The sequence below is a fragment of the Puntigrus tetrazona genome, unplaced genomic scaffold, assembly GCF_018831695.1.
Source record: "Puntigrus tetrazona isolate hp1 unplaced genomic scaffold, ASM1883169v1 S000000283, whole genome shotgun sequence".
In the NCBI taxonomy this organism is placed as follows: Eukaryota; Metazoa; Chordata; class Actinopteri; order Cypriniformes; family Cyprinidae; genus Puntigrus; species Puntigrus tetrazona.
In genome coordinates, this window is record NW_025047944.1 from 361,382 (window position 1) to 475,000 (window position 113,619).

General features: G+C 38.0%; 8 protein-coding genes across 11 annotated transcripts in view; 2 read left to right on the forward strand and 6 right to left on the reverse strand.

The window, feature by feature from the left end:
• Positions 1-6,699: 6,699 nt before the first annotated feature.
• Positions 6,700-27,952, reverse strand: LOC122333519 (alpha-tectorin-like). Its single transcript, XM_043231185.1, is given in 31 exon segments — positions 6,700-7,609; positions 7,711-7,813; positions 8,090-8,252; positions 8,498-8,743; positions 8,831-8,988; positions 9,133-9,317; positions 9,434-9,553; positions 13,337-13,608; positions 13,818-14,107; positions 14,185-14,373; positions 14,686-14,895; positions 14,985-15,190; positions 15,308-15,872; positions 16,891-17,495; positions 17,595-18,159; positions 18,341-18,924; positions 19,022-19,601; positions 19,676-19,822; positions 19,909-20,162; positions 20,290-20,629; positions 20,790-21,068; positions 21,229-21,350; positions 21,710-21,961; positions 22,043-22,423; positions 22,904-22,981; positions 23,068-23,478; positions 23,603-23,995; positions 24,215-24,283; positions 25,065-25,454; positions 27,130-27,540; positions 27,858-27,952. Coding segments are annotated over 31 exon segments (8,688 nt in total). The 5' UTR covers positions 27,874-27,952; the 3' UTR covers positions 6,700-7,505.
• An 11-nt stretch (positions 27,953-27,963) lies between these two features.
• On the reverse strand, positions 27,964-39,090 carry LOC122333473 (the record flags this gene model as incomplete). The annotated part of the gene is made up of 9 exons (XM_043231106.1): positions 27,964-28,064; positions 28,146-28,526; positions 29,335-29,421; positions 29,506-29,907; positions 30,097-30,489; positions 30,891-30,959; positions 31,064-31,453; positions 32,794-33,207; positions 39,069-39,090. Coding segments are annotated over 9 exons (2,259 nt in total), but the record flags the coding sequence as incomplete, so codon positions are not given.
• A 2,244-nt stretch (positions 39,091-41,334) lies between these two features.
• On the reverse strand, positions 41,335-62,606 carry LOC122333524 (alpha-tectorin-like). Its single transcript, XM_043231190.1, is given in 33 exon segments — positions 41,335-41,991; positions 42,093-42,195; positions 42,389-42,551; positions 43,071-43,316; positions 43,404-43,561; positions 43,706-43,890; positions 43,986-44,105; positions 44,430-44,701; positions 44,881-45,170; positions 45,248-45,436; positions 45,735-45,944; positions 46,050-46,255; positions 46,392-46,959; positions 47,057-47,661; positions 47,761-48,325; positions 48,414-48,997; positions 49,096-49,675; positions 49,756-49,902; positions 49,989-50,242; positions 50,370-50,709; positions 50,834-51,112; positions 51,279-51,400; positions 51,832-51,930; positions 52,013-52,393; positions 53,268-53,354; positions 53,443-53,841; positions 54,921-55,313; positions 55,747-55,815; positions 55,920-56,309; positions 57,313-57,726; positions 62,167-62,193; positions 62,289-62,344; positions 62,517-62,606. Coding segments are annotated over 32 exon segments (8,598 nt in total). The 5' UTR covers positions 62,338-62,344; positions 62,517-62,606; the 3' UTR covers positions 41,335-41,887.
• A 3,208-nt stretch (positions 62,607-65,814) lies between these two features.
• On the reverse strand, positions 65,815-76,993 carry LOC122333474. The gene is made up of 16 exons (XM_043231107.1): positions 76,945-76,993; positions 74,350-74,772; positions 73,144-73,533; positions 72,986-73,057; positions 72,440-72,832; positions 71,551-71,949; positions 71,368-71,469; positions 70,720-71,100; positions 70,579-70,647; positions 69,281-69,403; positions 69,018-69,202; positions 68,512-68,669; positions 67,499-67,741; positions 66,552-66,714; positions 66,254-66,356; positions 65,815-66,152 (listed from the first exon to the last, which is right to left on the reverse strand). Exons 1-16 carry the CDS (start codon positions 76,991-76,993, stop codon positions 66,049-66,051), a joined length of 3,357 nt encoding a protein of 1,118 aa, XP_043087042.1. The 3' UTR covers positions 65,815-66,048.
• A 2,142-nt stretch (positions 76,994-79,135) lies between these two features.
• LOC122333521 (pancreatic secretory granule membrane major glycoprotein GP2-like) lies at positions 79,136-87,309 on the reverse strand. 2 transcript variants are annotated; one of them, XM_043231187.1, is made up of 16 exons: positions 87,118-87,309; positions 86,276-86,438; positions 84,395-84,443; positions 83,815-84,219; positions 83,160-83,549; positions 82,990-83,061; positions 82,418-82,807; positions 81,946-82,329; positions 81,833-81,865; positions 81,496-81,600; positions 81,207-81,391; positions 80,837-80,994; positions 80,516-80,761; positions 80,109-80,271; positions 79,764-79,866; positions 79,136-79,680 (listed from the first exon to the last, which is right to left on the reverse strand). In XM_043231187.1, the coding sequence occupies exons 3-16, from the start codon at positions 84,435-84,437 to the stop codon at positions 79,673-79,675; spliced, it is 2,685 nt and encodes an 894-aa protein (XP_043087122.1). In that variant the 5' UTR covers positions 84,438-84,443; positions 86,276-86,438; positions 87,118-87,309; the 3' UTR covers positions 79,136-79,672. The 2 variants fall into 2 exon arrangements, with proteins under 2 accessions (XP_043087122.1, XP_043087121.1); XM_043231186.1 differs by having other exon boundaries at positions 86,057-86,438.
• An 889-nt stretch (positions 87,310-88,198) lies between these two features.
• On the reverse strand, positions 88,199-94,172 carry LOC122333475. The gene is made up of 16 exons (XM_043231109.1): positions 93,972-94,172; positions 93,749-93,811; positions 93,630-93,656; positions 93,070-93,480; positions 92,400-92,789; positions 91,968-92,039; positions 91,430-91,822; positions 90,895-91,308; positions 90,773-90,805; positions 90,395-90,499; positions 90,103-90,287; positions 89,539-89,696; positions 89,218-89,463; positions 88,814-88,976; positions 88,474-88,576; positions 88,199-88,378 (listed from the first exon to the last, which is right to left on the reverse strand). The coding sequence occupies exons 2-16, from the start codon at positions 93,795-93,797 to the stop codon at positions 88,275-88,277; spliced, it is 2,853 nt and encodes a 950-aa protein (XP_043087044.1). The 5' UTR covers positions 93,798-93,811; positions 93,972-94,172; the 3' UTR covers positions 88,199-88,274.
• Positions 94,173-96,069: 1,897 nt separating this feature from the next.
• On the forward strand, positions 96,070-106,629 carry hid1b (HID1 domain containing b). Of its 3 annotated transcripts, none has more exons than XM_043231059.1 (19): positions 96,070-96,191; positions 96,846-96,995; positions 97,887-98,057; positions 98,494-98,607; positions 99,455-99,561; positions 101,294-101,407; positions 101,476-101,716; positions 102,026-102,082; positions 102,270-102,410; positions 102,729-102,819; positions 103,043-103,194; positions 103,481-103,559; positions 103,638-103,802; positions 103,984-104,271; positions 104,947-105,089; positions 105,174-105,251; positions 105,381-105,472; positions 105,952-106,110; positions 106,193-106,629. In XM_043231059.1, the coding sequence occupies exons 1-19, from the start codon at positions 96,126-96,128 to the stop codon at positions 106,254-106,256; spliced, it is 2,472 nt and encodes an 823-aa protein (XP_043086994.1). In that variant the 5' UTR covers positions 96,070-96,125; the 3' UTR covers positions 106,257-106,629. The 3 variants fall into 3 exon arrangements, with proteins under 3 accessions (XP_043086994.1, XP_043086995.1, XP_043086996.1); XM_043231060.1 differs by having other exon boundaries at positions 103,984-104,226; XM_043231061.1 differs by lacking the exon at positions 98,494-98,607.
• A 781-nt stretch (positions 106,630-107,410) lies between these two features.
• The window catches only part of ush1gb (Usher syndrome 1Gb (autosomal recessive)), an 8,910-nt gene continuing 2,701 nt past the window's right edge, over positions 107,411-113,619 (forward strand). Inside the window, exons 1-4 of the mRNA XM_043231084.1 lie at positions 107,411-107,746; positions 110,827-111,277; positions 112,070-112,639; positions 113,252-113,619. The exon at positions 113,252-113,619 is cut by the window's right edge and continues 2,701 nt beyond it. Coding sequence (XP_043087019.1) covers positions 107,583-107,746; positions 110,827-111,277; positions 112,070-112,639; positions 113,252-113,536 — 1,470 coding nt within the window. The 5' untranslated portion in view covers positions 107,411-107,582 and the 3' untranslated portion in view covers positions 113,537-113,619. The remainder of the gene's footprint in view (positions 107,747-110,826; positions 111,278-112,069; positions 112,640-113,251) is intronic.

The window sequence follows — 113,619 nt, forward strand, 5'->3', positions numbered from 1 at the left end:
CCTGCGACCAGTAAAGTCAGTTGCATATTCATCATTATACTGTATTCAGATATTGCATAACGTGTGGAGAACATCATCTGCGCCGCCATGTGCGCGGATGACGTAACAGATGCCGAGCATGTTGCAACTAAAACATTCCTGAACATTTTTTTTACAGAGACATTTTTTGCCTTTCTATCAAGGTAGGTGTTTTACTTGCCAAAGTCTGTTGTTTTCAGTCGTTTTTAGCGATTTAGAGTGATACAGTATGATGATGCAATTAACTTCTTTATTAAGGGCAGTAATTTCCGCATACTATAACAGATATAGATATCTGAGTCATCTATATGAAATGCATGCTTGTATTATCTGTATGGCACAGGCTACAGCTTAATTTTACAGTGCCTTTTCTCACGTGCAGTAATTTTTCTCCTTATATACGTGTTTAACTTGTACAGTGTACAGGTTCATTGGATTTGTTTATAAGTGTTTAAAAACTCATTAGAGTCGATTTTGCCAGCTAACTAGACTTTAAAAAATTGTAAATAGGCTGCAGTCCATAACTTTTCTTTTATGCTCAAAATTGACTAAATTAATAAGCAAAGAGGCTATATCACGAATCAATTTTCCAAACCATGTTTTTAGCTTGTTGTGAATCACCTATAGTATGTTTTTCTATTCAAAGCCTAGTACCTGCAGTACCTTCATCATAGACTTAAACACAGAAAATCACAATTAATCCCGGAATTTTATATTGCAACAATTTCACATTCAATCTTCAAATTATCGCACAAACAACATAAAGACAGTAGGTCCATATTTATAAATATTGGTTTAATGGCATCTTTTTTTATGACTGAAGGCCAGTAATTGATTTCTCTATAAAATTGCACCCCATGTAATATTTAACTATTGACTATAGCCATTTAACATTACAGTATAACTGAAAGATGTCATTTTTAATGTATATTAGACTTCAAAAAATAACTTATAATTTAATTACTTAAAACTTGCACTTCAAGCAGTCCTCACTTTAACTAATAATTGTCACGAACAGCACCTCTGTGGCTCTCTCCGACCACCACCGGAGGGAGCTCTCACCGGAATACTGATCACTAAAGACTCCATTTCCCACAACCCCGTGCCTTGGGCTAATTAGAGCCACCAGGTGTTCCTCATTCACTTCAGCCTTTATAATGAACTCCTTCACGATCGCTCATTGCGAAGTCTTGTTTGTGTATACGGCAATTCCGAGCGTTACTCTTGTTTTTAATTATCTGTTGCCGACCCTGACCGTGTTTGTTTCTGAGATTGTTCTCTGCCTGCCTACCGACCTATTGCCTGTTTACGTTCTGTCTCCTGGATCTCCTGTATTGCTCTGTTTATTCCTGTTTTGACCCTGCCTGCCTGACCACGATTAAACCCTGTCGCACATGGATCCAACCGTCTTTGACCATTCATTACAATAATAGCCTAAATGTCATATTTACCAGTGCCCTTCAGCAGAACTGTTACAGCTATAAAACTTATTTTTTCCTCGTTTTGTCTATGATGAATAGACATGAATCACATCCACTGGTTATTAGGTTATTTTGGCTGTTATTTATTTAAGAGCTGCCGCCGCTGAACATGATGTGGATGTGACACAAATATTTTCTCTCACTACTTTTTGGCTTATCTGACTCACTTCAGATATTAAAGTCTATTAATGCGCTGACGAGTTAAATCGGGTGTGTTAGATGAGTGAGACAGTGCTGGGCTGCCAAGTTCTTAAATGTGACTCATATAATACGCATACTCATATAATCATTTATTTTGAGCTTTGGTATGAAAACAGACAGGTTGCAGTGAGCGTGAACGTCTTTGTGTGTGCTATTGATGACTATATGGCACATTATTATTAGTAGTAATCATAATTATTGTAAATACAATATTCAGATATCAGGCAGTTTATGTCCAATTTCAGACTAAGAAATTTGTATTTATGTTAATTCTAAAAGACATCATTATTTTTTGGAAAAGCACAAACAAAACACATTAAATGTCCATATCAGTGTCTTTATAACTTAAAAGCAAAAGAACTGAAACTTACAACACAGCAAATAAATATAGTAAACAGGATAAAAACTACTGTACTACTACTCTGTTTCTCTCGCTTTCTCTCTGTAATCAATAATACAGTGTTAAATTGCCTACTTAGGGAATAATTTTAGAAAGTAATGCAGTAACTTTGAAGCTGCGACTCAAAGTGGGTGTTCATTGAGTCTGGACACACCACCATAAAGCCCAAGATCGGTGGAGTGCTGCAGTGATGCTTGTCCTTCTGTGAGTTTCTTGACCATCAGCTTCCTGGTCACCACCTTAACCCAGACCCTTCTCCATCGATTGCTCCGCTTGGCGGAGAGGCCAGTCCTGTTCCGTTCCTGATTGTTTCAAACTTCTTCCATTAAGGATAATGAAGGCTAAATGCTTCTGTGAACTTCCGATGAAGCTGATTTTTTTTTCACACAATACAGTTTCTACAGTTTTGACATTAAATTTAGTTTGTGCTTTGATATTCAATTTCAATTGTTAGACCTTTTATTGAGAGGACTTTTAATTTGTCAAAGGTTAACTGCACTTGCAATGTAGTAAAATCCACAAGCAGTTTTGCAGAAAAGAGACTACTATATACTTTTCTTCTTTTTTTTTGCTAAATTAAATTAAAGCCCTAATAGCTGTGAAACTTCACCCTTAAATACCATACTTTTATATACTCTCATTGTATTTAAAAACTGTTGTATAATTACCTTGAACAAAACTATAAAACATTAACTAGGCTTTTTCCCCTTGATACATACACTACACCATGAAAACCTTAGATATTAACATTAGATATTATGTCAGAATATGGCAAAATCAACTTTGTTATCTCTGATCGTGTCAAAGATCAACCAAATTTCCATGTGCATAGACCACTGTTTCCAACTCTGTTCCTGATACCTTTGCTATCAACCTTTGATACTGTTTGATTAGGAAAAGTTGGAAAATGTGTAGTGTTGGTGTGCCTCAGGAACAGGGTTGGGAAACGCTGGCATAGAGAAAGGCGTTTAAGAAAAGTGCTAAGGTCTGTGAAATGTTTGTGCCATCTAGTGGCTCCAAGGAGAATAAATGTAGATGCACCATTAGCCCAGTTCTGCTCTACTACTCTACTTGTAAAAAAAAAAAAAAATAAAAAACGCTATTAAATATGAAATACACAATCATTATGTAGTGACCTACAGAATGAATAATGCTAATAATCAGTCTACATTATTTATCTACGAACACTTAGTAGCAGTCAGTAATGCATTATTATATGATATTATGATAATTTAGCATTATATGATAATGGAACTGTAGTAATTAGAATTTTCAAGTATGAACGCATATTTGTCATTTTCACTGAACTTAGGACTGGTGATCGTGCTTTATATTGTTTGTCATTTAGTGTTTCTATAACAAAATAAGATAAAAAAAAAAAACTACTACGAATTCCACTACTAATAGCAATATAATTCATGCTGGATTCATGAATCTTAATCACGTAGTCTGTGTTCGCTTGAATTGACTTGCTGAAATCAAAACAGGGAAGATAATGAATAAGCTTCAGCCAATGAGGTTGTCTTTTGCGCATTAGTCCCGCCCACTACCAGAGAAAACAGTTCTTAAAAGCTGAAGAATTCCCAAGGAAAATGGGGACATGATGGAAATGTATGACAATCCTCAGATAATTAAACAGTGTGATGCAGTGCTGTATTAACAATTCAAAGCAAAACTTAACATTTATAAATAACAAACAAGGACAAGTAAGGCATGATAGTCGTGGTACTGTAAACATATCAACTAACAGGTCTCTCTGGTTTAGTTTCAGGTTCTGCTGTTCCTGTTCTGTCCAGCAGCTGAAGTCTGGTATAACTGTTCTTCTGTCACCCTTTTCACCTGTTCATCATTACCAGCTCATTATCTTTCTCTGTGTGTGTGTCTTACGTTATCTTCTATTCATAAATTCCTCAAACTACCACACTAATCCAAAAATGGAAAAATGATTCATTTAAGATTAGATAAAGTGAAAGAACGACTGTACTTGATGTTTGTCCATTGATTATTTCACCCGTTAAACACACATTATAAGAATAAATATTTATTATATTTATTTTTGGTATATATTCTGTAATTCTACATGATGAATCACTATTAATCAGCGGAAACCTTATTGTGACAAACAGCAACTCATGCACCCGTACACACACACACACACGTATGTTCTTTACTGTTGTTGTTTTTTTTAAAACTTCACTGATTCCCTGAAAAATAGCTGCAGAGAAGATGAACAGCAGATCTCACAATCGAATCACTGCCTTTTATTGTCAGGTATGTTTACTCATACGAGGATTTGATGTAGAGTGCAAAAGAATGGACACGGATAATAAAAGGCATGATATACAATATAGACACTGTACAAAATAATACAAATATGATATATGATATGTGCAAATTTGAATGTAAATATGCATGCTAGATAACTAAATGTACATTGATATGTGTTCCACGTTCATGAGATGACCTGCCTGAGGGACTAGACCCGCCCACATTATATTTCCTACCTTGACACATGCATGTCAAACTTGTTTAGTTTAAGCCGTTTTGGTAATGGCCTGAAATGAAAGCGAAGTCGAGATATGTTAGAAAAAATGTAAAAGCTTTTTTTTGTTTTTGTTCGTTACATAAAAGTTTTCGTTTTTCAAAGTAATGACCAAGCAGACAGCGAGCTGACAATAAACTATGATTGATCAGTTTAGCCTTATCACATTATCATGACATGCCTAAAAGAAAATATACAGATAAACAGTTCAAGCATATAACAATGTTTAATCTTCATAATAATGAATGTGTGATATGATGGTATATCCAAGAATTCAAAGCAGGCTCTGCACTGGCTCTATCACTTGCATTTTTTTACAAACAAAATAGCCTTTGCCGTCATTATCTCTAATAAAGGCAAGAGTAATATATCATTCAGAACTGAAAGGGTCTACTTTAATTTTTTGTGCACTGACAATATCAACAATATCAATATGTGATTTTATAAAATTAAAAACAACAAAACACGATGCGCTCTCTGCCTCCTCGTCTTGAACAGGAGAGCTTTATAAAAATGAACTGAAACTCAGGGAAAAAGAAATGATAATAGAAAGCTTTAAATTGCCACTTAACAAAATGAAAAAAAATACTTTCATTATTTATTTTTTTTGTAAAGACGATTTCTCTCTAAAGGTGCATCTATGAGATGGCGAATCAAGAAAATTATTTTTGCTACACATACTCAGAAAACACCATACTCAGAAAATACCTTCCTTTTATTTTCCACAAACACGTTCATAGTAATTACTTTTCGTGGGGCTTTGCCTACTGCATGCATTTTAACACAGAACTCTTCGGCTGCTGCTGCAGGACAATAACCATATTTGTTTAGCCACTTTTGTACTTGTTATTGATTTATTTAAAATGCATAAGGCACTTTATTTGTTTAAAAAACTGTTTTTATTTGTTATGCATTTTATGTACTCTGTTTTGTAATATCCAGTTGTTCCGGTTCGGGCCTTTGACACTAATGAAAATCAGATTTGGACCTTTGAATGTAGACCATGGTGTAGAGGAAGAAGATCAGTGCAGAAAGGACACAACCCTGGTAGCATTAGCATCCTCACTAGCATTAGCTTGGTGAATCATTACTGGAACCGCTTTAATTTATCCATAATAGCTTAAACCAGTTTTTATTTTTTAATGTGGCATCACTATGTTTTATTTATTTATCACTTGAGCTGGTTGCTTCCTGTTGTGTATCTGCATTCAGAAACACATTCATTCTGTGCTTGAATAGATCTGAATGTAGATGTAATGAGAACGGGCTGGTTTAACTGCCTTTGTACTTTTTCTAAAGTAACTTAAGACCCAAAAGTGAGCTCAAAGATTTATGCTAATAATTGAATGATGTTATTTATCAGTTAAGTTCAACCGTATGACACCTAGAAGGTGGCAGGCAGTGGTCTGATAAGACGGGACTTCTGATATTTGCAAATTAGGATGCAGAAATACATACAGTATTTGTTTTACATGCAACTTAATGCATAACATAAACAAATAATCAACAACACTGTTACAGCAGTTACACCAAATCCATGTTAGTATTAAACTGTACATGTACTAATACATTTTCAACAAGATTTAAAGAACTAAAGAACTAATTTAAAGAACAAAATAAGAAAAAATAAAACTTTTGTCCGCTTAAGAAATACTGTATTTCCTTGTTTGGGTAGTTAAACCTGATAATCAGGATAATCGGTTTTCAGAAAGAAAACACCAGAATGGATTTCACGCTATGAAAGATTCTTATCAAGTTACCAAATTTCAGTCGTCAGATGATTTTTCCCGTAATTGTTGCAAATGCAGTTGGTCAGGATTCCCCAGAATAATAGAGATAAACAGAAACTCTTGTACAAATGTAAAGCACAAAACATGAAAATATTAGGCTCTCAGTGAATCTTTGTCAGGAAACATGCTACAGAGGACAAATAGTCTCTGATTCTTCACTAAACAAACCCATTATTATAAATAACTAACAATTATCTTTATCACTATCTTTATAGTTATCAGGCTTTAGGCAGAAACAATCTGACACAATGATCACTGACAACATGGTTATGATCAAATGCTGAAAGTTTTATTTAACTAATATTGATTCATATTTAGTTATCAAATCTAATCTAGTTATTAAACTACTACAGCTTTTTTATCTGAATGTTGCAGTGGGTCTGCAAATGATTTCTTATCTGGACTAAAAGACTGCTTTAAAGCCGTTTTGATGCACAATGTAGTAATATTTCAGTGCGCTATCAAAGGACTGTTCAGACATTTCTTTCTCACATTGAATGCAGTCTGACCCAGCCAACTATAATTATAGTTTCTCAAGTCAACTATACAAGAACAATTCAACCAGTGTGGCAGCATTCTTCAAAGCCTTTAGAATTGAAAGTAAAATAGAAGGCCGCCTCTCATGCATATCGTAGCAACACTATAAGCAAGATAATGGCAAACAAACAAAGGTAAGACTACAGTCATTAATCTCTTTCGTCCTTGTACTGAAAGTAAATTATTGCAAAATGGAAAACAGGCCATCAAATTGGCACATATTTCAAGTTTGTTATTTCTAATAGTTCGCTACCCAATTTTTATAAAATGTTGTAACAACAACTGCAAAACAGGGATTACATTTGAATGTTTTTACATGATTAAAACATAATGATTGTCTTTAGTAATTTAACACAACATCTGAAGTACAATGAGGTGAATGTAGTACATAACGAATCAAGTAAAGGATTGAATACATGATTATAACATAAAATAACATTTACAGTATGTAAGGGAGAAATTTTGTAACCGTCAAATATGTAAATGGTATTAGAAATTATGCATGTAAAAGATTACATTTTGTTTGAATAAAAATATTAAAATAGAGTTAGGAAACTGATCAGAGGAACAAATAACAGCAGCAGAGAAGCACACAGACAAGAAGCCTCAGACGCCTTCACCTGCTCTGGAACCCACTTATCTGTCAACAGGGAATATAATACATGGTGAACTGTAATAAACTGATAGCAGATATCGACAGAAACCTTCATTAACAAATGATTAAATAAACAGAATGTTCACCTGTGTTCCCTTCAGACAACATCAGAGGACCCATGGATATGGAAGCACTGTCGTGGAAGTCCAGAGACCTGTGCTCTCTCCAGTGATGACCAGAGTTACAGTCCTGAAAGAAAATCCAGCAATGTGAATCTGTGTTAAATATCACTGGACAAACATAAAACATAAAGAAGTGAACAAAGTCTCTAGAAGAGGAAAAACCTTACCTTCATGGACAGTTATGGATAGTTAGTGTTGGATCAACAGGAGTTTATTAATGGTAAAATCTTAAATCTTTACGTTGAACTATGGAGATACATTCAATGCATTTCTATACATTATTCTATAGTTAAACAGAAACATATCGCAGCTTTATTAAGTATAAGATGTTTTCAAAACTCACAGCTGAGCAGCGACTGCTCGAAAGAAGACACAGGTGAACAGCGCAGTGCAGGTAAAGTTTGGTGGAGTTTGCAGTGAAGATGAACATCCTGAAGGAGAAACGACTGGATGTCGAGACGCCGTTCTGCAGCAGCTCCACTGTGTCGTCGTTTGGATTCGGACACCTGAGAATAGAGATCATGACAATCAACAAATCAAATTCTCTTACTTAAGAGAAATCAAATCACAACTTTCTTCCTGTAAATCATCACACATTTGCTTTTTTTTTTAACAAAAATTAATTTCTTTGCGTTAGTACTGCAATAGATGACCTATGTCAGATCATCTTAATAATCCATGTCTCTTTTATTTAATCAGTCATGCAGATCAAAATGTTACAGTGATTTAAGAAAAATCAACATTGCTTTACTCTCTAACGATGAGATCCCAGCGGAGACTGTAATCAGGATCATTCACAGGTGTAGCCCAACACGTGTCCATCACCAGAGCAAACTGACGGCTGTCCACCCCCTCAACACGAACTTCCACATTCATCTTCTGGTCCAGCTCTGCATTCACTCTACCAGTGAAGGGCCGGGTAAACTCATCATCCTCATATGGAGTCATCCGAACCTGATATCTGCCTTCACCAGCGGGGAGAGTCTTGCGCACTTCGCTGTTTGAAGAATAGATAGATCTGTGTTAAAACCACTAGAATTTACAGACTCTACTTCTGGATTCAGAATTTGTATTTGACTCTCACGTCTCCACTGGGTTGATTTCCACATTCATGGAAAGTGATTGTGTTTGAGGATAAACACAGCTGAAAGAAAGCTTGAGGATTTTCTGTCTGCTGATGAGACCTTCTGAACTTGGTGAACCCAGAATATAGTTATCATAGATGATGTGGGTGCCGTTGGCCTGTGAACAACATGCATAACATTTTGACATGTAGAATAAATTGAATTCAGAGTGTTAAATATAAAAACCTCAGAGATTTGTATCTGTCGATTTTGGTTCTATGAGATACCATAAATGTTTGGATGGTGTAGTAATTTGTCCTACCACAAGATTTGTGCCACAAATGTGTTCATCGTTATCAAAATGGAATTCCACTCTGCCGTTCCGGACCGTTCCTCTGCAGCTGGGATCATTGAGGTGTAAGATGTCAGCCGAAAAACCAGCCTCAAAGAGCTGACAGCGAGACACAGACATGGAGCCAGAGCTGCTTTCACAGCTTTCTGAGAAATCTGAGAATTAAAAACATCCAAAAGATTGTCAGAAGTATTAAAAGTACAATGTATAATGATGACCAAAATGGAGAAAAAAAATCCTATTTCACATTCTGCTGTAGAATGTTACCAACCAAAAGAGTCAGCTTGTGGTCTGGGAAGGTCGTCGTTACACAAACAGCCATAAGCACCATTTTTCTTCCCACACCATTCATCCTCAGAGCAGCTGAGCTCAGAGCAGCGATCTCTCACATCTAAGAGAAGCACAGATAGATGATGTACAACACAAACACATTGAGCCATAACAGTGTGAGAGCTCAACATTCTAAACCTGCTGAATGATCATTGATGTACAATCTTCAAAGAAATTAAATATATATGTTTGAGTGAATTAAAGTGATATATATATATCCCCTCCGAGGATCGCCACCTTAACGTGGTGGAGGGGTTTGAGTGCCTGAATGACCCTAGGAGCTAGGTTGTCCGGGGCTATATGCTCCTGGTAGGGTTTCCCAAGGCAAACAGGTCCTAGGTGACAAGCCAGACAAAGAGCGGTCCACTTCACCCCTATGGAAAATAAACATACCAGAGTCGCGACGTCGCCCGGTATGGCGCAGCCGGGGCCCCGCCATGGAGCCAGGCCTGTGGCTGGGGCCGGCATGCGAGCGCCTGGTGGCCGGGTCTTGCCCCACGGGACCCGGCCGGGCTCAGCCCGAAACAGCGACGTGGGGCCATCTTCCCGTGGGCCCACCACCTGCAGGAGGGACCGTAAGGGGCCGGTGCCTTGTGGATTGGGTAGCAGTCGAAGGCGGGGACCTCGACAACCCAACCCCTGGACTCAGAATCTAGTTCTAGGGACATGGAACGTCACCTCTCTGGGGGGGAAGGAGCCTGAGTTGTTGCGGGAGGTTGAGAGATACCGGCTAGATATAGTCGGGCTCACCTCCACGCACTGCTTGGGCTCTGGAACCCATCTCCTCGAAAGGGGCTGGACTCTCCACTACTCTGGCGTTGCCCGCGGTGAGAGGCGGCTGGCTGGTGTGGGCTTGCTCATAGCTCCCCACCTTAGACGCCATGTGTTGGAGTTTAACCCGGTGGACAAGAGGGTCGCCTCCCTGCGACTTCGGGTTGGGGGGAGGACTCTCACTGTCATTTGTGCCTACGGGCCGAATGGCAGTGTAGAGTACCCGGCCTTCTTGGAGTCCTTGGGAGGGGTGCTGGAAAGTGCTCCAACCGGGGACTCTGTCGTCTTGCTGGGGGACTTCAACGCTCACGTTGGTAATGCTAGTGACACCTGGAGGGGCGTGATTGGGAGGAACGGCCCCCCCGATCTAAACCTGAGTGGGGTTCTGTTGTTGGAATTCTGTGCTAGTCACGGTCTGTCCATAACGAACACCATGTTCAAGCATAAGGGTGTCCACCAGTACACGTGGCATCAGGACACCCTAGGGCGGAGGTCGATGATCGACTTTGTGGTTGTATCATCCGATCTCCGGCCTCATGTCTTGGACACTCGGGTGAAGAGAGGGGCGGAGCTTTCAACTGATCACCACCTGGTGGTGAGTTGGATCCGTTGGCGGGGGAGGAGGCCGGACAGACTTGGCAGGCCCAAACGCACCGTGAGGGTCTGTTGGGAACGTTTGGCAGAGACCCTGTCAGGAGATCTTCAACTCCGCCCGGCAGAGCTTTGACCGGATCCCGAGGGAGGCTGGAGACATTGAGTCAGAGTGGACCATGTTCTCTACCTCTTTGGTCGACGCAGCCGTCCGGAGCTGTGGCCGTAAAGTCTCCGGTGCATGTCGTGGCGGCAATCCCCGAACCCGATGGTGGACATCGGAAGTAAGGGATGCCGTCAAGCTGAAGAAGGAGTCCTATCGGGCCTGGTTGGCTCATGGGACTCCAGAGGCAGCTGACAGCTACCGGTGGGCCAAGCGGACCGCTGGCCGGGTGGTTGTGCAGGCAAAAACTCGGGTCTGGGAGGAGTTCGGGGAGGCCATGGAAAATGACTACCGGACGGCCTCAAAGAGATTCTGGCAAACCGTCAGACGCCTCAGGAAAGGGAAGCAGTGCCCGGCCAACACCATATACAGTGCTGGTGGGAACCTGCTGACCTCGACTGGGGATATTGTCGGGCGGTGGAAGGAATACTTTGAGGACCTCCTCAATCTCGCCAACTCGTCTGCCACTGAGGGAGCAGAGGCCTGGGACCTGGGGGGGGACTCGACCATCACCCTGGCTGAGGTCACTGAGGTTGTTGAGAAACTCCTCGGTGGCAAGGCACCAGGTGTGGACGAGATCCGCCCGGAGTACCTCAGGTCTCTGGATGTTGTAGGGCTGTCTTGGCTGACACGCCTCTGCAGCATCGCGTGGATGCGGGGGACAGTGCCTCTGGACTGGCAGACCGGGGTGGTGGTTCCTCTTTTTAAGAAGGGGGACCGGAGGGTGTGCTCCAACTATAGGGGGATCACACTTCTCAGCCTCCCTGGGAAAGTCTATGCCAGGGTACTGGAGAGGAGAATCCGTCCGATAGTTGAACCTCAGATTCAAGAGGAACAATGCGGGTTTCGCCCTGGACGTGGAACACTGGACCAGCTCTATACCCTCTTCAGGATGCTGGAGGGTTCCTGGGAGTTTGCCCAACCAGTCCACATGTGTTTTGTGGATTTGGAGAAGGCATTCGACCGGGTTCCTCGTGGTATCCTGTGGGGGGTGCTCTGGGAATATGGGGTTAGGGGCCCTTTGCTAAGGGCTGTCCGATCCCTGTATGATCAGAGCAGGAGCTTGGTTCGCATTGCCGGCATTAAGTCAGACTTGTTCCCAGTGCATGTTGGACTCCGACAGGGCTGCCCTTTGTCACCGGTCCTGTTCATTATTTTTATGGACAGGATTTCTAGGCGCAGCCGGGGGCCGGAGGGGGTCTGGTTTGGTGCCCACAGAATAGCTTCTCTGCTTTTTGCTGACGATGTTGTTCTGCTGGCTGCATCTGGCCAAGACCTACAGTGTGCGCTGGGGCGGTTTGCAGCTGAGTGTGAAGCGGCTGGGATGAGAATCAGCACCTCTAAGTCTGAGGCCATGGTTTTCAGTCGGACAAGGGTGGCTTGCCCCCTTCAGGTTGGTGGGGAGTTCCTACCTCAGGTGGAGGAGTTTAAGTATCTTGGGGTCTTGTTCACGAGTGAGGGAAGGATGGAACAAGAGATCGACAGACGGATCGGTGCAGCTTCTGCAGTAATGCGGTCGCTGTACTGGTCTGTCATGGTGAAGAAGGAGCTGAGCCGCAAAGCAAAGCTCTCGATTTACCGGTCGATCTTCGTTCCTACTCTCACCTATGGTCATGAGCTTTGGGTCATGACCGAAAGGACGAGATCCCGGATACAAGCGGCCGAAATGAGTTTCCTCCGTAGGGTGGCTGGGTGCTCCCTTAGAGGGTGAGGAGTTCAGTCACTCGGGAGGAGCTCGGAGTAGACCCGCTGCTCCTCCACATCGAGAGAGGCCAGCTGAGGTGGCTCGGGCATCTGTTCCGGATGCCTCTCGGACGCCTCCCAAGGGAGGTGTTCCGGGCATGTCCCACCGGGAGGAGGCCCCGGGGAAGGCCTAGGACACGCTGGAGGGACTATGTCTCTCGGCTGGCCTGGGAGCGCCTCGGTGTTCCCCCGGATGAGCTGGAGGAAGTGTCTGGGGAGAGGGGAGTCTGGGCGTCCCTGCTTAGACTGTTGCCCCCGCGACCCGGCCTCGGATAAGCGGAGGAAGAAGAAGATATATAGATATATATATATATATATATATATATATATATATATATATATATATATATATATATATATATATAGAGAGAGAGAGAGAGAGAGAGAGAGAGAGACTGTATTTAGTTCATAATTTTCCCACTGAAACCCACAAATAATTGTCTTTTTTTAGTACTAATGATGTCTGATTTGTGAGATGTTTGAAAGCTGGAGTTGATAGTTCTGCAACCTACTAATATTTTTCTTCGCAATGCTTGTGATAGATCAAAAAAAAAATTGTGCTGAAGTATTGCTTACCACACCACAGACCCGAGCGCCATTCTGGGATCTGAATCTCCAAGATGGCACAAGCAGTCTCATAGGCCTCAACAGCTGAACATAGCATGTCATTTGCCCGTGTGTACAGACACAGATCATACACACAGGAGTAGTAGTAAGGTGCAGGGTCAACATGAAGATGGCAGGTCTGGAAAGGGCCAGTGGTGTTGGTGATAATACTACAGAGATCAGAGTACCTCTGCCTGGATGGACACTCATCAGTATTACCACTCTGGTCTCTGGCACCACAGCTGAAGAATACATGAACATATATGAAAAAAAAATTAATGACTGTATTGTTTCATCACTTGGAGTCAGAAAGAGTTTACAGTTGAACAACTAACATGATTTGCTATTATTGCACATTTTAACTTTAAGACGTAAACCTTTGAACCTTTTTCTCTGCCCATAGCTTTATCAAAGTTGAAAAACAATTGTCCTAACGTCCTATGTTTCTTACCCTGGAATGCTGGTGTCTGATTGCCAGCTACGACCAAAGGAATAGTCATCAGGAGCCGGGTCTCCACTGGGCAGCACTTTGTCATCTGCAGGATTACCGTTGAAATTTCCACACATTCCACATAAAGATCCCTGGTATCTTTCACTCACTCTGACCAGAAGGCTGTTATGTCCGTCGAAATGGACAACAAATTTATTGAAAGCATTAAGAATTACGAAACCCTGCTCCTCATTTATCTCTACAAGATCATTGTTTTGATATGCTGCTGTTTCCACAGCAATCCCATCAACCTGGAGGGAAATCAGAAAATTTCAGCATAAGAAAAGTGAAAGAAATTTATATTGCAACCATTTGCAGTCCAGCTTACTTTAACTCTCCTGTTTTGCCCAATTGTGATGTGCATCTGTCGTCCACCTTGAGACAACCAAACATCCACTGCAGACACAAACGATACCACCATGTTCCCACGGTGTCTGTTGGTGGCCACCACCCGAAACTCCAGATCATTGTTGGTGACATTACCGCAAGTCTGAGCAATCTCATATGAGCATGTTCCCTGGTAGGATCAATACAATACACATAGTGTCTATCACACCTTTCTCCCTCAAAGATGCAACATGAGAAGTCCAGAAATGTCATGCAAGATATTGCATACATTCGTGAATTCACCAGTCACCAGTGCTATTAAATATATTTTAAGAAATAAATTGTCACACCAATAACCCTCCCAAAACTTCCTTTGAATAAACTTCACTGATAAATCAGATGTCTGATACCATTGGGACTCTTCACAACACTTATTGTAGCAGTCAAAAGACACAAAAAATAAGAAAAGAAACCATTTACCAGTTCATTAACCAATTCATACCTGAAAGTGGGCCACAGCTCCATCAAAGGTGATGTAGTGTGGATCACCCCAGACTGTGCAAGTGGACATTGAGCTGTAACAGTCACGATGTCCATTTCTGACCACACACTCTAAGGACGGTGGGCAGGATGATGCAGAGCAGCGTAAATCATTTGGAGCAAAACACTCACAGCGTTGGGAACATGTTGAATCCCAAAACTGTTCACCAATCTATAAAACCATAATTATAATAATAAATGTGTCAGTGAGTATTTTCACCAACAAAAAAGCATCAAGGTAACATGATACTTAATCCCTACATTATAGTAGAATCCATCATACAAGCAGCCACATTGCTCCACTGGTACACAGAGTCCTCCGCTCCTCACAAAGCCCTCATCACAGAAACAACCTTCTGAGCATGTGTGTTCACAACTAGCATCAATGCTGCTGGCGCATGTGTGACCACAGTCTGTGCCGCACACCTCATAATGACTGTTTGGGATGTTTGATGAGCAGTTCATGACTGGAAATGCAACAACAAAATGTTTTTAATAGTATGTAAAAAAAATATATATATTTTTTTAAACAAGTAAACAATTACAAAGTCTTTTTATGTTTCATGTACACTCCAGTTACTTACCACAGGATGCATTTTCTCTCCAGGGATAGACAATGGCATTAGCAGACTGACAAGCACTCACATACGATTGAACAGAGTGACACAAAACATCATTACTGTTCTCAGAAATGCACACATCAAACACACAGCTATCAAAGTAGGCTTGTGGATCCACTAAACCATGGCAGAAGCTGAAGGGACCCTGACTGTCTCTGATGATTCCACACAAAGCTTGTGAGATAAGAGTTGTGCTCTCATCTCTGCAACAGTTAGGGCAATTGTCTCTAGGGCGACCATCACATGGAACATCTTCCTCAACCATCCATTCTGTGCCAAACCGTTCTGCTGAAGGTGCCGGAGACCCTGAAGGAGTGAGGAAGTCATCCCCGGGATTACCATTAAAGTTGCCACAGATGCCGCACACAGCTCCATTGTAGTCTGCTGGCACAATGATGTTTGCCGTCCAAAAACCATAACTGACACTGAAACCGAAGTCAGTTGAGACATATGTAAACTGTCCTGTGGTGTAGACAGATATCCGACCAGAGTCAAGGTACACAGGAAGGTTTCTGATCTCTTCATCAACCTGATTAAAGAAACAGAAAATATTGCTTATTTAAACATTCTTATCAGTAATTAAAATAAATATTGGCAACACTTTATAATAACTACATGCTATGAATTATTAGTTAAGCATTAGAAAATAGTTAATCCTTTATAAAACATAGTTCCAACATTACGTCATTAGTAAGCAGTTTATAAATACAGCCTTGTTAATGATCTATAAGCTATAATAATTTACAAAGGAGATTTAAAGGCTCAGTTATCGTCCTAACAGAACAAATAAATGAACATGACACAAAGGGATAAAGAACTATTAATTTCAAAAACAAAACTATTTACAAAATTAATTACAAAAAAACGACACTGTACAACTTTCTATAAAAATTTTAAAGGTTTGTTTTCATTTATCAAGTGTACAGTTGAACAGTTACTTTTTTTGCATCTTGAAAAAATATTTCTGTATATTGTTTCCATCTGTAATGTGTTTGTTTAACTTTTCAGTTCGGTAGATAAATGAGCCTTTAAGTCTGCTTTATAAATGCTTTCTTCACTTCATATGAGCTCACAAAAACAGATGGTTGGCAACTACTAAATGTTTTATAACTACATGAATTTATTATGAATTCCAGCAGGAATATGTGTTAATAAAGCATTTATTCAGCTATTATCATGTGTCTAAATAACGAGATTTATTAATGTACATTTAAATAATTTATTAATTTATTTAGACTTTCTGAATGATCTTTCTGAATGAACACTGACAACTCTTTAATAACTGGTGTGTAAATAACGAAATAATTTAGAATGTATCATTAATAAAGTGTGAAAATACAATTATAAAACATTATAAATATGCTTAAGATCAAGGCATTTAGTACACTCGTAAACTGTTTACTAATGCTTATTAATGTTGTAACAATGGTTTATAAAAGATTAATTGAGTATTTACTAATGCTTAACTAATGATTTATCGTGTGTAATTATTATAAAATATTACCAAAATATTCCATGTCAAATTAGGGTTTGGGGGGCCTGTTTACCTTAACAGCAGAATAACTGTTCATATCCTGTGACATGTGCACAAGATGTCCAGACACATTGACAAAAACCTCAACAGTTATTGACACTGACCATCCATCTGGTCTATGGTTTTTTGCATCCACCTGGAAGTGCGGCAGACCACGAGTATCATGACATACTTTGGCCAGCACATATCGGCACGGGCCTTGAAAGTCAAAATAGGTTCCATCAAAAGACATATAATGGGGATCTCCTGAAGCGTGACAGTTGCCATGTGGACGAGGATGGCAGCCAAACTCCCCTTCCACCACACGACAGATCTCCTGTTCTCTGCAAGATGATGGTGTGCAACGCACATTTCCTGTGATTCCATCACAAACACATAGGAACTGGCATTCTTCACCATGCCAGAACTGCTCTCCGGGCTGCCGATAACGTCCCTCATAGTGACAGCCACAACCGGTCGGAGGAACACAGCGGTCTCCATCCAGCACCAGTCCATCGTTGCACTGGCATCCTCCCTGACATGGCAGTATGCACTGGAAGGGAAAAGAGAGACTAGGGCAGGACGCAGGACAGGATGTGCCACACAGTTCATAATGAGTATTAGATGGACAGTTGGGATCTGGAAAGACAAAACATGAAAAGACAATGAACGATCAGCACTTTGTATGAGATATGTAATTTTAATTAAGAAAATCGTATACTATTACAAAGTACTAACCACAGTGGGTGATACTCCTCCACTCTCCAACTGTGAAGCCATTCTGTTGGCAGTGCAGTGTATAGCCTCGCAGAGCCTCACATAGAGCCTCCCTGGCACCGTCTGTCTGCTCCAGCATCTGAATACAATCTTCAATCCGTGGCCAAGGGTCTAGTGTTCTGCTGCACTCAGAAAATGGTCCATCATTCATGGACATGATGCTGCAGCGTTCACTAAACTGAGTCCTATTCTGATAAAGACCTGGTTCCCACACATCTGTTGGATCGACACAGTGAGCTGACAGAGATCCATCACGCCAGCTGTCGGCAAAAAGCTGGGAGTCGTGCAGGAGGACACCATCTGGACTGTAGAATTCATCTTCAATATTTCCATTCAAGTTTCCACACAGACCTCCAAGTGTTCCATTGTAAGTGGTTGGAGCTGTGATTCGGACAATGTGCGGCCAGTCAGCTCTTACGGTCACTCCAAAATATGTCTCTAAAACAAAACCTCTTGCGCTGCTGTGATAGATATGAATCTGACTTGAGCCAACACTAGTGGGAAGACCAACCATCTGTCCATCCACCTGAGGAGAACAAGAAGTATCTTGATTTAAGAATTTTTATACATTTTTAATAAAAAATAAGACTCAATTTTAAGTAAGAGTATATTTTTTTTGCAGTGTTTGATCTAGCATTTGAGTTTGAGATAATGGTTAAACTGTACTTATTGCAAGCCTGAAAGGAAAAAAAAACACTTAGGCTAACCTGTACATTACTACCTTCTCCCAATTCAATGGAAACATGTGTTCCTCCTGCTTCAAATCTCAGGAACCTAGAAAACTCTTGAAGGCCTCTGGGTTCTTTCTCCACTGTGAGTACAAAGTATGGCAGTTGGGATGGCCCCATCACTCTAGCAAGGGTCAGTCCACAAGCTCCTGGGTATCGGAAAGTTTGTCCATCAAAGGTATGGTATGAACCCAGGCTTTCAACTGAACATGTAGCATAACTGATGGGTCTGCAACCCCTTACACCATTATGGAGCCCACAAACTTCAGCTGGACCACACTGGTGTTGAATGCACACCATTGACCTGCTACTGCAAACACACTGCCTCCCACAGTCCCCGCCCAACACTACAGACTGTCCCTCAGAGTAATAGAAGCCCTCAAAGACACAGCCACAGTTTGCTTCAGGCACACATTGTCCAGCACTGAGGATGTACCCATTATCACAAACACAGCTCTCCTGACTGGGCAAGGGACAGTTCATTGGGGCAGAGGGGTTACTGCAAGTTGCAGGGCAGCCTGTTCCATTGGGCTCGAAATGACTGTGCTCTGGACATTGAATCTCTGTAAATAAAGAGCAGAAGTAAGTATATGCTTCAAACTCTGTAATATTTCACCTTGTACAGATATGTACACATACAAGGTACAATATGGCACTTACCACAAAATCCTGGTTGTCTCCAGTGCCCTAGCTGTACACCCTGCTGTTGGCACTGAGCAGCATACACATTAAGAGCCTGGCACAGAATAGGCTGGTATCCTCCTCCTAAGCAAAGATCATAGATGCAGTTCTCTATGTAGGTCTGTGCTGATAACACAGAGTGGCAAGATGCAAAAGGCCCTGAAACATCTCCTAGAATCCCACAGTGGTTGGTGTCACTGTAAAGGCTCATTTCATTGGCGGTACAAACAGCACAACCTAGACCTGTGCACCTGACATCATGGCATTCGGGATCTGTATCTCCATCTACCTTCCAAGAGTTAGCAAAGTCAACATCGGAGCTCAAGATCTCCCCAGAAATTGAACGGTAGTCATCTTCAGGATGTAGATTATAATTTCCACATAGACCACATGTGGCATTCTGGTAGTCATAAGGTATAGAGATAGTGACGTAGCTGTATGCATCATATGTAACTTGAAGACCAAAATCTGTGCTGATGGCCAAGGAAAAACCTGACTGATAAACTTGGATGGAGCCATTGTGGAGGGTGAATGGTGTAGCTACAAAGGTCCCATTAACCTTGAAAATGTTGACAAAAAGAAAATTAGGAAACTGGAATGATGGCTGAACAATACTGTAACAGTGATACTTACCTTTGCCTCATAATAGTGATCTTTAACAAGTTCAATTTCTTCATCATAGACAAATACTCTCACCATTCGAGTCCACGACACATGTGTGCTACCCCGATGCTCATTTTTGCCCTCAATACGATAGTATGGTAAATCATTTCCACAAGCCTAAATAATGACAAATGTTGAGTGTAAAGGATTACCTATCCTATTGAATCAATCAATAAATAGAAAGCCATTGCAACATTACTAACCTCTGACAGAACATATGTGCAGGTTCCTTGAAAGTGAAAAATCTGATTGTCGAAGGTATAATAGTGAGGATCACCAGAGATGGTACATGTTTGCCTCTGAATGTTTTGACAAGAGTATTGGAAAGCAGCTGGACGACAGGCTTGGGAAAAAGTACAGGGCTCAAAGCTGCACTGGAGGCCTCTTCTGGTACAAGTGCATCTCTCCTGACAGCCAGCATCACTCCAGAAAGAGTCTCCCAGCTGCACTGGAAAACCTATGAGAAAGAATTAGGTTTATGTATATAAACACATAAAATCATTCCTTACTGGAGTAATTACTGGAAGGCTTTATATTTATATTTTGGCTGCTAATATGGCGTGCAGTTAAGGAAGCAACATTACCATTAAATTGACAGCCCCGTGTCCCACGATCTGTTCTGAAGGCCCATCTGCCCGGCACATTGACGTTACTGCTGAGTGGTAGATTTGTGATGTCATTCTGCAGTGATTTAGTAATTGAGAAATGATGACTTGAGTCGATAGTGTCATAACCAGCCTAATGAGAAGGAAGAAATTCAGATGTCTGCATATTAAATTAAAATTGAAAATTGAAAATGCCATATCTACCATATCGTCTTGTGCATACCTGTACATATCGTTGAGTTGGAGCGATTGCACCATAGTTCATTACAACAAATGAGAGATGGCCATTTGAAATCAAAACCACTTGGAAAGATGTTTCCTTAAAAAAACAGAAAATATTATGCAGTATACTATTTTTATTTATATATTTTAAATATACTATTTGTGTACACTAAACAGTTATATACTATTAAATACACTGGTAAATCATATATTTTTTAATCAGAAAGATTTTCATGGAACAAAACTGAGCTACGTACTGTTCTTGAATTGTAGAAGTATGCAACTCTATCCCATGTTGCCACAAAGACCCATGAAGCCGAGAAACTCAAGTCAGGGAAGTACTGGTTTATGTCTTGGGTTGCCTGAGTAAGGACACTGCCAGAAGTGTACTGTTGATATGAGATGACACCATTCCATCGATTGTCAATATCTGTCCAGAATGGAGCAATGAGGTCTTTTCCTCCATAAGCTGGGAACTGATATGGACTGTAGCTGTACCATGCCCCGTCAAAAGTCAAGTGTCCATTGTTGTTGACCTGAAATAGGAGAGGGCTGATTATTGCCTGCAGGATTCTTATATTTAGATATATATCTAAATAGTTTGTAACACACATTTAAATGCAATGCATTGTAATTTCTCAATCTCCAGTTATTGATACTAAGAAACTAAATTCCACCCATTCCAAAAGGACTCACATAAATCTGGTTGTATATTTGGCCAAAAAATATGAACGGCTGCTGCAGATATATAACAGATGAACTCCCATCATCATTACGTCCATTCACTGTGTCTCCAGTTCCAAATGGATAAAATGGCCCTGTAATAATGATTCCATTATCAGAGGAAGAAATAAAAAACAATATTGAACATTCAATATAAATATCAGTTAATGATATCTGTTATTTTCATTTTCAATCACCTTGCTTTACACTTGTATTCTTTGCATAATGAAACAAATTTGATACAGCAATATGACTTCATGACTTCAAACTGTGACCTTTTGCCTACTTTAATAGCTGATAATATATTGGCATACATAACTTTACAAATGACTTTAAATGATTTAAATGCATTACAACCTCTGTTGAAAAAAACAGCATATGCTAATCTGATATAAACTGATATGCTAATCCAAAACCATAATCCTCTACATTGTAGCACACTACAACGTATTACCAATTGTAATGTTCATAGAGGTAGCTTCTATGGTTGTAGTTTCTGTGGTTGTAGTTTCTGTGGTTGTAGTTTCCGTGGTTGTAGTTTCTGTGGTTGTAGTTTCTGTGGTTGTAGTTTCCGTGGTTGTAGTTTCTGTGGTTGTAGTTTCAGCTGTGGTTGTAGTTTCCGTGGTTGTAGTTTCTGTGGTTGTAGTTTCAGCTGTGGTTGTCTCTGGTGTTACAGTAGTAGAGGTAGTGGTTATGTTGCTTGCATCTGAAAGAAATCATAAATATTACAAAAAATCTGAATCATGTCTTACATAAACAAGGGCCATATGCAAATAAATGTATTTACCTGCACAGTATGCTAAATTGCAGGTACTTGGGCTCACAAGCTCATAGACATAATAATCTCCTGGACAGGCTTTGACTTTAATGGGATTGGATTGGAAAAAGCAGCAGTTATTGCTCCAGTGACCGCAGACATCTCGAGTGACCACTCCATCCTCAACTGTTGGATGTCCTCCATTCAGCCAGAGTGGAGCATGAGTACCACAGCTATACTCTTCAACACATGTGTCTGGCATCTGAACGCTCTGATTCTGAATGTAGAGACGGTACCAGCCGTTCCAGCTGACCCAAGAGTCACACATTACTTGAGAGGAATATTGATTGTTGGTGGATCTCCATGAATCATCCAGGACATTGTAGTTGTAGCAGGGGTCAACAGGTGGAGCTGTTTAAATGGACACATTAAAACACAAAAGCTCCATTATTTTATGTTATAATTTATTTAAAGCAGATAACATTTTGATAACATACTGCTGGTCAAATATTACTTCATTACAAGTAGAATGTAAATGAACAAGCACAAAAGTACTTGCTTTTAAAAGTACTTCATACAAAAAGTACTTTTTATGCCACTGGCTTACATTATTATTACTTTAAATCACTTCACATAGCTTTACAAAAGTGATTACTAATGAATTGTGAAAAAAACAACTAATTTTTTCAATTTGCTGTATAGTTTCCTGTTCCTAGGTTTTCATGTGTGGACTATCTGCGTTTGGCCTTTTCTTAATTGTGTGTGCATGCAGATTTTCTCTCTCTGCCCCATATTACAGTCATCAATGAGCCCTTTTGCAACTGAGCAATATGAAAACTTTGAAAATAAACGTTGTGTCTTATTTGCAACAAAAACAAAACAATACTTTACCAGTGGTTGTGATTGGTGGAGTAATGGATTCTACTGATGGGATTGTCTCTGGTGTTGTAGACAACTGACTTGAGGCTTCTGGTATTAGGAACAGTTTTATATAAATAATTATAATAATTTAAAACCCAGAAAGTAATATAATAAATTACATAGTAAATGCTCACCTGCACAGTACGCTCCACAAAACATTGGCTTGACAAACTCATAAACATAGTAATCTCCAGGACAGGCTTTGACTTGTATAGGATGGGATTTGTATTCACAATAGTTAGTCCAAGAGTCACAGACCTGACGGATGACCACTCCATCTTCTAGCTGTGGATGAGGACCATTCAGCCACAGAGGGGAATATGTTCCACACAAGCCACTACTAACAAATGATTCTGGCATCTGGGCATTTTGACCATTGTAGAACATCCTGTACCAGCCTTTCCACTCCACATTATAATCACACATACTATGGTAATAGTTATTATAGTAATAGTTATTATAGTAATAGTTGTCTGTGGATCTCCAAGGCTCGTCCAGACTGGTGTAGTTGTAGCAAGGATCAATTATTGGGGTGGAGAAAGGAACTGTTATGAAAAATTAGAAAGAGAAAATTACTGTACATATTAAAGACAATAATATGAAAACCAACAGTAGAATTGATGAGAAGCATGTCAGATTTATAATGATGAATAAAAGTACACAAAGTACCTGCACAATATACAGGAGCTGGGATTGAAAGAGTTGGTCGTGTGAATTTGTAGACATAATAATCTCCAGGACAGGCTTTTACTTGGATTGGTTCAGATCTGTAGAAACTGCACTGATAATAGTGAGAGCCAAAAACTTCACGAGTAACAACTCCATCTTCTAGACGAGGATGAGAGCCACCAAGATACAGAGAACTAAAACTTCCACATGACATGTAATAAAAACACCACTCGGGCATCTGAGCACTCGATCCATCAATGAAGAGTCGATACCAGCCGTCCCATTCAACACGAGTGTCATCATGATCAGAGATGAATCCATACATAGACCAGTAATTGAATGTGCTTCTCCAGTAGTTGTTGATTACATTGTAGTTTTCACACGGGTCATAATCTGTTAATAAGAAGTAACATTTGAATGGAGCTTCATAAGTGAAAATCTCAACCAGTAAAACACATTAACAATCATTCAGAACATGACTGAGAAGTAGTGAAGCTAAACTAAGTTTGGGAACATATTCAGGACTAGTATTAAGAGATTTCCCTCAATAAACTCTTCTGCTTTTTGTAGAAGTTATGTTTAGTTATATAAATATGGTCATGGTCAACTTACTCAATGTGATGCTGGATCCAGTGATTATATCTGGACTTACAGTTGGAGTCTGTGAAATAGTGCTGACATCTACAAAGCAGAACATTCAAGACATGACTGAGATTCTTTTAAAAGTTAAGAAAGACTTTGTAAGGAAGTAATAAGTGAAAATAGCATATTTGCAGATGCTGTTTACACTAAATACAAATAGCCATGAATTATATTTAAACAAGCTGAAAATTGCAGCATTTTTTTGTGATATGCTATTTACACTAAATAAAAATTAAATATTTTCTTGGCATAAATGCTGTTTACACCAATTGAAAATAGCTGCATTATTTAAATGCAACTAGCATTTTCTGCTTTGCTTCTTATTGCAAGCAATTATCTGCACCTCAGTATTAAAGTACATTATAACACAGAATGCATCTTATTAGGTGTAAATGTTAAGTTTACTTACTTAATTTACTAATTATTAAATAGATGCCATGGTTGACACCCTTATTGGGACAATAAATTCCTTCCTACACCCAGCCTAACCAAAAAGACTTTATTTTCAACTTTTTGATTATTTTCTCATTATTCATTATTATTGAGCATAAATGCTTTTATGTTGCGATTTAAAATTAAAAAAGGGAGAAAAAATGGTGTCAGAAGGCAGATTCGAACTTATCATTACACATTTTACCACCTGTGCCATCAAAGCTGATATCAGGTGGTCATCTTTTATAATGATGACTATGCTAATCACATCCTGGTGGGCGGAGTTAGTGCAAATAGCCCACCTTGTTGACAGTGGCTACTAAATATCCAATTAAATTAGATATAGACACTCCAAATAAATAAATATATAAAGTAAAAAGCACTATACCTGTGCAGTATCCTGAACACCAGACCTGTGGATTCACAAGTTCATAGACATAGTAATTTCCTGGACATGCTTTCACTCTGATGGGGATTGTCTTATAAGAACAGCAGCCGCTCCAGTAATAATTACTACAGACTTCTCTGATCACCACTCCATCCTCAATCTCAGGATGAGGACCATTGAGCCAAAGAGTAGTATATGTGTTACAGCTGTATGAATTAACACAGGTCTCTGACATCTGGATGTTCATTCCATAGTAGAAAAGCCGGTACCAGCCGCTCCAGGAAAAAGAGTTATCACAAATGTAGTCTCCACTTTCATTGTTGGCTCTCCAGGGACGATCCAGAGACTCATAGTTGTAGCAGGGATCACTGCTGATGTTTTGGAAGACAACTGTCAAAGAGTTTGATAAAGTACTGTTAAAAAACTTTTTACTGTAAATTTTTACATTGTGAAACATTATGATTATTCATTTCGAATATGCAATATGCTGCATAATATTGCATATTATACAATAGTGTTGATATGATTATTGTTTCTATACTTAAACTGCAAAAGCAGTGTAATTCACAAATTTAGTTAGCAAAGATAAGATTAAGTATTTAGACTAACATATAAATGTCCTAATATAACATAGGTTCACCTTTAGCTGGAGGACATGTCAATTAAGAGTTAATAGATATTCCTTATAAATTAAGTGTTATCGCATAACAGTTGACATAAAATATGTATTCATTATAAATCAGGATTTTGTACAATTTTTGTTTGGAGTAGGTTTAAGCCTTGTGTTACCATGAGATTAGTGTAAAAAATCCATACATTTCAATTTAAATTTAAATAATGAACTGTAAAAGGTAAGTTTAGGTAGTAATAAGGTTCTTGCACAATTGACCGATAAGGTCCTTTTTTGTTGGAGGCTCCTAAATTACCTTAACATAGTACAAAGAACAAGAATTTGTTTATTTATAATTAAATTATGTAATAAATAAAAAGAAAACAGATAGAGTAATAAAAAAGAGAATATAGCAAGCTATTGTCACATGTGCTCCTGTGAAGTTCCTGCTTGCACTTATTTGGTTTGGTTCCTTGTGTTCATTGTGTTTACTTGTCTTCCCCTCGTTACCCCCTCGTTTAGCTCCATTTTGTCCTGTCTCACATTGTATTAGAGGCTGTGTTTTCTGAGTTCCCATGTAAATTTATTAGAGTTGTTAGTTTGTACTTCTTTGTACTCCAGTCTAAAAGGGGCACAGTTCTTGTATCAACCTCTGGTCAGAACTACCTTTGTGCAGCTGTTTGAGTGCCTTGGCTTGATGTACCTGCAGGATGGACCAACATCACCTCTTGGAAGCTCCACGGGGCACCACTGGGAGGGATCGGAAGTGCATGGGGACTGGCCTGGCAGAACATTCCTGACCATGATCCTCAGATCACCCTTGTCACTAACCAGTGCAACTGAGGACTGTTTTACGGCCCGCCGAATTGGGCTGGGTAGAAGGCCTCAGCCTCATAATAATTGAGAGCTGCGACCATAGCGATGCCATGGACATGTGCTCACAGTATGAGCATGAACGGACTGAAAGGAAACCTAAATACCCAACTTCCTGCAAATGGACGCATACATGTTGCTGAGAGTGCGTGTTGGCTGACCGCTGACTCAACATATGGTGCAGATTAGGTTATTCGAAAATTTGAAATATTTTTGTGAGAGACTTAAAGAATGATTAATAACATTAATGTGGGCTGTAATCTAAAGCATTACCATTGTTATTTCTGTTCTCTCATTTCTTCATTGTTATCTTGCTGTTGATGAGTCTCGTGTTTTTTAGTCAGGTCTGATCATGTCGAGATCTAGTTTAATTCATGTTTGTTTTTTCAGTTTTCTATCCCTTTGGGGGGGGGCTTTAATTTAATTTAATTTATAATTTATTTATTATATTAATTTTATTATTTATATATTTATAGTTAAACTATAAATTAAAATGCACTATTTACTCTTGATACTGACATTGAAAAAAAAAGTAAGAAAAAAGGTCACAACAATTTGGAGTAAAAAAGAGATCAAAACTACCTGCACAGTAGGTAGGACTGGGAGCTGATGTGATGGGTTTGACAAATTCATAGACGTAGTAATCTCCTGGACAGGCTTTGACTTGGATGGATGTGGATGTGTAGGCACCACACTGATTGGAATAACTCCACCACCATGAAGTAGTTCCCACAACTTCATGGGTCACAACTCCATCCTCAAGTGTTGGATGAGAACCATTGAGATACAGTGCAGTGTAACCACCACATGACATGAAGTTCACACACGACTCAGACATCTGGGCACTTTCTCCATTCAGATACAGACGATACCAGCCACTCCATTCAACAAGGCTGTCATCATAGCCATAGTAGTAATTTTGCCGTATGTCTCTCCAGTAGTTATCAAGAGTGGTATAATTATAGCATGGATCAAAGTTGGAAATTGTAGGATCTGAGAGAATAACGACATAGATAGTGATAGAAGTGATAATACACATGCTCACTTTATATGTGTCAAACAGTTGTTTGTTTATGACAAAATAAGACATTGAGATACAAACTATGAGGAAGTATTATGCAAAATGACTGCACCATAATAAGTGTACTCACAGTTTAATTACACAATATAAATATCAGTTTATGTACCTGTAATTTACAATCAACAACATTTGTAATAATGTTTTAACTTACATGACTTTATAAAATACTTTATTTATGTTTATATTATATTTATATTTATACAATTATTTACATGCATCAATATATTACCAATAGTAATGCCCATAGTTGTAGTTTCTGTGGTTGTAGTTTCCGTGGTTGTAGTTTCTGTGGTTGTAGTTTCTGTGGTTGTAGTTTCTGTAGTTGTAGTTGTAGTTTCTGTGGTTGTAGTTTCAGCTGTAGTTTCTGTGGTTGTGGTTTCAGCTGTGGTTGTCTCTGGTGTTACAGTAGTAGAGGTAGTGGTTATGTTGCTTGCATCTGAAAGAAATCATAAATATTACAAAAAATCTGAATCATGTCTTACATAAACAAGGGGCATGTGTAAATAAATGTATTTACCTGCACAGTATGCTAAATTGCAGGTACTTGGGCTCACAAGCTCATAGACATAATAATCTCCTGGACAGGCTTTGACTTTAATGGGATTGGATTGGAAAAAGCAGCAGTTATTGCTCCAGTGACCGCAGACATCTCGAGTGACCACTCCATCCTCAACTGTTGGATGTCCTCCGTTCAGCCAGAGTGGAGCATGAGTACCACAGCTATACTCTTCAACACATGTGTCTGGCATCTGAACGCTCTGATTCTGAATGTAGAGACGGTACCAGCCGTTCCAGCTGACCCAAGCGTCACACATTACTTGAGAGGAATATTGATTGTTGGTGGATCTCCATGAATCGTCCAGAACATTGTAGTTGTAGCAGGGGTCAACAGGTGGAGCTGTTTAAATGGACACATTAAAAGATAAAAGTTCCTGACTGAATGAATGCCAACTGGTAAGAAATCTCCAGAAATCTCTTAAGTTCCCTGATAAACGTATGTTTTAATTAATTTAAAGCAGATAACATTTTTGATAAGTTTTTGATATCTTTGGATAAATATTACTTCATTACAAGTAGAAGTTATAAAGACAGATTTTTAATTAAAATGCAGTGTGTAATATTTAGGAGTATCTATTGACAAAAATGCAATATAATATATGTAACTGTTTTCAGTGTTGTATGAAGACCTTACACAATGAACCGAATGAGCTATAGTGTCAGTTTTCAAAAAATTCTGGGAAATCACGTAACCTTACAATAATGATTACAGATAGACTGTCTGGAAAAAAAATCAAACAAAAATCAACCACTGATTTTCAAAGCTGCTACACAGTAACAACTTTCTATTTCAAGAGTTGATATAAATATAGTGGAGAGAAAAAAGTAGTATATTTTTCTTTTTAAATTTAGTAAAGTTACGGTAATGGTAATTTCCTGGAAAAAAACCCTCAAATTAAAGTACAGATACTCAAGTAAATTTACTTTGTTACTGTCTAGTTTTCACTTTTGTTTGGACGTTGTTTGAATGCTTTCTTGTATTGTTTCCTGTTTTTTTATAAATGGATTATCTAAGTTTGGCCTTTTGTACATGCATGTAAATTCTCTCATTCTCCCTCATCTCACCATTAAAGTTTTGGCTTTGAGCAGAACACTTTGAAAACACACATTGTGTCATTTGTCTTAACGAAAATAAGACAATACTTTACCAGTGGTTGTGACTGGTGGAGTAATGGATTCTTCTGATGGGATTGTCTCTGGTGTTGTAGACATTGATTCGATGGACTGATTTGAGGCTTGTGGTATTAAGAAAAATGTTATATAGAAATACTTTTTAAATATAACTAAAGTACATAAAGGACATATGCGTAAATGCTCACCTATACAGTAAGCTCCACAAAAACTTGGCTTGACGAACTCATAAACATAGTAATCTCCAGGACAGGCTTTGACTCGTATAGGGTGGGATGTGTAATAACAGTAGCCATCCCATGAGGAGAGACAGACCTGACGAGTGACCACTCCATCTTCTAGCTGTGGATGAGATCCATTCAGCCACAGTGGTGAAGAAGTGCCACACATTCCAGTATTAACATTTGATTCTGGCATCTGGGCATTTTGACCGTTGTAGAACATCCTGTACCAGCCTTTCCACTCCACATTATAATCACACATACTATAGTAGTAATAGTTATTATAGTAATAGTTGTCTGTGGATCTCCAAGGCTCGTCCAGACTGGTGTAGTTGTAGCAGGGATCAACACTTGGGGTGGAGAAAGGTACTATTTTGAAAAAGTAGAAAGAGAGCATTATAATATGCTAAAGATTAAATTTAACATACTAAAGATTAATATAACATAATACAACATACTAAAGATTCCATTTATTCAAAACAGTAATACAAAAACCAACCGTAAAAGTGATGATACGCATGTCAGATTTATAATGATGAATAAGAGTACACACAGTACCTGCACAATATACAGGAACTGGGATGGAAAGAGTTGGTCTGGTCAATCTGTAGACATAATAATCTCCAGGACAGGCTTTGACTTGGATTGGTTCAGATGTGTAGCGACTGCACTGATAATAGTGAGAGCCAAAAACTTCACGAGTAACAACTCCATCTTCTAGACGAGGATGAGAGCCACCAAGATACAGAGAACTAAAACTTCCACATGACATGTAATAAAAACACCACTCGGGCATCTGAGCACTCGATCCATCAATGAAGAGTCGATACCAGCCGTCCCATTCAACACGAGTGTCATCATGATCAGAGATGAATCCATACATAGACCAGTAATTGAATGTGCTTCTCCAGTAGTTGTCTAATATGTTGTAGTTATCACACGGGTCATAATCTGTTAATAAGAAGTTACATTTGAATGGAGTCTCAATGAATCTCAACCAGTAAAACACAGTAACAATCATTCAGAACATGACTGAGAAGTAGTGAAGCTAAACGTATAAAAGGTGGCATTTTCATTGCAAACTAAGATTTAGATTTGAGAACACATTCAGGATTAATATTAAGAAATTTCCCTCAACTTTATGCTCATTCATAGTAAATTTAAGGTAGTTATTGTAATAGATTTGTTTAGGTATTAAGGAGCCAAGAATACAGTCATGCAAGTAATTTGCATTACAATAAGGAGCTACTAAACAGCTACTAATCTCAAGTGTTAACTTTAACCCTTTAGCATCTTGTGGGTGGAATGTTGGAATGCTGAGAGGTTAAAAAAAATGAAACCAGATAACTTACTCAAGGTGATGCTGGATCCAGTGATTATATCTGGACTTACAGTAGGAGCCTGTGAAATAGTGCTGACATCTACAAAGCAGAACATTCATGACTGAGATTCTTTTAAAAGTTAAGAAAGACTTTGCAAGGAAGTAATAAATAAATAAATACATAAAAAGTAAAAAGCACTATACCTGTGCAGTATCCTGAACACCCAAACTGTGGATTCACAAGTTCATAGACATAGTAGTTTCCTGGACACGCTTTCACTCTGATGGGGATTGTCTTATAAGAACAGCATTCACCCCAATAGGTCCCTCCACAGACTTCTCTGATCACCACTCCATCCTCTATCTCAGGATGAGGACCATTGAGCCATAGATTATTGTATGTGCTACAGCTGTATGAACTGATACAGGTCTCTGACATCTGGATGTTCATTCCATAGTAGAAAAGCCGGTACCAGCCGCTCCAGGAGAAACGTTCATCACAAATGTAGTCTCCACTTTCATTGTTGGCTCTCCAGGGACGATCCAGAGACTCATAGTTGTAGCAGGGATCACTGCTGATGCTGCTGAAAGACACTGTCACAGAGTTTGATAAAGTACTGTTTAAACACTGTTTTGTTTTTTACTGTGTATATACTTTAGAATAGTTTAGAATATTAAATTGCAGTGTAGTTACATCTTTAAATAATTTTATAATAATTTAAATAATCAGTATAATTACACTGTTGACCAACCCCTTTACCCTAACCCACCCTTAAACTTACCCATACCAACTAACATTTTTTGTATTTATACGCACATTTGAACTTCTCATGAAAACTTTCCACCTCGTTCACAACAAGTGCATACGCCTCATGAGCCCAATGTACTTGATTTCTGATGTAAGTACATAGTATTTAAGGCCACCTAATATAATTTGTAACCAAATAAGTATTTAGACTAATACGTAAATATCTTAATATTACAACAAGAAATGTATAGGTTAACAAGTAAATTAAGAGTTAATATATATTCGTTATAAACTAATCATTTGATTCTATATCATCACAAGACAGAGTTGAAATTTAAATCAAATTTAAACAAATTTAGCAGAAATGTAATTTCTTTAGTGCTATTTTTGGTTTGTGAGATTTGAGCAACTGTATCACAACTAACATGAAAGATACAGTAGGGACGTGCTATGGGGTTGTTGGGGGGTATGGTAAGGGTATGAGACTTTTTGTATAGTTATCATAGTTGATGTTGTTGGTGTTCAGGTCTAGTCTAGTTTTTGGGCTTTGTCATGTAATTCTCTGATTCTTAGGTATTTTGTCTTTAGGCTTGTTCGAGATGCATCTGTGACATCAAAGTATCGTGAGAATGATCAGAAAGCATAAAGAGTGATCTGCATCCAATCACTCTCATGGTACTTCAATGTTTTGCACTGCTTGGTCTGAGTAGCGCAGCTTTAAGTTAAACATGTGTCGTGTTATACTGGTTTTGTTCTGTTCTCTCATTGGTTCACTGTCTTTATTGTTCTTTAGTTAGTGATTAGTGTCTTTGCAGAGCCTATCTCTCATTTGCCATTATCTGTTGCTTAGCTTTGTTCATTGTAACCATGGTGTTGGTGCATACCATGTTTCCCAGTCAAGTCTGGTCATGTTGTATCACATTTAGTTTATGTCTGTTTATAAACTTTTTGCACTGTTTTCCATCCTTTTTAGTTTGTTCTGTTTATGTCTATTAAAAACAGTTGTGTTCTGTTTATTTTGCCTCAGTAAAGCTATGTAACAGAAGCCTAGAATGGTTAATAGACTGCACTAATTGTAACTGGTCAAATCATGATTGCTTAGTTTATCAAATAATCTATTTACTCTTGATATTTACACTGAAATAAAGTCACATTAATTTGGAGATAAAAAGAGATCAAACTGCACCTGCACAGTATGTAGGTTTGTAGGCTGATGTGATGGGTTTGACAAATTCATAGACGTAGTAATCTCCTGGACAGGCTTTGACTTGGATGGATGTGGATGTGTAGGCACCACACTGATTGGAATAACCCCACCACCACAATGAAGTAGTTCCTACAACTTCACGGGTCACAACTCCATCCTCAAGTGTTGGATGAGAACCACTTAGATACAGTGCAGTGTATCCACCACAGTTCATATTACTGACACACGACTCAGACATCTGGGCACTTTCTCCATTCAGATACAGACGATACCAGCCACTCCATTCAACAAGGCTGTCATCATATCCATAGTAGTAATTTTGCCGTATGTCTCTCCAGTAGTTATCAAGAATGTTATAATCATAGCATGGGTCAGAGCTGGAAGTTGTAGGATCTGAAAGAATAATGATATAGAAAAGAAAAATTAAATGATGATACACATACTTTTTATGTGGGAAATAGTGTCTTTACACTGCGTTCACTGCTCTCTATTCTCTAAGCGCAGAATAATAAGCATGGGTATGTTTCCATCCTGACGGGATGGCATGGCATTTACCATTTCATAAACAGATTATATTCGTCTACAGGGCATCTTTGCAATTATTTTGTCTAACTCTTATCGCTAAGAAAATGGCTAGGAAATTCATACATCACATCTCTTGTTGCCCTTTAAAAATTACAACCCAATTTTAAGTTGGGGGAATTTTTAACTGCTCGGAATGTAGTTAATTACTTTTTAAATAAAATGAGCAAAACACTCTCTGAGGTAAAAAGGAGCACTGCAATAAGACGATTTTGAGGCTTACTACTAAGCAATTTTAACATTTACAGCATGCAAACATCACGGAATACATTTAGTTTGTAGATACTGCACTTTGCTTTTGCAATAGTGTTTTAGTTGTGTAAGATCATCCAAAGGCAGCTTGCAGTATCTGCATTTTGATGGTCAAAGGTCACATCAGTGGTCATGTTTTTTAATATTAACAAATCATCCTAATAAGGGTTAAAATTAATCCATTGGTAGTAATCTACTTGATGTAAAAATATCTTGATTGAACTTATGCCATTATCTACACAGAGACGCACAGGCCTAAGCCGTACTCTATGCCTGACATGTACCTCTCCAAAAATCTAAAAGTGCATCAATTCTACACAAACTGTAAGCGCTGTGATTGGTCTGCTAGAACCCCTCCCTCCAAACATACTTGAGTTCTGTCTGTTGTTATGAGCACATTTATATACTTCAATGTTAAACCTTATTACTTCCAATAAAACAAAGCAAAAAACAAGTGTCCTACCATTTATTATACTACATAACTTTACATCAGTAGTTGTTTGTGACAAATAAAGTTGATCTGCCAAGGTACATGTCCTTGTTGAGACTGAAAGAATGTAATTTTCTCCTGTTCCGTTGTCTTCTTTTTGTAGTTTTTAATAATAGTTAAATTACATTGTGTTTATTTGCCACAGGCACAGCTATATGCTTTTTAGACGAGCCACTTCTTCTTCAGCTTTTGCCATGGTGCTGCAGGTTACAACAGCTGTAGTATTAGGTTCTATTAGGTAATGTTATATTACATATAGGACAAGCCTGTCCTCCATCAAAAAATATTCTATGTGAGTCCAATCACCTTATTATAAATTATTGTTATTTTTTAAAGTTAGGCGTCCTCTGTCGTGTTGCGTCATGAAATGGCTTATGGTGTATTGCGATTTCTAAGGATGAAATAAATGATGGCAGGGAGCACAAGTAGTTCATAATTGGCCTCCATGGGCAGGTCACCATGAGACAAAAATGCCTTCCATAGTCAAGACCGAACAGGGAGAGATCTTACAGATGGCCTCCTTAGTCTTGACAGGGCAGGATGAGGATTCACAAACGACCTCCATAGCCATGAAAGGGCAGGACAAGGACTGGTGAATAGCTACCTCTGACACCTCAGAAGGTTCAGCAGCAGATGCTGCCACTTCTTGTTCTACAGTGGTACCATCAGGATACAAAGAGAGTTCAGTAACGGTTCCTTCGACTGTGACATGACAGGCTGAGAATGCATTGCTGGGCACCACCCCCACGCAAGGAGCTGAAGCAAGCACTGCTTCTTTGGGAGGTTCTGCAGAATGTGCTGCCACCTCTGAAAGAAGCTGTAGTGAGCGCCATGGCAGCGTGCACCACTGCACCAGGAAGTTTTGCAGCATCATGCGGGAACCTCTGGAAACATCATGATGGCCGCCACCATCTCTGAAGCTTCACTTGTGGTATGCAGTCCAAATGCAACACAAAACAATTCCCATTGTGGGAAGCACAACAGACAGGGGAATCAGTTCAGAGACAGGAAGGGTTGAGAGCACTAGCTTAGAGATACTAGCTGCATGTGCACACACCAGCGGTGTATCACTTACACTGGATACCAGACTGGGATACTGAAAAACTGACTTCGAAGATTTGTGTACAACATAATGAGAGTGATGATCAGTGATGAAGCCTCAGGATGATCAGTTGTGATGTGACAAGATTCTGGAAGGTCAATGAAGATGGGATGTGACTCTGATAGATTGTTGAGGATTTGACATGACTTTGGTCAGTAATGATGTGACAAACATCAATGACTGGACCTGATTTGTGAAGATCAGCGATGATTTGATTTGACCCATAAAGATCAGTGAAGATCTGACTTGACTCCTGAAGTTTAGTGATGCCATGACTTAACTCAAGGAGATCAGCAATGGCTTGACTGGACTGGTAAATTTCAGCTATGGTTTTACTTGGCTCTGAAATATCAACGGTGACGAGCAGTTGTGACTTGACTTGACTCATGATGATCAAACATGACTTGTCTTGCCTCATGAAGATCAACTGAGACTTGACTCATTATTGGCAGCTGTGACATAACAGGGTGCTGTTGTGTCCACCATTTTGGCTCTGCTGTCTCCATTTCAGTCACAGACGTGTGTTTAACCACTAGAGTTGCAAGCAATATTCTCTAATGTTCTGGAGTAAGATTGGGGTTTAATCTTTAGTAAGATTGTGGTTTACTAAATGTAACAGTCACCATTACTGGCACGGACGAGATGGTGCATTCCTCATATGTGACACCAACCATGTGAGCCCATGCAAAACAAAAAATAATCTATAAATTTAGCAAGCGATGAGGGCTGGCCCTTGCGTCTACTTTTTTTTTAGCGGCTAATGAGCGCCTTCACAGAGAAAATCTGTTAGTACATAGTCTGGTACATCTAAGTAGTAAGAGATTTTCAAAACTCTGGAACATAGTCCTCAAGTGATTGCATACCCTGCTCAATGGCTAAGAGCAGTCTAGCAAGGTCCATTTCTGCCCAGTGTTTGTCCAAAAAGCATTCTGTATTCTGTAATGTAAGTGTAGTGCAAATTAATTTTGTTCATATTTATTTCTTTTGGTATCTTATACTTCTAATTTTCCTTGAAGGGTTCAGATGCATTTTTTTAAATCTAAAATTAGCATTTTTATCAGGCTCCTATGTTAAGGTTTAGTGATTTTACTCTAGTCTAGGTCCTTTTCTATGCAATGAAAGTACAATAGCTAAACAAATATAGGTGTCACAGTGTGGTGCAGGGTACAGTCTTTAATAATCCACACAGGGATAGTTCAACACAAAAGATAAGGAACCACACGTATACATAGACAAGACCAAACAAACTAATACTAAACAGAATCCAATGTATAAAGGGGGAGTAATGATTAAAATAAATGACACACACCTGAACATAGTGACATGATTAACAAAAGACCTAAGAAATTAGGTCACACATGGCACATGAGGAATGAAAACAAACACAAAACAGTTCAGGGGTGTGACAATAGGATTCTGATAAAAATATAAATTTTAGAAGAAATATGTAAACCACTTATTTCTTAGGACTACAGCACTGACCTAACTGTAATGTGTATATATTTGAATAGGTTTATTTCATATGAATGACCACACCTAACATCCTAAACCTTCTCAACCAGAAATGTGAGTTTTCAAGACAAAAATCAAGTTCCTTAAACAGATCATTGAGGCGTCAGTAGTGACTGCAGACCCAAACAACTATGTAATGTCAATGTAAGCCAAAGTAAGGCAGTTTTAGGATTGATCTACCACTTTGGTAAATTTGTACCACATCTGGCAGTGAAAAAACACAGTCACTCAGAGACTTACTGAGGCAGTCCAATATGTGGGTGTGGGGGTAAAGTCAGCAAAAAGCCTTTGAGAAAATCAAAGAGTCTCTGACAACACCCCCAGGTTTGGCACTTTACGATTCAAAAGGGGACAGTTTTTTCCACAGATGCCTCTTCACATGGATTAGGTGCTGTTCTCCTCGAGAAGCAAGAAGACAACATATGGAAACCTGTGGTGTATTTTTCGAATGATCTCAGTAACATAGAGCAACGATACGCAAAAATAGAGAAGGCAGCACTGGACTCCACATGGGTCTCCATGTGAGTCTTTTCTGTGAGACATGGGTCATGAACTAGTTTCTCTGCTCAGTTACAAGAAACTCCCTTCAAGTATTCTTATCTGTCGTTTGAGGTTTTCATACATCATATCACATGGGGCCAGAAAAAAATTGCAACAGCCGATGTGTTGTGCAGAGCTACCTTAAACAATACAGAAGAAAGGGCTTTCCGAAGAATACATCAATCTATATGCTGACTCTGTTGTGGCAAGTCTTCCAGCTATGGAAAGGAGACTTAAAAATATTCAAGGGGCACCAAGACACAGATTCGGTTTTCTAGCTGTTAAAGAAGTGCTGTATGGAAGGTTGGACAGATAAGTACTCTGCTGACAAAACTTCCCAGCCTTATATGTCATTCTCAGGAGCTCACTTTCCATAGAGCTACAGAAAAAGTCAACTTCTCTTGCACTTATGGCTTACAGAGCAGCCCCTCTTTCCAATGGTTAGAGTTCTGCCAAGCTCCTCATGGGAAGGAATCCCCAAACACGAGTTCCTGTGATACAGTCTCAGCTCAGTCCAGATTTGGTAAAGTTGAAAAAGATAGAGCTGACAACTGACTAAAACACAAACAAACTTTCGACCAAAGACACCAAGCGAATGACATGATGTACTTCCGACCTGGTGAACATTCTTTGCATTTCGTATTTATTGTTTGTCCTTGCACTGTTTGCACACTGGGTTTTGCACTTTACTCCCATGCTGTTTGCACTAGTCTGCACACTTTGCACTTTATGTGGCTAAGACACTGTCTTAGCTCAGTATGTGAGTTTTTTTGTCTTGTATAGTGCTGTGACTTTATGTGGCACCAGGTTCTGGAGAAACGTTGTCTCATTCCAATATGTATTGCACAGCTATATGTAGATTAAATGGCAATAAAAAGCCACTTGACTTGACATGTATGGGTCAAAGACACTTCTGAAAGGGGCACCGTGATGTGGTTAAAGGAATATGTATGTAATATGTAACAATGTACAAATTCCTAAAAAATGTGATAATAGTCATGTCATCTCTCTCCTAGGTTCTGTTGTTTCAGGTTCTGCTGTTCTTGCTCTGTCCAGCAGGTGAAGTCTGGTGTTACTGTTCCACTGTCTACTCCACCCATTTCACCTATTCATCTTAACCAGGCCAGGTTTCTTCCTGATCTTTCTAATTGTAATGGTTTGTTTCTTCTTATGTAACGTCTTGTCTGATTTGGACTTCAAGGCATTTTAAAAATGTCTTTCAACAAACCTGACATCAGAGTGTGCATCTGATTCCACCCTGAGCCTTCTTGATATATAGTGTGTTACAGTGAAATACAGACAATCAACAATTTAAACCCTTTGCATGTTATAATGTTACAATATACATTTAAATTGGATGAAAATTCTATTTCTAAATTGTAACACATTAATATATATTATCAGTTATACTGAATCTCATAGTGAGAGGGTTGGAAGTTATGAGAAATAAGGCCACAATTATAAAATATAAATAGCTCAATAAACGTATAAACCATTTGTTGAATAAAACACAATATCTAGACATTATCTAGTTTCTTAAAATATATATGTTTGGTCTATTATTATTTAAAATACAAAAATAAAAATCTTTCCAAGTAAATAAAGAAAAATCTTTTGAGTCTGATATAAATAACAAGAGGAACGCTATAATATGGGATTTCATTTCAGTAGGTAATCTAGTTCACTTAATTACTCCTTTTATACTTTAATTTTTACATTTGTAAAAGAAAGCAAAAGATGACAGAAAAAGTGATTAAAAAATACAAAATAAATTACCTGATGTTTGTCCACTGGTTATTTCTCCTGTTGAATGCACAATATAGACATAATGAATTAAGGAAAAATTCAGTTAGTTCACCTGCATCATTCTAAAGTACGTCTGATGATAAAACACTCACCATTAATCAGCAGAAGTAGAGACACACACAAAGAGATCAGAAACCTCATTGTGATGAACAGCTCCTCCTGCACCTGCACGTATATTCACAAAAATATGCATGAAATGTTTCTTTATTATTAAATATTAATTAATCAAATTTATAAGAATTTTATTATTTATAATTCTTTTTTGTACTCAAAAGTAATTAATGAAATGGACAAAATTATTATTACAAAATTATACAATGTAAATTAAGAGAAACATCCTTACCAAAATGTCAGATGCTGCTGCAGAGCAAACTCAGGGAGATTTTCTCTCTCTCTCTGAATATGATGATGCATGATCTCTGCACTTATCAGTGCCTTTATTTATAACAGAGGGTGGATCATTACTGGAAAACAAGCAATTTCTCAACAATGTCTTAAACCAGTTTTTCATGTGATTGTTTGCTTGTGTACGAATGCAATTAGAAATACATTTTTTCACTCTGCTCTTGAATAGCTGTGAATGTAGATGGAATAACAAGCAAGTCAGACTGATTTGTAGAAATAGTATTATAAAACATGCAGTGACTGAGCTAAAGGGGAAAAAGATAAAAAAAAAAAACGATGCTAATGAATTAAATAATGTGACAAATATTTCAGTTTTAAACTAAATTTAACCACGTTAATGATGTTTAACAATGATTGCCTCTAAACACTGGAAGGATACAGGCAGTGGCCAGAAAGATGCAGAATTTTATATGTGCAAAATAATCAAATTAAATCACAACCAGAAATACATACATATTTTTAATGCAACTAAAAACTGAAACCTAAACCCTGGTTAAAAGCAGCTGGGGAACAACATGCTAGTTAATTGGCAGGTTGACATTATAGAAAAAAATAATGGATATTTAGTATTTGAATAAAGAAAATGAATGGTAAAACAAAGAGAGGAAAAAACATATATTCATGGAAACTTATTGATCGATCAGTCATTTCATTTAAAGTGAAATCAAGTCTGATGAATCAAGTCAGGTTTTGGACAATGTAAGGAAGTGAACATCATAATCACAGGTTTATTGGAGCAGAATTACACTCTTTATGACTCCTTATGATAAACATGTTTATATGTGCAGCATTTGAAATATTACAGCTTCATTGCATTGAATCTGCTGCAGCAACAAACTTGGCACCAACATAAAAACAGATGAAAGTTTGTGGAAGAATGTTTCCTCATTTTTTAAATCAGACTGGTGAGTTACGGTCATTGTTATTGTAGAACTTTTAGAAAGCAGTCCAGTAATTGTTGCAACCAGTTGATCAAGAGTCACCAGAAACTATTTATAGTACATTACTGTCACTTTTGCATGAACAATGTTTTTATTTTATTCTTCATTTTCTAGATATGATAAATTATGATGACTGCAGTTTCCTTGTATCATGGCCAAATAATCCATGAGCCAAACAATCCTATAAAAACCATGAAAATAAAAGAAATGCATAAAAAAACATGTACATTATCAGAAGCTAATAGAATCCATAGGGTCTAACTGAAGCAGAAAATCTTATTGAGATACTAGAGACACTTTGCATCTTCACTAAACGCCATATAATACGCCATAAAATAATCTCTCGCATGACAAGCATGTTAATCCTCACAATCACTACTTTAATGTGTTTAAAATACATACAACAGCAGCTTGTGCATTATTTTTTATTATTTTAAAAGATGTTTATGAAAATAATTTTTTGCACTTTTATTGTATATTGCTGTACAATCAAATTGCTTTAAAATCATGAGGCAGTCTCTTCTTCAAACCTCCACCTGAATGGTGTGACGGCGGACACTACACAACATCCCCCACAGAGAGACAGAGTCTATCAAGTAGATGGGGATTGTTAGGAAAGCCAGTGGAAGGAATTTATCCAGGAGCCCAGGAAACACTGCTACTCTTTACAAGATGTACAATGGGATTTTTAACACGGAGAGTTTAACCTCTCATCTGATAGACATTCTTTTGTTTTTTAAGTTTTCACTAAACTGTGGCTCATGCACTCTGCCCTATCAACTGCTCAATTTCAGTTTCTCTTCAGCGTCTTTAAAACTACAACAATGCATAACTAACCACTGACTGTGCCTCACCCCGTCTTACTTTTAAAGAAACATTCAACCAGTGGAAACATTCTTTAAACTTTAATAACATGAAGCAGAAGAACAAGATATTTCTCATGCATACTTTCATAGCATGAACATAGAAGACGCGCACAATGATTACAGAGAAAGACAGAACTTAGTCACTTTGATCTTTGTCTTACATTTACTAAAAGGAAATTACTACAAAAGAAAGTTGCTTAACCCACTTTTTCTCCTTGTTTATGTGCCATAATAAATGCCATTAAGGAGGGAAGTCATAATATTCTAGTATAACAATATTGCATATTTCAGTTTGTGATATTTCTGACAAGTGTATATGTATTTATTTGGATTATTTATTGATTACAGACTGAAAGGGAACCACAGAGATTACCCTATTAATGTTTTTACTTCATTAGAATAAACTCAAAATGAACTGTCTTTGTTATTGCAGCACATACACAGTATAAATGTAGTTTATAATAACTAATGTATTATTTCAAATATTTAGAAAACCACAATCATTGCAGCATCAGTTCCACAAAAATACAGCACTAAACAAAATGCATATAAAATGTTGCACATCTTTTGTGGAAAACTAAAAGAGGGTCAGGACACTTATCAGAGGAACAAGTAACAGCACCAGAGAAGCACAAAGAGAAGAAGCCTCAGATGCCTTCACTTTCTCTGGAACCCACTTATCTGTGAACAAAGAATATAATGGAATAAAGTGTAAGGTGTTAATGGAAGAAATCATCAGATAGCCTTCATTTATAAATGATTAAAATAAATGAAATGTTCACCTGTGTTTCCTTCAGACAACATCAGAGGACCCATGGATATGGAAGCACTGTCGTGGAAGTCCAGAGACCTGTGCTCTCTCCAGTGATGTTCAGAGTTACAGTCCTGAAAGGGAAAAGCAGAAAAAAATGAAACAGGAGTGCACGAAGTCTCCAGCAGAGGACAGGAGTTTAGCAGCTTTGGTCACTAAACCTCACCAACACAACAGCAGGGTAATATAAATCTTTTGATGTTTAGCATTTGATTTTAAAAAAAGTATCAATAGTAGATTTGTAAACCATTACAACTTCCAACTCACCTTTGAGCAGCGACTGCTCGACAAAAGACAAAGATGAACAGCACAGTGAAGGTAAAGTTTGGTGGAGTTTGCAGTGAAGATGAACATCTTGAAGGAGAAACGACTGGATGTCGAGACGCCGTTCTGCAGCAGCTCCACTGTGTCGTCGTTTGGATTGGGACACCTGAGAATCAACAAATCAAACTGAGAGACATTCAACTCAAAAACACACACATTTGCATTCTCCTTCTGTATATGTAATAAAGGGAAATCTTTGCATTAGTACTGCAATAAGGGAAGATAATAGGCCTATGTCAGCCCTGTTAAAAAACAATAGAAAACATCATTTATATAGTGTTTTAGGCATTTTTCCAATATGGTTTAACATCCCACCAATAGAATCCATCACATACCTGTAGACAGCATTATAGTTTAAAACCCAACACATTTCCCATTAAACTCATTATCCTTTCTATTGTGTTTTGGGCAGAGTTATATTGTTTTTTTCAGCAGGGAGATATTCTTGATGGTCTAGCTCCTGCATACCTAACTAGTCTTCTAACACGCTACAATCTAGGTCTCAAAAAAAGGTGCTTTGCAATGATTTGTATCATAAAATAAACTTGAATTGAGATTACGTTTTAAAATGTTACAGTGATTTAAGACTGAGCTTTAAGGAACAGAAAAATCAACATTGCTTTACTCTCTAACGATGAGATCCCAGCGGAGACTGTAATCAGGATCATTCACAGGTGTAGCCCAACACGTGTCCATCACCAGAGCAAACTGACGGCTGTCCACCCCCTCAACACGAACTTCCACATTCATCTTCTGGTCCAGCTCTGCATCCACTCTACCAGTGAAGGGCCGGGTAAACTCATCATCCTCATATGGAGTCATCCGAACCTGATATCTGCCTTCACCAGCGGGGAGAGTCTTGCGCACTTTGCTGTTTAAAGAATAGATAGATCTGTGTTAAAACCACTAGAATTTACAGACTCTACTTTTGGATTCAGAATTTGTATTTGACTCTCACGTCTCCAGTGGGTTGATTTCCACATTCATGGAAAGTGATTGTGTTTGAGGATAAACACAGCTGAAAGAAAGCTTGAGGATTTTCTGTCTGCTGATGAGACCTTCTGACCTCGGTGACCCCAGAATATAGTTATCATAGATGATATGGGTGCCGTTAGCCTGTGAAAAACATGCATAACATTTTGACATGTAGAATAAATTGAATTCAGAGTGTTAAATATAAAAACCCCAGAAATTTGTATCAGTCAGTTTTTGTTCTATGAGATACCATAAATATTTGGATGGTGTAGTAATTTGTCCTACCACAAGATTTGTGCCACAAATGTGTTCATCGTTATCAAAATGAAATTCCACTCTGCCGTTCCGGACCGTTCCTCTGCAGCTGGGATCATTGAGGTGTAAGACGTCAGCCGAAAAACCAGCCTCAAAGAGCTGACAGCGAGACACAGACATGGAGCCAGAGCTGCTTTCACAGCTTTCTGAGAAATCTAAGAAATAAAAATGTATTAAATAATGTACAATGTATAATAATGACCAAAACGAAAAAATATTTCACATTCTGTTGTGTTGGAATTTTACCAACCAAAAGAGTCAGCTTGTGGTCTGGGAAGGTCGTCATTACACAAACAGCCATAAGCACCATTTTTCTTCCCACACCATTCATCCTCAGAGCAGCTGAGCTCAGAGCAGCGATCTCTCACATCTAAGAGAAGCACAGATAGATGATGTACAACACAAACACATTGAGCCATAACAGTGTGAGAGCTCAACATTCTAAACTTGCTGAATGACTCTTGCTGTACAGTTTTGAAAGAAATTAATCAAACACATTTTTGAGTAATTGAAAGTTAATGTAGTCCATAATTTTCCCACTGCAACCCACAAATAATTGTCTTTTTTTAGTACTAGTGATGTCGGGTTTTTGTGACGGGTTAGGATTTGACAGGTTAGCAAAATGTTTAAAATAGCAACCTACTACTTTTTTTATTCTCAGTACTTGTGATAGATGTGCTGAAGTATTACTTACCACACCGCAGACCCGAGCGCCATTCTGGGATCTGAATCTCCAAGATGGCACAAGCAGTTTCATAGGCCTCAACAGCTGAACATAGCATGTCATTTGCCCGTGTGTACAGACACAGATCATACACACAGGAGTAGTAGTAAGGTGCAGGGTCAACATGAAGATGGCAGGTCTGGAAAGGGCCAGTGGTGTTGGTGATAATACTACAGAGATCAGAGTACCTCTGCCTGGATGGACACTCATCAGTATTACCACTCTGGTCTCTGGCACCACAGCTGAAGAATACATGAACATATATGAAAAAAAATTAATGCCTGTATTGTTTCATCACTTTTGTTTCATCAATAATTTGCTATTATTGCATATTTTAACCTTAAGACGTAAATCTTTGAACCTTTTTCTCTGTCCGTAGCTTAATCAAAATAAAGTTGTCTTAACGTCTCATGTTTCTTACCCTGGAATGCTGGTGTCTGATTGCCAGCTACGACCAAAGGAATAGTCATCAGGAGCCGGGTCTCCACTGGGCAGCACTTTGTCATCTGCAGGATTACCGTTGAAATTTCCACACATTCCACATAAAGATCCCTGGTATCTTTCACTCACTCTGACCAGAAGGCTGTTATGTCCATCGAAATGGACAACAAATTTATTGAAAGCATTAAGAATTACAAAGCCCTGCTCCTCATGTATCTCTACAAGGTCATTGTTTTGATATGCTGCTGTTTCCACAGCATTTCCATCAACCTGGAGAGAAATCAGAAAATTTCAGCATAAGAAAAGTGAAAGAAACTTATATTGCAACCATTTGCAGTCCAGCTTACTTTAACTCTCCTGTTTTGCCCAATTGTGATGTGCATCTGTCGTCCACCTTGAGACAACCAAACATCCACTGCAGACACAAACGATACCACCATGTTCCCACGGTGTCTGTTGGTGGCCACCACCCGAAACTCCAGATCATTGTTGGTGACATTACCGCAAGTCTGAGCAATCTCATATGAGCATGTTCCCTGGTAGGATCAATACAATACACATAGTGTCTATCACACCTTTCTCCCTCAAAGATGCAACATGAGAAGTCCAGAAATGTCATGCAAGATATTGCATACATTCGTAAATTCACAGATCTTTAGTGCTATGAAATATATTTTATAACCAATAACCCTCCCGAAACTTCCTTTGAATAAACTTCATTGTTAAATCAGATGTCTGATACCATTGGGACTCTTCACAACACTTATTATAGCAGTTTGTAAAAAAGAAAATTGAAAAGAAACAGCATTTACCAGTTCATTAACCAATTCATACCTGAAAGTGGGACACAGCTCCATCAAAGGTGATGTAGTGTGGATCACCCCAGATTGTGCAAGTGGACATTGAGCTGTAACAGTCACGATGTCCATTTCTGACCACACACTCTAAGGCTGGTGGGCAGGATGATGCAGAGCAGCGTAAATCATTTGGAGCAAAACACTCACAGTGTTGGGAACATGTTGAATCCCAAAACTGTTCGCCAATCTATAAAACCATTATGATAATAACGAATGTTACATTTTCAGAACATAGTGTCAGTGAGTATTTTTCACCTACTAAAAAGCATTAAGGTAAAAACATGATACTTACATTATAGTAGAATCCATCATACAAGCAGCCACATTGCTCCACTGGTACACAGAGTCCTCCGCTCCTCACAAAGCCCTCATCACAGAAACAACCTTCTGAGCATGTGTGTTCACAACTAGCATCAATGCTGCTGGCGCATGTGTGACCACAGTCTGTGCCGCACACCTCATAATGACTGTTTGGGATGTTTGATGAGCAGTCCATGACTGGAAATACAACAAAATGTATTTGTACAGTGTATTCAATAGCATGTGAAATATTATTTTATTACACAGGAAAGCACTTTAAAACAAGAAAACAAATTCAAAATGTTTATGTTTCATGCACACTCTAGCTACTTACCACAGGATGCGCTTTCTCTCCAGGGATAGACAATGGCATTAGCAGACTGACAAGCACTCACATACGATTGAACAGAGTGACACAAAACATCGTGATTGTCCTCAGAAATGCACACATCAAATACACAGCTATCAAAGTAGGCTTGTGGATCCACTGAACCATGGCAGAAGCTGAAGGGACCCTGACTGTCTCTGATGATTTCACAAAAAGCTTGTGAGATAAGAGTTGTGCTCTCATCTCTGCAATGGTCAGGACAATTTTCTCCACAGCCATCATCACATGGCATGTCCCCTTCAACCTTCCATTCTGTGCCAAACTGGTCTGCTGAAGGTGCCAGAGCACCAGAAGGAGTGAGGAAGTCATCCCCAGGATCAGCATTAAAGTTTCCACAGATGCCACACACAGCTCCATTGTAGTCTGCTGGTACAATGATGATTACTTCCCAGGAGCCACCATAAGTGACGCTGAGACCAAAGTCAGTTGAGACATAAATAAACTGTCCTGTAGAGTAAACAGATATCCGACCAGAGTCAAGGTAGACGGGAAGGTTTCTGATCTCTTCATCAACCTGATTCAGAAAAAGTGGAGCTTGTTTGTACAAAACAATTATGTTTTCCATATCACATATACTCCATGGCAAAATACAGTGAATGGGACCCGCTTACCTCAACAGCAGAATAACCGTTCATATCCTGAGACATGTGCACAAGATGCCCAGAAACATTGACAAAAACGTCAACAGTTATTGACACTGACCACCCATGCCATCCTTCATTTCTTGCATCCACCTGGAAGTGCGGCAGACCACTAGTATCACCACATACTTTGGCCAGCACATATCGGCATTTGCCTTGAAAGTCAAAATAGGTTCCATCAAAAGACATATAATGGGGATCTCCTGAAGCATAACAGACACCATGTGGGCGAGGATGGCAGCCATACTCCCCCTCCACCACACGACAGATCTCCTGTTCACTGCAAGATGATGGTGTGCAACGAACATTTCCAGTGATTCCATCACAAACACACAGGAACTGGCATTCTTCACCATGCCAGAACTGCTCTCCGGGCTGCCGATAACGTCCCTCATAGTGACAGCCACAACCGGTCGGAGGAACACAGCGGTCTCCATCCAGCACCAGTCCATCGTTGCACTGGCATCCTCCCTGACATGGCAGTATGCACTGGAAGGGAAAAGAGAGACTAGGGCAGGACGCAGGACAGGATGTGCCACACAGTTCATAATGAGTATTAGATGGACAGTTGGGATCTGGAAAGACAAAACATGAAAAGACAATGAACGATCAGCACTTTGTATGAGATATGTAATTTTAATTAAGAAAATTGTATACTATTACAAAACACTAACCACAGTGGGTGATACTCCTCCACTCTCCAACTGTGAAGCCATTCTGTTGGCAGTTCAGTGTATAGCCTCGCAGAGCCTCACATAGAGCCTCCCTGGCACCGTCTGTCTGCTCCAGCATCTGAATACAATCTTCAATCCGTTGCCAAGGGTCTAGAGTTCTGCTGCACTCAGCAAATGGTCCATCATTCATGTCCATGATGCTGCAGTGTTCGCTGTACTCAGTCCTGTTCTGATAAAGACCTGGTTCCCACACATCTGTTGGATCGACACAGTAAGCTGACAGAGATCCATCACGCCAGCTGTCGGCAAAAAGCTGGGAGTCGTGAAGGAGGACACCATCTGGACTGTAGAATTCATCTTCAATATTTCCATTCAAGTTTCCACACAGACCTCCAAGTGTTCCATTGTAAGTGGTTGGAGCTGTGATTCGGACAATGTGTGGCCAGTCAGCTCTTACGGTCACTCCAAAGTTTGTCTCTAAAACAAAACCTCTTGCACTGCTGTGATAGATATGGATCTGACTGGAACCAACACTAGTAGGAAGACCAACCATCTGTCCATCCACCTGAGGAGAACAAAACTTGTCTTTGATCTAGCATTTTTGGTTAAACTGTACTTAACACAAGCTTGAAAGGGAAAAAAATTTGGCTAACCTGTACATTACTACCTTCTCCCAATTCAATGGAAACATGAGTTCCTCCTGTTTCAAACCTCAGGAACCTGGAAAACTCTTGAAGGCCTCTGGGGTTTTTTTCCACTGTGAGTACAAAGTATGGCAGTTGGGATGGCCCCATCACTCTAGCAAGGGTCAGTCCACAAGCTCCTGGGTAACGGAAAGTTTGTCCATCAAAGGTATGATATGAACCCAGGCTTTCAACTGAACAGGTAGCATAGCTGATGGGTCTGCAACCCCTTACACCATTATGGAGCCCACAAACTTCAGCTGGACCACACTGGTGCTGAATGCACACCATTGACCTGCTACTGCAAACACACTGCCTCCCACAGTCCTCGTCCAACTCTACAGACTGTCCCTCAGAGTAATAGAAGCCCTCAAAGACACAACCACAGTTTGCTTCAGGCACACATTGTCCAGCGCTGAGGATGTACCCATTATCACAAACACAGCTCTCCTGACTGGGCAAGGGACAGTTCATTGGAGCAGAGGGGTTACTGCAAGTTGCAGGGCAGCCTGTTCCATGGGGCTCAAAATGACTGTGCTCTGGACATTGAATCTCTGGAAATATAAAACAAAAGTAAGTATATGCTTCAAACTATATAATACCTGTAATATCCTTGTACAGATATGTACACAAGACACAACATGGCACTTACCACAGAAGCCTGGTTGTCTCCAGTACCCTAACTGTACACCCTGCTGTTGGCACTGAGCAGCATACACAGTAAGACCCTGGCACAGAATGGGCTGGTACCCTCCTCCTAAGCAAATATCATAGACGCAGTTCTCTATGTAGGTCTGTGGTGAAAACACAGAGTGGCAAGATGCAAAAGGCCCTGAAACATCTCCTAGAATCCCACAGTGGTTGGTGTCACTGTAAAGGCTCATTTCATTGCCGGTACAAACAGCACAACCTAGACCTGTGCACCTGACATCATGGCATTCAGGATCTGTGTCTTCATCTACCTTCCAAGAGTTAGCAAAGTCAACATCGGAGCTCAAGATCTCCCCAGAAATTGAACGGTAGTCATCTTCAGGATGTAGATTATAATTTCCACATAGACCACATGTGCCGTTCTGATAGTCATAAGGTACAGAGATAGTGACATAGCTGTAGGCATCATATGTAACTAGAAGACCAAAATCTGTGCTGATGGCCAAGGAAAAACCTGACTGATAAACTTGGATGGAGCCATTGCGGAGATTGAATGGTGTTGCTACAAAGGTCCCATTAACCTTGAAAATGATGACAAAAATAAATGATGAAAATGGAATTATGCATGAACTCAACATTATAATGATACGGTAATATTTACCTTTGCCTCATAATAGTGATCTTTAACAAGTTCAATTTCTTCATCATAGACAAATACTTTGACCATTCGAGTCCATGACACTTGTGTGCTACCCCGATGATCATTTTTGCCCTCAATGCGATAGTATGGTAAATCATTTCCACAAGCCTAAATAATGACAAATGTTGAGTGTAAAGGATTACCTATCCTATTGAATCAATAAATAAATAGAAAGCCATTGCAACTTTACTAACCTCTGACAGAACATATGTGCAGGTTCCTTGAAAGTGAAAAATCTGATTGTCGAAGGTATAATAGTGAGGATCACCAGAGATGGTACATGTTTGCCTCTGAATGTTTTGACAAGAGTATTGGAAAGCAGCTGGACGACAGGCTTGGGAAAAAGTACAGGGCTCAAAGCTGCACTGGAGGCCTCTTCTGGTACAAGTGCATCTCTCCTGACAGCCAGCATCACTCCAGAAAGAGTCTCCCCTCTGCACTGGAAAACCTATGAGAAAGAATTAGGTTTATGTAATTACTGGAAAGTTTTATCAATAGTATACTAGTATGGTACAATCAAATTAATTTGAATTGGCTGCATCAAATATTACATGCAGTTAGGGAAGCAACATTACCATTAAATTGACAGCCCCGTGTCCCACGATCTGTTCTGAAGGCCCATCTGCCCGGCACATTGACGTTACTGCTGAGTGGTAGATTTGTGATGTCATTCTGCAGTGATCCAGTAATTGAGAAATGATGACTTGAGTCGATAGTGTCATAACCAGCCTAATGAGAAGGAAGACATTCAGATGTCTGCTTAGACATTTATTCACAGAAGATGCAGTTCCTATTATCTCAATGTCATCTTTAGCATACCTGTACATATCGTTGAGTTGGAGCAATTGCACCATAGTTCATTACAACGAATGAGAGTTGGCCGTTTGATATCAGAACCACTTGGAAAGATGTTTCCTTATTAAAAAAAAATAAAATAAAAGTAAGAAAGAAGAAATTATGTAGTATACTATTTATTTTAATGAATTAATTTATTTATAGGCACAGGAAGATTTTCATGGTACAAAACTGAGATACATACTGTTCCTGAATTGTAGAAGTATGCAACTCTATCCCATGTTGCCACAAAAACCCATGAAGCAGAGAAACTCAAGTCGGGGAAGTACTGGTTTATGTCTTGGGTTGCCTGAGTAAGGACACTGCCAGAAGTGTACTGTTGATATGAGATGACACCATTCCATCGATTGTCAATATCTGTCCAGAATGGAGCAATGAGGTCTTTTTCTCCATAAGCTGGGAACTGATATGGACTGTAGCTGTACCATGCCCCATCAAAAGTCAAGTGTCCATTGTTGTTGACCTAAAATAGAAGAGGACTGATTATTGCCTGCAGGAGTCTTATAAATGAGTCTAATAGTTTGTAACACACATTTAAATGCATCAAACTGTTATTTTTTTCTAATTTGTTTTTCTAATTTGTTATTGGCACTCAGATTTTAAATTTCACCCATTCCAAAAGGACTCACATAAATCTGGTTGTATGTTTGGCCAAAAAATATGAACGGCTGCTGCAGATATATAACAGATGAACTCCCATCATCATTACGTCCATTCACTGTGTCTCCAGTTCCAAATGGATAAAATCGCCCTGTGATAAGGATTCCATTATCAGACAAAGAAATAAAAAACAATATTGAACATTCAATATAAATATCAGTTAACAATATCTGTTATTTTCATTTTCAATCACATTGCTTTAACACTTGTATTCTTTGCATAATGAAACTAATTTGATACAGCAATATGACTTAATGACTTCAAACTGTGACCTTTTGCCTACTTTAATAGCGGATAATATATTGGCATACATAACTTTACAAATGATTTAAATGCATTACAAGCTCTGTTGAAAGAAACAGCATATGCCGGTTGGGTATGTTTTTAAATTGGTTCTTTGCTGGTTTATGTTGGTCCTTAGCTGGTCCAACTGTTTTTTCCAGCAGGGAACACATAACAGGGAACTGATATGCTAATCCAAAACAATAATTCTCCACATTGTAGCACACTACAATGTATTACCAATTGTAATGTTCATGGTTGTAGTTTCCGTGGTTGTGGTTTCAGCTGTGGTTGTCTCTGGTGTGACAGTAGTAGAGGTAGTAGTTATGTTGCTTGCATCTAAAAGAAATCATAAACATTACACAAAAACCAAAATGATCTCTTACATAAACAAGGGGCATGTGTAAATAAATGTATTTACCTGCACAGTATGCTAAATTGCAGGTACTTGGGCTCACAAGCTCATAGACATAATAATCTCCTGGACAGGCTTTGACTTTAATGGGATTGGATTGGAAAAAGCAGCAGTTATTGCTCCAGTGACCGCAGACATCTCGAGTGACCACTCCATCCTCAACTGTTGGATGTCCTCCATTCAGCCAGAGTGGAGCATAAGTACCACAGCTAAACTCTTCAACACATGTGTCTGGCATCTGAACGCTCTGATTCTGAATGTAGAGACGGTACCAGCCGTTCCAGCTGACCCAAGAGTCACACATTACTTGAGAGGAATATTGATTGTTGGTGGATCTCCATGAATCATCCAGAACATTGTAGTTGTAGCAGGGGTCAACAGGTAGAGCTGTTTAAATGGACACATTAAAACATAAAAGCTCCTGACTGAATGAATGCCAACTGGTAAGAAATCTACAGAAATCTCTTTACTTAAGTTCTCTGATTAATTTATGTTATAATTCATTTAAAGCAGATGATATTTTTCATAACATACTGTTATAAATATTACTTTATTACAAGTAGAAGTTCTGAAGACAGATTTTTAGTTAAAGTGCAGTGTGTAATATTTAGGAGGATCTATTGACAGAAATGCAATATAATATATGTAACTGTTTTTAGTGTTGTAAGAAGACAGTGTTGTATATATATATATATATATACACACACACAGTGGGTCCTATGGCTTGGAAGTTTGCCATCATGTTAGTATAGTAACCCTCAAAGGAGAGACAGAGCATGTTTTATTACTAAGTAGGCTATGCAAATACAACACTGACACAATGATGAAAAAGTAGCAATAATATTTGCAATAATTGATTCACAGAATAATTGAGTAAATATAATTCCTTAATTAACCGTTGTAAAGAAACATGCTGGCTTCGCTGTCTCAGATTATGGCATTTTATTCTTGTATTGGAAGCACCATACTACAGCTTCTGTTAAGGAGGGGTGAGGGATTTATCTTTTAAATTTAGAAGAAGTTACAGTAATGAGTTTCCTGAAAAAAAATACTCAAATTAAAGTACAGATACTCAAATAAATTTCACTTGTGTTTTCTGGACGTTATTTGAATGCTTTCTTGTTTTAATGCATGTATTATCTAAGTTTGGCCTTTTGTGCATGCATGTAAGTTCTCTCCATTAAAGTTTTGGCTTTGAGCAGAACGCTTTGAAAACACACTTTGTGTCGTTTGTCTTAACGAAAATAAGACAATACTTTACCAGTGGTTGTGACTGGTGGAGTAATGGATTCTACTGATGGGATTGTCTCTGGTGTCGTAGACACTGATGCGATGGACTGATTGGAGGCTTGTGGTATTAAGAAAAATGTTATAGACAAATACTTTTTAAATATAACTAAAATAAATTCATAAAGGACATATGTGTAAATTCTCACCAACACAGTATGCTCCGCAAAACATTGGCTTGACGAACTCATAAACATAGTAATCTCCAGGACAGGCTTTGACTCGTATAGGGTGGGATGTGTAATAACAGTAGCTGTCCCATGAGGAGACACAGACCTGACGGGTGACCACTCCATCTTCTAGCTGTGGATGAGCTTCATTGAGCCACAGTGGTGTAGAAGTGCCACACATTCCAGGATTAACATTTGATTCTGGCATCTGGGCATTTTGACCGTTATAGAACATCCTGTACCAGCCTTTCCACTCCACATTATAATCACACATACTATAGTAATAGTTATTATAGTAATAGTTGTCTGTGGATCTCCAAGGCTCGTCCAGACTGGTGTAGTTGTAGCAGGGATCAACACTTGGGGTGGAGAAAGGTACTATTTTGAAAAAGTAGAAAGAGAGCAAATTTAACATACTAAAGATTAATATAACATAATATAATATACTAAAGATTTGTAAGGAGCTAAATCAAAAACCTGTAATGCAATAAGACTAATCTGAGAAGGGATATCCAAAGGAACAAAAGGACTTCAAAAAGAGAGTAAACAACACCCTCCCTCCCTGTTGTGTTTATTACACCCTCCTCACCTCTGCACTTTCTGCTTCCCTTCCTTCTGCCCAAAAGACTTGGTTTAAAGTTCATTAGGAATAAGGCATTATATGTCATGTGTCTTGTGAACCTATTGTTCTTCACTTTCATGTTTGGTCTCATTTGAAAGGTCTCAGTGGTCTCAATTTCACAGTAATCACTTATATTATGGAAAAAATTAAGAACTTGGTAGAACTGTGTTCTGTGGAAAAGGTCACTTTTGGGTCTCTGAAAGTGTTCCAGCCATGGGAACCTAAACACCAAAAGGTTTTTACAACTAAACTTGGGATCTTTTTGTCTGGTTTGAGTATATAAGGAAAATGACAAAACATAACAAGGCACGATTCTGTAGCCAGATCGGCCCGTAGTATTTATGTTTGTTTTATTTTGTTTTATTTTTGTTCTGCTGATCAGTTGTGCAAATATTTATGAATTCAACTAATTTGGAAACTATTCTTGCCTGGCAAAATAAACGTTAATCTTGGTTAACTTATAATATTGTCTGAAATAATTTTTCTAGTAGGTTAGTGACTGGTTTTCTGCATTACATTTAATTTAGTCACATTTAACTAAACATTTAGTTACATTTAAATATAATATAACTAAAATCACAAAAGATTGAGTCATATAAAATTATGTGAAAAGTCAGAATTAAAATTGTAAAAGATTAATAAATATAAGTGATTTTTAAAGAAACGCAAGGAAAAGACCGAACACTCATTAACCTTCGACCAGGGCCTCTGGATTCCATACTTCAGGAAAAGGGGACCCTTACAGATTCAATTTATTCGAGACAGTAATACGAAAACCAACCTTAAAAGTGATGATACGCATATTTATATTGATGGATAAGAGTACACACAGTACCTGCACAATATACAGGAACTGGGATGGAAAGAGTTGGTCTGGTCAACCTGTAGACATAATAATCTCCAGGACAGGCTTTGACTTGGATTGGTTCAGATGTGTAGCGACTGCACTGATAATAGTGAGAGCCAAAAACTTCACGAGTAACAACTCCATCTTCTAGACGAGGATGAGAGCCACCAAGATACAGAGAACTAAAACTTCCACATGACATGTAATAAAAACACCACTCGGGCATCTGAGCACTCGATCCATCAATGAAGAGTCGATACCAGCCGTCCCATTCAACACGAGTGTCATCATGATCAGAGATGAATCCATACATAGACCAGTAATTGAATGTGCTTCTCCAGTAGTTGTTGATTACATTGTAGTTATCACACGGGTCATAATCTGTTAATAAGAAGTTACATTTGAATGGAGTCTCAATGAATCTCAACCAGTAAAACACAGTAACAATCATTCAGAACATGACTGAGAAGTAGTGAAGCTAAACATATAAAAGGTGGCTTTTTCATTGCAAACTTTGATTTAGATTATTAATCACATTCAGGATTAATATTTTGATTTTAATATTTTGTGCTCATTCGTAGTAAATTTAAGGTAGTTATTGTAATAGATTTGTTTAGGTATTAAGGAGCCAAGAATACAGTCATGCTAGTAATGTACATTATAATAAGGAGCTACTAAACAGAGATTAATGTTCCCTAATCTCAAATGTTAACTTTAACCCCTTAGCATCCCTGTCTAATTTAACTCAATGCAAAACATCTTGTGGGTGGAATGTTGGAATGCTAAGGAAAAAAAATGAAACCAGATAACTTACTCAAGGTGATGCTGGATCCAGTGATTATATCTGGACTTACAGTAGGAGCCTGTGAAATAGTGCTGACATCTACAAAGCAGAACATTCAAGACATGAGTGAGATTGTTTTAAAAGTTAGGAAATACTTTGTAAGGAAGTAATAAAAAAAATACATAAAGTAAAAAGCATGGTACCTGTGCAGTATCCTGAACACCAGACCTGTGGATTCACAAGTTCATAGACATAGTAATTTCCTGGACATGCTTTCACTCTGATGGGGATTGACTTATCAGAACAGCAACCGCTCCAATAAGATCCTCCACAGACTTCTCTGAGCACCACTCCATCCTCAATCTCAGGATGAGGACCATTGAGCCAAAGAGTAGTATATGTGCTACAGCTGTATGAATTAACACAGGTCTCTGACATCTGGATGTTCATTCCATAGTAGAAAAACCGGTACCAGCCGCTCCAGGAAAAATAGTTATCACAAATGTAGTCTCCACTTTCATTGTTGGCTCTCCAGGGACGATCCAGAGACTCATATTTGTAGCAGGGATCACTGCTGATGTTTTGGAAGACAACTGTCAAAGAGTTTGAAAATGTACTGTTTAAACACTGTTTGTTTTCTTTGTTTTGTTTTTTTACTGTACATTAAAATAGTGTAGTTACATTTTTAATTAATTTCTGTAATTATATTTATAATTAAACTAAATTAAATCCTAAACCGCCCTTAAACCTACCCATACCAACTAACAGTTTTTTTTGTATGTATACACACTTTTGAACTTCTCATGAAAATTTTCCACCTCGTTCACAACACGTGCATACGCATCATGAGCCCAATGTACTTGATTTCTGATGTAAGTACATAGTATTTAAGGCCACCTAATATAACGTGTAACCAAGTAAGTATTTAGACTAATACATAAATATCTTAATATTACAACAAGAAATGTATAGGTTAATTTTTAGCTGGAGAACAAGTAAATTAAGAGTTAATATATATTCATTATATAAAAATATTTTGATTCTATATCATCGCAAGACAGAGTTGAAATTTAAATCAAATTTAGACAAATTTTGCAGAAATGTAATTTCAAATGTATCACAACTAACATGAGAGATACAGTAGGGAAGTGCTGTAGGGTTGTGGGGGGGTATGGTAAGGGTATGAGACTTTTTGTATAGTTATCATAGTTGGCTTTGTTCATTGTAACCATGGTGTTGGTGCATACCATGTTTCCTAGTCAAGTCTGGTCATGTTGTATCACATTTTGTTTATGTCTGTTAATAAACTGCACTTTGTTTTTTCTGTTTTTCATCCCTTTTGATCTGTTCTGTTTATGTCTATTAAAAAAAGTTGTGTTCTGTTCAATTTGTCTCAGTAAAGCTAGGATGTAAGTGAAGCCTAGGATGGTTAATAGGCTGCTCTAACTGGTCAAATCATGACTGCCTTGATTAAATGATGAATTAAAATAAATGCTATCAATGTTATCAAATGTTATCAAATAATCTATTTACTCTTGATATTCACACTGAAATAAAGTCACATTAATTTGGAGATAAAAAGAGATCAAACTGCACCTGCACAGTATGTAGGTTTGTAGGCTGATGTGATGGGTTTGACAAATTCATAGACATAGTAGTCTCCTGGACAGGCTTTGACTTGGATGGATGTGGATGTGTAGGCACCACACTGATTGGAATAACCCCACCACCACCATGGAGTAGTTCCTACAACTTCACGGGTCACAACTCCATCCTCAAGTGTTGGATGAGCACCACTGAGATACAGTGCAGTGTATCCACCACAGTTCATATTACTGATACACCACTCAGACATCTGGGCACTTTCTCCATTCAGATACAGACGATACCAGCCACTCCATTCAACAAGGCTGTCATCATAGCCATAGTAGTAATTTTGCCGTATGTTTCTCCAGTAGTCATCAAGAGTGTTATAATCATAGCATGGGTCAGAGCTGGAAGTTGTAGGATCTGAAAGAATAATGATATAGAAAAGGAAAATTCAGTGATGATACACAGGATGTTTCCATCCTGACAGGATGGCATGGCATTTCTTCAGAGCTAAAGTGGAGAGGACAAATAAACAGGTTTTATTCGTCTACAGGGCTTTTTTGCAATTATTTTGTCCAACTCTTATCGCTAGGAAAACGGCTAGGAGAGTAATACATCACATCTCTTGTTGCCCTTAAATTAAAAATTACAACCAAATACGAAACAATATGGTTTCTTCTTGGTGTTCATCTTTATTTTACCTAATTTACTGTATGTTAGGCAAAGTTTAAATTGTGTGTATTTTTAACTGTTTGGTATGTAGTTAATTACTTTTTAAATAAAATGAGCAAAAAAGGTAAAAAGGAGCACTGCAATAAGATGATTTTGATGCTTACTACTAAGCAATTTTAATATTTATAGCATGCAAACATCAACAAAACTATTGAAGTTATTAAAATAAAAATATGTAGTAATAAATGCAACAAGAACGGAATACATTTAATTTGTAGATACTGCACTTTGCTTTTGCAATAGTGTTTTAGTTGTGTACGGTCATTCAAAGGCAGAGTGCAGTATCTGCGTTTTGATGGTCAAAGGTCACATCAGTGGTCATGTTTTTTTCTATTAATAAATCATCCTAATAAGGTTTAGAATTAATCCATTGATAGTAATCTACTCGCAGCCTTCTTGACTGGCTGATATAAAAACTTTAAAGGATTTTTTTTTGCATGAACCAAGTGAAGACAACACATTGTACCTCTCTACAGCCTAAAAAACACTGAATGGCTTGCATTTTTGTTTCCAGTATTATACAAAAAAACAATCTCTTTTTTTATTCAGGCTACTTAATTTTATTTTGGGCTATCAAAAACTGAAGAGTGCCTGCCCGAAGGGCTACCAGGGATTTTGAAATTTTGTGAGCCCTGTATGGGCTATATGATATAGAATTTATACTTCTTATACTTCTTCATTGAACTTACGCCATAACCTACACAGAGACGCACAGGCCTAAGCCGTACTCTATGCCTGACATGTACATCTCCAAAAATCTAAAAGTGCATCAATTCTACACAAACTGTAAACGCTGTGATTGGTCTGCTAGAACCCCTCCCTCCAAACATACTTGAGTTCTGTCTGTTGTTATGAGCACATTTATATACTTCAATGTTAAACCTTATTACTTCCAATAAAACAAAGCAAAAAACAAGTGTCCTACCATTTATTATACTACATAACTTTACATCAGTAGTTGTTTGTGACAAATAAAGTTGATCTGCCAAGGTATATGTCCTTGTTGAGACTGAAAGAATGTAATTTTCTCCTGTTCCGTTTTGTAGTTTTAAATAATAATTAAATGATATTATGTTTATTTGCCACAGGCACAGCTATATGCTTTTTAGACGAGCCACTTCTTCAGCTTTTGCCATGGTGCTGCAGGTTACAACAGCTGTAGTATTAGGTTCTATTAGGTAATGTTATATTACATATAGGACATGTGGAAACAAGCCTGTCCTCCATCAAAAAATATTCTATGTGAGTCCAATCACCTTATTATAAATTATTGTTATTTTTTAAAGTTTGGTGTCTTCTGTCGTGTTTCGTCTGTCGTGAAATGGCATATATCATATTGCGACTTCTAAGGATCAATATTTGCATATACCCTTGGTGTACCCATTTATTTTGTTATTTTGTGAGTCTGTGATTTACTGTACTATAATGTTTGCACCTTTAACTGTGTTCTGAATACCCCCACTTAGACCATAGTCACACCTTTACCTTTAAGGGACAGCATTTTACACCTTAAATTGATTTAGAGGTGCATTTTTTTACCTTAGGCAAGGTTTTTTTAAGGCTTATTAATTGTATATCATGTTTTAATTCATATTCTTATCATTCCATTAAGTGTACTATTAAAATAATAAAGCAATAAATGATGGCAGGGAGCACAAGTAGTTCATAATTGGCCTCCATAGGCAGGTCAGCACAAGACAAGAGTGCAAAAATGTCTTCCATAGCCAAGACCAAACAGGAAGAGATCTTACAGATGGCCTCCTTAGCCGTGACGGAACAGGGTGAGAGTTTACAGACAACCCCTTAGCTGTGAAAGGGCAGGATGAGGATTCACAAACGACCTCCATAGCCGTGACAGGGCAGGACAAAGACTGATGAATGGACTGATGAAGGTTCAGCAGCGGATGGCCACTTCTGGTTCACTGGTACCATCACAAAGAGAGTTCAGTAAGGTTCAGCAGCTGGATGCAGCACTTGTGGTATGCAGTCCACTTCTGGTTCTACAGATATATTAATATCTAAACTATTAACATCTGGCAGTGAAAAAACACAGTCACTCAGAGATTTACTGAGGCAGTCCAATATTTGGGTGTGGGGGTAAAGTCAGCAAAAAGCCAGAAAATCAAAGAGTCTCTGACAACACCCCCAGGTTTGGGACTTTATGATTCAAAAGGGGACAGTTTTTTCCACAGATGCCTCTTCACATGGATTAGGTGCTGTTCTCCTCCAGAAGCAAGAAGACAACATATGGAAACCTGTGGTGTATTCTTCGAAGGATCTCAGTAACATAGAGCAACGATACGCAAAAATAGAGGAGGGTCTCCACATGGGTCTCCACGTGAGTCTTATTTGTGAGACGTGGTTCATAACATAGTTTCTCTGCTCAGTTACAAGAAACTGATGAACTCCCTCCAAGCATTTAACACCTTCTTATGTGTCGTTTGAGGTTTTGATGATCATATCATTAAACAATACAGAAGAAAGGTCTTTGCAGAGCTCCATTAAACAATACAGAAGAAAGGGCTTTCAAGAATACATCAATCTATATGCTGACTCTGTTGTGGCAAGTCTTCCAGCTATGGAAAGGAGACTTAAAAATATTCAAGGGGCACCAAGACACAGATTTGATTTTCTAGCTGTTAAAGAAGTGCTGTATGGAAGGTTGGAAAGATAAGTTAGATAGTTAGACAGATAATGGCCTCTTGTAATGCCGAGTCCTCACTTTCCGTAAAGCTACGGAAAAAGTCAACTTCTCTTGCACTTATGGCTTACAGAGCAGCCCCTCTTTCCAATGGTTAGAGTTCTGCCAAGCTCCTCATGGGAAGGAATCCCCAAACACGAGTTCCTGTGATACAGTCTCAGCTCAGTCCAGATTTGGTAAAGTTGAAAAAGATAGAGCTGACAACTGACTAAAACACAAACAAACTTTCGACCAAAGACACCAAGCGAATGACATGATGTACTTCCGACCTGGTGAACATTCTTTGCACTTCGTTTTTATTGTTATCTTGTATTTTGTGTTCCTTGCCCTGATTTTGTCCTTGCACTGTTTGCACACTGGGTTTTGCACTTTACTCCCATGCTGTTTGCACTAGTCTGCACACTTTGCACTTTATGTGGCTAAGACACTGTCTTAGCTCAGTATGTGAGTTTTTTTGTCTTGTATAGACTTCTTGTGTCCACTATGTATTGCACAGCTATATGTAGTTAGAAATAAAAAGCCACTTGACTTGACATGTATGGGGCACCATGGTGTGAATATAGTATTGAATTATGTTAGGGTTAACACTTGCTCTATGTAATTAAAGGAATATGTATGTAATATGTAACAATGTACAAATTCCTAAAAAATGTGATAATAGTCATGTCATCTCTCTCCTAGGTTCTGTTGTTTCAGGTTCTGCTGTTCTTGCTCTGTCCAGCAGGTGAAGTCTGATGTTACTGTTCCACTGTCTACTCCACCCAATTCACCTATTCATCTTAACCAGGCCAGGTTTCTTCCTGATCTTTCTAATTGTAATGGTTTGTTTCTTCTTATGTAACGTCTTGTCTGATTTGGACTTCAAGGCATTACAAAAAATTTATTTCAACAAACCTGACATCAGAGTGTGCATCTGATTCCACCCTGAGCCTTCTTGATATATAGTGTGTTACAGTGAAATACAGACAATCAACAATTTAAACCCTTTGCATGTTATAATGTTATAATATATGTTATTATGTTATAATATACATTTAAATTGGATGAAAATTCTATTTCTAAATTGTAACATTAATATATATTATCAGTTATACTGAATCTCATAGTGAGAGGGTTGGAAGTTATGAGAAATAAGGTCACAACTGTAAAATATAAATAGCTCAATAAACCTATAAACCTGACTTTTTCTGTTGAATAAAACACAATATCTAGACATTACCTAGCTTCTTAAAATATATATTTTTGGTCTATTTTTATTTAAAATACAAAAATAAAAGTCTTTCCAAGTAAATAGTCTGATATAAATAACAAGAGGAACGCTATAATATGGGATTTCATTTCAGTAATTTTATATTTTCATTTTTTACATTTGTAAAAGAAAGCAAAAGATGACAGAAAAAGTGATTAAAAAATACAAAATAAATTACCTGATGTTTGTCCACTGGTTATTTCACCTGTTGAATGCACAATATAGACATAATGAATTAAGGAAAAATTCAGTTAGTTCACCTGCATCATTCTAAAGTACGTCTGATGATAAAACACTCACCATTAATCAGCAGAAGTAGAGACACACACAAAGAGATCAGAAACCTCATCCTGCACCTGCACACACATACATGAAATGTTTCTTATATTAATTATTTAGTATAAAAATATTTTGTTCATTATTTCACACAAGAAATTTAAAAAAGTTTTTTTTTTCTTACTGAATTTTTTTTTCTTTCTTACTGAAAGGAAATAACTAAATAAACAAAGTAAATGAAGAGATGTTTACCTGAGGTCAGATGCTGCTGCAGAGCAAATTCGGGCAGATTCTCTCTTCAGCAGCTTAATACACTGATGATGAACTGCTGATCTCACACACTTATCAGTGCCTTTATTAATAACGGTGGGTGGGTCATACTGGAAAACAGAAGCAATTCCTCCACAATGTCTTAAACCAGTTTTTCATGTGACATATTTGTTATATGAAAAAAAATTTCCTTGTTCTTTCACCCTTTACTTCAATAGATGTGAATGTAGATGGAATGTTTCATTTATGTACTTTTTTAACTTTCTAAGTTACTTTCTAATTATAAATCTCTCAGTGAGTTATAGGGGAGAGAAAAGATGAACGCTAATTGATTCAATAATGTACTAAATAATTCAGTTTTAAAACATGTTTAACCATGTTAATGACGTTTAACTATTTTAAAGTTCACTAATGTCTTTAAAAACTGCTGGAGAACAACATGCTAGTTAAGAAGTACATCATTAAATACAAAATGAATGGGAAAACAAAAAGAAGAAGCAACAAATATTAATAGAAGCTTATTTTTAAAATGTAAAATGAACAGAATTAGGCAAAACAGGCAAATGTTGGAAAGTGAGAATGTCACATTTAATGAGAAAACGCACACAAAAAGTGATCGATCAATAATTTAGTTTAATGTCAAATCAAGTGAGTTTTTGGACAGTTTAAGGAAGTGAACATGTATATTCACAGGTTTACCGGAGGTGCAGAAGTACACTCTTTAGGACAGTCCTACATTCCTCTGATGCACATTTTATCTCATCGTTTAAAAAAGCCATGTTCCAGAAACCATGTGATGCACGTTACAGCATATTTATATGTAATACATAATAACATATAGAATACATATTTTTTATTAAAAGCAGTCAAACTAATGTATGTTAGCTATCGCGAAATCAGTCAATCAGTCATTTTTATTTATATAGAGCTTTTAACAACACAGGTTGTACTCAACAGTATAAAGCAGAAGAGTACAATGACAGGGATGTATAATGACGAGAGTCAACAGTTTGTTATTAAATGCAGAGACGGTCTCTGATCAATTCAACGATAATCACTAGAAGTTAAGTGTCCCCAACAAAGAAGACAGAGGAACCAAAAGCCCATCCATACAGAATGGAGAAAAAAAAAACCTTGGGAGAAACCAGACTCAGTTTGGGCCAGTTCTCCTCTGACCGGACGCCCAGCATTTAACTTCCAGTTCAATTTTAAATGCAGCTGTGTCAGATAGTGTAAATGAAATACATATCAAGACGTGTGCTGCATTAAGTTGTGGAAGAATGTTTCCTTTATTAGTTTAGTCAAACTGGATAGACAGGTTTATGGTCATTGCTGTACACCGTAGTACCAGACCATGATGCTTTGAAAGTATCTTCATCATGTCGGTAAACTGCAGCTGTCAGTTTTCCAAGAATTGTGTGCAACCGGTCGATCGAGAATTACCAAGAACTATTTGTAGTGCATCACCGTCACCTTTGCATGAACAGTGTTTTTATTTTATCCTCCTTTATCTTGCTAAATTAACCAGATTGCAGATTTTGCATATTTTGCATATTATTACAAAATCCCTAAAATAAATTTAAAAAGCTAAACGTTATTAGAAGCTGATATTGGCTTTCACTGATGTCACGTATCTGGACTCTTTGTTGTTGTTTTTTCTTGTCCCTTGTGCTACGTGTGCCCTACTTTCTGTCAGTTGTCTCATTGTGTTCAGGTGTTTTGAGTTAATTTAGTCATTTCCTGTGTGTATATAAGTTCCTGTTTGTCCTATGTTAAATCGTCCGGTCTCGTCTTTAAAACTATTAAGAATTATATTCTCGACGAGTGCTCCTTCACGCAACCACACCGTGACGACTGAAATACAAATCTTGTAAAGACACTACAGAGACACTTTGTTCAGAGAATGCATTTTCACTAAACAAACAGCTATTTTCCTACTGAACTACTTTTTATCAAAATGTTAAGTAGACCTACATTAATTGGTGAATATTACCATAACCTCTGCCTTTAAAAACTAAATATATACTTCACCCCGGGTCAAATAATCGACCAGCATGTTAAGACCAAGAGTCACTACAATCACTACTTTAATGTGTTTAAACTACATACAACAGCAGCTTTTATTTTTTTTTTATATTTTTTTTTTTTTGGTCATGCAGCTTAGCTGTGTTTTTTTAATTCCAAACACATTCGCATTAAGAGAAATGCTGATAAAAATAAATGTAGAATTTTGCAGAGTCAACAATTCTGTAAAACACAGAAAATATTCCAGATGTTATTTGCAGCATTCTAATGAAACTAAACTATATATATATATATATATATATATATATATATATATATATATATATATATATATATATATATATATATATATACACAGAGGCTTTAGTGAGGTGTAGAAAAATTATGAGACAAGAAATGATGAATGAATGAGGCTTTTATATAGCACTTTTATTGTGTAGTGCTGTACCGACTCCTCAATTTGAGTTTCTCTGCAACTTCTATAACAATGCATGCTTTTATTAAACTATCCGGTGACTGAACCTCACCTCATTTTAACTTCAAGGAAACAACAATTCAACCAGTGGATACATTCTTTAAAACTTTAATAACAGAAAGCAGAAGAGCAAGATACTTTCATAGCATCGGAGATAATAGCACAACGATTACAGAGAAAGATATTACCTTGATCTTTATCTTACGTTTACTGTAAGGAAATGACTACAAAAGATGAAAAAAATTAATTCATTAAAAAACAAAAACTCAAGAAAATGTGTTTTGCTTAACCAGCTTTATTTTTGTCTTTCTCATTTACCTTCTGTGTCATACAGACTGAGAACATAATTATTATAAAACTAATGACTAAGGAAAGAACTGATAATATTCTAGTATTACAATATTGCATATTTATCATATAGATCTTATGAGGTTAATATAATTCACAACATATTTCACTAAAGTCTGAAATACTGAGAAATATTTGTCCATCATGAAAGACAAGTGAAAAAATTACACAATTTAAAAAAACACTATCAGTATCTTTTATTCATAATATTACTGAAAGTATTGATTTCAATTTTCAGCTATTTTGCATGTTGATTTGAATAAAGATAAATCTGATTGTCTGTTACTGTAGCGCATCTTTATTAAAATAAGATCAATGTAAATCATTTACGTAAATCATTATAATATTGCTTCTAGGTAAATAGACAAATTCATATAAAATAAGTAAAGAAAAACCCCAATGTGGTATCAATGTCACATTCATTAAAATGGCACTAAAAATCTATTTGTTTTCTTTGTTTGCATGTGTGTGTGTGTGTGTGTGTGTTATTTTTTAAGCTTATAAGTCATTCTGAAATAACTTGTATGAAAATCGAATACAGCATAAAGTTTAGTGTGAGAGGTAGGGGAAGGGGAAAGGGATAGATAATACAGGCTGTACAGTAGAAAAACCATTGCACTTAAGGAGAGTCCCCATGATGATAGGAATAACATGTTGTGTGTGTGACTACAAGAGGGCCAGGGCACTCATTAGAAGAACAAGTAACAGCATCAGAGAAGAACACAGAGAAGAAGCCTCAGACGCATTCCCGTCCTCCGGAACCAACTTATCTGTGAACAGAGAATATAATGCAATAAAGTGTAACGTGTTAATGGAAGAAATCATCAGATAGCCTTCATTTATGAATGATTAAAATAAATGAAATGTTCACCTGTGTTTCCTTCAGACAACATCAGAGGACCCATGGATATGGAAGCACTGTCGTGGAAGTCTAGAGACCTGTGCTCTCTCCAGTGATGTTCAGAGTTACAGTCCTGAAAGGGAAAATAAAAGAAGCAGGAGTGCACAAAGTCTCCAGCAGAGAACAGCAAAAACAAGTCTTTTAGCAGCTTTAGTCCTTAAACCTCACCAACATGCACTTTAAGAATGTATTCCTGCTGATGATGAGCGTTTGATCAACTGAGTTTACAAATGGCAGGTTTGTTATCCTTTATATGTTCTAAACTCACCGGGGAGCAGCCATCGCTCGACAGAAGACAAAGGTGAATAGCGCAGTGCAGGTAAAGTTTAGCGGAATTTGCAGTGAAGATGAACATCTTGAAGGAGAAACGACTGGATGTCGAGACGCCGTTCTGCAGCAGCTCCACTGTGTCGTCGTTTGGATTGGGACACCTGAGAATAGAGATCATGACAATCAACAAAAGCTATCTGTCAGTCGTCACACATTTGCAATGAAAAAAAGCACATAGAGCATTAATTTATCATCTCTAGACTGGACCCAAATGCTTTTCTAGCTGGACACCCATCATGCACAAACAAACATGCAATGATCAGAATAAAGCAACTCGACTCAAAAGGACCCATGTTACACCTCCCTTTATCTCTATCTACAGTTCGCATCAAGTTCAAGACATTGATGCTAGCATATAGAACAGCCACAGACTCAGTACCTGCCTACATCCTCGCCTGAGATCTGCTAGCGAATAAGGCCTAGTGATGCCATGACAGACAGGCTCAAAATCACTTTCCAGAACGTTTTCATTCACTGTTCCTGACTGGTGTAATGAATTTCCCACCTCTGTCCGGAATACTGAATCTGTGACCATTTCAAGCCACTTGGAAAAATCTCTTCTAACATCACTTGACCTCATCCTAAAATAACAACAACAACAAAAAAAACTCTCCTGTCTAGCTACTATTTACTGTTTTGCAAGCATCTCCTGTTTGCAAGCACCACTCAAAAGTGCCTATAATTCTTAGAGTTTTTTGATGCAAGATTTTTATTTTATAAGACATGCATGAAAGTTGTTAACTCTTCTGTCACATGCAGTTTAAGTAAAGAGTCCTGGAGAAAGGTTTAATGTCAATGTCCCAAGGCCAAAACAGTTGAGAACCAGATATTTAGAGCAATCCGAAACGTGACTACATTTAGAAACTGTAATAGAAATATCTTTACTCTCTAACGATGAGATCCCAGCGGAGACTGTAATCAGGATCATTCACAGGTGTAGCCCAACACGTGTCCATCACCAGAGCAAACTGACGGCTGTCCACCCCCTCAACACGAACTTCCACATTCATCTTCTGGTCCAGCTCTGCATCCACTCTACCAGTGAAGGGCCGGGTAAACTCATCATCCTCATATGGAGTCATCCGAACCTGATATCTCCCTTCACCAGGAAAAGTCTCATGCACAATGCTGTTAAAATATTGCACAAATTAGTTTTTCAAAATTTAAGGGTAAAATACATATTTTTGGGTTTGAGAATATTACAGTTTTGTGGGCCTAAGATGCAACCCCACCCCACCCACCCCTAGCATGTTTAGTTTCCCCCTAGCTCCAAGCTCCACCCACCCAACCTCAAGCCAATCAGAACCAGAACCATCTCACAGGCTTTATAAGCTACACCTGTGCCCACAGCTTGCTCTTTTGTTGTGTGGCTATACTGTTTTATATTGACTATGTAAGTGACTTATGAAAATTTATATTTATATTTTCATGCTTGCTTTTGTTCCAATTTAGGCATGTGTTTTTCCAAATGTACAGCTGATATAACATGGTGGTTGCCTTGTACTTTATTTAGTATTGCTTATTGGTAAACTCAGACTCTGCATATGTTTTCCCTTTTGTAGAAACCATATGCACACATGCGCTTCACTATGCATAAAACCTCATTTGCTGCTTAAGACCTAGCTGTTTTTGATGGTGCATTTGTGAGAGCTCATACAGAGTAAGTGATGCCTGAATTGTAAGCAATTTGTTTGAATCTTATCTTATTGAATGATTCTCTCATATTGGTCAAATAGGCCATTTTTATAATGCACTCAAGGAAATCCTCAAGACGATTAATGGTAAACAACCGGTAAAACTCCACAGAACACATAAAAGCATGAGAGTTTGAACAATTTAATGGTGAGAAAATGTCCATTTTGTGAAGTAATCAGAGGTCATATTTGACTCGCACCTACCTCTCCAGTGGGTTGATTTCCACATTCATGGAAAGTGATTGTGTTTGAGGATAAACACAGCTGAAAGGAAGCTTGAGGATTTTCTGCCTACTGATGAGACCTTCTGACCTCGGTGTTCCCAGAATAAAGTTACTATAGATGAAGTGGGTGCCGTTGGCCTGTGAACAAAATATATACATATTTTTGCAACTTAGCTAAAACTGAATAAAAAATATCAGTGAGATGAAAAACAGTGGGTTACATATTTATGGTGGAGAATGTGGGCACAAGTCTAATTTTTCTGGGTGAGGGGTATAACCCCTCACTCGAAGCAGGTTTTGAACCAGTGTTTCCAGCATGGGAGGTAGGCATTTTAACAAGGATGCTACAGGCTACAGCATCTTGAGTTCAGGTCTTGTGCACCTGAGGAGTCTCAAAGAGATTCCCCAGGTGGTCAAATCAAACTCTGCTATTTCTATCAGGCATTACACATGGTGTTTTTCAGTAGATTGAATAATTTGTCCTACCACAAGACTAGTACCACAAATGTGTTCATCGTTATCAAAATGAAATTCCACACTGCCGTTCCGGACCGTTCCTCTGCAGCTGGGATCATTGAGGTGTAAGATGTCAGCTGGAAAACCAGCCTCAAAGAGCTGACAGCGAGACACAGACATGGAGCCAGAGCTGCTTTCACAGCTTTCTGTGAAATCTGATAGAAAAAAGACAATCTAATTAATAACTTAAAAACTGTCTATTTTTTTACATTTTGTTGTGGAATGCTACCAACCAAAAGACACATGTTGCTGTCGTCTGTGATGGTCCTTTCCACAAAAACAGCCATAAACACCATCTTTCATGCCACACTTTTCCTCCTCCGAGCAGCTGAGTTCAGAACAGGAATTTCTATGAACTAGGAGGAGAAGTTGTTTTGTAAAACAGTGCTGATGCAATTGTTCTAATGCAAAAATGTAAGCTTAACAAACCACTCAATAAAATGATCTAGATACAAATCTATAGCACTGCTTGGATTCCCACAGACATTATAAAAACTGTTCTAATCTTTACATGTTACCAAAATAAAGAAAATTGTCATGTTTATCATTAATATTAATTTCTCTCCTGAGGCCTACTGATAAACTTAGACTGTGTTTTCATACAACTGACCATTAGAAATGAGTTCCTTTAATGGTACCTTTACTACTTATAAAAAGGTCTTCTAAGCTCCTTGCATATGAAATGATTAGCAAAAACATTGTTTTATATGCCCCCTTATACCTAACTCAATATATTTAGATTGTTAGGCTCAGAGCAACCACATGCATGTTTCATGAACTTTATGAAATGAAATCATGTTTTTGAAACAAAAATGGAAAGAAAGATGGTAGAACTATTATACTCGCTGAAGTGTTGCTACGCTGCTATGTGCAGGACCTGCTATGTGTCATTGTGAAAGTAAAGCTACTTTGCTTGTGCTTTCAAAAGAGGAAATAACTACAAATCAGTGGTCAAGTTTTATTCACATCACCATTCCAGAACAGTTCAATATTAGTGAGTGTTCAGCGCGTTTACAGAGGACGGACTCCTAACCTGGAAAGTAACCTATGCTGTGCACAGAGACTATAAAGTGGAGCAGTTATACATAAGCAAGGACAATCTGGTGCTTCTGACTCACAACCTTTAAGTAAGTTATGTTTTCTTATGAAAAGAACCTGCACATCTTGCTTTTTTAGGACAATGAGCTCTGTACAAATTGAACGATTTCAGGAGGCAGGGCTTGGAGGAGAAACAAAAATGTACAGTATGGAAAATAATGTGTTTTTGTTGCACCTTATACCGCATAAACACATTGCATTACACCAAATACACAAAATAATGTTCTTTTTAGCAACATCATATGACATAATTTAAGCTAGCAATAGCAGATGCTGAATTGAGTACACACAATAATCTGTAGAGGAAGTTATCCTAAATTTAAAACATTATTCAATGTTTAATGTTCAATTGATTAAAATGTGTCATAACACATTACATCGATCTGATTTATTAATATAAATTAACAGTACTGCAGACTGTACATTATATTACCAGTCGTTGTGGTTTCTGTGGTTGTGGTTGTCCCTGTCGTAGTGTAGTTATTGTTTATGTTCAACGCGTCTGAAAAATAAAATGCTTCATAAAACACAATGATCCCATACATAAACAAATGGCATATGCAAATGTATTTACCTGCACAATATGCTAAATAGCAGGTACTTGGGCTCACAAGCTCATAGACATAATAATCTCCTGGACAGGCTTTGACTTTAATGGGATTGGATTGGAAAAAGCAGCAGTCATTGCTCCAGTGACCGCAGACATCTCGAGTGACCACTCCATCCTCAACTGTTGGATGTCCTCCGTTCAGCCAGAGTGGAGCATAAGTACCACAGCTAAACTCTTCAACACATGTGTCTGGCATCTGAACGCTCTGACCCTGAATGTAGAAACGGTACCAGCCGTTCCAGCTGACCCAAGCGTCACACATTACTTGAGAGGAAAATTGATTGTTGGTGGATCTCCATGAATCGTCCAGAACATTGTAGTTGTAGCAAGGGTCAAAGAAGGGACCTGTTGGTATATAAAAATATCTTAAAACTTAATTGGATGTAAAATAAATGATCAAAAGTAAATCTCTAGAATGCTATTTCATTATATTACATTTGTGCTTTAAGTTATTTAAATCTCAAGAGAGTTTGTCTCTAGTTTGAACATCACACCATTTACTCATTTCTGAAGTTCATTTAGCTATGAATTTACTGAACTCTTGTTCAATATGGGGGATACATACACAAAGATATTCTTGAGGGTTTAAAAGGAAACAAGACAATACTTTACCAATGGCTGGTGGAGTAATGGATTGAGGGAGTGGATTTGGAGACGCTGTTATTGGAGACGCTGTTATTGGAGACGCTGATGTGATGGACTGACTTGTGGGTTCTGGTTTTAAAAACATTTCTTATATTAGCTTCAGTCATTATAAATAAAAAAAATTACTTGATTACATATGAGTATACCCACCTACACAGTAATCTCCACAAAATGCTGGCTTGACAAACTCATAAACATAGTAATCTCCAGGACAGGCTTTGACTCGTATAGGGTGGGATGTATATGCACAGCAGCCACCCCATGAGGAGACACAGACCTCACGGGTGACCACTCCATCTTCCAGCTGTGGATGAGGGTCTTTGAGCCACAGCGGGTAATAAGTGCCACACATGTACTGATGAACACATGAGTCTGGCATCTGAGTATTTTCACCATTGTAGAACATCCTGTACCAGCCATTCCACTCCACATTATAATCACACATGCTATAGTAATAGTTATTATAGTAAGGATTGTCAGTGGACCTCCAAGGCTCATCCAGACTGGTGTAGTTGTAGCAAGGATCAACGCTTGGGGTGAAGAAAGGTACTATGGGGGGGTAGTAGAAAGAGAACATTACGTACTGCATATTATATCTATTTAATATAGTGGCAGCATTTTATTTTACAGACCTGTTCCCCATGAACATAATATGTACTTACTAAAGCAACTACAATAACTGGGTAATAAAGTAACCATAACCTATGAAGTTACCTTGTATTACCAGTACTTTCTTAGGTATGTATGTAACCCCACGGGGTCTGCACTGCCACACCTTTTTCTTGTTCAAGTGGGTCTTGAACCCAGGTTCTACAAACAAGGAGACTAGTCTAGCGTAGCCAGACCTTTAGACTGATGGACCAGGGGAGTGAGGTTTACCTTCACAGAACCTACCCACTTGCCTCTGTTACATGTATACTTTAAGTAGTACATCGCAAGTACATGTAAGTACATGCGCTGCAAAATGAAGTGCAACCAATATAATATGGATACAAAACCAATACAATGCATAATAAACATGGCAAATGAATGACTGTACCTGCACAATATACAGGAACTGGGATTGAAAGAGTTGGTCTGGTCAATCTGTAGACATAATAATCTCCAGGACAGGCTTTGACTTCGATGGGTTCAGATGTGTAGTAACTGCACTTATCATAGTGAGAGCCGTAAATTTCACGGGTAACAACACCATCTTCCAGAAGAGGATGAGAACCAGCGAGATACAGAGAACTAAAACCTCCACATGACATGTAGGACATACACCAGTCAGGAATCTGAGCATTCGATGCATCAATGAAGAGTCGATACCAGCCGTCCCATTCAACACGAGTGTCATCATGATCAGAGATGAATCCATACATAGACCAGTAATTGAATGTGCTTCTCCAGTAGTTGTCTAATATGTTGTAGTTATCGCACGGATCATAATCTGTGTTAATGGGAGACCAAACAGACCTGTTATATTTCAATGAAATTAAATCTGAACAACTCAATCAAATTTACAAACATGAGACAGACTGTGGGAGACAAAAGAGAAAGGGAGAGACTGGGGGGTTGGTATATTAAACAATTCAAAACTTACCCAAGGTGATGTTGAATCCAGTGATTATATCTGGACTTATAGTGGAAATCGGCCATGAAATGGTGCTGACATCTGAAAAGGAAATTCAAGACATGATTTAAGTCATTTTAAAGTTTTTGAAAGACCCTGTTTAAAACAAATGAGAAAAAGCATGGTACCTGTGCAGTATCCTGAACACCAAAACTGTGGATTCACAAGTTCATAAACATAGTAATTTCCTGGACACGCTTTCACTCTGATGGGGATTGTCTTATAAGAACAGCATTCACCCCAATAGGTCCCTCCACAGACTTCTCTGATCACCACTCCATCTTCTATCTCAGGATGAGGACCATTGAGCCACAGATTATAGTATGCGTTACAGCTGTATGAACTGAGACACGTCTCTGACATCTGGATGTTCATTCCATAGTAGAAAAGCCGGTACCAGCCGCTCCAGGAGAAATATTCATCACAAATCCACCCTTCACTTTCATTGTTGGCTCTCCAGGGACGATCCAGAGACTCATAGTTGTAGCAGGGATCACTGCTGATGCTGCTGAAAGACACTGTCACAGAGTGTGCATACTGTTAAAATACTGTGACCCACTTTGTATTAAGTGCCATCAACTACTATTAAAATTCATAATTATACCTAATGTGCACAAGCAGTATATTGCACTTATGTTTAACAATACAGTTTTAAACTGTATAAGTTAACAAACCCTTAAACAATCATAATTCCTGCCTTGATTTCCCACCAAATAAACAAAAAGTATTCTATAACACAACATGAACATAATGAGAACATATACCTAAGAATTCATCTTTTTGGTGTAAGTACACATAAGTTAGACGTCTTATTATTATCTTCAGCCAGAAGTCAGGTTAACCATGAAAAGAAAATCTTCAAGAAGCAGCTAAAAACACATCTCTTCTATTTTTATTTGACCCTCTATTATAATTATGTCTTCTTTTTATTTCTGAAAAAAACACACCCTTGACCCTCTGTCAATTGCATATTTATTCTCTAACTGTTAGTTTTTGCTATAAAAGCTAACGCTAGCATGCGTTGGGCTAACTGAGACTTGCCACAGTGCTCGCATGTTGTTTCTCTTTTGTTGGCTTTGTTTCCATTGTCCTCGTTTGTAAGTCGCATTGGATAAATGCGTCTGCTAAACGAATAAAATGTAAATGTAATAAGGTAAATCCAGTATAAACAATGCTGTTTAGTGATTCTGTATCATCACCGTGGACATCACCTAACACTTTTAACAGTTGTTTCACATTTATTTATAATTTTGCACCTCACTGCACTGTGTTTTATGTGCTATGAAAGAGATTTACTGACAACTTTTCACAGAGAAATATCATTAAAATCGTACCTGCACAATATGATGGTCCAGGGGATGATATGTTGGGTTGGATTAATTCATAGACGTAATAATCTCCTGGACAGGCTTTGACTTGGATGGAAAGGGATGTGTATTCGCCACACTGAGCGAAAGGAGAGCCCCAGTCGTCCCTCCACCACAATGAATTACTTTGCAAGAGTTCACGGGTCACCACTCCGTCCTCAAGTGTTGGATGAGAGTCGTTGAGATACAGTCCAGTTTCACCACCACACGTCACGTAGTTCACACACCACTCAGACATCTGGGCGCTTTCTCCATTCAGATACAGACGATACCAGCCACTCCAGTCAACAAGAGAGTCATCATTTTGATAATATCCGTATGAGATTTGCCTTATGTTTCTCCAGTATTGATCAAGACTGGTGTAATCAGAGCACGGATCAGATCTGGAAGCTGTAGATACAAAAAAACAGCCCTGTGACGATACGCACTCACCGATTATGTGTCATAAATTGATACAGTTGCATTTTAAAAACTTAAGAAATCTATGGATAATATGGATGATACAAATATTACTATTAAAAATAGACTCTAGCCACGCTCTCACTATTTGATTCTACATTTTTGAATTGAATTGAATTTCCTGATAAAAAATGAAACTGAACACAACTTTCAACACCTTTCCACTAAGTTTAAATAAAGTGTTTTTTTCTTTATAAAGCCATTTTTTTCTAAAAATGAAGCCATTTTATAAAGCAATTTTCTAAAATCTTTTGAGTCAAATTCTTCAATCAGCCATTTCTAATAATACATTTGAAACAAATGAAATCAGTACCAAGAAAATCAATCTTTGCAGAACTTGCATATATGAAGTGGCATTTAGGTAATTTACAAAATGAAAAGCTACTTTCATCCGCCGGTAGAGGGCAGCACCTCAGTGTTAACTACTGAACCGAATCATTTAAAATCCTATCATATTGCAATCATGCTGATTTTTTAAGAAATGTAAAAAGATATATGATTATCATTGCTTATGAATTGATATGAATAAATATATTTTCTACCCCCTTATATTGAATCGTGTAATCTTTCTTAATGCATATAAATAAACTAAATCATGTAGAGAAAGAACACATCGAGCACGCGCACTAGATTGTGTAAAACTCTGCAATGCGCTAGTATCTAATAAGCAATAATAAGTCTAATAAGTAGAATAATAACTATTTCATAGGTAACATGCATTAGTAAAAAGCAAATGACTACTAATAAGTAATAGAATAAATGAGTAACTAAATAAATAAATAAACAGAATTAAGAAAGTAGAAAGCAATGCATTTTTTAGATTAGCCTCCATGTTAAAGTAGCTTGCCATTCCTCTCTCTTCTTTCCCTTTCCTATCCCACCGGTCTCTGATCACCAAAGACCACACTGAATGGCAAACGTTCACTAAGAAAGTGCATATACCTCGTCTGATATCTTGTTAATCTTTTCCCCAATCCATTCCCCAGTAGATTAACCGGTGTGTGTCCAGGATAGGTCAAAGTGAATTAACTTGCAAATGCATACAAAGCTGACGTTAGATTAACTAATTAAGTGAACTTTACAGAAGTTTTAAGACTTAAGAGGTGCACCTACTGCTTGTTAATAAAGCATAAAATTAAAATATTTGGTCACACTTTATATTAGACGGCCATAACTCGTACTTAACAATGTACTTATTGCGTTCATGTTGAATTGAGAAACACTATTGAAGATACGAGTAAGGTTTAAGGGTGTTTAAAGAGTAAGGCATGGGTCAATAGTGTAATTGTCATTAATTACAGATGTAACTACATACAGACATTTTTACAAATTTAAATACACTGTAAAAACATTTATGTACACAATAAGTGCATTGTACCAAATTATTAACTTAAATGTAAGTACATTGTACTTAAGGTCACATATAAAGTGGGACCAAATATTTCAACTGCTTTATTTCTTTATTTCTATAAAATGGATAATTGTAAATTCCTTTAAACTCAAAAGAAAAATGTGTTGTCATGCGGTGTAATCTTCACATACTTCAAAAACAATGGAACAAATTCTCTCCATACCTTTTTACAGACCAGTATAGACTTAATAGCTGTCTGTGACAGAATAGGGTATACGTGCTTAAATATTAAGGTATACAGGATAACTATGGTAAAAAAACAAAAAAACAATATGTATCCTTACCATTATATACACATAACATATATTTCATTTGATAAAGATGAGGCCGATTGTTTTTATGAGCACACACTGAAAATCAAGCGTGTGTCATCTGGACAGATTGCATTTTTCAACTTTGAATCAGTCAACTGTGCCGCCTTAACTTAACCTTTCAAGGTGAAGAAAATATTTAAGAAATTACCTAATAATTCCTTTTTACAAAAGTAAAAACTTAGAAAAGATTACATACAAAAGATTATTATTATTATTATTATTATTATTATTATTATTATTATTATTAAATAAATAGCATTTAAATGCTGTCCATTGATTATTTCAGCTGTTAAATACACAGTATAAATACAATGAATTTAATATTAAGACTAAGAATATTAAGATACTAATGCAGATGAAAGATTGTAAATCACTCACCATTAATCAGCAGCAATAGAGACACACACAGTGAGATCAGAAACCTCATCCTGCATCTGTACACACACATATATACAATCTATATACAATATATGCACATTTCTCATATTTTACGCTTTATTTTGAGCACATCTGCCATGAATAAATATTTTTACCTGAAGTCAAATGCTGCTGCGGAGCAAACTCAGGGAGCTGATGAGAAATGAGTTCTCAAAAATCTCATCAGAGCCTTTAAAAACTGTGGGTGGGCCTTTACTGGAACCTGAAATTATTTTTTTCAATAATTTGAGTTATTTTTGCGTGTGACGTGAACATATTTATTTGAACCGATTGCTTCCTTGTGTGCACCTGCTTTTAGAAATACGTTTCTCAAATAGATGTAGATGGAATGATGATGAACAAGTACTTTTCTCAAAGCAGTTTTGCACGAACTGTATAACAAGGCCTCCGCTGAGTGCGCTATGAAGACATTAACATTAAAAGAATGAGTTCATGCTAAGACCACTGATCCACGTCGGTGATCAAGTTATATAGGTTTATGACATCTACAAACTACAAGAACATAACGTAACGCAAATAAAAACTCTTTATTTTACATCTACGCCTATTAGTTGCTTATTAGCATAGAATATTAGCCATTTATTAGTGCTAATTAAGCACATATTAATGCATTATTATATCCCTAATCCAATACATACACTTAACAACTACCTTACTAACTATTAATAGGCAGCAAATAATAATTTATTGAAGAAAAGGTGATATTAACTGTTATTCTGAAGTGTAACCCAACTGAAACCTAAACCAAAAAGTAAATCGTAATGTCTTTAAATCAGCTGGGAAACATCATGCTGGTTAGCAGGTTAACATTACGCAGTATTCAATATGAATGTACAGAAAATGAAGGAAGAAACAGCTAAAATAACATTAATGGAACTTGATTTTACAAAGGCGGCATAGACTGAAATAAGTTTAAGCAGGTAACTGCAGGTACTTCCTCGAAGCAAGAATGTGTCACACACACGAAAAATACATTTTTAAAAATGTTGCGCAGGGCCATGTCCCGAGGGATGATCGTCTAGTTGAAGAAAGAAAGCAGCTCTGTTCTTGGAGAAAGGTTTAATGAAAGCACAGAGTAACACTCTTTACACACTTTTTGAATCTTACCTGTCACTTTTTAGTGTTTTGGGAAACACTTTACCAATAAGCCTCATCATTCTTCAATACGTATACAAACAACATTATACATTCATGAATTAAGGTTGAGTCCATTAACAGTCAAAAATCTCATACTGTAACAAAAAGTTAAGATGCACGTTAGATATCAATTAAATGACAGCAACACATTTACTGAGAAGAACCGAATGTGATTTCTCAAACTGTCGCAGCTGTCAATCAACTAATATGAATATTTCCAGTTAAATGATATTCACAAAGAGCTACATACTGCATTAACACTGGTTTTATTTCATTCTCCATCATCGTGCAGGTATATAATTATACATATTTCAATTAAAATGTCACACACACACATATATATGTGTGTATGTGTGCGTGGGTTTTTGTGAGATATGTGTAAAATGCACAGATTTCACAAAAATGTGTATAATGACACAGGTATTACAAGGGGAATGTGACTCATGATTGAGTTTTTCTGGGCTGTAATTTCCTGTGAAGGGTATGGTTATTTGTAGGGTTGGCGTTGGACGATAACACATACAGTTTGTACAGTATACTAATCGTTGCACCTATGGAGAGTCCCCACAAAAAAATAAGTGTAAAAATAAGTTTCCCGTCATGGAAAACTGACTCTCACTGTTAACTTTACTTGATTGTGCAGATCTGTTATGTATTGCCTGCTCGACATGTTGACCTGAAATCGGATCATGTTCCTGTTAATGTGGATCAGCAAGATTCCCGGCCATCAATCAATCTAGCAATAAGGTACCGATGTGTCAGGTTTTCAAAAAGCTTGTGTAATGATTATAGACATCTGAATGTAAGGTATTTCCAGCTCTCAAATAAATAAGCAATATCACATGAGAAAACATGAGATATGGCCGTATATCGGCACGGCTGTGATTCGGTTGTAACTGTTGTATACAATATATAAATATAAATTTATACATGTAAATATTTTCTAAATATATACATGCACAGTATACACGTTTTCTGTAAACAAAAACTTTTATTTTGAATGCAGTTTAACATGATTAATCAGTCATATGACAGCAGTAATTTTCAGGTACTTTCCTGTGGCTTTGATGAGTTCAAAGAGAGTGGCATAATGCTCATGTGAACATAGCAAATGCTGAAAAATATAATTTCTTTATAATTTAGGTAATTTATGAAAACGCAACCCAATCTTATAAGAAAGAACTCAACATGCAACATTCTTTAAAGGCGTACAGTTTACTAGAGTTTTGCTTTTTTTCTGAAATGTCTACAGCTACACATGCATTTTTGATCATGATTTCTTTTTCCTTTTTGCACGTTTTCCTGTGTTGTGTCAGTTTAAAACATATTGCATACAGTTTGATCAGATGACAGACAAAAAATGTCATGTTATGTTATGAAACAAGCAACCAGTGTGGCATTATTCATTACAATTTGCATGTAAATTGTTGCACAGTTTTGGGATAAAATACTAATAGAGGGTCAGTACACTCATCAGAGAAACATGGAATCACATCAGAGACAAGAAGCACCCAGACATCTTCACTGGGACTCACTTATCTGTCAACAGAGAATATAATGCAACGTGAAGCATTCACAGCCTAATTTAAAAACTATTAAATGCAATTAAAATAATTGTTCACCTGTGTTTCCTTTAGACAACATCAGAGGACCCATGCATATGGAAGCACTGTCGTGGAAGTCCAGAGACCTGCGCTCTCTCTGCTGGTGTCCAGAGTTACAGTCCTGAAAGGGAAAAGCAAAAATCAACATCGCTGCTTTTTAACCACAGTTCACAGTGCAGTGGTTTGCAAAGGTTTTGACTATTTAGAATAGCTTGAGTAGCATCACATTTGCTCTGCTTTCATGTGTTGGTAACAATGCTAGTCTCCATCATTAACCATCATTTGATTATTTAATTATGCAGAGCGAAAGGGAAAAGCTGTGAGAGCTGTCGACTAATTAATAACAGCTGTTTCTACTTCCACCTTTGAGCAGCTATTGCTCGACAGAAGACACAGGTGAACAGCGCAGTGCAGGTAAAGTTTGGTGGAGTTTGCAGTGAAGATGAACATCCTGAAGGAGAAACGACTGGATGTCGAGACGCCGTTCTGCAGCAGCTCCACTGTGTCGTCGTTTGGATTCGGACACCTGAGAATAGAGATCATGACAATCAGCAAATCACATTCTCTTACTTGAGAGAAATCAAATCACAACTGGCTTCCTGTAAATCATCACACATTTGCTTTATTTCTACAATAAATTGAATTCTTTGCGTTAGTACTGCAATAGATGACCTATGTCAGATCATCTTAATAATCCATGTCTCTTTTATTTAATCAGTCGTGCAGATCAAAATGTTACAGTGATTTAAGAAAAATCAACATTGCTTTACTCTCTAACGATGAGATCCCAGCGGAGACTGTAATCAGGATCATTCACAGGTGTAGCCCAACACGTGTCCATCACCAGAGCAAACTGACGGCTGTCCACCCCCTCAACACGAACTTCCACATTCATCTTCTGGTCCAGCTCTGCATTCACTCTACCAGTGAAGGGCCGGGTAAACTCATCATCCTCATATGGAGTCATCCGAACCTGATATCTCCCTTCACCAGCGGGGAGAGTCTTGCGCACAACGCTGTTAAAATATTCAAGATTTATCATTGTCATACTGCATATTTGTATACTGCTAAGCTGCTAAGAAGGTTCCCACCTCTCCAGTGGGTTGATTTCCACATTCATGGAAAGTGATTGTGTTTGAGGATAAACACAGCTGAAAGGAAGCTTGAGGATTTTCTGTCTGCTGATGAGACCTTCTGACCTCGGTGACCCCAGAATATAGTTACTATAGATGAAGTGGGTGCCGTTGGCCTGTGAACAACAGAAATGTCAATCATTTTATTTTACTCATTAAAAATTAAATGTTCAAATATTTTCAGCATAGCTACAAAGTCAGTGGCAATGTATAACAGTATGTACTCAAAAGTTAAAAGCTCTTTTGTTGATAGAGATTTTTTCATGAACATTCAGTATAAAGGTTGGGATGATATGCATTATGTTAGCATATATGTGATAATTCATACCACAAGATTTGTGCCACAGATATGTTCATCGTTATCAAAATGGAATTCCACTCTGCCGTTCCGGACCGTTCCTCTGCAGCTGGGATCATTGAGGTGTAAGACGTCAGCCGGAAAACCAGCCTCAAAGAGCTGACAGCGAGACACAGACATGGAGCCAGAGCTGCTTTCACAGCTTTCTGAGAAATCTGAGAATTAAAAACATCCAAAAGGTTCTTTATAATGATAATAATAATTACTAAATAAACTGCCGAAAAAGACACTATATTTTTGTTGTTGTAGAATGACTGACCTAAATAATCCGATCTGGTTTGGTTCTTGTTACACAAACAGCCATAGACACCATTTTTCTCTCCACACCATTCATCCTCAGAGCAGTTGAGTTGAGCACAGGGGTCTGAAGAAGAAAACCAAAGAATTAATGAAAGGGCATAAACTAATATCAGTAAACATGAGTCACAGAACAATGTCAGTTCATATGTACATATAAATTAAAAACAAATGTCTAATGCAATTTCTACTTATTTTTATTACATTAAGTGAAAAGTAATTAATTTCATACACCCTAATGCAAAAGTGTCATTAACCGGGGTAACATACACATCATACATTCAATACTTGTACTTTACCAGTGGTTGAAGTCTCATGCAGGCTTCCAACATCTGATATGAGAAAGATTTTGGTTAATGTCACTCGCTTTTAAAAATAGAGCAATGTAAATTAAAAATGTGTTTAGATCTACCTGCACAGTACGCTGAACAAAATGGTGGCCTGACAAACTCATAAACATAGAAATCTCCAGGACAGGCTTTGATTCTTATCAGATGGGACGTGTAAATACAGCAGACATTCGATAAAGAAACACAGACCTGACGGGTGACCACTCCATCTTTCAATTGTGGATGAGATCCGTTGAGTGACAGTGGTGTAGAAGTGCCACACATGCCATATCTAACACACGATTCTGACATCTTGACACTTTGACCGTTGTAGAACATCCTGTACCAGCCTTTCCACTCCACATTATCATCACACATGCTAATGTCGGAATGATTTGTGGCTCTCCAAGGCTCATCAAGACTGGTGTAGTTGTAGCAGGGATTAGTACTTAGGCTGGATAAATGCACTATCATGAAAAACAGAGTATTACTTTATATGGATTAAAGGTAATATATATAAAAAATAGTATTGAAAACAAAGTCAAATGAAAATACCTGCACAATATGCAGGAGCTGGGATTGAAACAGTTGGTCGGGTGAATTTGTACACATAATAATCTCCAGGACAGGCTTTTACTTGGATTGGTTCAGATCTGTAGTAACTGCACTGAAAATAGTGAGAGCCGTAAATTTCACGGGTAACAACTCCATCTTCTAGACGAGGATGAGAGCCACCGAGAGACAGAGAACTAAATCCTCCACATGATGTGAAAGATGCACACATCTCAGGCATCTGAGCACTCGATCCATCAATGAAGAGTCGATACCAGCCGTCCCATTCAACACGAGTGTCATCGTGATAATAATATGATTCATATATATACCTAACAAGTGTGTTTCTCCAGTGGTTGTTGAGTATGTTGTAGTTATTGCATGGGTCATAATCTGTGTTGAGATCAAAACAAACCAGATAACCAACCTAATAAGAAATTTTTTGACTGGTCAAACAATCATCAGCATTCCTGCATAAAATATGCTATTTTAAACTCAAAATGTTTCAGCGACAATGATTGTGATTACCTTTAATATATTCACTATTAAAACTTACTATTACTATTAAAACTTACTCAGTGTGATGCTGGATCCAGTGATATTGTGTGGACTTGCAGAGGAAATCACACGTGAAATGGTTTTGACATCTTGTACGTATAAACAAAAGAGGAAAGGAAATTAAATTACGAATGAAATCATTTCAGGTTTTCAGAGATTTTGTTAAAAGAGGGAAAACGTACTGTACCTGTGCAGTATCCTGAACACCAGACCTGTGGATTCACAAGTTCATAGACATAGTAATTTCCTGGACATGCTTTCACTCTGATGGGCATTGTCTTATCAGAACAGCATTCACCCCAATAGGTCCCTGAACAGACTTCTCTGATCACCACTCCATCCTCAATCTCAGGATGAGGACCATTGAGCCACAGAGTATTGTATGTGCTACAGCTGTATGAATTAACACAGGTCTCTGACATCTGGATGTTCATTCCATAGTAGAAAAACCGGTACCAGCCGCTCCAGGAAAAAGAGTTATCACAAATGTAGTCTCCACTTTCATTGTTGGCTCTCCAGGGACGATCCAGAGACTCATAGTTGTAGCAGGGATCACTGCTGTTGTTGCTGAAAGACACTGTCAAGGGCAAAAAGACAGGTATCCTATTTCAGTAAAAGGCATTTACTGTAGATATCAAATAAATAATAGTGGAGTGGCGTGTTGCATATCATGTATAATATCATTAAAATTACATTTATTTACCAAAGTCACATTTTTAAACCATATCTCCAATCTAAGTAAAGTGTTAAATAAAATTAATGTATGTTGTTAAATTAAGTGGACCATTTGTAAGCATTACTAACTATAAGCATGCCATTTTAGCAAACAGATAGAACTGCACCTGCACAGTATGTTGGTGCAGGCGTCAACACATCTGGCTTGACAAGTTTATAGACGTAATAGTCTCCTGGACAGGCTTTGACTTGGATGGATGTAGATCTGTAGACGCCACACTGGTTAGACGATGGAAAACTTCCCAAAACTTCAAGAGTCACCGCTCCATCCTGAAGTGTTGGATGAGAACCGTTGAGAAAGAGTGTAGTTTTGCCTCCACACGGTACAGTCACACACCACTCAGACATCTGGGCACTTTGTCCATTCAGATAAAGACGATACCAGCCACTCCATTCAACAAGAGTGTCGTCGTGGTCATAATACTCTCCGTACCGGTTTTGCCGTATGTCTCTCCAATATTCATCAAGAGTGGTATAATTATAGCATGGATTGGAGCTGGAATTTGTAGGTTCTGTGAGAACAAAGACAATCACAAGAGATTTTTAAAAAGATTGAAAATGAATAGACAACCATCAAGCACCAACATTTTCATTATTAAGTGGAAAACAATGGATTGAACAGGAATAAAGCAAAAGATTAGAAATCATGATAAATTCCATTGTAAACTGAAGAATTTGGTCACTCACCGTAAATCAGCAGCAGCAGCGACACACAGACTAGAAACTTCATTTTGACCTGTCAAAAAAATAGTTAAAAAGATTACATACCAACGCAAGCAAAAGTCGTAACATCATAATTTTGAATTCACCTGCATTAGAACAATATGTTTCTTCTCCCGGAAATATTTAGCAGTTGTGCACATTTCAATGCATCAAAGAAGACTAAAAGAGCAATTCAAGCCCTGTGTGGAGAAATGAACAGAAATATCTGAGGTAGAATGCTACTGCGGATCAAACTCTGAGATTCTGTCTTCAGCAGCTGAAAGTAGTGATGATGAACTGAACGATCTCATCAGTGCCTTTATTAATAACGGTGGGAGGATCATTACTGGAAAGAGGAGTAATCTCCAAACAACAATACCTTTAAGAAACGTTTTTTTTATTTTGTAAGATATTGTATCAATGCTTGTTATTTAATACCTTGTGTACCGTCTGCTCTGATATTACACTGAAAACAATAGTTAATGCATACGTTGACCTAAAATCAGATCATGTTCCTGTTATCGGGGAGGATCGGTGATATTCCCAGCAACACTTTATAAACATAATACAACCATGAAATGCCCATGAGAAGGGTGCAACAATACGGACATTTTCAAAATGTATTTATCAACAAAAAACCACACACAAAATGAAGGGCAAAGAATTCAGAGCGAAACTACCAAGATAGACTGGGAAACTTTGTGAAATGTTGATGCCAACAGGCAAGCAGGTGAGATCTAAAATATCCAGGTAGAGATTTGTCACCCGTTCTCACCCAAGCAACGTACTTCTAAAAAACGTGTCCGGCAAAATTTCTCAAATTTTCCAGCACTGAGAACTGAGAGTCTCTAGAAGAAAAAGTGCCTGGTTCTCAGAAACAATCTGCCTAATGATTGTGCACATCTAAATATATAGGGCATCATTGATAGTTACATATTGCCTATGATTTTCTACAATCTTAAATCATTTTATTAAGATTGACGTGGTTTGGAATTGATAAAATGTGCTTAGAAAAAATATCAACATATACAAACTAATAACTGTATATGGCAAATTAATTGGTGTATCATGACAAACTCTTGTAGTAACTGCATATAACACTACACCATAATATAACAAGAACTTCATTTTAACCAACAGTAGTATAATCTACTTGCCTTGTCTGAAGTGGACTGTCGAAATAAAGTGTGACCAAATGTTTATTTGCGAGTAACGTTTTTTGCTATATATTTACACACTTGCGATTGCATCTTTTATGTTCATGTATAAAACAGAGACAATGCCTAAAGTTTGCGAAATAAAAAAAAAGATTTCTCTACTATAGTATGAAAGTATACATACATATAGTATACAACTCACCAAAATGTCTCATGCAATCACTCACTCTGTTTTAAACTTAATTTGTCTGATCAACCAGTAAATACTATACTGATTCTGTTTAAATATGCATGACGTTTTGTAAAACAAACTGAATAACATTAAGCATTTTAAGAGGGGTCATCAGATGCAAAATGTGTGTTTGGGGTGTGTGTACACATCAAGCAATATAATACCAATGACACCTTATAATAATACTACTAATATACTAACATGCTAATAATACTAACTGTAAATATCTACTTTACAAAACATCTTTCGTAAACAGACCTGCCCAATATGAAGGCATGTAGATCGACACATCTGGCTTGACAAGTTTATAGACGTAATAATCTCCTGGGCAGGCTGAACGTAGATGTGTAGTTGTCACACCGGGTTAGACCATATATAACCTTTCCCAACTTGACGGGTCACCACTCCATCCTCAAACGATGAGAGCCGCTGAGATACAGTCCTGTTCCACCACCACATCCCATATAACTCACGCACCGTTCAGATACAGACGATACCAGCCACTCCATTCAACAAGAGAGTTCTCCATTTGTCCTCGAGAGCGGTATAACTGTAGCATGGACCAGAGCTGGAGTTTGTAGGGTGAAGACAATCACAAACAAATGATCTTTTTCTCTTGTTAAGTATAAATGGCAACGATCTAAGAGAAACCAACAGAACATAATAAGAAGAAAAATAGTTGGTTGTTTTAGGTGGTTCAGGCAAACAGCTCTATGCATTTAACTTATCTTTTCAAAATGGCATTACACAGTAATTATAATGTTGCCTAAAAGCTAAATGTAAAACAAGGGAGTAGCGCAAACTACTGAGATGTATTAAAAAGTCAACTATATAAACTAAAGAATGATGTCTGTGTGTGGAATAATGACTGCACCACTGATTATTTCACCTGTTAGACAAAATTCAAGCGTAACAATTACATTTTAGAGCACCTCGTTAGTATATAATTACTCTAATACGAGACATACATGACATGTACACCACTTACCATTAACCAGCAGCAGCAAAACACACAGAAATCATTGTGACAAACTGATCTGTAACATCTCTATCAAGAAGATATTAAATGAATTCACATGCGAAAGGCATAAAAGCATTAATAATTCATTTTTTTCCTATTGTTAGACATGTAGCCTGTTAGCAAATCATCTGCATGAATGCCAATATTTGCTTCTTAAAATACTAAAGTTTGTCGTGCGCACTTATGCATAACAAAACTTCCCTGAAACTATGCTAAAATGCAATATTCGTTGTTGTGTAAAGCATATGACTACAATTACATTTAGACTCCACTGTGACATGAAGAGAAATAACTTTACCTGAGGTTAAATACTGCTGCAGATCAAACCGAGGGAGATTCTCTCTCTAAACCCCATCAGTGCCTTTATTAATAACGGTGGGTGGATCATTACTGGAAACAGGAGTAATCTCTGACTAATACCTTGAAGAAGTGTTTTATTTCTTTTTATTTTGCGAGAGATTTTAATCGATGCTTGCTATTTAATCGTGCAGCTCTGTTGTGTACCGCCTGCTCTAATATTACAGTGAAAACAATAGTTCATCTTGAGCTAAAATCAGATCGTGTTCCCGTTAATCTGGATCAACAAGATTCCCAATGACAGCGTACAAGCGATAAAATCATGAAACGCCAGTGAGAAACTTTAAAAAAGTGAACACCAGACAATGAAATGCTCTGTTAATAACCGTCAGAGCAACTTCGTATGAGGAATGGTTTGACATGAACATATACTGACATTTCACACTTTCTCAAAAGAAAAAAGTCAATGCTTCTTAACATACTTTTCGAGGTACTTTAATAAGCTGTAGGAATATTCAAATATTGTCTGAGGAGTACTTGGACATGATCTTGTCAGAAATGTGGCACTAAATGAATTCTGACCCACCCAGTCTTTTCAGTATTAGTATGTCAATGTCACTGTAATTTTCACATTCATAAGCCAAACTAAAACTAGAAAAAAAATGTGTGTTGATATTCTCTGCATTTCCTCAGGAGACTAGTGACGACATTGTGGGTGTTTCTTAATGCATTATCATGTCCATATCACATGCTTTGAATCATTTTTAATTTTATTAGAGCAATCTATTCAGAAATTTCAGAATTTTTCAAATTAAATTATCTGATTAAACGTAGCAATTAACATTATTAATCCTAGTTGATCCAATTACACAAATCAGTTTGATAACATCAATTAAAAAGATTAAAAATCTTTGGTATTGCAGCATAATTTCTAAAGTAAAAAAATAACATTAATGTAGTACATAGCAATTCACATAAGTTCCCAGCTTTTTTTTTTTTTTTTTTTTTTTTTTTTTTTTTTTTGCGAAAGAAATGTTGCAACATATTCTATTAAATAATTAGAAACCCCACAACCACTGTGGCATCAGAACCACATTCATTCACATGGAACAGGACAATATGCATGGAAAACCCTGCACATTTTTTGTGGAAAAAATGCTAAGAGAGAGCAAGGACACTTATCAGGGGAATAAGCAACACCATCACAGAAGCACACTGACAAGAAGCCTCAGATGCCTTCACTTGCTCCGGGGCCCATTTATCTGTGAACAAAGAATATAATGGAATGAAATGTACCATAATGGCAGAATAAATGAACAGAAATGTATATTTACAAATGATAAAAAAAAACCTTCACCCATGTTTTCTTCAGACAACATCAGAGGACCCATGGATATGGAAGCACTGTCGTGGAAGTCCATAGACCTGCGCTCTCTCTGCTGGTGTCCAGAGTTACAGTCCTGAAAAAGTGCACAAAGTGTCCAGCCGAGGGCGGATTTTATCAACCTTACATACTGAAGCTCTTCTTTCAAGTTCTAACAATAAACTCAAAGCTATATATAATATAATTTACGTTTGAAAACCAAATCTAAATAAGCAAACACATAAATCCATCTTGTAACCACGTATTTGCTTCTTACCGGTTTTGCTTCATAACTCTGCAATATACAGTTACCATGAAGGGTTTGTGAACTCACCTTTGAGCAGTTATTGCTCGAAAGAAGACACAGGTGAACAGCGCAGTGCAGGTAAAGTTTGGTGGAGTTTGCAGTGAAGATGAACATCCTGAAGGAGAAACGACTGGATGTCGAGACGCCGTTCTGCAGCAGCTCCACTGTGTCGTCGTTTGGATTCGGACACCTGAGAATAGAGATCATGACAATCAACAAATCAAATTCTCTTACTTAAGAGAAATCAAATCACAACTTTCTTCCTGTAAATCATCACACATTTGCTTTATTTCAACAATAAATTGAATTCTTTGCGTTAGTACTGCAATAGATGACCTATGTCAGATCTTAATAATCCATGTCTCTTTTATTTAATCAGTCGTGCAGATCAAAATGTTACAGTGATTTAAGAAAAATCAACATTGCTTTACTCTCTAACGATGAGATCCCAGCGGAGACTGTAATCAGGATCATTCACAGGTGTAGCCCAACACGTGTCCATCACCAGAGCAAACTGACGGCTGTCCACCCCCTCAACACGAACTTCCACATTCATCTTCTGGTCCAGCTCTGCATTCACTCTACCAGTGAAGGGCCGGGTAAACTCATCATCCTCATATGGAGTCATCCGAACCTGATATCTCCCTTCACCAGCGGGGAGAGTCTTGCGCACAACGCTGTTAAAATATTCAAGATTTATCATTGTCATACTGCATATTTGTATACTGCTAAGCTGCTAAGAAGAGTCCCACCTCTCCAGTGGGTTGATTTCCACATTCATGGAAAGTGATTGTGTTTGAGGATAAACACAGCTGAAAGGAAGCTTGAGGATTTTCTGTCTGCTGATGAGACCTTCTGACCTCGGTGACCCCAGAATATAGTTACTATAGATGAAGTGGGTGCCGTTGGCCTGTGAAATAATATTCGAACATGTCAACCAGTGTTTTTTCCTCTTCAACAACAATCTACAGTGTTTCGCCTTTCCTAATAATATTCTTGTTAGCCATTTTTGCGGCTGAAGTTTATAGTTCGCTTGTCATCCCACGAAAGAGAGGGGCGGAGTCAGCAGAGCTCATTAGCATTTAAAGCAACATGGACTAGAATGGCTTTATGAAAACAATACCACTAAGAAATTTTATCCAAAATATATTATAAACATTTTTATTACGACCCTAAAGAATCATCAACTTGTGGAAAATGGACATCCGACGACCCCTTTAAAAAAGTTTTTCTTTACATGTAAGAGCAAGAGCAGCATCAGTAAATCAACATTACATCACATGTACATTTAAATGGCTTATACGTGTATATCCTACCGCAAGATTTGTACCGCAGACATGTTCATCGTTATCAAAATGAAATTCAACACTGCCATTCCGGACCGTTCCTCTGCAGCTGGGATCATTGAGGTGTAAGACGTCAGCCGAAAAACCAGCCTCAAAGAGCTGACAGCGAGACACAGACATGGAGCCAGAGCTGCTTTCACAGCTTTCTGAGAAATCTGAGAGAGAATAAAACATCAGAATAAAAAAAAAAAAAAAAAAAAAAAAAAACAGCAATTGCTTATTAAACCATAATGAAACTTTTTTTTGGTTAAATGAGTTTCACCAAAAGAATCCGGTCTGGTTTGGTTCTCGTTGCACAAACAGCCATAGACGCCATTTTTCTGTCCACACCATTCATTCTCGGTGCAACTGAGTTCAGCACAGGGGTCTGAAGAAGGGAACCACAAAATAAATTAAATTATACAACAGGGGTATAAACTAAAATGATATTGTTACAAATATGGCCATTCCAGTTAATCTATTCATTAATAATTGTAGTGTAAAGTGTGAAGAATAACATTTATGCATATGAATGGGATCAGACTGGGATCAAAAAGACTTTTTGAGAAAAAAGTGCAAATTTTGCACAGTCTACAGTTTTTCTACAGTAGTATACACCAGAGCTCTCTTAGCATATTTATGAAACAGCACGGTACTTTACCAGTGGATGGTGACTCATCAAGGCTTCTGGAATCTGATAAATAAGATTCTGTTAATGTCAGTCATTTCCAAAAAAAATCTAACAAAGGTATAAAAAAAGTGTATGTGGTTACATGTACCCACCCTCACAGTACGCTGAACAAAACATTGGCTTGACGAACTCATAAACATAGTAATTTCCAGGACAGGCTTTGACTCGTATAGGGTGGGATTTGTATTCACAGCAGTTCCCCCATGAGGAGAGACAGACCTGACGGGTGACCACTCCATCTTCTAGCTGTGGATGAGATCCGTTGAGTGACAGTGGTGTAGAAGTGCCACACATGCCATAACTAACACATGATTCTGGCATCTGGGTATTTTGACCGTTATAGAACATCCTGTACCAGCCTTTCCACTCCACACTATAATCACACGTACTATAGTAATAGTTATTATAGTAATAGTTATTATAGTAATAGTTGTCTTTGGATCTCCAAGGCTCGTCCAGACTGGTGTAGTTGTAGCAGGGATCAACACTTGGGGTGGAGAAAGGTACTATTATGGAAAAAGTACAAAACAAAAACTGTGTAAGGAAAAAAAGATACCAAGGAAATAATGATAGTAATATGCAAAACTCAATCTAAGCATGAAAAATTCAAAGAATGTAAAAAGGTACCTGCACAATATACAGGTAATGGGATGGAAAGAGTTGGTCTGGTGAATCTGTAGACATAATAATCTCCAGGACAGGCTTTGACTTGGATTGGTTCAGATGTGTAGCGACTGCACTGATCATAGCGAGAGCCAAAAACTTCACGAGTAACAACTCCATCTTCTAGACGAGGATGAGAGCCACCAAGATACAGAGAACTAAAACCTCCACATGACATGTAATAAAAACACCACTCGGGCATCTGAGCACTCGATGCATCAATGAAGAGTCGATACCAGCCGTCCCATTCAACACGAGTGTCATCATGATCAGAGATGAATCCATACATAGACCAGTAATTGAATGTGCTTCTCCAGTAGTTGTCTAATATGTTGTAGTTATTGCATGGATCATAATCTGTGTTATTCAGAGATGAGACCAAAACAATAAAAAAATTATAATTCAACAAGGAGCTTCAAAACGGAATTAATAAAAAAACACATTAACAACTTGAGACTTGACTTCTACTGCTAGTTAGCTAGATCTTACAAATGTAACTTACTCAATGTGATGCTGGATCCAGTGATTATATCTGGACTTCCAGTGGAAACTGGCCATGAAATGGTGCTGACATCTAAAAAGGGCAACATTCGAGACATTAGGTAAATCAAAATAATTGTAATTGTAAAATGTTTTTGTTTGAAACAGAAAGTGAAAAAAATGATTAAACCACTGTACTTAGAGAGGGTGACATAACAACCAAACTAACTCCAAAATATATATAAATTTGCTTAATTTTACATCCTGCAATATAACTGTAATTTTTTACATCATTATTAGGAATACTGTCTACTGTTGTTGTTTTTTTCTCATTTATTACTCATTTAATGTCTCCTTTATTACTTTGGTGGTGTAATTATAATTTCTATTTAAAATATGCCTAAAATGCTTCGGCAACACCGTAATACAAATGTCATGCCAATAAGCACTGTACCTGTGCAGTATCCTGAACACCAGACCCGTGGATTCACAAGTTCATAGACATAGTAGTTTCCTGGACATGCTTTCACTCTGATGGGGATTGTCTTATAAGAACAGCAGCCGCTCCAGTAATAATTACTACAGACTTCTCTGATCACCACTCCATCCTCAATCTCAGGATGAGGACCATTGAGCCAAAGAGTATTGTATGTGTTACAGCTGTATGAACTGATACAGGTCTCTGACATCTGGATGTTCATTCCATAGTAGAAAAACCGGTACCAGACGCTGCCGGAGAAATAGTTATCACAAATGTAGTCTCCACTTTCATTGTTGGCTCTCCAGGGACGATCCAGAGACTCATAGTTGTAGCAGGGATCACTGCTGATATTGCTGAAAGACACTGCCATGTGCAAGGAAGTGTTAGATTATGCAATTAAACACATTTTGAAGGAGATGAATAACATTACTCATTTTATTGCAGCAATTTTTCACCCAAATGCTTTGTCCTATCTCAGTTTAACTTTAGATTGTGTTTGCCAAGATGTTTGAAAACCTTTTTTCCACAGATTGCAGTTTGAGTCCAACACAACAACTTCTACAGCTCATGTAGTTAATGTAATATCAACTGAAAGCATGTGATGTACAAAAATGTATTTTATAAAAAGAGAATTGAACTGCACCTGCACAGTATGTAGGCCTGTAGGCTGATGTGATGGGTTTGACAAATTCATAGACGTAGTAATCTCCTGGACAGGCTTTGACTTGGATGGATGTAGATGTGTCAGCACCACACTGATTGGAATAACCCCACCACCATGAAGTAGTTCCTACAACTTCACGGGTCACAACTCCATCCTCAAGCGTTGGATGAGAACCACTTAGATACAGTGCAGTGTATCCACCACAGTTCATATTACTGATACACCACTCAGACATCTGGGCACTTTCTCCATTCAGATACAGACGATACCAGCCACTCCATTCAACAAGGCTGTCATCATATCCATAGTAGTAATTTTGCTGCATGTCTCTCCAATAGTCATCAAGAGTGGTATAGTTATAACATGGATCATAACTGGAAGTTGTAGGTACTGAAAGAAACAAATTACAATCACAAGCCAACATATACTCATTTACTAGCTCTTCTTCCCTATAAATAAACAGGATATTTTAAGTAAATGGCCATGGAAGAACTATACATCTCTCTGCCATATTATTTCTGTGGGAAACTAAGAAGTACCTGATGTTTGTCCACTGACTATTTCACCTGTTAACACAAAATTAAGCATGTGTTAATATCACAGAATTTAGTTAGCTGACATTTAAATATGTCTGATTTGATATTTACGGTACATTTACCATTAACCAGCAGGATCAGGAAAAAACACAGGGAGATTATAAACCTCATTGTGTCAAACTGGCCTGTAAAAACAAAACTTGATTCTGAATAATCAATTGCGGTTTTCTGCAATCAAAAGCTTTTTTGTATAATTTACGCTAAACTTTTCACTAAACTTAATTGCATCCATTCCACAAATGATCCGAAACACAATGGAGGTCAAATGAAGAGAAATAACTTTACCTGATGTGAAATGCTTCTGCGGAGCAAACTCTCTTCAGCAGCTGAATGCAGCGACGATGAACTGCAGCTCTCACAATCTCATCAGCGTCTTTAATAACTGTGGGTGGATCATTACTGGAAGCAAGTATAATCTCTTAACAATACCTTGAACTGCTTTTTCATTTCTTTTTAAAGTTGTGTGAGAGCGTAGCTATGGTTTGCTTGCCATTTAATCAGTGTCCTACATTGTGCAGTTCTGTTGTGTGCTGGTTGCTCTGATATTATAATGGAACAATAGTTAATGTATATGTTAACCTAAGATCACGATCACATTCCTGTGATATTTCCCAACAACATTCTCATAAATGTATAGTTTCAAAAGGTGTAACATAAATCTTATCTTATGTACTGTACTCATGCAAAATCCAGTTACTATTGGTAAACATATTCGCCTTGAATATGAAAGTATGCAGTAGAAACATTTGTGCAGATGTGTATGGAGGGTTGTGAGCAACCGTTTCTATAACACCAGAGTTGCCATTGGTGAATTATCTGGTCCTCAAACAACAAAGACAATCCAGCCACGTTCAGAGCACAATATAAAAAAAATTGAGAGGGGCAACTTTGTCTGTGTAATGCTAATATTTAAGATGCAAAAAAATACCGCAATCATTAAAAATAAAGTATGAGCACAAATAACATGACATACATTTATGCAAAAAGAATAATGACATTAAGGTCATCCAGGTATTTGTATGCATACGAAAAAGCCTCCTTTTTTAAAGTATTAATATTGTAGAAAAAGAGTTTCAAAACACAGACCGGGCCTTCAAAGTTAACAACGCAGCAGCATACATAATTAATACTGCAAATGACATGAAAGCATCTGAAGACGCCTCTTGGATGTAGCATGCCGACTGCTTTTGTGGCTCATTTTTGGGTGACACTGACAGACACAGGAAACGCTGGGTGATATTAGATGCCAACTGTTTTTGGAGAAAAATAAACAGTAACATCAACATCACCAGCAATCACTAAAGGGAACGGAATAGCATGAAATAAGTTTATTCAAATTATACCAGTCACATGTAAACAAGACTAATTACAAGTCAACGAGATAAGGCGTCTACGTATGTTTTGCACACATTTTCTGAATTTGAAAATGCGCACATCAACACATTTTGCTTGTAATAATTTGTCAATGTCATCTAATGGTGCTTCTTTTGCAAAAAACTGTTTACCACCTGACTGTAGTGTTAAAATAAATGTTTTTTGACTTATGGAATGATGTTAATCTATGCTAGAAATAATGTCTAATTCTTATATCATTATTATACCAGCAGCTCTGCTGAGCTTATAAACATTGTGAAACTACGAGGATATCTGTACATCTGAACATTCTTGTAAATAGCAATGACTTACACGAAGCCAAACAAACTCAAACTCACACTTGTTTTAGTATGCATTCAGTAAGTATTTACATTCATAATAATGTTAAAATCCAAGAAAAGTAGGCATGTATACACTTAGTAGCCTAATGGTTATTGGTTAGATCTAAATGACAACTTTGTGGATTTTGCTTTTTATGGTATATTTGAGCACAGATGGTTTTTTTTTATGTTACACATCTCTGAGGTAAATATATAGGCCTGCTTACACTAGGGAGAGATAAAATATTAATTGTGTTTTTACTGTAGCAGACCTAAAGCTGCGTGTTATTCTGAGGACACACTCCATTGTATTCAATGTTAGCCACGCCTTTAAAGTAACAGCTTAACATTGTGAGTATGCTTAAGGTACTCGGCTTTTAAAGAGTAATCTTTGAGCAAATATTTACTTCACACACCCGGAAAATACCACGCTGGCATCCTGGTCACGGACAAACGATTTCTACTATGGCTAAACCTCGCCTCGTGCATATGCATGACGTAACGGGAAGATGGCTCACTCCTCCAAACTGATTGGCTAACGGTTGAAATGGGCGCCAATGCTGCTGGCGAATCAACGGATCTCGAATATAAATGCATCACGCGATTGGATGCGCCAGGCAGGTTCACGTCGACGTCAGCGCAGCGTAATTAATATTCATGAGCTAAGCCTTTGCCGTAGTAGGATTGGTTATTTGGCGTCGTGTTCACCTGCGCCACAGGTGCGCGGAGGACAGATCCGAGTGAGATGGGTAACTCAGACTCCAAACTGCATTTCAGGAAAGCTGTGATACAACTTACTACGAAAACACAGGTCAGGTTTGTTTTATTTGACATATGTGAATTTTATAAGCGTTTGTTAAGGCTTAAAAATGTTCCAAAGCACTGTTAAAGTGTAACAGATGGGATACTGTCGCTTGATGCATTTTTCTTACAATATTTTGCGCAGATTAAACTCGTCTGGACGGTTAAACCTAAAACTTGCATTTTAGTTTTAAATCGCGATTTAATGTCAAAGCATTTGGATCTATGCAAAGAGAGAGAGTGAAAAACTTTCTGACAGCTGTAGCATGATGTTTATGTTTTGAATTTGTTCAGTCTGCTTTCTGCTTTTCTAGTTTAAACTGAAGATGTCCTGCTTTAAAACGTCCTGTTTGTGAAGGATATTAAGTTAATCATGATCGCTATAATTCTGTCAACACCCTTTCCTGTAACAAAGAATGGTAAAAGTGAAAGGAAAGCTATTAAATGTTGCATTTTATTAGAAAAGTAGGCATATAGGGTCATTGACATGTTTTGCGTTTATTACAGCTTTTGTGAATGAAGTGACAAGATTTAAAAATATAAAAAAAGATACAGGAAAGATGTCTAAGGGCCAAAGACGTCACCATTTCAGTGCATTTATTCTGAAAGATTGTGTTTTTTTGTTTTTTTTATGAACAATGGATCCTTGATTTGTTTTCTGAAGCCCGTCGAGGCCTCTGAGGATGTGTTCTGGGACCAGTTCTGGACTGACGTCAACTTGACCTCGCAGGATATTTTTACCCTGGTTCCTGCTGCTGAGATCCGCGCTGTAAGAGAGGAGTCTCCGTCCAATCTGGCAACTCTCTGTTATAAGGTACAGTCTGTCCGTAATACAGATCAATAATGTGATTATGAGAGCACCATGAGAGGGGAACACTGATATATGAATGTCCTGTTTGCCAAACTAAAAGCATTTTATTGGATTGTACTGTTTTTAATGTAACTGGACAAACTGTCTTTTCATAACCTTTTGTTAATTGTATACCTTGTATGATTTGTGCAAAGATTTCATAAAATTGTCCTTGATGCATGCATGGCGTTAAAAAGTGAACAAATAACATGTGTTTAGGTCTGTTTTGACTCAGATGAGATGCATAAACATTTCTAGAAAATGCATATTAGAAGAAGAACCTATTTTTTTTTATGAACTTTATTTAATTATTTTCTGTATTTTTTTTGTTAAATATAAATAAATAAATAAATAAATATATATATATATATATATATATATATATATATATATATATATATATATATATATATATATATATATATATATATATATATATATATATATATATATTAGTTTGATACCCTTTTGGACCCAGACTTTTATGCATAATTCTCACGTTTTGTTTTGTTTTGTATAGTCTCAAATTCATTAGTAAAATATATTCAGGCTCTTTCCCATATCTTACATTACAGCTGTTACTTAATTTTATTAATACATATGAATATGCATGAGTATTAATCAAATTTTGAAGCATGAAAAAACTATTTTCATCTAAAAGTGAAAGTTTATTTTTATAAAATGAGTTTATTGTTCTTGCAAATGTTCCAGAGTAATATTTATGTTATAATGTTATCTTTAAAAAAAAGCTTTCAATAATACATTCAAAGGAATGTGTTTGAGTCAGTTGTTTTGAATAAAGCGCTAGTCGCAATCATTGTACATTTTGAAGGTGTTTGTGTGTGTTTTTTGCAGGCAGTGGAAAGGCTGGTGTTGAACGCTGACTCGGGCTGTGTGTGTGAGAGAGACAGGCAGGTCGTGCTGAGCTGCTCTCGTCTGTTGACCCGGATTCTGCCGTATATCTTCGAGGATCCAGACTGGCGTGGATTCTTCTGGTCCACCGTGCCAAAAGTGGGCAAGTCTGCGGTGAGGGAGCTTTCGAAACGGAAAACTCTCTGAATGCATGTATAGGCGCTAAAATAAGACGTGGTTTATCACCGGCGAGCATGAGCTGTGCAAGCGGGTTTTAAGAAATAGTTTGTTTATAAATAGTTTGTGTGTGTGTGTGTGTGTGTGTGAGAGATCTTGTTCTGCGGCGCATTTTTACGGTCTCTGGTTACCAGCTTAAACACTGCTCTGATTGTGTCTGTCTCAGAGATCGAAGGCATATTAAATATCCTGTGATTTAAAGAGATGAAGGGAGCATTGATGATGTGGTTGTGTGCGTGAATCTCTTCAGAAAGCCAATAGCTGCTCAGACGCTCGTCAGAAGTCGAAAAACGTCATGCATGCATTCGTTTTTGTGATTGAAACGTAATGCCTTTGTGAACGTCCTCTTTCATCGGGGTTTGTGTTGATGCAGGACGAAGGCGACGGCGAGAGCTCGCGGCCGCTGGCGGAGTGTCTCCTCACAGCTATTTCTGATCTGCTTTTCTGTCCAGACTTCACCGTTGAGAGCCGCAGCAGGACTAGTGCGGTAACCTTCTCGAGTCTTCCTCGTCTGGAAGAGATTGTGACTAAATAAATCAAATCTATGCTACTTGTACTAGCCCCTAAGGAACACTTATTTGATCACGCAGAAAAAGACCACTGGAATGACACAGAAGTGGTCAGCAATAGTCCATTTTAAAACATCATCTTGAAGCGGTTTGTCTGAAATAGTTGAAACGGCCATTCAACAAAATGAGCAGAAGCATCAAATGGCAGCAAAAAGTAATTTGCAGAAAATGAAATGCATTCGGTAGATTTGCTTTTATCCAAGATTTCATCAGTATGTTTGTTCCTCACGTGATTTAGAGACTTTTGATCTTTTTTGAAGTTAAATATGTACTTGAAGTACCCCTGAGAAGTTAATATTTCAATAATATGACATCATATTTTCATAAATTTAAAATGTAAAAAAAAAAAAAAATACTATTGAATAAATTGTTGTTGTTATTTATGTTTGATTTATTTTAGTGCTGTCAAAAAGAATTATTGCAGTTAACCACATCCAAAATAAGTGTGTTTGTTTACATAGTGTGTGTTTGTGTACTGTATATATTTATGTAATACAATTGCAATTTATATATATATTTATATATATATATATATATATATATATATATATATATATATATATATATATACAGTAGACATTATGTAAACAATTTAATTTTGCAATTAATTGTTTGACGGCACTAGTTTATATATCATTTATTTCATTCTTGGCTTTCATTTATTTCTTTCACAGTTTGAGCAGAAATGCTACTTCTTTCCATCTACAAGTGAATAAATAAATAAAAACGGTGTACTTTATCGACATAAGTTATGTGTGTGTTCAGGATGGCGCCGCTGACATCCAGTCCATAGACAGCTGTGAGTTCATCTGGGAAGCTGGCGTTGGATTTGCTCAGACTCCTCCTCTCAGTCACACCCATGACTCCAACAGGTCAGAGATACTGACCAACACTCTCACCTAGAGACAGCTGCTAGTAGATTGCATGTGACATCCACATCAGTCAGTCATCCACTGCTCTAAAAGACCTTTTGAAATCTAAAGAAGTGCATGCACCACCAATAGTTTGGGAACGCGTTACTTGAACATTTTGTAAGAAGTCATTTATGCTCCCGGAAGCTGCATTTATTTGATCAAAAATAAATGTAAAGCAATGATAGGAAGTTATTTCATATAGTATGTGAATGCAATTGAGTGCTGTGATCATCATTACACCAGTCTTCAGTGTCACAGGATCCTTTAGAAATCATCTTAATGTGCTGATTAGCTGTATTAAGAAACATTCCTGTTCTGTGTCTTTGATTTTTATTTTCAATGTCAAAATAGATTTTGTTTTTTTTTCTCAATTTTCTCTCTCTCTCTCTCTCTCTCTCTCTGTCTCTGTCTCTCTCTCTGTCTCTCTCTCTCTCTCTCTCTCTGTCTCTCTCTCTGTCTCTCTCTCTCTCTCTCTCTCTCTCTCTCTCTCTCTCTCTCTCTCTCTGTCTCTCTCTCTCTCTCTCTCTCTCTCTCTCTCTCTCTCTCTCTCTCTCTCTCTCTCTCTCTCTCTCTCTCTCTCTCTCTCTCTCTCTCTCTCTCTCTCTCTCTCTCTCTCTCTCTCTCTCTCTCTCTCTCTCTCTCTCTCTCTCTCTCTCTCTCTCTCTCTCTCTCTCTCTCTCTCTCTCTCTCTCTCTCTCTCTCTCTCTCTCTCTCTCTCTCTCTCTCTCTCTCTCTCTCTCTCTCTCTCTCTCTCTCTCTCTCTCTCTCTCTCTCTCTCTCTCTCTCTCTCTCTCTCTCTCTCTCTCTCTCTCTCTCTCTCTCTCTCTCTCTCTCTCTCTCTCTCTCTCTCTCTCTCTCTCTCTGTCTCTCTCTCTCTCTCTCTCTCTCTCTCTCTCTCTCTCTCTCTCTCTCTCTCTCTCTCTCTCTCTCTCTCTCTCTCTCTCTCTCTCTCTCTCTCTCTCTCTCTCTCTCTCTCTCTCTCTCTCTCTCTCTCTCTCTCTCTCTCTCTCTCTCTCTCTCTCTCTCTCTCTCTCTCTCTCTCTCTCTCTCTCTCTCTCTCTCTCTGTCTCTCTCTCTCTCTCTCTCTCTCTCTCTCTCTCTCTCTCTCTCTCTCTCTCTCTCTCTCTCTCTCTCTCTCTCTCTCTCTCTCTCTCTCTCTCTCTCTCTCTCTCTCTCTCTCTCTCTCTCTCTCTCTCTCTCTCTCTCTCTCTCTGTCTCTCTCTCTCTCTCTCTCTCTCTCTCTCTCTCTCTCTCTCTCTCTCTCTCTCTCTCTCTCTCTCTCTCTCTCTCTCTCTCTCTCTCTCTCTCTCTCTCTCTCTCTCTCTCTCTCTCTCTCTCTCTCTCTCTCTCTCTCTCTCTCTCTCTCTCTCTCTCTCTCTCTCTCTCTCTCTCTCTCTCTCTCTCTCTCTCTCTCTCTCTCTCTCTCTCTCTCTCTCTCTCTCTCTCTCTCTCTCTCTCTCTCTCTCTCTCTCTCTCTCTCTCTCTCTCTCTCTCTCTCTCTCTCTCTCTCTCTCTCTCTCTCTCTCTCTCTCTCTCTCTCTCTCTCTCTCTCTCTCTCTCTCTCTCTCTCTCTCTCTCTCTCTCTCTCTCTCTGTCTCTCTCTCTCTCTCTCTCTCTCTCTCTCTCTCTCTCTCTCTCTCTCTCTCTCTCTCTCTCTCTCTCTCTCTCTCTCTCTCTCTCTCTCTCTCAGGGCAGAGTTATTGAAGCTTTTATTGACATGTTTCTCCGAGGAAATGTACCAGTCTCCATCCGACACACACAGACTGAATCCCTGGGTCTCGTTCTTTTGCTCTAGAGAAAACAGGTAAAACTCACTCGCTCATTTGTTATCATTCGTAGCTGCTGCAACAGTTAAACTTTGCTCTCTGTCAGACATGCCCTGCCGCTCTTCACCTCTCTTCTCAACGTGGTGTGTGCGTACGATCCTGTGGGGTACGGTATCCCGTACAATCACCTGATGTTCTCTGACCAGCGGGGGGTTCTGGCAGAGCTGGCTCTGCAGACCCTGATCGTTTCACTGGAGCAGGAGCTCATTGATAACTCAAGCACCAGCACCAATACTGACACCTGCTCTGCTGATTACAACAAGAACACAACCGCTGAAGGATGCCAGGTGACAGGACGTTATCAAAAATACATGATATTTTCTTGTAATAAGTTGAGAAAAAAAGATGATAATTGAATGCTTCTCATTAAACGTGCATGTTAATGTAAGTGCAAGAAATGCACAGTAGATACAAATCGTGGCAAATATATTTAGTGGTGAATATATGAATGGCATCCAACAAAATATGCAGCATAATTGTAGTACATTTTAAAGAGGAACAATGACTTTGATTGTCCAGAGCCCGTGTTCAGTATTATGATAGTATTTCAAACGCTCAGCTTGAGTGTCAGATTTTTCCTCATGATTATGTTTCAGGCAACGAGAGGCGAAAACCTGTTTGTAAACTATCTGTCTCGAATTCATAGAGAAGAGGTAAGACAGGAACATTTCACAAGCATTGCAAATCAACCGCAACAGCCCTCAGATTCTACCTTACACGTGTGTTAGACTTTTAATAACACTTTGCTTATGTATTAGTGTAAAGATGTATCCTCACAGGTTATCTTTATAATAATACCTAGCTATATTTTTCTAAATGCATTTTTTTTTTTGCATGTAGGATTTTCATTTTATCTTGCGAGGAATCAGCCAGCTGCTCAATAACCCCCTGCTGCAGACATACCTGCCCCATTCCTGCAAGAAAATCCAGTTTCATCAGGAGCTGCTGGTGCTTTTCTGGAAACTCTGTGACCTCAACAAGGTAGCAGCTTATTTTTGTATTTTACAAAATATTCATAATTTTTTTTGTTAATTTTCTATTTAGTAAAATTTTTATATTTAATATTTAACACTATATATTTTATATATATATATATATATATATATATATATATATATATATATATATATATATATATATATATATATATATATATATATATATATATATATATATATATATATATATATATATTATTTTATATATATATATATTTTTTTTTTTTTTTTTTTTTTTCTTGTGCAGTTCTTATGCAATTAATAAAAAAAATAACTGCACACCTACGTTTCTGAATTTTAGAAGTTCCTGTTCTATGTTCTGAAGAGCAGCGATGTGCTGGATATTCTGGTACCAATTCTATACTATCTCAACGACGCTCGTGCCAATCAGTGTGAGTATCTGAATCAGTCAGTGTTACACGTGCAAAAGAAATTCACCCGTACAGAATGTTTTTTAGTTAAAATGGTATTTCTCATATTTTATTCACTTGTTATTTTCCTGTGCTTTTCATAATTCTTAACCTTAATTCAAGTCAGGTTAATGCCTATTTTAATGTTGTTTTATTATTATGTGATAATAGCCATATATGTCAGTGTATATGCATCTGTTTGCAGCACGAGTCGGTCTGGTGCACATCGGCGTCTTCATCTTACTGCTCTTAAGTGGAGAGAGAAATTTTGGGGTGCGTCTGAACAAACCATACTGTGTGCGTGTGCCAATGGATATTTCAGTGTTCGCTGGGACTCATGCTGACCTGCTGATAGTGGTGAGATGAACACAGATACACGCGTGTGCCATTGTCACATCATATTGGAAATTATAGAGATTTTAAAGCCACAAACGACATTGAATAAAAGTAGTCCGTATGATGTGTGTGCTTCCAATTTTCGAATGCTCTCCAGTCTCACTCACACAGCTGTATATCAAATCTTTGCGCACCACATTTGGTTATTGCATTTATGCATATCCAAAGCTTATAAAAAAACTTATATTTTCAGTTCATGCTTATAAGGTAATAAGATTTGTAGGATGTAAGATTTTTTTATTGACAGGTTTTCCATAAAATCATCACCAGTGGACATCAGCGACTGCAGCCCCTGTATGACTGTCTGCTCACTATTATAGTCAATGGTATGCAAAGTTAAAACGTATGTACACTCTGAGAGATTGTATTCACTTCCTGATGAGTCAGTGCTGTTGTGTTTTCAGTGTCTCCTTACCTGAAAAGTCTGTCTATGGTAGCAGCCAACAAACTACTACACCTCCTGGAGGTTTTCTCAAGCCCATGGTTCCTGTTCTGCTCACCTGTTAACCATCACCTGGTTTTCTTTTTGCTAGAGGTTTTTAACAACATCATCCAGTACCAGTTTGATGGTACGTTGCTTTCAAAGCTTCATCACTAATGAAGCAGCAAAAGTCTGTCTATTTGCATGCAATTATTTTTGCCCTATAACATGATTTCTGTGGCGAACCTTGCTATACAACCCTAAAACCTTGCTCTTTGCAGCTAAGTGATTTTCATAAGCACTTGTATTCACCTGTCTCTTAAAATCAGGTAACTTTAACCTGGTGTACGGCATCATTCGCAAGCGCAACCTCTTTCACCAGCTGGCTAACCTGCCTACGGACCTCAACTCAATCCAGAAAGCCCTGCAGAAGAAGAGCAGGAGCAACAGCACCCATAATGCCGTCTTCATGGAGACCAGCAACTCATACAACACTGCCTGTAGCGAAGGACCGTATAAAAGCACACCGGTCCAAACAGGCACTCTGAACGCAAGCTTGAAGGCCATGCCACGTACGACTATGACTTCAGCATACACGGTTGCATTCTTCCATCTCAGTATGTTAGTCCAGTAGCTGTTTTCATTCAGTTTTATGCAGATTTTGATTTAAAATGATTTATCCAGTGCATAAAATCATAAAATATGCATGCAATTTAATATACATGCAACTGAAGCCGACTATTTCTTTATCCAAAAGATTTGGATGCACATTGAAGTGCGACCAAAAAACTCATGTGACTTCAACAGAACATCTGATTAGATGCATCTTAAATATTGTTTCAGTCATCTGTCGTCATAATTGTTAGTTATAATTACCTTCCCCTCACATGATCGCATTTTCAAACACAAGATAGCATGACAATGTTTACAGCATTCCATCTGGACATTTTAAAGAACAATTATTACATAGAAAAATAGTCAAAAAACCACATGGGCTGGAAATGTGGAAATATGCAATATTCTTACTTGATTTAATTTGCAACTTAATTTAACTTGTTCAAATTTAATTTGTTGCTTTATTAAAATTCTATAAACATTTTAATTTCAAGATATTTAACTGATTTACTTTTTTAAATATCACATGAATGCATTTTGGATTTTTTTTTTTTTTTTTTTTTTTGGTGCATATGTATCAGTTTTGTTCTTCGGCTTATTAAAACCCTTGCTGCTGGCATTTACAAATGCATTAAAAAAAAAAAAAAAAACATCTAAATTGTTGGTTTATGTTGTAGGCATTGATAAACTAACAGAAACGTCACAGGTGTGTGAGGACGGAACCACGCTGTTACTGCAGCAGAGCGACTCGACCCACAGCCAATCAGATCACAGCTCGCAGGTCAGAGACCCCGAGCCGGTCTCAAGTGAAGATCACAAGGTACAGCATCGCCGATGACCTTAACGTTTAATCTGTGTTACGTGATTCTGTTAATAACCGTAAAATGTCTTATTAATTCGTTAGACGTCTGAAAAAGAGAATTGCGATGGAAGTCTGAAACGTGTGCCGTCTTCGTCGGACTGGGCTGCTACTCCAGACTGGGTCAGTCATGAAAATATTTATAAACCTAAGCTTTAATACACTGCAATGTTTGTGAGAGCACTTTTCAGAAATAAAAGGCAAGTGTGTTTTCCTCTCTCAGACCTTCATTCTGATCACGCTCTCTTTCAGGTCCTCTCCTGGAAGAGCAAACTTCCTCTGCAGACTATAATGAGACTCCTGCAGGTGCTGGTGCCTCAGGTGGAGAAAATCTGCATAGACAAGTGAGACGCACGCACTCAGAGAGTTGATTTTGTGAACACGCACACACTTTTACATCCACACGTGATCTACTAAAATAAGGAAGTCACAGCCGCATTTACAGAAATCATACACACTGTGTGCGAAACTAAACTATACCACAAATTAAAGACATTTAAATAGATGTGCATATAAGAGCTTGACTAGATTGTGTTGCCAAATCTTGCTAGAAAATTAAATGGTTTTATTAAATTAAATCACTTATTGCCCATTACTGCAGTAGTTGGTATTAGTTTTGTTTATTAAATATCTTGTTTATTTCAGGGTAACAAATAAATCATGGTTACTATATGCATGCCAGGGTTACTATAAACCGTGCAACATTCCGTCGTGTTGATTTTAACGCGTATTTTAATTTAGTTTAGTTTGTATTAGTGTGGCGTTGAACCCTACAGCATGTGAGGAGCTTGAGCTGACCGAGTGAGGACGCTCTTTTCTGCAGAGGTTTGACGGACGAGTCTGAGATCCTGAAGTTTCTGCAGCACGGGACTCTGGTGGGTCTGCTGCCGGTTCCTCATCCCATCCTCATCCGCAAGTACCAGGCCAATGAGGGCACGGCTCTGTGGTTCCGCACGTACATGTGGGGCATCATCTACTTGCGGTGAGTCCTGCTCAAACGTGATGTTCTGTACGCGTTTACTCTGCTGAAACACGGTAAAAGTTGCTTTTCTTTCTCGTTTTAGTAACGTGGATCCTCCTGTTTGGTACGACACTGACGTCAAGCTGTTTGAGATCCAGAGGATTTAATGACACCGGAAGAACCGACTCGACTCGATTTCTCCAAAATCACACATCCACTAAGATTTAATTCAAATGTACGCTTTCTCTCTAAAAAGTAATTTACTGTAAGGTTTTGTCTTTCCGACCTTTTTTGTTGTAAATATATAAATGAATGAATTTAAACTGCCCAGTGAAATACTTATTTCTGATACATCATTTTTTTTATGAGTCATGAGCAGGTTTTTTTGTTTGTTTGTTTTTTTAAGTTATTTTTACTGAAATAGTGTTTTGTGTGTGGGGGGTGTGAATGAACTCTGTATGTAAACTGAAGCAAAAACCTAATCCTGTAAAAGCTGGAAATGCTGCATGTATAGAAACACTATAAAACTCTTGAATGCCATTTGGTCTACTTTTTTGTATGCAAATCAGAAACCTTTTAACATGAAATGCTGCATAATCTCTGAATATTTTGCCTCCGAATAATTAGCAGGACAATATTGCATTTAATGCATCGTACATTGGTTGAATGGTAAAAAGTGTTTCTAGCTATTCTAGTGCTTAAAAGAGAGGACTCGGAGCAGTAAGTGATTTGCAATGTCATCCACAAATTAAATCAATGGAAAATCATTTTGATTAAAGTTAATGACGTTAGAATAGCATGCACTTTCAATAGAAGTGAGAATGACAAGTCCGGGCTTTCAATAGTGCTTTGTCCAAAAGCAAGACTGCGTATTTAATCAGAGCTGCTAGATCGAGGTTATTCTGAGGTCACAAGCTGGGTTTGGCTCTGTTTAGACTGGATTAGTTCAATGTTTGTTGTATATTAAGTTTCTCGGCTGTAGGGAGGAGGATGCATGATGCCTCAAAGGAGAATAATAGAAGTTTAAAGGCTGGATGAAAACATAAAATAGACACACACACACACACATATACACATATATATATATATATATATATATATATATATAGGATAGTATATTTTATATATATTATATATTATTCAACACAGGAAGTATGCAGCGTGTTTATTTAGTCATTTTGTTTGTTTTTATCTAAATGCAATTGTCTTTCCCGTCAAATCATTACATCATACCCTGCATCAATATTCATCAGTCTGGTAATGTAATTGTAACAGTGTGATTTTACCTGAATGTGTCACCGAATTCTCATCTGTCAGGTGCGCGCTGACCGGAAGTAGGCGTACTCAGTCCAAGTCTCCTCCCATAGCAACCGCGAGAGCGTGCCTGCAGTCCCTCGAGCGGAGACTGCGGGAGCGCACGTGAAGTCTCGCCAATGCGGCACGCGCCAAATGAGCGTCCGTGAGCCGGGATAGAAGGGTCAGTCGCCGTCGCCATGAACGACAAGTACCACCGGGCGGCTCGAGACGGCCACCTGCACCTGCTGAAGGAGGCGACGCGCAAAGACCTGAACGCGCCGGATGAAGATGGGATGACGCCGACGCTCTGGGCCGCGCACCACGGCAACCTGGACGCGCTCAGACTGCTGGTGGCACGAGGGTGAGCGATGCGTCAAATATTCATGAGGAATATTGTAAACTACGAATTTAATACAAGTGATGTACGTCAATAATAGTTTTGTGACACTGGACCACAAAACCAGTCATAAGGCTATTTTTTTTATGGAAATGCAAACATCAGCTGAAACCTAAATAAGCTTCCCATTGATGTGTGGTTTGTTAGGACAGCAAGAAGATGTCTAGATAAAGTTCTTAGCAGTGCATATTACTAAGAATTTAGGATATTTACAGTAGGAAATTTACTAAATATCATCCTGTAACATGCGTTTTACTTAGCTAATGTTTTTTGGCATAAAAAAATAGTGTATTTTTTGCTATTGCTGCAAATATAGCCATGCGACTTACGATTGGTTTTGCTGAATGTCAAATTACAGAAGACCGTTGTTATTGAGAGTCTAGCCATGTTCTTTTCAGGAATATCTAGTCTCGTAACATCTGTAAAGCTTTTGCATTTCACGTTGTGTGAATGTAGTGTTCATTTTGCTGACAGTGTACCGTCTGAAAACCTTAACATGAGAAAATTTCTTTAATTCGTTCCACTCGAGGCATGTAATTCAAAGAGTTTATGCATTTTTAAAATAATTAATATAATATACAACGCTCTCAGGTCTGGTTATGTTTTGGCATATGCCATTTCATTAACAGGATGGCGGTTCTGTGTTCTCCTGTATCAGATCACATCTGCACTGAGATAGTTTAGCTCTCCACCCAGCCGCTGATGGATATCTGGACTGTTTTATATTTGCATATTTACTGTCCTGGGCTAATTAAAATAAAGGTCACCCGGGAGAACAGTCACCACTGTTATTACTGCTTAAAAGTACTAGGTCTGTATTCAATTATAAATTATGAACTCTGCATGCAAAAGAGTTGCAGATGCTGCAATAATCTGTTATGTCGCATAAATCTGAAGCATTCAGCTCAGTATAGATGGACCAAATCTGACCAAATATGAAAATAGTCTCTTTTTTTGCACACTCATGTTGTTCCAAAATCAGTTCTGTTGTTTTGATTTAACACATCAAGGTTCTTCAAAAAATATATCCTTCTGTGTTCCATTGAAAGTATCATCTTATGGGTTCCGAACATGATGGAAAGGAAATAATAGCAGTTTTCTATTCTCTGTTAGAACTGGCTTTAGGAGAGAGCAGTAGTTGTGTTCTTTATCAAGTCATTAGGTAATTAGATCTAAATAACCTGGCTCTTATCTCATGACCAGGTTAATAATGGAAGCTAAATGTTCTGCTCTGTGAACACCCTGACTGTTCTCTAATTAGTGTTCTGCATCAGTCCCTCCAGATCTCTGACTGGACCAGATCCACGTTCACAAAGAGAGACGACTTCGGGCCGTGAAATGAGTTATTATGACACGAAGTGTGTGTTTAGGACAGAGGATCGCTTTGATTTTCATAGTCTGGCCGTTTATTTGGATGTGAAAATTTTGCCTTTATTTTTTATGGAACTGGTTTTATTCTATGAAACCGATTTGTACTTTGGTAAACCATGCTTAACTTAACAGATTTATCTATTTCTGAGTAGAACAAAATATTCAGCAAGAAAAAAATCGTGGTAGGTGCTTGCTTTTATCCACTGATGAATTATGAAAAGTGGGCATTAGATTAAGTAACAGAGTCAAGTGGTTAGAGGGGGAGGTATGTTATTATTATAATATTTAATATGGCATTTAAGTAGCAATTTTAGTAATGCAGATTTTTTAGTAGCTGAAAGCATGATTATTTTGGCTTTTTCACTATAGGAACAATCAATGATAGGATTGAAAAAACAGACTTTGCATCACAAATTTAAGCATAATGGCCTCAATATGTCTGGAATACAGATGCTAAACGCTGTGCTATGTTTCTAACAAACAGTAAGTCTTAATACATCTTTAGAAAAAGCTCAGGGTGGATTGCACATTCATGGAGAGGAATTTTACACATGGCTAGAGAGAGAGAAAGATGTTAATGTTCACAGTTAAAGGTCAGCATAATGAATTAAGGCTATTCCTCTTCCGCCTGCCTGTTTCCTTGGCTGTTGGCATTTTGCTAACTTAAATGTCAGCACATTATATACCCAAGTCTTTCACATTGTGCTTTCTGTTGTATTTTAATCTTGTTACCCTAGAAGTGTTTCTGCACGGTCCCATAAAACCTCACATAGTTTCTTCTGGTCTCTGCCAATGGGTGGTTGCCATTTATTCCTCAGCAACTCTTTTCCGTTTTTAAAATATGGTGTGTGAATTTCAGGCTAAAAGAGACACTGAGTGTTTGGACTGGCTTATGAGCTTTGGTGAGGGCTGACCGCTTATTAAATGTTCAAAGTATATTCAGTATACAGCACCATTTCATTGCATTTGTCTTGACTAAGGTCTGTTGAAGGGCCACTGAAAACTTAATATAATCTGTTTAATGTTCACCATGTAATACTAAGCTACAATAAATGGGGTTTTGCACTTGTGCTAAATTACCAACATTGCGCCTCTTGAATGAAACGCAACCAGAATGAATTGCATGTAGAGTACGGTAGGTAATGAATACTCCAGGTCTCTTTCAATGCAGATGATGAATGTATTACATGGTGCACAGTTTTTAATGACTTGGAGAGGTGAGTCACAAAGGCAGTGTGCATAGTGTGTGTACATGTGTGTTACAGTGGGTAAGTGGAGCTCCAAAGCATCATGTTACGTATTCAGATCGACACCTCGCCACACAACAGAACATGAACGCATGCACTCATGCACCGATATGCACATGTGCGCAAACACATGTATTCACACACCTTATATTTTCACTAGAAATTGATTAGTGTATTGGCTTGGCCAATTAATCAGGCAGTATTTGGCCATTTTGAGCGCATTGACCAATAACCATTTAGCTGAAATATTTAGTAATCTAATTTATCATTATTGATTTGTATTATATACTTGCCATCAGCCACCCTGCTCTCTAAGTATCAGTCACTGACAAACCTGTATCCGTTACCCACACATTTTGGCAATGGAACTTTGTAAACTATAGAATTAACCAATAACCAATCTGCTGTTGTTTTGTTGGTCCACAGAGGAGATCCAGATAAATGTGATATTTGGGGAAACACTCCTCTTCACCTGGCAGCAGCTAATGGCCATCTCAACTGTCTGTCCTTTCTGGTGTCATTTGGCACCAATGTGTGGTGCTTGGACAATGACTACCACACGCCACTGGACATGGCAGCCTCTAGGAGCCACATGGACTGTGTGCGATATCTGGACACTATCGCTTCCAAGCAGATCACCATCAACCCCAAACTGGTGAGCAAGTTGAAGGACCGTGCCTTCCGTAATGCCGAGAAACGCATTAAGAACTGTGAAAAACTTCAGCGCAAGCATCACGAGCGCATGGAGAAGCATTTCTTGAGAGAGAGTGCTGCAATGGACACATCGGATACAATGAGTTACAGCAGTTTCAGCAGCACCCTAAGTCGAAGGATCCCTCAGTTCAACACCCTTGACTCCAACATGACATACTCGCAGGTACTGTGCCTAAACATAAAATGAGAACTAAAAAGGCATAGAGCCAGTAGAACTCATTATAAACCCGTTGCTTCTTGGACTAGGTCAGTATAGACAAGCAAGTAATAAAGCTCCATTTCAAAGCTAACCCTAACCTTATAGGGCCTCCGGTCTTAATCAAACACACCTGAAACCAGCTAATCAGGTTCACTAGAAACTTCTAGGAAAGTGTGTTTGGGCATGTTGGAGGATGTTGGCCCTCCAGGACAGGACAACCATGAATAAAAGTGTAGCATATTACTAGTAAGACTGTAGCCTGGCTCAGTCTGCATTTTCAGTTTATCCCAAAGGTATTTATTGGGGTTCAAGGCAGAGGTCAGATGCCAAGATGATGATGCCCATGTGCCCAAAGGTCAATAAAGAATACAATCTTTATTGACCTTTGGGCATATGGGCATCATCATCCTATTATATTCGTATCCTATCTTTGTAAAAATTATTTCCCATGGTGCTTGCATGACTTGACCTTATGCTCATTGGGAAAAAGGTGTAACTAAAATATGCAATCCTGTAATTAAGAAGAGAGTGTCCATATACTTGAGCTCTGTTAAACACAGTGGATTGTAGCATTTGCTGGTTCAGTGATATATTACCACATGATATATTATCATTACTGCAAATCCTGGGATACTGCTTTGACTAGTTTCCTAGGAGTAGTCAGTCTTTAAATAAGGTGCCTAAATGTGTGAGAGGCAAAGTTTTTATACAGTGTGAAGTATCATAAAGTATATGACAATAAACTTCTCCTTACAGGCAACGCTTCAGTCTACAACTAGAGGCCGGACAAAGATTCAGCGGCGTCTTGAGAAGAAAAAGCAAGGTGACGGAACTTTCAAGATATCCGAAGATGGGCGACGGAGCATTCGCTCACTCTCTGGTCTTCAGCTGAGCAATGATGTCATGTTCTTGAAGCAGGGAACATATGTTGAGCGACGCCAGCAGTCCAGCCCTCGGCTCAACATCCGTAACATGTTTTCTGGTAAACAGGACATCAGGCCAGATGATGATGATGATGAGGTTGACACCGTTTCTAGGGCACTCAGTGATCCAGGTCTGTACGATGCTGCATACTCGGAAATAAGTACAGATTCGGGTAGGGACTCCTTGTTCAACCGCCCAGGACTCGGTACTATGGTATTCCGTCGGAATTATGTGACTGATGGGTTGTTCCGAATGGGTCGGAATGAGGGGAGTGTGGCGGGTAGTGAACCAGTGGGACGGGTACCAAATGTCCGCTTACGTGGGAGATTGCCCCTACGATCTCCTAGTCTTGATGAAGTCAGCATTGGCAGCTCATTAAGTTTCCAAGAGAAGAACTTGCAGGTACAAACAAGAATCACCAGACAAATTCTTCTTGTTCTTATTAATCCTTACAGCAACTCTCTAAATCAGGGCAACTTCAGTCCTGGAATACCGACATCCTGCAGAGTTTAGCTCCAACCCTAAAAAAAAAAAAAAAAAAAAACACTCGCCTGCTTGTAGCCCTACTGATCCTGAAGACCTTGAATTAGCTTGTTCAGGTGTGTTTGATTAGGGTTGGAGCTAAACTCTACTGGACAGTGACACTCCAGGGCCGACGTTGCCTACCCCTGCTCTGAGTCAATTAGTGCTAGCTTCATCTGATTAGTTTAAAGTTAATGCTAATGATATACCTGTCAACTTTGAGAAATTGCCATCAGCAGGCAACATGACTGATCTAAAATACCCAGATAGAAGTCTGTTGCACAATCTCAATGGGAAAGTGCCCAAGCAAAATTTATAAAAAAAAAATTTCCCTGTGCATCATCAGTTTCAGCTTCTTTTCCGATCTAACCTATCTTGAGGATTAATAAACATTTATGTGTGTTTGATTTGGGATAGAGATGAACTCTGCACAACAATGTTGGTTCTCCAGGCTGTTCTTGTTTACTGTTCTTATGTGATGCCATCCTGTAGGAATTGCCATGGGAGGAAGGAGACCTGGGTTTGGAGGAAGAGGATGACGAGTTTCAGCCATCTTCTGCACCTTTAGAAGTGTTTCTGGCATCTCAGGGACTGAGTGACTTCCTCTCTATCTTCCATCGAGAGCAAATGGACCTGGATGCATTGCTGTTGTGCTCTGAGCAGGACCTCATAAGCATTCACATTCCACTCGGACCTCGAAAAAAACTACTAGATGCATGCAGCAGACGCAACAATGTTCTGGACGAAGCTGATGGCATGCAGGACACTATGCTCTAAATTGTGAATGTCTGTCCAAAATTGAATGTGCGGTCTCGTTGCCTGCATAAGGAGTTGTTTTTAAAGTAGCATTCTATTGAACT

What these genes read in the sequence shown, in the direction of transcription:
- LOC122333475 (XM_043231109.1), bottom strand. Translation starts at nt 93,797, where the DNA reads ATGAGGTTTATAATCTCCCTGTGTTTTTTCCTGATCCTGCTGGTTAAT. An exon ending in GAAATCAACCCACTGGAGAG is followed by an intron (nt 89,464 to 89,538) that starts GTGGGACTCTTC and finishes ATATTTTAACAG; the next exon opens with CGTTGTGCGCAAGACTCTCC. An exon ending in GTTGTCTGAAGAAAACATGG is followed by an intron (nt 88,379 to 88,473) that starts GTGAAGGTTTTT and finishes CTTTGTTCACAG; the next exon opens with ATAAATGGGCCCCGGAGCAA.
- hid1b (XM_043231059.1), top strand. Translation starts at nt 96,126, where the DNA reads ATGGGTAACTCAGACTCCAAACTGCATTTCAGGAAAGCTGTGATACAA. An exon ending in CATCCAGTACCAGTTTGATG is followed by an intron (nt 103,803 to 103,983) that starts GTACGTTGCTTT and finishes TCTTAAAATCAG; the next exon opens with GTAACTTTAACCTGGTGTAC. An exon ending in GAGAAAATCTGCATAGACAA is followed by an intron (nt 105,473 to 105,951) that starts GTGAGACGCACG and finishes TCTTTTCTGCAG; the next exon opens with AGGTTTGACGGACGAGTCTG.
- LOC122333521 (XM_043231186.1), bottom strand. Translation starts at nt 86,089, where the DNA reads ATGTGTCGATCTACATGCCTTCATATTGGGCAG. An exon ending in AACCAGATCGGATTATTTAG is followed by an intron (nt 81,392 to 81,495) that starts GTCAGTCATTCT and finishes TTTAATTCTCAG; the next exon opens with ATTTCTCAGAAAGCTGTGAA. An exon ending in GAAATCAACCCACTGGAGAG is followed by an intron (nt 80,762 to 80,836) that starts GTGGGAACCTTC and finishes ATATTTTAACAG; the next exon opens with CGTTGTGCGCAAGACTCTCC.
- LOC122333474 (XM_043231107.1), bottom strand. Translation starts at nt 76,993, where the DNA reads ATGAGGTTTCTGATCTCACTGTGTGTGTCTCTATTGCTGCTGATTAAT. An exon ending in TCTATTGCTGCTGATTAATG is followed by an intron (nt 74,773 to 76,944) that starts GTGAGTGATTTA and finishes TTGTATCTACAG; the next exon opens with CTTCCAGATCTGATCCGTGC. An exon ending in TGGACCATCATATTGTGCAG is followed by an intron (nt 73,534 to 74,349) that starts GTACGATTTTAA and finishes ACTCTGTGACAG; the next exon opens with TGTCTTTCAGCAGCATCAGC.